Source organism: Sylvia atricapilla, chromosome 1, assembly GCF_009819655.1.
Source record: "Sylvia atricapilla isolate bSylAtr1 chromosome 1, bSylAtr1.pri, whole genome shotgun sequence".
Classification (NCBI taxonomy): domain Eukaryota; kingdom Metazoa; phylum Chordata; class Aves; order Passeriformes; family Sylviidae; genus Sylvia; species Sylvia atricapilla.
In genome coordinates, this window is record NC_089140.1 from 130,732,686 (window position 1) to 130,837,060 (window position 104,375).

The 104,375-nt window shown below is 40.6% G+C and overlaps 2 protein-coding genes, 1 long non-coding RNA gene and 1 other non-coding gene across 5 annotated transcripts; 1 reads left to right on the top strand and 3 right to left on the bottom strand.

The window, feature by feature from the left end:
• Positions 1-23,864: 23,864 nt before the first annotated feature.
• On the top strand, positions 23,865-81,802 carry MATN2 (matrilin 2). Of its 2 annotated transcripts, XM_066334031.1 has the most exons (26): positions 23,865-24,023; positions 38,258-38,827; positions 42,833-42,955; positions 46,552-46,674; positions 52,314-52,436; positions 56,479-56,601; positions 60,469-60,591; positions 62,674-62,796; positions 63,663-63,785; positions 63,948-64,070; positions 64,464-64,586; positions 64,675-64,797; positions 65,009-65,131; positions 67,307-67,429; positions 67,524-67,646; positions 67,740-67,862; positions 68,031-68,153; positions 68,358-68,480; positions 68,621-68,743; positions 68,909-69,031; positions 70,986-71,399; positions 73,860-74,012; positions 77,984-78,055; positions 78,581-78,685; positions 78,928-79,023; positions 81,351-81,802. In XM_066334031.1, the coding sequence occupies exons 1-26, from the start codon at positions 23,897-23,899 to the stop codon at positions 81,401-81,403; spliced, it is 3,804 nt and encodes a 1,267-aa protein (XP_066190128.1). In that variant the 5' UTR covers positions 23,865-23,896; the 3' UTR covers positions 81,404-81,802. The 2 variants fall into 2 exon arrangements, with proteins under 2 accessions (XP_066190128.1, XP_066190136.1); XM_066334039.1 differs by lacking the exon at positions 68,358-68,480.
• LOC136370619 (uncharacterized) lies at positions 69,025-75,144 on the bottom strand. The gene is made up of 2 exons (XR_010745216.1): positions 74,946-75,144; positions 69,025-71,428 (listed from the first exon to the last, which is right to left on the bottom strand). It is a non-coding gene; the product is annotated as an uncharacterized lncRNA (long non-coding RNA).
• Positions 81,803-83,192: 1,390 nt separating the features above from the next.
• On the bottom strand, positions 83,193-87,137 carry RPL30 (ribosomal protein L30). Its single transcript, XM_066334107.1, has 5 exons — positions 86,983-87,137; positions 86,839-86,889; positions 85,748-85,893; positions 84,523-84,653; positions 83,193-83,300 (listed from the first exon to the last, which is right to left on the bottom strand). The coding sequence occupies exons 2-5, from the start codon at positions 86,857-86,859 to the stop codon at positions 83,251-83,253; spliced, it is 348 nt and encodes a 115-aa protein (XP_066190204.1). The 5' UTR covers positions 86,860-86,889; positions 86,983-87,137; the 3' UTR covers positions 83,193-83,250.
• On the bottom strand, positions 83,517-83,651 carry LOC136372971 (small nucleolar RNA SNORA72). The gene has a single exon (XR_010745555.1). It is a non-coding gene; the product is annotated as a small nucleolar RNA SNORA72 (small nucleolar RNA).
• Positions 87,138-104,375: the final 17,238 nt, after the last annotated feature.

Consider the following 104,375-nt stretch of genomic DNA (forward strand, 5'->3'; position numbering starts at 1 on the left):
GAAATTTCTTAAGAGTTTAGCTTGCCTCACTAAAGAATCAAGACTTCTTCACACACCCTATGCGTGCATAAATGTGAGTACGGTTTGTTCTGCCAGAACTCCTCTTGGATTTGGTCCAGTTTGAGTTAAAGAGGGCAAGAAGTAAAAGAGGGCATGATATCAAAACCATGACATGCTTGCACACAGAGTAAATAGCTGGGTAGGAGGTAACAGATAATGTAATGGAAGTTTAGTTCTGGTGACATATCAGAAGATCCCCATGAGAGATGAGTTCCACTGCTCCCAAACAAAAATGAGATTCTGTGGGTTACATGAAGAGATATGAACTACAGCTGAAGGGTTTTTATCCTGAGATGTTGAATTCATTCTCCGTTTCCATGTATAATTCTGGGGAATTTATACCACAGCTTTTCTGTAATTCATTTTTTAATAGTCATCTGTGACACAGCCCATTAAAATGCTGGCTTCTTAAGTTTTTGTGTTTTGAGAACTGCTTACTCCTAACAGTTTTTTCCAATATTCTTTGCATTTTTTCCCTTTCTCACAGATATTAGGAGCGTCTGCTTACTCAAATGCTCTCCTGATGTTGTAACTGAAACTGTAACATAGCAGCTTTTTATTAATAATTTTTAGTAGCTTACTTGTGGAAGGAACCTGTTTTGAGGAAATGTTGACATGAAACATCACAAATATAAGGCCAAAACCAGCAAACAGGAATCTAAACTTTGATAGTACCAGAAATATCGGTAGATCTTTTGCTGAAATCTCTTCTGACTTTTAAATGTGTGTTACAAGACATTGCAGGCTTCAGAAATCCTACATGTGCTAAAGCACAAATCCAGCTTTTCTCTCATGTGCCTGATGCTTTTATTCCTGACTGAACAATGCAGCAATGAAGCTTTCCTTCATTGTACACTCATCCGTGCATCATACTGGAGAAAGCAGCAAGCAATTTGTAGTAGTGGCCCAACAGTGTGGTACTTGTGCTTTTAAGTACATGAAGTTTTCTAAAACAATTACTAATGACCATCATTTTAGGTGTTAGCCTGTCTGTACTTATTTGGAAAAAACCTCTGGTTGGTAAAAGCAACCCAGTCTTGATATGTTAGCAAAGGCCACATTGAATCAATATATAGCCACATAAAATCTTGGCAAGGGAGCAGAGCAAATGATAACCAGTCAACAAGTTCCAAACAAATTCCAAATTCTTTCAAATTAGGGCATTCCTCACCACTGCCCTGTTGGCTAGGAACACCATGGACAGTTTTAAAAATTGTTGCTAGTAACAAGTCTGTGCACATTGGTGCTAGAAATGTGCAAATGGAAGACTTGGCTTCTGCTATGTGGTAGAAGGGAAAGAGGAACAGGAACAGAACATGGGAGGGCAACGTTCATATACATATACATCTTATAAACAGCACAGAAACAAGGTTCACTGCTGCAATATTGATTGACTTATGTGCCCTTTCTCCTCTGCTGTGGTCAGGAGGAAATATAATTACACATGTAACCTCTTATACTAGCTGTTAGACAAGCTGTGTTCCAGAATTCTGTCACTGAAGTGATGACAACTTTGTCTTACTTGTTTTAATGCTAGGACACCTACAGATTAATATTTCTAAACCAAAAGGAATATTGGTGAAATGTGTTGCGGAGAGCAAGGACATGACTTATTGAAGGTTGAGCAATTCCAGACTGGACCCTTTGGCCTGCAGGGTCTGTGAGCCCCTGGGGCCCATGGGGCCTGCAGGCTGCAGTGATGCAGCAAAAATTCACAATTATGGCACAGCAGAAATTCACATTTCACATTAAGGTGTCCCAGAGAATAATGGGTTTCTAATATGGAATTGTAGCTCTGACACTTTAGCCACCTTAAGACTAAGATAAATAAGGCTTGTTTGCATTCTTTGTATACCCTGTAATTGTAAACTATGTTTTGAATCTATATAACTCGCTGTCCAGAAACAATAAACTGGAGAACGACATGGTAGCCACATTGGTTGAGACGTGTCGTTTGCTCTGTCTGACTTCCTATTAATTAGGGACCCTTGCGAGAGAAATGTCTGCCGAAGTGTCTAGTCAGACAGAGGACTCCAAACTGCTCCTCTGGAGCTTGGGTTTATCCTTAGAGACTTCTTAGATGTCCTCTCCTTAGAGGCTGCTTTCCTTAGATGCTGCTTTTCTGGAGCAGGTTGTATCTTTCCCATTTACCCGTCTCTATTAGTTGTAGGAACTGCAGTCAAATACCACAAAAAAGCATTTCTTGCAAATTCACTATGGAGATGTTTCAACACTATCTCAGTTCCCAGCTCTGAGAAATCCAAAACAGCAGCTATAGCTATCTAAAGGGAGGCTTGGCTCTGATAAATCAGGATTAGTGTTCTTTCAGGGAAAGACTCTGGTATTTGTAAATGACATCTCCACGCCCATGGGTTTGACCTGCAATCGTTCTGCAATGTGGCCAGTTTTTCAGCTGAATAGCTCGGCAGGGTGTGGAATACAGATCTGTGACCTGCCTGCAGCCTGTGTCTACTTCCAGCAGAAGAGGATACTCTAGCGTTGGGAGTGAAAGCCTCATTGTCACCCAGCCAGCAGATAGAAAGCTATTTCAAAGCAAAAAGGCAGTTCTACAGGCTATACCTGGACAATGAGCTACAGCAGTCATTTATTTTAGTGTAGTGACATCTAATATAGTAAATTATTTTCTCCAGAGAAATAAACTGTCATGGCTGAAACCAGGACACAGATTACTCAAATGTTTCAGGAGAGGTTTTAGGAAATGCTGGAATGTTTTCATTTGTAGCCAGAGCTGGACTTAACTAATTAGTCTGAGTGGAGGACACAGGGTCACTTGGAAAGCTGAATAAACAACAAGGAGATGAATCAGGTCTGCAGCAGTGCTGGCTGCTTGGCTTCCATGAGAAGCTTTGCAAGCCAGCAGAGATAAAAGAGTTGTGGAGCTACTCTGAGGGAGGGAGCTGCAGCACTGCAGAGTCTGCAGGCATTTCAGAGGGCTTCTGTTTGCTCTTTGAGGTGACATGACCAGCAATAGCAGGGATGAGCCACATACAGATTTTTAGCCCAGAACCTGGGCTCCATCACAATACCTATGTGTGCCCTGGTAGTAACTCTAACAGGCCTCTGTTTCATATAAACTTTCCCTAAGTATGTAAATATTTCTGGTTTTTGAAGGGATTGGGGTGGGTTTTTTAGATTTTTTTTCATGTAATATTAAGTCTGTTTCCCTCTCCGAAACTCCCCATTTCAGGACCCTTATTAACAGTAGAGGCAAGCATGAAATTAGGGGTCCAATGTGAGTAAACTTCTAGCATCAAATCTTCTGATCCCATTCAATGACAGGATGGGCAAGATGTTCTTTAAAATTCAGATACCATCCTAATAAGGTGAGATATGTTCTACTTTATGGATGGAAGATATTTCAGCTTTCCTTCTGTGCCAGAAGCAAGCACAAAAAGAATCCTCTCTCTTATGGAGAAAAAGTGTCTGGATAGGCAAGTACTTTTATAGTTTTATTTTTGTGTATCACCAGTACAGCAGTTTAAGATTAACAGATAAAAAAAAATAAATCAATGGGACACTCCAGGAGATTGATACTATTTGTATGAATGTGGTCATTCTTGGCAATATCAGATACACTCACTTGAGGCAGCAAGGACAATGAAAGTAAAGGAACGAAAGCAAAAGATGGCAATTAATTAAAAATATTTCTCTTTTGGGAATTTATAAAGTCTTGTGCCCATTAAATCATTAGAAAAATGCAATGAGGTTTTTTTCTTTCATTGCATTAGAGCAGAGGATGAAAGTAGCTTTATCAGTTGGACAGACCAGCTTAAATTTCCTGCTATTGTGTGATCCTGCTGCTTTGCTTGTCATTAAAAAAAAGCAGCTAAAGAAGTTCAAAAGGCTCTTCAAAACAGACTATTTGATCCACTACTTTTGAGGGTTTTTTCCTTAAATAAACATTGAACTTTGCTTATTTTTTAATGCAAATCTTTTCCTTTTAAATACCTTGATATTAAGTCATGGTATCTGTGGCCATATGTTCATCTAGAACTGACTGGTTACTGTTTCAAATGTATATTTTCTGTGTGGTTTTTTATCTTGTGAATTGTCAGGGAAAAAAAATGCCCAAAGCACAACATAATAAATTGTTACCTTTTGGTTAGTTATTCCTCTCTGCAATTCAATTTTTCACCCTGGATAAAAAGTCCTGCCATGATAATTTGGACAAATAAGGTTCAAATAAAGGTAATGTATCATTACACTCAACAGACACTGTAAGAATTCCAGGGGCCTAGAAAGGTAGCCCCTGGTGAAAAAGAGAAGCTCAGAAAAACTCCTCTGTCAACTGTTGCACTCCTATTAGCACCATAATTGCAAGGTTCCATAATTGCCACTGTGCAGGTGTAGGGCAGCAGCATTTAGATGTGAGCTGCCTTATCTGTGGCTCTTGTACCAGAGACTGTACCAGCAGCACAGCCCCAGCTGGGCTCAGACCAGTTCATTTTATGTGACCAGCCTAACAGTGAGCTGCAAAAAGGGGTGTCTAAGAAAAGAGGGAGGTGATGTTTGAGGAAACAAACAAACATCTATCAAACACCTTTGTCTTGGGGGTTCTGAGACCAGAGAGAATCACAAGCTGGGAGAGTTTTAAGATGTGATCTCTGATTGTATTTGTGATGTCTACATGCACCCAGCATACAGTGTCTTTCCTGGCCATGATCTAGGTCCATACTTAGCTCACATTCCTTGTGCAGGTTCCTTTTTCAGTTACAAATCACCTCTGTGGCAATGCTTTTCTGAAATGCAGACAGATCAGATCTACTACATTTCCTTTGCTTCAAAAAAAAACCCCAACAGGTTGGATGAGCACAACCTAATGTTGAGAAACTAATTCTGTATTTATCACGTGTTCAGGTTTTGAAACATATGTAATTTTTTTTCCTTCAAATTTTTTTCTGAAGTCTTTAGCAGTATTTGGATCAGAATAGAAGCTGAGATGGCATTTGTACAGTTCATGATGGTCTGAGGTGTTTACTGCTTTTCAATTTGGTATCCCTGTGCTGGGAAGGAAATAGTCTCCTCCCCTTGGTGTGAATGTTTTTTAAGGTTCATGTCCCCCTTGTGTGTAGTTGCTGCAGCTCTCACTTATCCTGCCGTTGTCTGTGTTGACTGTAACAAAGTATTTTTATATAGCAAAGTCTTTAGCATTGCATAGACAAACAGAAGCAAGACAGATTTCTCAAGGACATAGATAAAATTTTTGTTAGCTTCTATTGCAAACAAGAAAAACTGAGATCTTAGTAAAGTAGCAATAAATAAATAAATAAATAAATAAGGTTGTTAGTGCAATAAAGTCTATGGCTTTTGTCAGTGGAGGAATTCAGCTTCTTATTTATTGACATGCAAAGTTTGAAATGCTTATAAACAAGATCATAATGTTGTTGCACTATTAAGTGTCTTTATTAGTCTACAGAGAAATCAAACCATAGTTTTAAAATTACTTTAAACGTTTGTATCTGACAGACTTATGATTGGAAATGTGGAATGTATGTGTAATAGTAGGTCATAGGGTTTATAAACCACACTGTACTCCAATTAATCAAGCAGAATTTGCAATGCATATGCAAATTTGAGTCTGTCAGTGGAAACATCAGTCTTAATTGTATAATTAGAAGAGACACCCTTTCCTGGGTCCAGTGCTTACTGAAATCAGACTGTCTTGGTTGACTCCTGAAGTGCCAGATCAGCAGGTGTTCGGTATCTTAAAAAAAAAAAAAAAAAAAAAAGAATGCAAGTTCCTGCTGGTTACAGTGAGTTTTTTGAATTCCTACAATATCATGAAAGTAAAACTTTGTTTTCTTTCTCTACTACTCTTCCTAAATAAATTAAAACTTTTTTTCTTCTTTTTTTGGTTAGACATCTACTGTGGTGCAGACTACTGTCATATAAAGCAGGTATGTTACAGTTGCTCAGTAGCACTCTGACAAAACATCACTGGTAGTTTGTCAATTACTTTATGATACTCCATTTTTGTCACTTAAGAATCACTTAAAAGATAAGGATATAGGGTTCGAGGCTAAATCTAATCAGTTTTCCTGAAGAAGTAAGTAGATAATTTGCTCTATCTCATCATCCCTCTAAATCCTTTTGCTACATCCACAAGTTCTATTTTGGACTTCACTTTTTCTTTGCTGTTTTGAACATCTCTTCCTATAGCTAGCCACATGATTCTAGTTTGTATAAGGTACATAATATCAGCTCTAAAAGGAAATGAAGAGACAGATAGTTTGCAAAGCCATACTGTTTTCTTACTTGAGTCCTTGGCATTCAGCTGACATTTTCTATAATTCCAGGAACATGCTGCTGGTTAAAAACAAATTCGGTTAACACTCAAACACGGATGTAAGGAAAAGTGTGGTAAAAAGGACTATCCTGAGTGTTAGTGATGGATCAATGATACATGAATTGCACTGTTCTGTTGACAATTCACAGTTTGTAAACTTCATTATATACATATAAAAACAAGGGAACTGAAAAAGATCAAAGAGTTTGAAGGATGATGAATATGTGAAGAGCTTGCACTTCTTTCCCACATTTCTGTGGTCATCTTGCTATGTTTCATTTCCAGATGTTTGAGAATTAGAATCTTGACAGGCTTGAATCTAAGAATTATTCCACATTCTTAAAGTAAATGAAAAAGGCAAGTAACTCCCTGGTGCCCAGTCTCAGGCCCCTTTTGCCTTGCTGTCTCTGTACCACAGCAGAATTCCATATTTCTGAGTGCCATAGATAGCAGCTGAGGTCAGCCACAGGGCCTCAAAGAAATGGACAGAAGGCAAAAATTTGATTTTTGAGGCCCACATACTGCAATTAACAAAGTTCTCCTTACTGAAATTCTCTTGGAAACTCCATTTGACTCTTCAAAATGTTTTGGAACAAGAAAATCAGAACTCTTGCAGATGGTAACTGAAAAGCAAGCATTTGCTTTATACATAGGTTACATCTTTTCCTTATTTTCTTCAGAACTGTGTGGCAGCTTATGATTACCATCCAGACTGGATAATGTTTACTGGGAAAAAAAATTTATATCATCAGAGGCCGGACTCATTGAAGTTATATACTGTTGATAAAATACATTCTGAATTCATCCACAGACAGCACTCACCTACTTTGGCTGGCTGAAAAACTGTCCTGGGATTGCTACTCTGCCAAGTATATTCACTGGCTTTACTTCTGCTGTAACTTTGAACATGTGATCAGGAAAACTGCATTTTCAGCATTTCCCTTGGTAATTCAAGCTATGCCATGTTTAAATTCAGTGCTCCTTCAGAATCCAAGACAATGTTTTCCTACTGAGTTCTGGAACAAAACTGACATCACACACACACAAGAAGCTCAACTTAGTTCTTACAGCATGATCCAAAAAGCATGCAAATTGCTAGTTCTAAATCAGTCCTTGTGCAATGAAGAACATTCTAAATGTAGTAATGTCTTTGAATTTTCACGTGTCTGGAACTTAAATGAAATAACAAAGTTCTTCACGAATCTTATGTAATGTCTATGTTGTGCTCAAAATAAGCACCCATATATCATCCAAACTTCAACTTTGGCAGAATTTAGTCAGTATGGCTCTTGACCTAATGGCGTTCATACAGAATTATATAGATCAAAGAATAAAAGAAGAAAGTCTTACCAACATTTAAAATGTGGTGTTTCAGATGCCCAGCAGCCAAAGGGTAGCCAGTCCAGTCAGATCCCTGGGGGCTTTTGTGGCAACATCTGCAGCAGAAATACCTGCCTGATCTGTCATTGCTGTGGCTCCTGGCTTGAGATTTCCTCTGATTACCTCCTTAGTGGTGATATTACGACTTCAAAAAGGAAAGCACATATCAACAAGAATGTGGTACTTAAACTCCTAAGTACATCTTTAAAGAAAAAATTAAAACAGAAAGCATAATTACTGAGTGCTGCCTGGGTCTGCATGTCTCAGATGAAATATGTTTAAAAGCCATTATGATAATTTATTAATATACATTATAATACATTATAATATGTATTATATCTATTATACGTATTAATATACAGACTATAGGTGTACATATATATGAATATATACAAAAGCTTTGGTGTTGATTAAATGTTGTGTACTGGAAGCATCTTTTCTTTTGGCTATGGTACAGCTGTAATGCTGAGCCACAGCTAAGTCTGACTCATGAACCATCTTGAGGAGATAACAGGAGGCACCAAAACCTGCACTGAATTTAGATTTAAGAGAGATTACTTACGATCTTCAAATTAAGTGAATGTTCCTAAGACACCTGTAGGTGTCTTATATATACTCCTAAGTATATAGAAGAGGTTTTGGTGGGTTTTAAAAAAAAAACAAATCATGACCTTAAAAAATATTTGACTCCTGAAAGTTTGGTCCTGCAATGCCTAGGTTTGTGGAAATGGCCCCCATAACTTGGCCCTTCATGAACTTCATAATGAAATGTAAATGTTGATCCCTTTGTTGCCAATCCTATTCTAAAAGGAGTCTCTTTTTGCAGCCAGGGTTATGTAGAGGACCTTGGGAGCCAGGAGGGTTGGCAGGTCTGTGAGACCCTGTGCTAGTCACCCTGTGCTCAGCAGTTAGCAGCAGCCAAGCCACACCTGCATCCCAAACTGTCCTGCAAAAGACACTAGGAGCCACTTCTTGTTTTGTGGGGAGTAAATTTCTGCTGGTTTGTGCTGGATGTGATGTAAGAGCACACAGGGGAATTCAGGCAGCCAAACAGCTGCAGGGAGCTGGGCACCAGCCTGCTCAACCTTGTCCAAACTGGTGTCTTTCTACATACCAGATTTCCCTGGGGCCAAGGCAGGAGGTGAATGCCAAGCTCCACGGGTTGGAGAAAAAGTGGTCTGCAATGCAGAACTGCAGGCACCAAGGGAGCAGTGAGACTGAGCAAGCTGAAGGTTGGGCAGCCATTGAATATACTGTCTAGGCATCACTTTTGGAATTAAAATACAAGATCTTATTTGAGCCTTCAATATACAAAAAGATAAAGAATTACCCCAAACTGGTTATTTTCTGCATTAATTTATGGATTGCCTTACAACAGCAGTTCTTTATTAGTCAAAAAATTGTAAAGGAGAAAAAAAAAATCCCTTACAAAATGTTACTAAATATGAAGGATGGAGATGTAGATAAACCAGCTGATTCTAGTCTGATTTTTCTGTCTGCAGGTTTCTATCATTAAGTACTCTTACATTTCTGTTGGCTGCATTGAAGACACCTTTTATTCAAGTTTTGTCCTTTATATACTTATATGGTGTCCTTAAGTCACCTCCTAAATCTGAATTATTAAAGGCATTGCATTTCCTGAGTTTTTCACTGGTGGCATATTTTCCAGTTCTCTAATAGTTCTTTCAGTTCTTTGCTATTCCACTCCAAGGTTTTTTAAACATTCTGCTTGAATTATTCAGAGCTTTAAGGTGTAGCCAAAATAGAATATGTTTTCTTTAATGTTGTGGATAAAGAATTTAAAGCACTATGGAGTCAAAAATTTATCCTTGCAGGGTTTCTCTTGAAAAACACTCCCTTAATAAGCATTCTTTGCTCACATACAGCTGAGATTTATCATCTGTTTTGCAATCTATTTCATACGTGCAAAACTGTTGCTGCAGCATTATAGCTCCCTAGTCAAAATATTGCATTATGTGAGTGCCTAAGAAATGTCCAAGTGTATAATGTTTACACTCAACCCCATATTGGTCCATTTCATAGCCTGTTAAAAAGAAAGAAAAAAAGGATACTTTGACAAAATCTGTTTCCCTAAGTAGTCTTGTGTTCTATTACTAGTTTTGTGAGTAATGCACTGAATGACAGTATTATGGAAAAATTTAGGTAGGAAGTGATGAAAAAAAAAAATAATCCCCAAGGATGGTGTCCAGCATCTCTAAGTTATAGCCTCATATGATGAATTTTATTTTTTACCTGAAGTCAAGAAACTTTATCTTAAGAATCTCCAAAACATGATTTTTAGTACAATCACTGGTGTTGGTGGTGGTGGCATTTGCCAATATTTTGGCTCTGTACCAATCACTGTGTTTTAAAAGACTGAAGAGGAAGAAAACTTTGAAAAATAAGTTGTAGTGAAAAGATGAAGGATGAAAGGCTTCTTGAAAATACTACTAGATAGCAGTAGATATGATATTGTAGGTATAGAATATCTTAATTTAAAGTGTACCAGATAATGTTGGGGGAAAAAATCAAATCTCCCTGCCCCTAAATATCTGGAAAATCCATTTAAATATAAGAGATATTTCACAGAAAAGTGCATAAAAGCAAAAGTGCAGTTAAAAAAAAAAAAAAAAAAAAGGTATGAGATGCTACAGAAAATCTGTAGTAATTGAGGTATGGTTTGTAGCTAAGTTAAATCTGGTTAGGTAGTGAAAGGATGCTTCTAATACTGCCACTAAATCCAACCCAAAGGAAAAGTTTCACTCACTGTAAGATACATAAACTCTTTTTGCTTCAAAAGATAGAAAAATCAGTCATCTACTTTGTTACCTACAATAAATACAATTAGGAATGCTAGTTCAAAAAAAAAAAATTAAAGAACTAGAAGAGAGATGAAATACCATAGTATAAAATCACAGAACTACTGAATCATCAAGGTTGGAAGAGACCCTCAAGATGATGTATTAGAGAGGATTAATCCACTGGCAAACTGGTGCAGCTGCACACATAAACTGAATACAAAGGTGACTGTCAGCCATCAGTGGTGCTGTGGCCACTGAAAATGATAACGAAATCCATGGTCACATCAGAAGAATGATTTTCAATAAACAGAAATTATGGGGAGAGGGCTTACATGGTGTATCATGTTTAGTTTTGCCACACACCCTCTCAGGAGCCACATACACAGCAACAATTTGCTGAGTGAAACAAGAATGAAAGCTGAAAAAAAAATGTTTGCTGTCACTAAACGCCCTAGCTAGGCATGCCTTGGGGAACAAAATGAGTTGTTTAGGTTAAAGAACTAATGTTGATACTAGGAAACAAATGCAAAATGGTTATAAATACTTTTAGACTGGAAATTAGTAGGAATTGTCTAACTACCATGAAGGTCTGAAACAGTTCTCTAATAGCAGGAGGAAAATAAATTCACTGCTTTTACTTAAAGCACCTGCTTATAATGTGAAACCTACTTTCTGAAATGTGGTTTTTATATTAAGTGGTTGCCTGTGATAACTGAGAAGCACCCTACATCACTGGGAGCTTCTTCCAGACTGAGGGTAATCCTTCCAGGCACTAAGACAAGACAGGAAAGGAACAAAAGGACTTCTGGCCTTTTGGTATCTAGTTAGGCCTCAGGTATCTAATTAGCAATTTTCAAGAAGCTTAATAATTGCCTGATTTTTTTTTTTTGGTGGGGGGGGAGAGGGGGGCATATTTTTGATTCTTTGCATATCAAAGCATGGCTGAATAGAAGCTGCCAGCTTTTTCTTAATTTACATCTTCCAATCTTCCTCTACCCATTGTCTCAAATGTTGACAGACTGAACAAAGGCTCTCCCAAATCAAAAAGAAGTCACACAATGGGAGTGAAGGACAGAAGGTCATCATTTGAGAAAGGACAAGCACAAAGAGACTGAGACTTCAAAATGTGGGGGTTACACAGTACTTCTGGTGTGGTATTAAATAAATACCAAAGTCAAATAAAATCAAATAAAAGTTCCCCATCTTCTATGCTGTCTCCTACGAAACAAAGAGATGCTTTGTGCTGACTCACTGCCATCATCCTTTCCTCCAATCTCCCGCTAGGATAACCTTCCATGTGTTACACCTGCCGAGAGCAGCAGGCTGCACGGCCTCTGGGAAGGGCACTGGTGATGGGCTCTCTTATGCATAAACTGGAGCTAAAGCCACCAGGGTTACTCTGGGCACTCTCATGATCTTGTCACTACATTCTCTTCTCTTGACTTTCATCTTCCTCTGGCAACTCAGCTAATGCCTCAAGCCACAGCACAGTGAAATAGAAGTGTGGTTTCTGTATTTTAAGACAGCAGAGCATTAATTAGGACCATGACTGGGGCCTCATCCTATGCTACATTACAAGGATGAAATAGAATGGGTGAATTGTTCTGCACTTGGCTCTGCTGGGTTTGCTATAACGTCTATCTGTATTCAGTTGCATTTTTATTTTTTCCCTTTTCTCTGGCTACAGGAAAGGTTCAGGAGCCAGCGCTCAGAATTAAAGATAAGGTGAATCCAACCACTTTCAGTTTGAGATTTGCTTGTTATCCATATGCTTCCTTTTACAGATTAGGTTTTGTTCACCCTTATCACAGACAATTAATTGTGCCTTACAAATCTTACACAAAGTAGCTCTGCTGATTGCCAGTTACTCACTATCCCAGCAACTCTGAGTGGTACAAGTCTTTGTGGGACTTCTCTGGCACCTGATGTACATTGGCATGGCTTGGTGATTTATGTCTTTCCTGCTGGACAGTGACAGTGAGTCCAGCTCACCTCTGCGATTTAAATGGCTTTTACTGTTGGTGTTCGTTCGTTTGGTTTTGTTTTTGGCCAGGAAACAGAAATCACAATTGCTTGGGAGCAAAGCAGGAATTTTTTTTTTTTTTCTTCATACATAATACCGTAAGTGTTGATATAAACCCCACACTTAGTTTTTCCACCTGGACGTCTGACTGAGCAGCTGCTGTGTCAGCTAAGAAACGACGGTCCCTGCTACTTGGCCGGCTTATTTCACGCTTCCCTCAGCGTTTTCCCCGACGGAGACTCCCACCGGCCGCGGTGGCAGACACCGCATGAATCACCAGGGACTGTTTGCCTTGGCCCGCGGGTCCTGCGCGGGGGGAATGGGATTTCCATTCCCCGACGCTTCTCTTGGTCGGCTTCCCTGGAAGGCTGTGGCCCGGGGAGCACGGCGCTGGCCGGGGAAGGATGCGCTGAGCCGCCAGACAGAAACCACACCGCTTTTCTCTAGCAGGGGCCCACGGCCCCTCCGGGACAGCCCGCTCGGCCGGAGCAGGCGCTGCTCCTGGGGCTGCGGGAGCTCCCCTCGCCGGCCGCCACAGCGCAGGGACAGCCCGGGCAGCGAGGAGCCAGCAGCGGCACCGAGGTGCGCGGGGCGGCGGGGCCGGGAGCCCCTGTCCCTGCCAGGGCTGGCAGGAGGGAGCGGTCCCGCGTCCCTCGGGGCCAGGCGGGAATGCCTGAGCCCGACGGCCCGTGTCCCGCGACAGCCATCGATTCCCTCTCTTTCCTCCGGACAGGCGGGAGGAGCGGCAGAGCAGCCCGGGTGCCATACACGGGGCAGGCGGGAGGAGCAGGAGGGCAGCCCGGGTGCCATACACGGGGCAGGCGGGAGGAGCAGGAGGGCAGCCCGGGTGCCATACACGGGACAGGCGGGAGGAGCAGGAGGGCAGCCCGGGTGCCATACACGGGACAGGCCGGAGGAGCAGGAGGGCAGCCCGGGTGCCATACACGGGACAGGCGGGAGGAGCGGCAGAGCAGCCCGGGTGCCATACACGGGGCAGGCGGGAGGAGCAGGAGGGCAGCCCGGGTGCCATACACGGGGCAGGCGGGAGGAGCGGCAGAGCAGCCCGGGTGCCATACACGGGGCAGGCGGGAGGAGCGGCAGAGCAGCCCGGGTGCCATACACGGGGCAGGCCGGAGGAGCAGGAGGGCAGCCCGGGTGCCATACACGGGACAGGCGGGAGGAGCAGGAGGGCAGCCCGGGTGCCATACACGGGGCAGGCGGCAGGAGCGGCAGAGCAGCCCGGGTGCCATACACGGGGCAGGCGGGAGGAGCAGGAGGGCAGCCCGGGTGCCATACACGGGACAGGCGGGAGGAGCAGGAGGGCAGCCCGGGTGCCATACACGGGACAGGCCGGAGGAGCAGGAGGGCAGCCCGGGTGCCATACACGGGACAGGCGGGAGGAGCGGCAGAGCAGCCCGGGTGCCATACACGGGGCAGGCGGGAGGAGCAGGAGGGCAGCCCGGGTGCCATACACGGGGCAGGCCGGAGGAGCGGCAGAGCAGCCCGGGTGCCATACACGGGGCAGGCGGGAGGAGCAGGAGGGCAGCCCGGGTGCCATACACGGGGCAGGCGGGAGGAGCGGCAGAGCAGCCCGGGTGCCATACACGGGGCAGGCGGGAGGAGCGGCAGAGCAGCCCGGGTGCCATACACGGGACAGGCGGGAGGAGCAGGAGGGCAGCCCCCGGAGAACAGCGGGACCGCGTCCCTCATACGGGACGGGCGGGAAGGAGGGGGCCGGCAGGTGGTACCCCTTAGCGGGGAAGGAGGGAAGGACCAGGACCGTGTCCCTGACGGCAGAGGCGGCTGAGGAGAGAGGAACCCGGCTCTCCGCGGCTCCTCCCGGCGCCGCGCCGGCTCTGGAGGTCTGGGCAGGGCAGCCGGTGTCTCCGTAGAGGGACTCCCCGCTTTCCCTGCCCTCGGTAGGACTGAGCCGCGCTCCCGCCGCGGGGACGGGGCTGGCGGGAGGCGGCAGCTCCCGGGGGGCGGGCGGGGGAGCGCCGTCCGGGGCCGCGCCGAGGGGAGGAGGCTCCGCGCTCGCTGCCGGCCGCCGCCGCTGCCCGCGCCCCGCGGAGCGGCCCCGCCAGCCCCTCAGGTAAGCCCGGCTCTGCCCCTGCCCTGCCCCGCCTCGTCTCGCCTCTCCCGCCCGCCAGGCGGGTCCGCGCCGCCCCGCCCGGGGACACCGCGCCCCGGGGCTCGGCATCGCTGTCACCGCGGGTCCCTGCGCTGCCGGCGGCACCCCCGCCCCGGGGCCTGGGCTCGGCGGAGGGGCGGCCCTGCCCCGGGGGCCCCTGAGGGTGGGGGGCGGCCGGGCAGGCCCCGCGGGCGGCGGGGGCCCGGCGGGGAGCGGGAGGCCGAGGCGAGGGGCCGCGGCGGCGGCTGGGGCTGGGTCGGATGTTCGCTTGCTGGGTCCCGCTGGAGCGGCTCCCGCTGCTCGTGGTGCAGCCCGCGGGAGAAGGGTTTCCCTTCCCTTTGGACTGCGTGGGGCTGAGCAAACGCTCCACTTACCCTCCTCCCCGTGCATGCCGTAGTAACTCATTTAACAGTGTTATCTGCTGTGAGGAACCTCCCCCGCCACTGTATTGTAAGGTCAGTGTACCATCGGAACCAAACTTTGCTTAGAATCGTGTTCGAGAGTAGCCTGCAGGTGTCTTTACCAGCCTGCAGCCCGCAGGGAGCTCTGCGCTGCGGGGTGGCGGCTGCCCGGGCTTCCCGAGAGCCCTGCTGGAGGTGCGGGGAGTGAGGGACGGTTTGCTGAATGTAATATACTCACTCTGGAAACCCTACTGAGATGGTGTTTATTAATCTGGCAAAAAATATGGCATCTTTAATGGCTGCGTATTCCTGTTTCAGAAGACAGTTCTTTCTGTGTCAGACTGGCCTCTATCACTGCTAAACAGTATAATATTGACTGAGAGAGAAGAATGCAACCTGCTGATTTATATAATAAATGCTTGGGATTGCTTGTGGGACCGCCATTCAAAGGGTCAATGATCCCGACTGAGGTCTGAAAAGGTGACATGTTACAGCTGTGCTTCTGTCAGACAGCTGACTACTTCGGAAGAAATTACCAAACCGTATCCCATCAAAAGTTCTCCTTAAATCAAGAGCTAAATAAAATACACATATGGCTTTCCCATTAAAGCCTAAAAAATCTACAAAATAATTTTGGAGTAGTGTGCTTTTTATGTAGATGTGTCAGCTTTAAGCATGAGATTTTCTAAACTTTTCCTCATGTACTGTATATTGCTGTGATATTTCTCAAATTATATTTGATTTATTTTACATCTTCAGAAAATGCAGCACTCAGTTATACAAAGCTGCAGTTAAGATCCTTAATCCTGCGCTCAATAGTCACACCTAATTATGTGAGTCTCTCCATTGATTTCACTGGGATTTCCCATGGACAAGAGAATGCACATTCTACTGCTTATGAGCTGGAACTCAGGGACCCAGCTGTGATGGTAAAAGATATTTTAGTCAGTCCAGGCAAACTAGGGAAAGGCTAATCAGATGTAAATACTCTCTTGTGACTTATAAACCACCTCCATAGGAGGGTAGAACAGTAATCACTATTTAATTATATTGTGGGTATCATTAACAAGCTCTTTTTATACAGTGTACTCGTTAGCATTTTCATTATGAGAAAAGAGTATTTGGAATGGAGTGGGTTTAATCCCCAAATTATCGATTTACAGTGGTGCTGGTAGTGGGGTCAGTGTGACTTTGCAAATAAGTTTCAGAACTGTTGTACTCTTTTTCTCCCCCAGTCTTTCTGTTTGCAGTTAACAGTCTGTTATCGTTTGTGACTACTTCAGAGACAAAACTAAGCAGTCTACATATGTATCATATGTCGTATAATATATGCTTTTATTTAAATATCTACTTTGCATGGTAAAATTGGAGTTTCTCAGTTTTTCCATGCTACTCTTCTGGGCACGTTGTGGAAACTCTGATCTCTAGATGAGATTCAGTACCAGAAAGTGCAAATGAGTCTTTCTCAAAAGAACAAGATAATGAAAAGGTCTATTGTCCAAGTGGCAACTGAAGAAAATCATGGCATGGAGACTGATGCTGTCATAAAATAAGAATTCCCACTGCTAGAGCTTGCTGTCTGACCACTGGAAACTATGCAGAGTGAACCATACTACGGGTGTACTGTTCTATAGCACCACCATTTATTTTTATGTGGTGAGTTTCTGGAGTTACTGAAATGGTTCTCAATTTCACCTCTGAGCAGGAGTTGGACCTGATGGCTTACAGAGGTCCTTTCTGACCTATATAATTCTATCATAATATGATTTAGTAGTTTTTCATTTTGCAACAGTGATATCAGGAGCTCTGTATGTCATCCAAATGGATGACTTTAAATTAAGCAACAGATCCCTTAGTCTTCTTCATTTCATTAGAGCTGTAGAAAATTAAATTATATATGTAGTACATATACTCTAAGCCCATTAAATAATAGAGTGTGTTGTGTAGAAGTCCTACTATGATATTTACACCTGACTATAAAATTGAATGCTGATCTCTGCTCTTTCTAATATGCTGTATGTTTTGGTGTCTGAACTCAGCAATTCATGTGTGTGCTTATCTGGCCTCTGTGCTTGGATAGGCAAGTTGTCTATCCAAGACAACTTTCCCCATCCCCAGCACTCTCTGGACAGCTTCCAGAATGTGGTTGCCCTCCTGTATCCTGTAACACCTTCAGTTATTCTCTGCACATGGGTATCGTGTGCAGAGTTGGGATGGTGGGCATATTTGGCTGATTACCAAATGTCATTCAGCTCCCCTTCTAGGAACTGCTCTGTAATGCATTTTGGGTCTTCCATGTACTGTTTCAAAATCTAAGATAGTTTACTCCACTGTCACATTTGATTTATTAGTCCAAGTTACAACTCTGCTGTGGGATTGATTTCTCAGCAGCAGCTGGAATAAATAGGTGCTGGTGGAGATTCAGCCGCAGCCCAAGTCCTGTGCAAGGCAGGGGCATCTCTCAGTACAGAAAGCACTGGAATATCCTTTTGATTGCCAAGGTTGGGATATGTGCTGGAAGAGGAGCACTGCATGGAAGCATGGGAGACAAAGGTGGAAGACTTTGTGAGCCTGTGGTTGTCACCCTGTCCCCACCACTCTGCAGACGTCTCTGGAGCAGACATTGCTATCACATGCTAGGATTGTGACATATTGCAGGCACAAAACAACAGCCTGTGCACATGAAACTTCATGAACCCATGCAAAGAATTTGTCCCAGTCTTCTCACACTGGAGTACACAACTTCTGGTCCTAAATCACTGCAGATTCAGGTTACTCATACTGTTTGGACACTCATTATTTCAGATTGATAGGAGACTGATGTTGCCAAGTCAACATTTCTTTTGTAACAGTGCTCACTGTACTACTGTGAAAGCTGTTTGTAATTGGGTTGGATGTCTCAGAACACACCAGAATTACTAATTGACTTTCAGATAATGAGTTTCCCAGATTTATCTCATACTACTGACAGCATGAATGGTCCAAGGTACTCTCTCAAGCTAAAGGATGTTTTAACAAGTAAATACTGCTCTGCTGCTTTGCAGGACATGGTACAGTTATGGGTAAGTTCATGGAGACCTAGTGCCTGCCATCAGGGTTGAGCAGCATGTGGAGAATTTACAAACTTGCAGCATCTGCAACCTCATTTCTTTTTGGTGATTTAAGTCTACTGGTGAAATGCAGTTGATAGCCATGATTTACAATAGGTGTCTACCTGTCCTGTGCTGCTAAGCCTAGTGAAGCCTTCCTTTGGCAGCAAGGAGTTACAGAAAATCCAGTCCATCACTTGGTGGAACAGGATGACAGTAGAGTGCTCCTTTGAAATGATGAAGGCAAGATGGTGCTTCTTGCTGATGTGCTAAATATCACCCTCCTAATTGTGCCCACCTTCCCCCACACAACACCTGCACGGCTAGGGACAGATGTTTTGTGGTGTTGGACTCTGTGGGGCTCTGTAGCTCTTTTTTAGAACTGAAAAATGCCTGTGTCAGCAACTGGTCCAGAAAGAGAAATTACTGGTACTCTACGTCCTGATGTCTGTGCTACGCAGTGATTTTAATGAATAGTGAACTAGTAATGCATGTGCTGGCTTGTGGATAGTGAAGTACTTTGGAACATATTGTAACTGATAGTTAAAAGGGCTTAAAAGGGCTTTACAGTGCCTGCAGTCCTCTTTTTTTTTTTTTTTTTTTTTTTTTTTTTTTTTTTTTTTTTTCCTGAGATGATGGGATTGAGAAAAGTATTTGTGGCTTTCATGTAATAAGACCTCATTTCTTTTTCCAAGTAACCCACCGTGTTTGTTAGTTTGGGGAAACAGGCTCTGATTTTATTGACTCACATAGATGGCTTGCAGCTCATTTACCTTCAGTGAATGTTTTTGATTTGATCATAGTTTCCTTTTATCTTCAAAATGGGGAGATAATAAGGAATGCTGAAAGAACTTCAGAATGGTTCTCTTCTATGCACTTATGTTCTTTATAACTTAAAAAGACTGAAGTTAGGTCTGTTGGAAGCGTAATGAGAGTAAATGGCTGTCTCTTTTAACCATGAAACAAGAAAACCCAAAGGCAGCCTCTGTAGGGCTGATAACTGTTGCCTCTGGTGCTTTTTTGTCTTCTCTTTCCCTCCTATCCATGATGAGAAATTATATAGGGTTCAAGAGAGGGGATACTATTTGCAGGTGTTGATGTTCCATGTAACTACTGAGAATTTCCTCTTCTGTGCATTGTTCCAGTTTTGGTGGTAGCTGGAAAAGGTAGAGAGGTAGGGATTTGTGGAGTTTATGTTTCTTATTTAGCCTTGGAAGGAAACCTGGACTGCAAGACAAGGAGGGAGACCATACAGAGGAACAGAAGGTATGAGCTGAAACATGCTATTGCCCTTGTTTTCCAATTTGTTTTTCAGTATGATCTGCTCAGCAAAGACAGGTACATTTTAAGGTACCTGAGTGAAAAAAGGTGATCTTCCAGGCCAGTGGAGGGTTATCTGCTTCTCTGTAAAATTTTCCTGAAGTGTAGTAAGAGATGAAAGGACACTGACTTTGGCATGGCATGAGCCACAAAGCATCTCTTTTCCTTTGGTATTATTTTAGAGTTATCACAGTGAAGAGGACAAATATTGATAACCTGCAACAGGCATTGGAGAAGGTCACTGATTTATCACCACTGACACTGAATATTCAGTAGTGTCTCTGCCCAAAAGAGCCATCAATCCCTTACAAGGAGACTTCCATGGAAATACATTTGAAAGCATAGAAACAGGCTTGTATTGCTTCACTGCTGTCCAGCAAAGGAAATAGGTATTTTAAAGATGAAATCTCAATTTTATTTTTTACTATTCCTACACTGTGGTTCACGAGAGCCCATGACAGTGCATCAGAAAAGTTACCCTGATGCATGGGTATATGGCTAAGCTAGCACAGGTAAAATTGATAAGAACACACCATGGCAATATTCAGCTCTTGACAAGCAGCCAGTTAGGGAGTGAGGGAAACCTTAAAAGAACAGAGAGCCTATCTGTTTACTTGCCATTTTCTAGGAGGATCTCCTATTTTATACCAAACTTCTAGACAGCTGCAGATACTGCCAGCAGCCCTCACCAGTTTGTACCTCTGTGAGCAGCAGTCTCTGTTTAGCAGCTTCTTCACATGTCCAGCACAACACTGTGCCCCACTGAGTGCTCCAAGGCTGCTGTGAAAGCCCTACTCTTCTTTTCATTGTGGGTAGAGAATGGAGAAGTGGGAGCTAGTCAGTCTGGTACTCAACCTGGTACAGTCCCATGGACTGCCAAACCTCGTCCTGCTGGTTTATTTTTTGGGGGGGAGGGTTTGTTTTTGTTTGTTTGTTTGTTTTGTTTTCTTTTTTGTGTGTGTGGGGAGGGGGGGGGGTTGTGGGCTTTTGGTTTTGTCTGTTTGGGTTTTTGGTTTTCATTTTGGTTTTTTGAGCTGTTCAGGATCTTTGTCTTGCAGTGACTTGGTCTTGGGTCTGCCCAGGGAGGTTGGTTCCCAATGGTATAGTGCTGACAGCAGGAATCAAAGTGCCTGAAATATATTCTCCAGGTAGTCACAAAAATATGACTTTCTATGTTTGGTGCTTTGGGAATGTGTTCTCAGCTGGTAGAGCAAGGGTTAACCAACAGAGGGAAGATGCAGAGGGCTGTGGCAGAAGGGCTTAGCCTGCTGGGAAAATGAGGTGTTAAATACCAGATGTGGTGCAGTAAACACCATCCAGCTTCTCCAGTGAAGACAGGAGACCTTGCAGAAAGCCCAGAAGATAAACAGAGAACGATGGGAGGACCGTATGTGGAGCAGCCATGCCATCACAATGCAGACTGGTCCTGTAAAAATGCAAGCAGCAGTGGACACAAACATGTACCTGGAACTAGCACACAAGTCCAGACTGTCATCACCTCAGGAAAGCAGTACAGAAGCTTTCAGTGTAGATGAAGGGATGACAGCAGACTTGGATCAGTGTATGTTATCACATATACAGCCTTTGGCTTTGGGAATTTGGGGTTGGGGTTTTTTGTTTTTTTCCTTCTGACTGAAAATTGATGCAATTTTGCTTACATTTTTATTTTAGATTATATTATTTTTTAAGAGTAGACAACTAAAGCTCTTCGCTGTTAAGTACAGCTTTTGTTTGAAACAGTATTTTAAACACTGTTTACGAGGGTAGGACTGTGTTCGTAGTAGATTTTTCAGCAATAGTTGGGTCCTTTTTGGTGAATCTCTAAGTAGATTTATTTTCTGATTATCAGACTGGTAGAGATATTGAGATCTGAGGATCTAAGGTTTCTGAATCCAAAGTAAATACTGTTAAACAGTATATTATTCAGTGGTTCTGTTTCTTTAGTACCCCAACCTTACTTTTCAAAGGGAATGGTAAAAAGTTATACTAAACTGAAAATATACTACTTTAAATGTATTTCAGAATTCAGTGACAGCTAATGAATGATTATAGAGACAGCTCAGTCTATATGGTCAGGCAATCATACTTGCATTTTCCTCACAGAATTCAAAGACTTCAAATTGCAATAAACGCTTTTTTTCTTTTTTTCTGGAATTGCTTATGGACAATTATTCTTATAGACTGCGAGTATAGTGGATTTGAAACTATGACCAAATATCAAAAATTGCTGCAAAGGCATAAAATATGTTAAGTGTCAGAATGCAGGAGGGTTTGGTTTAGGGTAGGACTGTTCTGAGACGCTGCTTTATCACCATTTCCTTTGGTATCATGCTGTTACTGGGTCGTTTAGCAATGTGTTGTGAAGGCTCTGCCACACTGTCCTTGGCTCTTTAATGTGCCATTAGGCACAGGTAAACTGGCTTTACTTAAGAGTTCAGTGCCATCTTCACAGCTGTTTAGGGTGGACAGAAAGGAGGGATGAGTTAGGTCTCTGATAAGTAGGTAGGAGCCAGAAAGCCCTCTTGAACATTCTGTTCATGCCTAGAACCTGTAACAGCCTTGCAAGGAGGATGTTTCTCTACTCTCCTTGGCCCTGAGAGCATGGCTTCTGCTTTTCAAAGACATCAATGCTAGAACTGTATGTATCCTTGAGGTCCATTTGCCTGGTGTGCTGAAGGAGCAGGCTTGAGCGAGAGGAGACCCCTGGCACAGCCCTGTCTGTGTTGATGTTCTGAGGAGTGAAGAGACCACCTGGGACTGGTGATCTCCAGATGGAACAACTGTAACCTCCAGCAAAACAGAATCCATTTCCAGTGGTGTGTGCTGTTTCCAGTGTTCGTCTGTTTCTGACTAGAACACTGGAAAAGCTCTAGCAGTAATACCATCCAGATGCCCAGAAATTTAATTTTTTTGTGGCCATTATTATAAACATCAGCTATTTCCATCTCTTTACTAGTTCAAATGTCCTTAAGTCATGTATTGCCCATGACTGGATAATATTGAACACTGAAGTCTGGGCATTTTGAGTGCAAAGACTCATTTTGGCACATGCACCAGAACATTGTGTCTGCATCTGGGGCTGCTGAGTAGGATACACAAAAGGAAAAATAGATTGATAGTCAGAAAAATACATTATGTGTAATGATTGTGTGGGAAAGACTGAAAAATAATGAACAAAATATCTTTATTAGAGCAAAAATATTTATTCAGAATTTTCCTTTCTGCCAGTGAATAGTTCATGGTGGGAAAGAAATTATCTTTCAGAACTGAAGGATTTAGTTGCCTACGGTTACACATCTACTTATCAGGTTTAGGGCCCTGTTAAAATTGTTTTCGAGTCTTGGTTACTTCACCAAGAATTACTGTTAAAATTTGCACTGCTTCAGAAGTTCCACTCAGATTCAGTTAGAAGTGTTCTGTGTTATAAAAGTGGGTGGTTCTATCCATCTCTTGCACACCTAGGGGAGCTCTTTACTAAGTTTCATTGTATCACCAACTCCAAGACCGAATCTACCTCCTGTGGGACACTCTCAACCACAACAAAGGTTCAGGGGAGGGTAGAAGGAGTCCCTGTCTGAGGAAGCCACCAAGGGGGAACACAGCCAGAAATTGAGTCTCTAGCATGTCATTCTTTGTTTTCTGTTTGTGGCAGTCAGCCATGACTTTTCATGGTGCATTAACAAGCTCCTGGTCAGGAATCATCTCTTAATATAGGAATTTTGCCTGTCAGTTTGTTCTTCTATATTATAAAACTTCTCCAGAACCTATGGCAAGCTCCTTGCCAGTCCTCAGGAGTCTATTCCTGTAAACAAGATTAATCTTCATTGTTACCTTCATGTTAGCAACCATGGACTGTCTTCTGAAAAGTAAGCATGAGTTGTCACCAGTTCACATTTATAGTTGCTGTTTCTGAAATATATTTTCTTCTCTCTATTGTAATTCTCCAAGATTTTCTGAAGCAAGAATCCTTCAGACTACAGGAACAATTAAACTTCCAAAAAAATTGCAAAGGAGCACTGAGTGGAATAACAAAAATATATTTGCGTCCTCCTCAAACCTGTTTATGCTGACAGGCTGAGTGAAAAAAACCCTTCCTTTTCTTGCTTTAAAAATACTTGATTGTTATGAATTGTTGTTGATGTTAACTATGGACTTCAACTAACAATGCTTAGAAACGCTACACAGGGACTGCCAACAGCTATGTTATTACGTAAACCTTATTTCTTGAAGCTGTAGGTATTACTCGGTGCCAGTGTCTGCATGTTTGTATGCTGCTGGGTAACTGATGTGGTTTGAATGCATCTTTTTATGCAATGAAAAAACTTACCTCCTTCTCTCCTGTATTGCAGTTTTACATCCTTGTGTGTCCCTCTGTTTTGTGAAGATGAAGAAAATGATTGCGTGTTTCCTTCTGCTATTTGCACACACTCTGCTTTCCACTGTCATGGCAAAAGATCTCCCTGGAAGACATTTCACCCAGAGAAGGGATGTTAGCACACAGTCTCTACTGGGTAAGTGACACTACCAAAAGCTGTCTCAAATACAAATGATAAAAGGCATAAGCAGCTAGCCAAACCTTGGCTGAGTTAGTTTGTAATAAAAAAATAGATTTTTCATTTGCCAGCAGGTATGGGATAAAGTTTGTTGGCCAGGCAGCAGCGTTTGAAAGAAGGTATTTACTTCTGGGGTACCAGATATACTTTATGTCAATGGTATGAAATAAATATGTGCTACTGGACTGTTGGCTTGAAAGAAAAAGGAACAACTTTATTTTCAGTGTTTAGAGAAAATACATGCTGGTCCATGGGGGTTCTGTCAAATGAGCTTTTACCATGCTGGAAAGTTTTAGCTGTCTACGTGTGGGTAATGTGCATGAAGATGATTGAATGGAAATCTGTGGCTATTGAAATGAAGTTTGTCATTACATTACTTAATGCCAATCCCTTTATTTTGTCAGATTTATTTATAATGAGTAGTTTAATATATAATGAGTATTTTTTTATAATGAGCTATTTTTTTCCTCTTTTGCCAAACATCTTAAGACAGGGTATATTCATTTCAGCTTGTGGGCTGTTATATTTTAAAATAGAAAGTTCATGTCTTTCTTGTTGGTCATCAGCTGTGCATCACCCAGCAGTCAACATTTTCATCTCCTAACAGTTTGTGACTTAGAATACCTGTCTTTTGCTAAACCTTTAAAGCAATTGTCAGGTTATGAAAAGACAGCATGGATGGGATTTGGACACAGCCTATCATTAGGGATTAATGATTCCTATCAGTAGTAGATCTCATCAGATACCTCTCTCCAGCCACTGGGATGGTAAGTGGACTCCATGAGGGTCACCTAACCCAAGTGAGTATGAGGAATGTGAAATGTCCTGCAGAAGGCATATTGGGAAGAAAGAAGAAGAAAGAAAGGATATGGAAGAAGGGGTGACAGAGAGGAGAGCACCAAGTTTTATCATGAAACACTTTTCTAAACAAAATGTAATCCTTTAAATAATGTAAAACTCCATAAAGTACCATTCACAATCTGTTAGCTTAAAAATGTCAATTCTCAATTCCAATAGGACAAATTAAAACCAAAAGACAACAGATTTCCACTTCTTATTCATCTTCCCTAAAACTAATAGACCTGGTCCTGAAAGAATTTGGGTTCTGCCACTGAAGGCTGAAAACCACAGCTCTGGAAATCTAATTCACAAAAAAAACATGGACATAGAGCAACAAAGAAATACACATATTCACATCTTAACAAGAATCTCAAACTGTCCAAAATCCTAAATTCTAAAATATGACTGTATAGGAGCTCATCCAGAATTATATGGGGCTCCTAGCAAATACCCTAAGTGAGCTTTTTACTTATTACTTTAAGAAATAAACTCCCCCAACTGTTGGGAAAGGTACACCTATTGCTCTAGAAAATGAGTGCAGGGGCAAGGTGTTTCCTGTGACTTTTTGAAAGCTCCTTTTATAGCCTCTCTTTCAAATTTAAATAGTGGAAAATATATGAAAAGGTTTAGCACCCAGTATGAATCAAAATGTGTAGATTAAATTATTTATTTCTTCTTTCAAAAGCCAAGAGATTCCTGGTCCCTGCATTGGGAAACCACTGGATCCCTACTCAGTTTGGCTTGTGCAGGATGCAAACAGTTCTGGCTAAAGGAACCTTTTCAAGGCATTAAATGATGCGAAAAGCTTGGAACATTCTCTCATCCAGCCCATAAAAAGTACGTGGCAGTTTGGAGTCAGACTCTTGGGCCTTGCATTCTGTTTCAAGAAATTAGGTCACCTGCTTATGTGTAGCAATGTATAGACACAGTGGCGTGGTAAAAACATGCCTCTCTGTAAAGAACAGAATGTGTGAAGAGCTACTGTGCTGGAAAGTTGAGTGTTCCTCAAATAAATGGCAGGAGAAAGAACAGGGCCAAAACACGACCTCAGTGACATCAAGTGATAGACTTAATAAAATCACTCTAGAATTCCAGCAGCTTAACAGGGATTAGAAATTGTCACATTCTTTATAGTATGCCTATTATAAGTAGTGGTGGTGATGACAATTGCTGCTGTTGTGTAAAGACTTGCTTGGCAGGCAAAATGGAGCAAAATAGCTGCAAAGAACCAACAGGTACCTGGAAAAGTAATAAAAATTCATGTTGGCAGTTGGATTCTTTTTGGATGGAAGTCTCTTTTTCAGAACTAAAATGAAAGTTTATGCTGTCTAAGTGTAGCAGTATTAAAATAATTTTATTTCTTTTTTCTTCTTTTCACCATTTTTAAAACAAAAGGATACTGCTGTGATAACTATTTACTAGTAAAATACCAGTAGTGTCCAGTTACAGAAGTAACAGTCATTGTTCTAGGAGACTGACAAGTTAAATAATGGAATGGATGAAAAATTCTGTGGGATTGTCCATATAGAGAGAAAAGTACTTTGAGACCCATGTTTAGGAGAATTTAATTTTTCATCAGTCATGCACTAATACTTCATAGATTTTTTAGTAGTCTAATTGCCTCTATATTTTAATGAAGTCTTTTGAAGGAATGAGCTGTGTCTGAAAAGATATATATATTTTTTTTTCTTATTCCTGGGTTTTTCGGCTAAATCTCAATGCATGTTGTTTTAATTTGGCAGGTCTTTGCATTGCTTGTTGGTGCTTAAAATTATTATTGCTATAGCTAATAATTTCTGTTAAAGAGCTGAAATATTTTATTCAAACATCTATTGAAAATAGAGTTTTTGGAACTCTGACTATGTGGCTCTTGAAAGCCAAACTGCTTTTCAGGTTTTTCTTTTATTAAAGACTGAGTCAGACATACAAATATTAAAAACTTGTCAACTGTGCCAAATTAATTAACTTTTAACATTTTCCTTAGTTTTTCTTGCAGCATATTAGATATGCATGTATTCCAAGTAATAAAAGAATTTGATTTATTTTGCTGGAAGATGCTGTTTTCATGCAGGTGTATTTATGTTTTAAGGAATTGTTTCCATAGTTGTGCAAGATCTTGTGAAACAACAGATAAAAATAGGATGGTCAGTTTTTATTCCTGTAGCAGACAACAGTCATCTTTCCCCTTATCTGACATATGAACCAAATTTTGCCTTGTTTTCCTCCTCATCAGTACTTTGATCCAGAGTTTGGATCAAATTTGGCTTATCCTGATTTGTGAAAGGAAAATAATATTTTGGGTTCTTCTAAAGAAAAGCAGTGATATACTTGCTACATGGTTATAAAGATAAAATTATGTCTGTTAGATTAGCTGATTCCCTTCAGTTATAATAAATGGATTTCTGTACCTAAACAGACTGATGAAGAGCAGGGTCAGTTGTCCAGAGTGGTAATTTCCATACTGTGTTTGCAAGGCCAGCGAGGGGTCCCCAGCACACTTCAGCAGGTTTCATGTCTAGAAGCACCATGTGTCCAGTCCTTGCAAGATGTGGTGCCTTTTTGGTGTTTGAAGTTGTGGGGTTTTTTTCTGAAGGAGATTTGGGACTTAGACCCTACTGCATCTTAATAATTTATTACAAAACAAAGCAAATCAAAATTGTCATATTGTAAAAAAACCCCACACGTTTTTGTGTTTGCTTTTTTTCTTGATGAACTCTGTTCTTGTAAACTGGGCATGTATTTCATTTCACATGAGCATACTTCTTTTGGGAAGATCTGAAGGGAGTGCATGAAAGCAGTAGTGAATACAGTGAAAGCTGTAGAACACTATTCTAAGCAATAACATTCTTTCTGTTCCTTAGGAATATGAAACGTGCAGCTATGTGATTTTGAAAATAATTATGTAAGGAGAGAAGCTAATTTAGGGGGCATTCCTTTAGATATTACATGATACCAGAAGAAACAACAAAAAATTAACTGATACTGCACAAAATTAAAACAGAGTGGGAAAGAGGCCAAGAGGGAAATGTACTTGGCTCCTCTTCAGTGGAAGCTGCTGCAAAATGCAAATGCCCCTGTCTGTGTTAAATTATATTCTGCAACAAAATATACAATGATTTGTCTCTTGCTTGTATATGTATCATTCCACTAACAATATGAAATGAAGTAATAGGAACTACATGGAGCACTAAGTTCATGAATCACTTGCTACAGCCAGTTAAAATCAATCCAAAGATTCTTACATCCAACCCAGTTCTTAAACTTGAGTGTATGTAACTTAAGGCTTAAAACACTATCAGGTTAAACATTCTGAGTTATTTAGCAGCAAATTAGAGAGGAAAGTATGTGACAAAAGTAAACCCAACCCATGACGCTTCTGTGGAGTGCAGATAAAATTCCTGGTTTAATCGATTGTATATTTATACAGTGAGAGCTGACCAGAGATGTCTAAATTCTGCTAATGTGGACTGTTGAGCCATTGTGGGATGCTTTCTGCTGCAAGACATGAATTCACAGCCTCAACGTGTGTGTGTATGTGTTATTTCTTCACATAAATGCAACCCTCTCAAGTTTTATGTCCTCTGACATAATCCTGTCAGATAGTAGAATTATTGTAACTGAAGTCTCTACTGCAATTGAAATGAGAATTATGTCACAGTAATATCATGTATTAGACATGTACTGGTAGTGTACTGCAGGAGATGAAAACTCTTCCATGCAGCAGATGAAGGTAGGAAGTGGTTACAGATTACATATTTTGAATTACCACGTAATTATTTAAAATATAAGTACAATTCTAACCAAGCTTTTGTAAGGGTACAGGGTAATCAAATAGCTATCCATTTATGTACCTGTCAGCTTGCTATCAAAACATGAAGTTGCCATATAAACATATTATATTTGCAAAGAGAGCAAGCAAAGCATTTTACAGCCTGCAAAATCCTTCTGAGGTGTGTAGATACATACTGCAATCTTTGTGCCTCAAGGCAGTATTAGCAATGGTGTGTTTTGCTCCCCAGAAGTGCTTGTTTCACTAGCTGAGAGGTCACCCATGACCTCTTATGCTGACTCTCAAAACTTCAACTTTCATCTTAGTCTCTCAGCTGTTGGCCTCTCCCCCACAGTAGCTGCTTTTTCAGATTCTGAGGTTTATGCACAGTAGAACACCCTCTCTCTGTGGCTTTGAGGCTTGGTAGCCTGGTTTGTGCTGAGGCTGTGCCTCCCCAGCCCATAACAGAGGTCCTGGAATCTGAGAAAGAGAGATCTGATCAGGAACCACATCCCTGCCCAGCCAGCTGTTCCTGCAGCAGCTGTTATCCCTTAAACAGCCCCAGCTAATGAGCCATGAGGGCTAGCTGGGACTGTGACAGACCTCAGGGATTCATGTCCTAATCTGAGTATGCTCATCTGCAGCCAATTATCTTGGAGATCAGAAAGTTTGGATTTTGGTCTGTGCTAGCAGTTTTTAACCACAGAACAGTATCTACTTGCCAACTCTTGTATTTAGTATTCATTATTAATTTTCATGTATCAAGATCACATTCACTTTTAAACCACCTATGGGGTATTTCTGTAATTGAGGTTATATGGAATGTAATTTGATCTCCAGCATCACAAGAAATTGTATTGTATTTCTTTAATGTGCATTTCCTCTAATAAAGCCTTTTCCTTCTTTCTTTCTTCCTTCCTCCCTTCTTCTTTTGTTTTGTTTTCTTATTTTTTTTAATTTGTCCCCCCCCCCCCTTTTTTTTTTTTCTTTTCCCTTTTTTTAAGGTAATTTGTAATTTTTCCACAGGATGAAAGAATATCTGCTGTCACAGAAAAAACTGAGCCATGAACTAAACATCAAATGATCTTTGTATTTCTGAATTTGTTTGTTACAACCCCCACAAATTACTGTGAAATACCATTTCTGTTTGAAAAACAGTTTGCCTTGACAATATTTCAGTGAGGAAAATTACTATGAGCAAAAATCCTGTTGTTGTGAGTATATTCTCAAGGAGCTCAAAGCCTCCTCTGTGTATTATGTCTTGAAGAAAAATCAAGCCAAAAGAAAGAGCACTGATACTCAGCAGTGTGCTGGTTTGTACTTTATTTTCAGCACTTTCCCTTCTTAATTAATAAAGTACATATATGCAAATTTAATTTGAAAATTATGGAAACAGTGTTTGCATGACTTAGGAAGCATCTCATTTTATAGGCATGAGGACAACATACCTTAAATTGCTTTGGAACCTTGAAGACACCATCTTGCTTAAGTACTGCTGAAGTGGAAGAACTGCTGGTTCACCAGTGGACATGATGTCCCACATGTTTTGGGAGGCAGAAGGCAGTGGCATACAGCACCATCCCCTCATGCTGTTTCTGAATTTCTTCTGGAAAAGAATCTAATACTTAGACAGTTACCAATAGATAGAAGTATGTGGTCTCAGGTCAGCTGATCAATGACTAATGTTGAGGTTGCTAACAGCTTTCCCCGTAAACAAAGACATGGGCAACCTTGAAAAGAAAGTGTGGATAGGAGTTTTTTAAATGGTAAGCTAATATCCTGAAAACAGGACACCACAGACTCAGTAAGGCCACAGTTTTTGTCTAGATTTTCTATGCTGCTACTAAAAGTTGTTTCTGGATACTTTCTGTATCCGTCCTTTCTCTAATAATTTCTGTGTCCTTCCAACAGTAGCCTAAGTAGCTTAGGATAGGAGTCTCAGATCTTCAAGGAGAAAGATACAACGACCACCTTCTCCCAAAAAATCACCTTTTTCATGTTGGTTGTGATTTGGTGTTTTGCAGGTGAGTGCAGGAAAAGACAGTCACAGTCAGAGTAAGTGCTTCCAGGCTGCCTGTGGGAACAGGATGCAAAGTTGAATTACTCTGTGTACCACGAGTTTCAGCATCGTGGCTCAGAAATGAATTCCTCATCTCTCATGGGCGTAAGCTATCCTTAGCTGACAGCACAAAACATTTGTTTCTGTTGGGAAGTGGTGGGTAGATTTTCATGTTGCCGTGTGCATGGGGATATCAGGATACTTTATCCCTCTGTCCAGGTATTCCACTGCTTGCAGGGAAAACAGCCTGCTCCTGGTCTTCCTGACCATGAAAGCAGGTTTCACTCCTGTCAGGAAACCCAACACCTTCTGCCTCAGAACAGCTGAAATATGCAGAAAGAGCTAAGAAACTTGAGACAATCCTTACACCATACTTCGGCTTCGTACCAGAGAAGCACCAGTATTGGTAAAGAAATGAAGAAATACTAGGAGTCAGTTCTGGGACTGGATTTCGAGAGACTTAGTGTTAATAATGACCTTGTTATTTTGAAAAGCATGACAAGGAAGGAATAGAAATAGTGAGGTGAAATGAGAACAAAGTAATATACCCCCCTGAAGTGACTAATAATGAAGCATTTGCATGTTAGAAGGAAATGGCAATCTCTGGACAAGAGCCTCCTGCTATGCAGTTCTCCCAGAAATTTTGGAAGTTCAGAAAAGATTTTGTCAGAGGCAATGAAGAAATGTCTGGAGGCTGTGTTCCGTTTAGAGATTGTTCCCAGATGAAGAAATTTGTAGGGAAAAATGGGTGAGCTGCCAAACTCATAATAAATGTTTGGGTTAGGGCCATAGGCCTGTGTATTTGGGGAAAGATTCAGAGCAGGGATGGGGCCAGAGAGTACAGGGGCAGGTCTTGGACCCACGGCCTGTCCCAGAGCTGGGAGGACGTGGTGGTGTCACCTGCAGAACCAAGTGCAGCATATGTGTGTGCTAGGAAAGGGATATTGAACAGGTTCTAATGTTTACCTCAGGAACTAGGTATGATTATATTAGAAATGTACCATACCATACTTTGTCCATCTTTGAATTAAAATGAAAAATCCCAAAAGGAGTGGGAGCTGACTTGCTCAAAATATCTCACCGGAGACAAGAAGCACTTGGAATAACAAGAAGTGCTCTTCTTCTTTTATTCTTTGCAACAATCACAAAATGTGTTTCCCAAAGCATTTTGCACTTGGTATGTTTTTGAATGAATTGAAAATTTGGCTATTCTTTACTTGTATAACTTTATGATAAGAAGATTCAACCTTCTTGATGACCTAAGATATCTTTTGAATTATCTGAGAACATTGTCAAGCATAATCTTTATGGCTGGATATTTTGCTAGGGAAAACCAGAATTCTGGACTTCAATTTAAAAAATATTTGACACCCAGCAAGTTTATACATCTTTTAACAAGTTTCATAGGAGTTATACAGAGATTTGTAAGGAAAGAAGTTCTAAGGAAAAGATGGGCAAGTAATATTGAGGACTTGAGGGAAAATGAAATAATAAAATGGTAAAAAAGAAGAGACCTTTAGGAAGAAGTTGTAAATATGCTAACAGGGAGAAGTCTTTACTTCAATTTTGAGTAAAGACTTGTTCTGTTACTCAAAGATAAAATCTAAAAATAAACCTGGTAGTACTGCTGGCAGTATTACAGGACATGTAATTTTTGTATACACATTACTGGGGAGTGAGCTAAGAAACACAAGATATTGAAATTACCATTAAAGTCTGCTCAGGCAATAATTATTCTATGATCTCATTTTTTCTTAACTTTTTTTGCTTGAATTGCCATACTCTATAACAAACATCTTAATGGAGCTAATGTTTACTTGTTATAAATTATTTTTTCAATGTCTAAACTTTGTTGTAGTGTTTACCAAATTGAGCTAACCTCCTTTTGCTTTGCATACAGCAATAGCCTTCTTTAACATTTATCCATTTTCATCTATTAGGATAAAGACCTACATAACCAAATAATTAATATGTAGACAAAGAAGAAAAAAGTATTAAGGAGTCATAAAGATGTAGGACGAATCTAGAAAACAACCAACTCATTTTTAAACAAGCAGTTTTTCCAGGACAGCAAACTTGCAAAAAACTTTTAAAAAATCACCATCTAAAACTCGTGTCTTTTGAATGTGTTCAGTTTAAATATCCCCAGATGGAAATGTATGAGGAAATGAAACAGTGCTGGGCACATCTGTGAGCATTGGAACTCCACCATTATTGTTGCTGTTAGATGGCTGGAGCTGTCTCTGACCCACAGTGACCAGCAATGTGTGGTTCAGAAGGTACAGAGAATAATCCCTGCAGGGGTTATTCCCAGGAGGCCTCTTGCATACAGCCACTCTGAGCAGGATGGTGAGGTTAACACTGTGGGTGAAGCCCAGCTGGGCTCTGAGTTTAGCTGGTACCTTAGACTGCTCCCTGGCACTGAGACCAGTGGTACAACGTAGTCTGCTTCCCATAGCATGCCCGAAGACTGCTTGAGGAAATCTGAATTGTGCTCAGACAACAGTATCAGGAACTTCTAATGATTTAACAGCCTAGATGAGTCAATTCAAATGCCCAAGCAAGCTCCTTAGTGCTACTTTAGTTGTATTAAGAGAATGAAGCATTAGCGAAAAAAGAGATGAAAGGATAGAAACACAGACCCTGGGTGGGTGAGCGAAATCAAAGCCGTGTGGGCTTTGTCAAAGCCAAAACAGGCTGAGCATAATTTGTTTTGAGAAAGGAATAGAAGGAAACCTGCAGTCATCAGATAAAATGATTTAACAGAACTTTCAGCTTTAGAGGAAATTAAGATGCTCAATATTGTTTCAAGCTTTGTTTTATATATCTCTCAGTAATTGGACCCCAGCTGCTTTCTTCCCAGTAGATCTGAAATTTCCTTGCATTGTTTGTTTTCCAAAGGTGTCATCACTGTAAATGTCATTTACAAAGTGGATATTGAGTAGAGAAGGAGAACATATTTACTACTGACCTGATCTTTCCTTCTGTCTTTGTCTTGCCTCTCCTGGCTTCCGCTTTGGATAAAGCAGCCCACACTGAGGGTTTTTTTCAAACTTTTGTGTTGGCAATACAAGACCTGTGCTGACTTAGAAGTAGGTTTATGGATGAGTAGCTTTTTTCAATGAATATGTCAATTTTTATAAACGTGAAAGGGAATTACTTTTGGTTATGAAGATTTTTGCCAAAGTTGTGAGAGTTCACTGTTCAAAATGAGAGCTGGTCAGAGGAAGGGATTATAGTTTACAGGACCAATGGAGCAGCATGTAACTGCTAAAAAGCTATCACTGAAAATTTATCTGAGGAGGTGAGAGCTTAGTCATTACTACTGATTGTCATTCCTCAAAATACCGCCTGGATTTTTTGTAGAAGAGATACATTTTATTTTTCACTGAGCCCAAGTTAAATCAACTTTAATAATTACAGAGTTTTTAAAAAAATCTTACCAAATCAGAAGACAAGGATTTTAAATAAATCTTAATTTGGAAATGTATGTTTGGTATTTCTATAGATAGAACTTTGCTGGTCAGTGAAATACACTGTATTTCATTCAGATGACTAGATTTTTCTAAAGTAATTCAGCACAAGGTGTTGAATGTATTTCCGGTAGCACTATCCACCAGCTCTCTCCAAGCTTTTTCCCACCAAGATTCATTCCGGACTTCAGAATAGACAAATTGGTCTCTTCAGACTCAGATCCAAATCTTCATATTCCAGTTAAAAGGATTCAACACCATGGCTGTAGTTTTGACCTGTTTTCACAGAATCACAGAATGGGCAGGATCAGAAGGGAGCACAGTGGGTCATCTGGTCCAACCTCCCTGCTGGGAGGGCCATCCCAGAGCACATGGCACAGGATTGTGTCCAGATGGTTCTTGAGCAATTCCAGCGAGGGAGACTTCACCAACTCTCTGGGCAGCTTATTCCAGTGAACTTGCACAGTAAAGAGGTTTTTCCTCATGTTCAGGTAGAACTTCCTATGCATCATTCTCTGCCCATTGCCTCTTGTTCTATTGCTTGGCACCACTGAGAAGAGCCTGGCTCCATCCTCTTGACCCCCTCCATTCAGAGACTGATAGGTGTTGATGAGGTCACCTCTCAGGTGCCTCTTCTGGAGGCTGAACAGGCCCAACTCTCTCAGCCTTTCCTCAGAAGAAAGATGCTGCAGTCCCCTCATCATCTTTGTAGTCCTCCTCTGGACCCACTCCAGCAGCTCCATGTCTTTTGTGCTGAGGAGCCCAGAACTGGACAGAGCACTCCAGATGTGGCCTCACCAGGGCTGAGCAGAGGAACAGGACAAGTCACCTCCCTGGACCTGCTGGCAATGCTCTTCCTAATGCATCCCAGGATACCTTTGGCATTCTTGACCATAAGGACACAGTCCTGGCTCATGGACAGTTTGTTGTCCTCCAGGATCCCATAGTCTGCAGCAGGTCATCCTCCTGCATTCACCTCTGTTATATTTCAGATGGTTCTTCTCTGCCCATCTCTCCAGCCTGTTGGGGTCCTTCTGAAGGGCTGCACAGCACTCTGAGGTGTTGGCCACTCCTCCCAGCTTTGTGCTGTCAGGGAACTCGCTGAGGAGGCCTCTGCCCCTTCAGCCAAAGTTAGACAATACTGGCCCCAGTATTGAACCCTGGGGGACACCACCAGTGACAGGCCTCCACTAGACCCTGTGCCACTGATTAAAACCCTCTGGGATCTGCTGTTCAGCCAGTTCTCAATCCACCTCTCTGTCCACTCACCCACTCCACACTTCCTGGGTTTGCCTGTGAGGATGCTGTGAGAGACAGCTTTGAAATCCTGGCTGAGGACAAGGTAAAACAATATCCCCTGCTGTCCCCTCATCCATCCAGGCAATTGTTTCATCACAGAAGGCAATCAGACTGGTCAAGCATGATTTACCTTTAGTGAACCCGTGCTGAAGTATTTTAAGGGAAATAAAATAGCCGTTTTACCCTTCTCCCTTATCTGTCCTTCCCTTCATTTGCACACACATATTCTTAGCCTTTTTTTTCTGTAATTATCCTTTTTCTTGTTGCTCTGCTCCTACAAATCATAACTTAGCATTATGTTTGTATTGCTGGAATCATTCATGTTATATTAGTAAAGATATTTTGTAATTTTTATATATATAAGGATAATTGTAATTAAGATAATAAGATGGAAAATAATTACATGAGGATATCTGTATCCCATTAGAACTGGAATTTTGTTTCTGCTCAGCTTGGCTTATATTCAACCTGATTTTGAAAGAATAAGCAACCCAAGCATATTCCTATGCTTATGAATAAAGCCGTACTGTAGCCTGCACATGAATAAATCCAGGCGGTCATTTTTATTGTCATTAAAGAGCATTTTTATTCTATGCCAAAAAATGTTCTTGGTAATCTATGAAAGAGGCTTCTGAGTTAACGAGTGAAAACAGGCATCTTTCTCACCCCCTGCCTTGGCAGAAGTGCACGATGAGTGTTTGTCAGCAGAACCCTTTTAAAGGGCAGTCCACAGACAGACGTTTTTCCAATTGAGTCCTTGATCGGCCCACTTGTACCAGTGCAGTATGACATGACCTTTGATTATACAGTCAAACACTGCTTTTCCACCAAACATTTGCCTCATTCACTGCACAAGATGGATGGCAATGCACTGGCAATTGAATTGGGTTTGGCAAGAGGGGAAACTACTGATTTGGGGTGTCTCATCTTAGTAAAATGGGGATGCCACTGCAGTCTGATGAGCATTCTTTGCCATCTTTAATCTTTCAAGCCAGCCATACAAACACAACTAACAACCTCACAGGTTTATTCATAACCACAGGAATTTAAGAAGATGAGCAGACACAATGATTGAAGCCATAGGTCTATCTAACTCTATGTTCTGTCTCTGACAGAGGTCAAAAAGTAGATGCATGTGGAATAGTTTAAGTACAAGAAAATGCCACCTGCAGTTATTCCCTGAACTGCAATGCTTTTGTGACTTGGATTTCCTAATTTGGAGGAGTCTTTAGTATGCATATTAAACCTCTGTTGATTTCTTTTCATCAGCATCCCATCAAAGTCCTTTTAATCTTTTTCCATATGTCTTCTTCTGTGGCTTGTCTGATAGCTCACCTCACAGGTTTGCCTGAAGCCTGCCATGTGCTGGCTTCCTGTGAATGGTCAGTGCCTATCCATCTCATCATGCAACTCATGCATGTGTCTCATATTTCTCATATTCTTTCAGGAAAGGATGCTGAGCAGAAGCCAGAGAATGTACCCAGGGTCCCAGAAAGCTTGTAGGATGCCTAGAAGGCAGCCAGCCTTCACTTCTCCTGCTATCCATCATAGCTTGGCCTGCCCATTTGTGCCATTGTCAGATATGGACATACTCTGTAATATTCCTGCTACAGTGACTCTTGGAAAAAAAGGACTTCTGATGGCTGGCATAGATTTCAGGGAGCATTCAGTATGAGTGTTTTTTTGGCTGAGAGGAATGCCACTGTAGACATCAGGATTTTTCTCTCTGATGCAACCATAGAATTTCTCTGTGATGCTGAGCTAGTTATGAAAACACATTAAACTTTCCCTAGATGGGTATTAATTACATGTTTGAAATAATGACATTTGGAGAACTGCTGAGCACTCGCAGCTGCAGTTGAGGTCATTGAGAACTGTACACATGCAAAGTGCTGCTTACTGCCAACTTCCTTGAAAAATCTGTTCCTTCACATCTTTTATCAGTCACTGCAATTAACAGATGCTTTTGACATGTCTTTCTTTGTGTTCTGTTGTCTCTGTTTCTAATGAAACACTTACATCCCCCTGACTTGTCACAATATTAGATTTCTAAATTCTCAGGCCCTGCCACGAAAAGCATCACAGTGCAGCCCACTTAAATAGTTAACACATTCTGAGGATTTCCACCCTGCATTCAGAATGAGGTCAAAATCCCAACAATGACACAAAAGGGTAACACATAAGTACCTGAAGAATGTCGTTTGATAAGGGCATGTAGTGGTAGGACAAGAAGCAGTGAACTAATAATAAACTAAAAGAGGCCAGGTTTAGATTAGCTATAAGGAAGAAATTCTTTACTCCAACAGGTTGCCCAGAGAAGTTGTGGATGTCCCATCCCTGGCAGTGTTTAAGGCCAGGTTGCATGGGGCTTTGAGCAACCTGGTCTAGTGGAATGGGTCCCTGATCATGGCAGGGGGGTTGAATTTCATGATCTTTAATGTCCTTTCCGACCCAAGCTACTCTCTGATCGTGTGATTCTATCTCACAGTTCTACTGCCAGTAACCATTCTGGTCACTTACCTCACACACACACAAACACACACACACACAAATGCATATAATGATCAAGCATCAGGCAGTTTTTGTTATTTACTGGAGAGCAAATTTATATTGCCCAAGTAGTCTTAATTGTGGTATCTCCTATTTTTCATGAATTTTCACAGCACTTGCCAGAGTGTTTGTTTAGGCAGTAAACCTGAACCTATTTGCCTTTTGAAATTGTAAAGTATTTTTGTTTGTGTTTTCCTTTTAGAAAACACTTGCAACAACAAACGTCTGGACCTTGTTTTCATCATTGACAGCTCTCGCAGTGTGCACCATTACGACTTTGAAAAAGTGAAGGAGTTCATTTTGACCATCCTGCAGTTTCTGGACATCAGCCCTGATGCCACGCGCGTGGGTCTGATCCAGTACGGCAGCACTGTCAAACAGGAGTTTTCCCTGAAGACCTTCCGGCGGAAGCAGGACATTGAGAGAGCAGTGAGGAGGATGATGCACCTGGCCACCGGCACCATGACTGGGCTGGCCCTGCAGTACGCCGTGAACATCGCCTTTTCAGAGACTGAGGGGGCTCGGCCTCTGAGGCAGAATGTGCCCCGAATTATCATGATAGTGACAGATGGGAGACCACAGGATCCTGTGGCAGAGATTGCTGCTAAAGCACGGAACTCAGGAATCCTAATTTTTGCTATTGGAGTGGGAAGAGTGGATATGAACACTCTGAAGTCCATTGGAAGTGAACCACACGAAGAACATGTGTTTCTGGTTGCTAATTTCAGTCAGATTGAGACACTGACCTCCGCCTTCCAGACAAAACTTTGTGGTAAGATTTTTATCTATAGATTTGAATACATAGATGAAAGTGAAATAGAAAAGAAAAAGCTTTTTTTTTTTATTTTTTTTTACATGAAACCTTTTCTGTTAGTATGTATGTATTGAAGGGAGATTAGCCAAACAACATCCAGAACAGCAGTCATGTGTGGGGAGAACTCATGCTACTGTTAAGTGCCATGAAATGTGATTTAATTGCTTGTGGTCATAAGGAGTTAGCCAAGCACACATATTATGATTTTCTTATTTATTGCATAATAGCAATAAATTTATGATCTCTGTAATTTGAATATTAGGTAAGTTTTTTCATCTCTTCATTTTAAGTGTGGTCTCCCTTAGTAGTGAATCTTTAGGCTGCTCAACAGTCTTTCAGTTATTTAAATAGTCTTGAGAGTCCATGGATTCCTCTTCCAAAGCTTACATTCTAATTCTATGCAAAGAATTACTTCTGTAAATGCCTTGTGACTGGAAGTGAAACACAGACATAGCAGTTTTTGTGTTCCCTCTATTTTAAATACAGAAAGTTAGGAAAAACCGTTAGAATGATATTAGTCATTCATACAATAAAGTAAATATTTTAATAGGTATTAACTTACAACAGAGATATCACTTCCATCTGTAATTCCCTGATAAGGAATTACTTTTTGCAAATATCATGTCATTTACAATTAATTTTATTTTAATCTGTGCACGTGGTAGACTTTTTTATTTATTCTTGAGATAAATATGAAAGTATTTCATACAAATTTGGCATTAAGCTGATGTGTTTCTCACTTGAATCCAGAAAAAGAATGCATGGTGAGATTAAACGGTCACTCATGTCTGGGGATGCTTTTGCCACTAAAGAACTGCAGCTTGTTGTAAGGATAGTCTGGAGAATTTTCCTTAGTTGATCTTTTCCAAAATTGTTTCAAAGAGCAGCTGAACTGCCTCAGCACAAGAAACCAACAGAGACATTCATCAGATAATAGATTTTTTTCCCATTTCTTCCTTGCTGTATTATTAGCTGGCGTAGTAGGGTATATTTAAAAACTAAGAAAGAGTAAACTAATCATGGATTGAGAGTTCAAATGGAATGCACAGCAAATGCTGATTTTTTAGATTGTGTTTTAGAAACAAATCCAGTACAAATACCATTTACTTGGTTGGGTTGTTGTTGTTTTGGTTTGTTTTGTTGTTTGTTGTTTTTTGTTTGGTTTTTTTCTGACTGGGCAGTGTCCAGTATATTTAAAAGAGTTTTTTAGCTCAGTTTTTATCAAACACATGTGCTCCTCAGTAAAGCCACCCCCCAACTGCTGTTGGAGAACTATGGAGGTGACAAAGATAGTGGTTGCCTCCTGCACTCAGGAAATGCCTCCACAGGATTTGCTGTGCTGAGAATTCAAAAGGACATCCTAAGACATGTTTTAAAAACTCAGACTCAGATTCAACAGAGTTTAACTGTTAGATTCATATGGATTTCAACATAAGGTACTAAATTGCAGATAGGATCCATAACATTTTATTTGCTCTTGATTGTGAAGCAGCATTCAGCTTCCTGAATTTCAAGAGACTAATCATAGCCTCTGCTTCCTAAAGCTCCTACATTGCTCCAGGAAATGTGTTAGTTTAAGTCCTCCCAGGTGTGGACCCAGAGGCAGTATCACTGTAGCTGAGTGGAACATCTAGAGACTTTGTTTTTTTTGCTGAAGCAATTGAAGGCACCCCTCTGGTCAGGTCTTCTGGAATGCTGTGGGAAAAGACCTTGGGCCCTGAGCTGTCCTTGTGTCTGAATCTCTCTTATGTGTGTGGGAATGTGTCTTCATGGTTCCTGTGATGACAAGAGAAGACCATGGCCAGATGTTGAAGCTCTGTGGGGAAAACAAAAAGTAAGCCACATTAACCACTACCTACTACTGGATGGGGGAGACTACTAAGTACCCAGGACCTATATTCTCAGAAGAATCTCTGTAAACTGGATGTGCTCCATTCTGTTAAGTCAGAGGTTCCCTACAGTTGCTGCCCCTGACTGCTAAAGGTTCAGGGATGTCAGAAACACCATTTGAAGCCAGGACCCATTTTTATTACTAGTCAGCAAGGTAAAACAGAAAAAAAGAATATCTTGAGGGATCAGAGGCATGAAGAATAAGACAAGAGTTGAAAACTCAGAAAAATGTCATTGGAAATGGTAACAGAATCCAGGAAAGGAGATGGAGATTAGATGAAGTGTGAGAAAGACAGAACTTGGTATGGAGCAGTCAGGGGCAAATAAAGTTTTTATTATATTCCTGTAAAGTAGATAGTGGTGTCATCTCCATTTTACATTGGAGGAATGGAGGCACAGAAACAGGGTTAAGTTTGTCAAAACCACCCACTAATTTAAATTATTTGACTCAGTGCAATCCCTGGTGTGATTTTCAGGCATATAACATTTTTGGACTAATACAAAATGTTATTCACAGCTCTACAGCCATCACTTGTATTCTTGCGAATCCAGATTCAGATGTCTCTATCTGAACAGTTACAAGGCTGATGTTTCCTTGAAGATACTAATATTATTGTCTTGTCTAAAATCAAATAAGGACCCTGTGATATGAGGACAAAATCTAATTCACAACATGGCCCTTGTTCAGAGTCCTTAACTATGAGGTCACTCTTTCTATTACTTCAGTCCTTTCCTGTGATCACCAAACACCTCCTGAAAGAGATGAGGTTGCAGAAATTATTCAGAGAGCAGACTACACCACAGAAATCAGACTAATGACCGGAGTATCACTGCTTTGAAATGGGTGCAACAGAAACACTTCAGAATATGTACACTATACCTGTGTGGTAGGTGGGAAGATTGTTAACAGACAATTCAGATAAGGAATTGTCCTTCAGTTGTTCAATTGTTCCTTCAGTTCAGAAGGAACTTGAGTTATTGGGCTCCTGTCACTGAATGCTTTTATTTTCAGAATGACAGAAAGATGACAAGATAAGAAGTCGAAGTAGGTCTGTGTTCACATAAATAAAAGTACTTGAGAAGTTTTATTATGGGAGAAATTTGTGTGATCCAAGAAGCTGATTAAGAGATTAGGGAATTGTGGTTTGTGTGGTAGCAATAAATACCTAACTCTTGTAACCATTCCAAAGAGCAGATACATAGTATATATTTTAAAATCACATATTGGTTTTTTCCAGAAGTACCACACCTACCACCTTAAGTTATTTAGCAGGCTTCTGTTGTAGCTTCTGGAAGATAACTGTTAATATCTATTCCATAAATTTTGAGCTTTGTTGACCTAGCACATTAAGGAACACATCAATCCCTAATTGCTGTTGAGCAAAATAGATAATTTTCCACACAATGTTCTCTGAGATGTAATTATATATTAACAATGCTGCTCTGGAAAGAAAACATCAAGAATTCTTAATCCACAAATACTGCTCTGGAGAAAAATAGTTCAACAATGACTTTGACTGAATGGGCCTCCATTCTTTTTCTCACTTATTGTCTGTCTGCTGCTTTTTAACACTTGCCATTAGAGACATAAAATACAAACAGAACAAAAATAGACTCAGAAAGACTTACAGTCTGGAGGGTAGCTCAACTCAGCTCCTGTTTAATGAATCTTGGAGATCCAACATTAATAACTAAGCAAGCAAAATATCTCTTCATTAAGTTGGTTTTTTAGTCATTCTTCTTTATTATGGGGTGCTGTGTTGTGATTTTCTTCATGCAAGAAATTGAATGTCCTCTAAATCAGCTTACACTTAAATTTCACTTAGTTTCTAAAGCTGATTATAACAGGTTTGTCTCATTGTCTTTGTAGGGCCACCAAATAAATATTTTTTCCGATATTCGCTTGTGTATTTTTATTTTCTTAAGCTCTCATTTTTTTCTTTACTAGCGACAGATAGCAATTAATTTGAAATTTCTAAGTTACTTCACTAAAATTTTCTACACCATTTTTTTCAGTTGTGACCACAAGTAATTAAGACCAGCAGCTAACAATGTTTTCCTTTTTTCTTTCAGTGCCTCATATGTGCAGTATAGTTGAGCATCACTGTGATCACTTCTGCATAAACACCCCTGGCTCCTACCTGTGCCGATGTAAACAAGGATACATTCTGAATGCTGACCAGAAGACTTGCAGCAGTATGTTATCTTTCTTTTATCTTTCATTCTCCCAAAACCTGCTTAACATCACTTACCTTTTCTGTTGGGCTCATAAAGAACTGAGGTCAGTACAAAATTAATGATAATCATCAAAATGTGTCTAGAAAGGTGAAGTTGTCACTCTTTTTCTTGCTTTGTGTAAGTGAAATTCTTACAAATCTTTCTGAAATACATCAAACTAAAGTTTATACACAGCCCTGCAGAAGTACGCTGTAACTATGTGAAATTGCATTCAAGTGTTATTGGTGTATTAAGTTCAACAATGAAACAACAACCAAATAAATAACTTTATCATCTCAAATGAAGTGAATTTAGATACTTTACTAACTTGTCCAATTAGCAACAATACTGAATGATACAGAAAGGTGCAATAAACCCCATACTAGAAAACTAAAATAATCTGACATTCTGAAAAGCTCTTTCTAGCTGCTGGTGTAAATATAAGGGTTTATAGCCTTCCAAAGAATGGTTTCAGAAGTCTTGCTTGTGCTCTCATTACTCTCTTTAAAAGTGTTGGCTTTTTAAAGTTTTGAGTAATTGGCTGTATAGTTTATAATAACAAACTTTGTTTCCCTTTAATTTTGATCTTTGTGATCAATAATTTGTTAGTCTGTTTTCAGTTATTTCGTAGTAATTAACAGCAGTTTACATTAGAAGGAACTGCCAAATTTATTTCTGTGTCCAGCTTATTTTAAAGAAATTATGTAACGCTGTCTTTAATTACTTGTGGAAAATGTACTTGAAAAAAATTCAAGTTTTTATCACACAGCAGTGTACTGATTCAAATGAATGTGCATGGATTCAAATTAAAGCTGCTAAACTGATTTTAGCCAGAAGAAAAATTTTGGAAAATGATTTTTCAAGAAACTGTGGGAAGCTCATCATGAGAGCATAGGATCTGTCTCTTGCAATTGATAATTTACAACTAAGGTGAAGACTGCAAGCTCAAATCTTACCATTGTGTTTGATGTTCTGTATCTCAGGAGAGTGCCATAAAACTACCAGGTATCTTGAGATTAGTGGATTCTTAGTATCTTTTGCTTAGAGCTATGTTTAATATCAAATGCTAAGCATCAATGAAACAGTGAAGTTATGTAAACGAACTAAAAATTTTTAATTACAGGTATGAAAAATTCTCTTCTTTTTACTCTGTTACATTTCCACAGTTTTCCTCAGCCAGTAATTCAGCATTTGGGCCCTGCACTGCTTCAAATACAGGTTAATTTCCAAGAGTTTTGGAACTGTATGTAATTTTCCTGCTGGATACCAATGCACAGTAGCCCTCAATATACTTCCTCTCTACCATTTTTTAAAGCCTTTTGCTGCATTGCTTTATCTTCTTTTTTAGCTATGATTCCTGTTAGTTTTCCCCACTTACCTCTCACATGGTTTCTTTGATTGTGTACCTGCTTTGATCATCAGTCAGATGATACCAGATTGCAGTTTGATCAACATGAAAGGGAAATTTGTCCTTCAATGTGTTTGCAGCCTTTGGTTTTTTTACATCACCAGATTATAAACTAATTTTAGCAATTAGCACTGGAAATCTGAGTCATCAAACTGGCCTTAAATGTGCTAGGATGGTGCAAATTATTGATGTAGGAGAGAGATGATGAGTTTAGAGAAGGTCAGACCATTACGTCTAAAACCTGCACAGAGAAAGGTAACAGATTTCATGAGAACAGGGAGCCAAACCTGGGCAAAGGGGACAGCTCAGTTCTGGAGGTAGGAGAAGCACAGTGAAAGAAAAATGCCGAGTCTATGAGTGTTTTATTTACCTTCACTACCTGTTAATTACTCACAAGTGCACAGAGACAACAATTCTTCACTTGACATCTAAGTAAAATAAATATTCATCATGTTTATGTTAAGTAAAATACATGATCAACATAATCCGGATGTATTCGGCAGCTCTTCCTTGAACAAATAATTTACATATATACATAATTTAACACTTTCTGAATTAAACAGTGCAGAAAAGATGAATGGTACGTACCTAATGTTATACTCTTTTCATTCTTTTGTACCTGAACTTAGACTCTGTTTTTATTCTTCTGTTCACTTTTTTCTAATGTTGTGAGAGTATATGCTATCAGTATTCAGTTCTTCAAAGCCCTTACCCAAATGGCTTCAATCAGCAATGAACTGACAACTTCACTTCAGGCTAGGAAACGGTTTGTTTGTTCTATTTAAAATATTCTTACATTTGTACAGTTATGATGGTTTTGCATCCATGAAAGGATGCTCCTTTCGTGTACCGTGGTCTAACTTTTCTGGAGAAGAGTATTTGTGTCAGATTATGAATGTTCTGTACTTATTACACTGTATTTGTTTGTTTAACTAATCTCTCCCATTCTTCTCTAGAGATGCTCAAATCTTACACTAATAAACAAAATAATACAAAAGAGGAATGTAGCTGAAACAAGCTGGAAAATTATCTATTTGTGGGTGTTTACACTGGAACAAAAGAGTTAAGCGACTGTTTATGCTGTTCATCATGCCGCTTGATATGAAGCAGACAGCTATAAAAGAAAATTTGTTTTTGCTTGGCTGATTTCCTCAAACATCTTCCAAAAGCTCATTTTGTAGCTGTAAATGACCATTATGTGTTGAGCAGTCTTTGAGCAACACAAAGTACTCTGCTTTCCAGGGCTTTCACTGGGGAAACTTGGGGTTCTCATAATGCTTTAGTCTGTTGAAAAGAAAGCCCAGTGTGCTTTATTTGGCTAGGTGCTGAACTGACCTCATTTGTCATGGTAATTTTTTTTGAGATCTTTCGCATGGGAGGGGTAACTTGCTATGGTATTTTGCATAAAGCTGAAAAATTCTAAAAGCCAGAAATTAAGTATCCCCAGGTTTTTTGCTGTTGTGTTTTCCTTCTTTCCCTTTCCAACCTCATCATCATTTCTCTGGTTATGCAAAACAAACAAACAAACAAACAAAAAAACCCCCCAAACAAAAATACACAAATAAACACCGTGGAGTCCTCCCGTTCTAAGGAGGATGGGATTTGATCTTACCTGGTGTTAACTCCTCCCTTGACCCAAAACCTAAACTCCACCCCTGGTCTGCCCTATAAAAACACCATGACCCTGCCTTTGCCTGGTCTTTTGTCTGCATCCCCGCCCCCAGTTTTAATAAATGTTTTCTCCAGCTTAACAAAAGAGAGACCTGTCTCGATGTTTCTGCTGCCAGCATCAGCAGCTGCACCCTCCCTGGACATGCTGAACTCAGTAGCTACATGATGTTACAAAACACAATTACTTCTCTTTTTCAAAAATATCCCTGAAGAAAGCCCTTTGAACTTTCTAGGGAAACATACATCAAGCAACTCTGCTAGGCACTGTTGGTTCATTAATAGTCTTTGCTTTCAGCTGAAGGAATGAATGCCTCAGCTTTGAGTGACTGATCCTATTGGCTTTCACTGTTTGACAGAACATTGGCATGACCTGTGTTACAATGATCTCATCTCTAAAGAACTGTCCATAGCTTCCTGAATTTTATTTTGATCTATAGTCTACCTGTGTATTGTAGAAGGTCAAGGAATTTCATACTCATGCAATTATGTGTTGTAGCTCAGGACCTTTGTGCTGTGGAAAAACATGCCTGTGAGCAGATTTGTGTGAACACACCTGGGTCCTACGTCTGTCAGTGTTATGAAGGGTATGAGCTTGATGCAAATGGAAAGAGTTGTGTTGGTGAGTATGAATTCAGCAATTCACATTTATCTCTTGACATAAACCAAAGCAAAATTCAATGTAAATGAGCATCTACTTTAGCCATAGACAATTATGTTCTCCTGTATGAGTGGTAGAGGAGAAAGAACACATAATTGACATGTTTGTAGGCCTTTGCTAATAATGAATGGTGCCTTGGGAAAATTGTTCCAACCAATTTCACATACAAAGCAATTTTTCATTTTGAAACATCACACCTGATGTTTTATTTGAGATCTGTGTAGGTGGCCACCAATGTACTGGCGTCACATATGTGGCCATTATAAAAACAAAGGTGGACAAACTTGGTATCTCCTCTTCACACAGAAGTTATGCACAGAAGAACTTGAAAGGAGACAATTTCTTGATGTTTTTTCACTTGATTTTGTGGTGATGTGAGGAGGGATTCCAACCCCTTTTTGGAAAGATCACTTTAAAGGAAGTTTAGCCACTATAGGAACCCATCCACTGTGTTCCTTTAATTTTCACTGTGGGCAATGAAGAAGTAAATATCAGCTCCAAGAATTACAGCTCAAAAGAGAGAGTGTGGAAATATGGTACAGTAATTTTTTAGCACAAAACATACTTCGCTTTCTGTTACTCTGTAACTACCTCACTCTTTTTCCCTGTTTATATGTGGTTAATACTTCTAGTATAATCTCTTTTACAAGTCTATCTACCTATTCTTTTCATCCCGTGCTACATTCTGAGAAAATACTGTCTTCTGGTTTCCACTGCAAAAAGCCCTAGTGAGATCTGGATTAAAAAAAAAATTACATTATTTGTTAGGTATTCTCTTCAGGTGAGCACTTAGATGCATGCTCAATTTCAAACACAAATTGAAGTCCCATGGAAATGAATCCAAGTGAATCCCTGGCCTCAAATCTGCCACAGGCTGCCACAATGCTATTCTCCAACACCCTACTCTTTCTTGTCATTTTAAGACAGCTCTAATGTATCTTACTCTTATTACCTTCAAAGAGCTATTGGCTTGCAAGATAACCCTATTTTGAGATGCAAAATAGGTGGCAATTTATGGAATTTTCTGCCTGTGGCTTCACACAGGACACACAAACAAGGTTTTGAGATTTTTTAGGCCTGGGATAACATGAGGTTTTGAAGAATATTCACTCTGTGCTTACTCTTCAGAAATGTTTCCTTTATTTGTAGCTTCTTGATTTTGGTATAGGAGTATTTAAAGATCTCAACATAATTCGTCTCCAGCATAATTTGGTCACTCATATACCATTTTAAGGACCTCCTTTTTGAAGCCAGATTGTTTTGAAAATGGAGATAATACTGGCAAGTTTTATTTAGGCAAGTTTTTATTATTTCTATATGTAACATTCATCTAATAACCTTAGTTTACCCTCTTGACCTTTACTTGTATTAGGATAAAGGATATACTTCTCTGCTATTTATTTGACTATATCCTGAGACAGAAAATCTGACTTCTGTTGGTAACGTCTTCCATCCCCAGTTCTTTCCTACCATATATTCTAATCCAAAATATTCATGCTTAGTGACAGCAGCTGTTGTTACCATTTTCTATTAACCTGAAGTTCCTTGACAGTGCAAGATATTCTTACCAGGAAGGTAGCTACCAGAGCATCATTCTGGTGAAATTCTTTGTATGTCAGGTTTAATATCATCCTTTGTAACAAATACAGGTCTATTTTTGCTATTTAAAGCTTCAAAATATTTTTATACTACTTATTAAATTTCTTGCATTGGTATTTGGGTCTTTTGCCTGTTAATAACTTACCTGTAAATTCTGGGGAGAGTGCATTTTGGAGGTGTGATACATATTTGACATTTTTTTCCCTACCTCCTCGCTGACTCTCTTTGGCTTGAAGAGATACACATTTATTATAAGCATTATTGTTGATGTTAAAGATTTCATATTCTCTCTTCAATTATTTTCAAAATACAGCATGCATGGGTTCACCACCTTGCATTTTACAGCAGTTTTTCTTCTCCACTTGGTTTCTATTAATTTGTGTATTTTAACAACAAAACATGAATGCATGCTATTCATACCACTGCAATAATTAGCAGTATTAATTGGGGTTTTAAAACACATTATTAACATACCTATTTTTAGTTTTCTTTTGCAGTTGCATATTTGGCCCCTTAACTTTTAAATTTCGTACTGATGTACAAGAATAGTTCAATCTATATAAATTATATTTGATCTTTGCAGAACTTAGTTTCTCTATATTTCTTGAACAGGAAATGCTTGTCTGGATAATTTATGAATTTGGTGCTAATTTGTCTGCAAATCCTATTGTCAGCCTCCAGAATTTGACTTTTCAGGTTTGAACAACTTGCGTTTTTTGAGGAATATACTACTACTAAAAATGTACAGCTTCTGCAGATTTGATCACCAATGAACAGTCATCCTGGCTGAAAATTTTTCTAAGGGAGACAGTGTAGTACTAAATCAGTAGTGATAACTTTCAGTTTTCATTACTCCTAAACTAGTTAACCCTTCCTTTCTGTGAAGTATTTATTATCAAGTGAGCAGGATCAGAAGAAAGATCTTGATGTACACATATACTAGAGATCACCAAGAGCAATAACAATTTTGCAAAAACCAGTGACTTCATTAAGGTTAGTCACTCCTCCCCTTCCAGAGAATGAAAAGAGAATTTCAGTAGGAAATACACATTGTGATATTTTTGGAAAGAGTCAAAGGTTTCCATGTAAGGTATCTTAAGACTTCTAAAGTTTCAACTCCAGCAAAAGCAAATAGGAAAGTGCTGAAATTTCATGTCATGTTTATTAAATTTTTTCTTATGGGCTAATTTAAGGATCAGTGGTGATACTAATTGCTTTATTGACATGTGCCAGCCAGTTACCTGAATGGCAATAATTATATGAAATCTCACAGCCAGAACTCACAATGTATCCATTCAAGCTGACCACTGAACAACCAACAACTCTGAGTGTTTGCAATGCACAGTTTATGAATGAATTTCTAGGCTAAACAATACTTGAAACTGTCTGCTCAGTAAATTTGACTGGCAGGGCACTATCACTTTGCCTTTTTTGAACTGTTTTTCACATGGACAGAGTCCTGTCAGTTGAAGTTTGGTGGTAATGAGCTACCCATTCTCCATCATGCTGATGGACACTCATTCTCTCCACCTTGGTGTTGCTGGACATGCTGTCCTCTCTTTCCTGGCACTAGGTCTAGACTGTCTTCATCTTGCTGCAGCTGCTGGGCTTGGATCTTCTTTTCCTGGCAGTGGTTTGGCTGCTGGCACCTCTCTGCAGTCCTGGCACTGCTGGAATTTTTTGGCTGCTTCTTAGGTTCTTATGAGTCTTCCATGAGTCTGCTCTGTTCTTCCCTCACATTCTTTTTCATCATCTCTATGCCTTACTTTGCACTTTTTTCTCCTACCCTTCTCCTTAACTTCCTTCATCCTCCCAAGCTTGAATAGCCTCTATAAACATCATAGGGCTAAACCAACTCTTTATGAGAAAGGTGCCCCATGCAGTCCACGGTTCAGAGAGGACAATGTAAGTACCCAGGGTGCAGAACTGGGTTAGGAACTAACCAGTGAAAGTTAAAGTAAAAGTTAAGTGGAAGTAAAAGATGGTTCTCATCACTTACTAACTAATACCAAGTGAGAAAAACGAGGTGGAACAAATATGCAGAGATGACAACTGAATTCATAGTTTGCTCACTAAAAAGAACACTAATAAATAATTTAGAAAAATTTCTTATTGAAATAGACGCAAGATAAAATTCAAAACAGTGAAATCTCAAGTTTTCACATTCTCATGTATATCTCATGACTCAGCATAGAAATATGCTCTTCTTCCAGGGATAGGACCTGTGAGGATGGTTCAAAGTTGTGCCAGGGGAGGTTTAGACTGGACATTAGGAAGCATTTCTTTACCAAGAAGATGGTCAAACTGGAACAAGCTACCTACAGGAGGTGGATTCTCTTAGCCTATCAGTGTGTGAGAGGCATTTGGACAAAGCCAGCTCTGAACTGTCCAGGCAGTTGAACTCAATGATTATTATGTGTCTCTTCCAACTGAATATTCTGTTCTTACTGTTATAATCCTTAGCTGGGCAGTTGTAGGTATTGCAGTAGAAATTAATTTTGTTAAAGTTTAAATGCAGAGGAGGAAGTGACTTTACAGAGATATCCATATGGGCTATTTCCCAGGCATGATGCTAAATAGCATATATTCTTTGGCCTTATTTCTTAGTGTGTCTTTTAAACACTTGAAAATGTGCATGCGGTTAGAATTAATATAAGAGGAAAGGTAATTGTATGACACATTATATCCTTGAAACATGTATTCGGTAAATAGATTTTAATATGAATCGATTCAGTCTGGAAACAGGAAGGTTACTGCCAGGAAAATGGTATCACATGGTAGCCAATAAGTAGTTTCATTTTACTTGATTCAACATAAACATTCTGAAGGGTTAAAAGAAACTCTTTCAAAGTAACTGAATAGATTATCTGTTTTCCTGACTAGATGATCTTGACTAAATATAGTAACATACCTGAGTGTGCATGATTTACGTAGGTGGGGCAATTAAGGAAAGAATTGATTTCATTTAAACAAATTACTGCCTCTTGAAGAAATTTGTGAGGCTCAGCAGTATAAAGTAGTGAAAATTTCACTCAGTTGGCAAAGATGAATGTGTCTTGGTATGAAGCTAAGCACATTACTGTCTTCTGCAGAAAGAATCAGGTGTACTTTCCTAATGTAGGCCTGGCAGCTCTTTGCAGGCAGAGCACCAGCTTTGTGACTTATCTTTCATTTCTTCTCAGACTTTTGTTGTGAAGATGAAGCTTAACCTTCAAAGAAATTTTAAAAATCCTTTCATTTCTGTAGCAATTTTGAATGGGCTTGACAGGGTAAACTCTGAAGTATTACTTTATTATCCTTTGGCAATTTAACTTTTAAATATGGATTTGTGTAATAAATGACCAGAGTGACTGGACTGCCTGTGATATTTTTTTCTTTTCTTGCAAAAGGCATTATATAACCAAAATATCCATGGTGAATATCAGCCTGAAGCTCTCAGGCTTTGCAGTTGTAGCTGCTTTGTACAGAACAAATCTGGAGCACATTAGAGGGAATGAATGTACTGTGACAGTCTTCAGTGTAGAAGATAATGCCAAGATTCTCCTATATACTCGGGCTACAGGAACAGCTCTCGAGAATTAATACAGCTGGGAGGGAACTATGGAAAAGTAGAGCAATTCCAGACCTGGGACTTGAGAGACAGAAGACAGAACTAAATCAAACAAACTTTCTATGCCCTGGCCTACAGTGTGAACATCTGGACAGAGTTACTCACTGAGGCATGGTTTCCAGATCTGAGAAAACATGTTGAAAAGGCTCCTGACAATCTGAGAGCTGATAAATGTTCAAAGTTGAGAAATTATTCAGAACTCATTTAAAATCTTATTTACCAACTTGTGTTGTAAGTGCACTACTTTTTGCAGACAGGCTTCTCAGGACAGAAATTACATCAGCTTTTCCTTTTTTTTATAGCTACTGTATGTCACTAGAACCATAATATCTATGCATAGTAGTTCTGATTTTTTTTCCTAATTGCACGTGTTGGTCTTGTTCTTTTTCAGTTGTAGACTACTGTGCTTTGGATAACCATGGTTGCCAGCACGAATGTGTTAACACTGAGGACTCCTATTACTGTAGATGCCACCCAGGGTTCATTTTAAATCCAGACAAAAGAACTTGCGGAAGTAAGTGTGATAATGTTTAATTATGAACAGTTTATACTTCTTCTGTCTTCCAGCTGTCAGCAGTAATCTCCCCACTGGTCCTGGGAATGCTGACTAATGCACAGGTATAGAAAATATTGGAATGCCCTGGAAGCCAAAGGTCTTGAAAGCAAAGCAAGTTGTTTTGAGGGGAGGGCGAAGGGTAAAGGTCCCTCCTATGAACAGGAGCTTTTAACATGAAACCCAGCTCCTTTTCAACAGCAAAAAGCTAAAGCCTTGCCTTGGATTTTCCTTTGATGATGATTTTTTTTACTTCAGTTAGAATATAATCTCCCTAGCTGGGTAAACAAACAAGTCTGTGCAAGACAATTTATAATCAGTTTGCTTTGTAAGATGATCTAAAATAATGAGTAGTTTCCCAATCAGAAGAAACATTGCAGTCTGTTTTTCTGTGAATTTTTCTCCAGAGTTCTCTGATAGTGTGACAAAGCTCTGGCAGTATCAGTATCTTTTAACCAGGCTTCCATGTTACCACCAGCTTATAACTTTATGGCTTTGCTTGTTTTTTGTTTGTCAGATTTGATACCAGGCTAAGAAAATTTCTGGGGTTAGGAATGGACGTGAAGTGGAGGGGATCTGACAGACCAGAAAATATTCATGCCAAGGCCTCCCATGATTGGGAAAACAAGCTAAAACCTCGACAGTGTTTAATGTCATAGCTCCCTTTCAGGAAATGTCAAGGGAAAACCTTAATGTACTTCCTAGTTACCTTTCTTCATAACTGTGGGCTTTGATAAAGAAATATTCTTATTGTGCCTGTAAGCAGGCATGCTCCATTAGTTTTAGATGATTGCTGCTGCCAGTGGTGAATTTAGCCCATATCATTGAATGTTCAAACATTATTTCTGAATTTCAAACATATAATAATATGTTCAAACGTTATTTCTGAAAAAATGCATCAATATAGCACTGCTATATTTTTGTGTTTTCCCAGCCTGAAGGACATTTCAGTCCTCCTGGTGAGAGACTTGGTTAGTCTGTAGACTGTATCTATATTGTGTATTATGCTTGATATCTATTCCACTTAAGAACATTAAACATTTAGGAAGAAAACATAATCCAGGCTGTACATGTGTTCTTACCATCAAAAAAGATGAAAGAAAAAAGAAGAGAGACATACACTTCTCAAAGGTGATTGCTCCCAGTTCTGGCAAAAATTTATGGAAGTGCCTGTATTTTCCTTGAATATACAGAAGGTCTGGATGATTTGCCAGACTGGATACATAATTTTTGGATGGTCAGAGTCAAGGGAAATGAAATTTCTGCTTCCCAAGGGCCAGAGTACTTGTAGTGATTAACATAATTTGTGGATTGTATTAACATTCCTATTTGTCAAGTATCTGTCAGCTGAGGGCTGGCTAATCATACTTCCCCCTATACTTCCACATCCATATATATTTGAAATTCTATTTTAGTGTGCTTTCCACTGCCCAAGCACAAGGTTTTGTTCATTTCTTTGATTTAAGAATGTGGATTTTAAACAGTGTTTCTCCTCCAGTCTGAACCAAAGAAAGTCCTTAAAACTGCATAAATATTTCATGTGCCTTGACTGATTTTTAGTTTATGGCCTAACTGTATGCATTATTTTAACATGTTTAAATTGATGATTCACAGAATGGTGACATCTGAGGGAATAGTCTGGGAAAGTAGTATTTCAGGCTTGACCTGTCTCTCTCCTCTATTTGTTGCTTGGGACAGTATATTGTGCATAAATAAGCACAAATAAGGCTTACTAAGCCACTGTTCCTTACACTTGATATCCTCTGAGCCTTGCTGATAAATTAAAGCATGAATGAAAGAACTGTGTGGCTCTTAATGTTGCAAAAGTCAAGATAGCATGAGAGGTCTTCAGAGCAAAAGTGTCACGTAGTTCCCATGTGGTATGAATCACACTGTGTTTGAGTCTGCATAAACAATGTACAAACCAACCACAGATCACTGGATTTAAAATGTTTGTGACTTTAAGACTTTTAACATAAATTTCTACATATTTGGCTTATGTACTGAGTCTCAGGGGTGATGGCCAGCTAGTCCAGACTCACACCCATGCCAGACCAGTTCTCTGCGTCAGCAAGCAGGCCTGAGGCGCCCACTCCTGAGATCTCGTGATTGTCTCAGAATCCTCACTTCCCTTTCAAAAATAGAAAGTAAGCCTTTATGCTCATGGCTACAAAGAAATGCCTGGGAATATAAGTGTTGTCAGTATGGTCATGCATATCTAACAAATGTTTTTTCTGGGAGCTATTCCAAAGTTCTTAAAATGAAACACAAGGAGCAGTGCTCATGAAGGCAACCGTGCCAACACTATCAGAGTGCTCTATGGCTGTAAGAGCACAGGAAATTTGGTTTATCCATGAGGCAGGTGGAGGACATTCAAGCTGCTGTTAAGGACACTCCTGCCACTCTTGCTGCTCCCCTCAAAAGGATAGATGGCAGCTTCTGCTTGTACTGGGTACTGCTGAGCCTCAACTGCTCTTTATGAAAGGCCTGTTTAAGGTGTGTTCCCATAATTTGTAGCTGGGCACGGCTCTGTTAACATCCTTAACCTGAGCTGAGTTAATGAAGCCCTGTGAAGTGTGTTTCTAGTGTCCCAAACAGAATAGCCTCAAGATTTCAACAAACATAGTAGATATTTTTCAACTCTTGTGGTCATCTTCAGAACCAGTTATCCAGGAAAAGTCTCTCCTGCACACTTGAGTGAGCAAGGATTTGAGCAGGTAAATGCACCACAGCACTGAGTAGCTCCAGAAGGCATACAGTTGTATCCCTCTGATGCACTCATGTGGATTTATGGGTTCTGTCTCTTCAATGCCCTCTTGTACAAAATATACTTTCTTATTTTCGTTTTAGTAAACAGATAAGGTATCTCCATGTTATATATATGTGTATGTGCATATGTTGTCAAAAAAGCTTTGGTAAAGGAAATGTTAATTAATGTTATCGATGTTAATTAATATACAGAGTGGTTTCCATAAATTATAACATAATCCTTCCAAATTTTCGTACAAAGTCACATTCCACTTTGTTTATTCTGAAAATATAGGTGATTTTTTATCACAAAATGCGTTCATCGTATATAAAGACTCAATTCCATTAACCTGCCACAAATCCAAAGAAAGAACTGTCCATGCCTCTGAAAGCAAATCACCTCTGGGAATAATAATTAACTTCTGGGAATAATAAAACCCCCCTGTGTTTGCAGGTTGTATAATGAAGTGTTCAAAAGTGCTTGGTTATTTTTTGAAGTGTGATTTTTGTAATTTGTGACTTCTTTATCTACTTAGAGCAGTGCTGAGGGGTTAGGAGCATTTTCCACTAATATAAATTAACTACACTGACACAAAACTAAGTGATGGGCAGACACTGCATCTAAATGAATGTCAGGTTTATTGACCTCATCAATAATGATAAACCCTAGATGAGAAATATCTCAGTGCTCAGTGCACAATTGCTTTCCTTTCTAAGGTATTTTGTCCACAAGTGGTAGCTGTTTCTAGACTGCTCATCTTCTCTTCCATGGGCATTTCAAATGGAAGAATTGTGAAGCAAGCACTCAGAGCTGTTAGAAACCTCCACACTCCTGATGACCTGTTTGTCCTGCTGTGATCTAATGAACAGCATTCAAAAGCATGTTTCTGTGTTTATTACACATCATGTCTAACATGCTCTGAGTGAGCAGAGGCAATTTTGATGAGACAATGTATAAGGCTTAGCTGCAAAATGTTAAGAAATATTTAAGATTCTGACTTCTGTACTGCATGAACTATTTCTGTTCTCTAATAATTCTTTGTAGTATATGTCAGGTGTACATCAGTATAGCAGATATTGGGAACTATGGAAAAAAAACATTTTATTTTCATGGTGGGTTTGAAACAATATGGTAAAACACCAAAATAGTGCCTAAGGAAAAAAAAGGTAAAAAAAACCCCAAATAACTCATTTTTACCTAGTTTATTTCTGAGAAATTATATTACTCACTGACACAGATGTTTTTGTTGTTTAGAACCAGACTATTGTTCTCTTCAGGACCATGGTTGTGAACAGGAATGTGTTAATACACATGATTCCTATTTTTGTCGATGCCAAGAAGGGTTTAGACTTAATCCAGATAAGAAAACATGCAAAAGTGAGTAATCCTTTGGACATAATAAAGTTCATCTGCTTTTATTTCTTGAACTTGCAGTGAGTTGTTTCCCTTCTGAAAGGATGGAAGTTTTCTCTGTAATTAAGGTTGAAATAAATGTTTCTTTATAAGCTTGAATTTTAACTGAATGAATCATGCTGGGAAAATATACATTTCACTGTTTTGTAGATTGCTTTGTATATTAGACATTTTTGAAGACTTTTATGAAAACCTGAGAATTAATGAAGGAACCAAAATTACTTAAAACAAGTTCATTACTTATTTGAAACTTTCTGCCCTTTGCTTGTAAAGACAAAAGCAGCTTTGAAAAAAAAAATTACCTTGTTTTGCCCAGTTGATTTAGCCAAGGACAGATACGTTTCATCAGCTTGGAAATGAACTGAACACAGCTATCAAATTCAACTTAGAGTCACACATGAAACTTCACAGTTTCCTAAAAAAACTGTAAAAACAGCATGAGTAATGTCAGTGTTGTAAACCAGTCACAAATGCTATTTACTTTAGAAAGACTTAGTGTTACAGCTCTTCTTGAGTGGAGACCTGGAATCAGAGCAGATTTTTATTGTAATGTGTTAAAGTTTAGGGAGAATATATTCAGCAAAATGAAATAGCTGATCTCATTACTGAGTTGTTGGGGGGAGAAAATTGTACTATTGGTATTTTATAAATAATAAACTTGTTTGGAGCAATCTAATTCTATTTCTAGACACTCGTAAAATGTATCTGGTTTTGAAACTGTATTTTTTTAGTCTTAAAGATCCGTTCTCACAAAGCATTTTTGTCTGCACAGTGCTGCTTTTGCAGTAATCCATGCTATTCTGCTTTATATTATCTGTATGGTATTTTAATACATTCAGAGTTTTATAGATTCAATAACCATGGTGAGCAAAAGAACAGCATTGCATGAAATATTTATTGCCAAGAATGTAATTGCAAATTAAAGGCAAATTGTAATTCCCATTTGGGGTATTTTTCCTTATGGGGCTTTGGATTTGGCTGCAAATCTGGTGATGTTTCCAGGATTAGGCTCCTATTCCAAATCTTGTAAGGAGGGTCATGTTAGCTAAGCTTGTAAAATAAAGCAGAATGTTTGCATATATGCCCTTTTCAGAAATCAGGGACCATAGATGAGTGGTGACAAGCACCAGGCATTCCTCCTTCACCACCACTGGAGACTTCTGATGACTACAGGAGGAGATCTGTGGGGGTCAAAGTGAAGCCTTACATAGCTGAGTTTTTGCAGTCTGCTCTCAGATCCCCATCTCTCACTGTCAGCTTTAGTAGGTATCCCAAGCACAGAATCCAGTATTGTTTAAGAAAAGTGAGTTTTTCTAAGCCATTTTACTTCAGAAACCCTTATGGCTGCCTTCAGTTTTTCTCACTACAGAAGTAAACTTCTGTGCTTAAGGTCAGCACGACTGTGAACATGAATGTGTTAACATGGAAGAGTTGTTTGTGTGCAAATGTCATCCCAGATACACCCAACAACACCATAGTGATACGTGCAGCAATGAGTGTCTCATGAACTGCAGTGACTAGTGTGCTGCAAGGGAGAGGTGTGAACAGAGTGAGAAAACACTCCTGGGTCCCTTTTGAGATATTTCTGAGTCATGCAAACCTGTTACTGCAAAGTCCACCACAAGCCAGGCCTAGTGAAGTAATGCTATAGTGAGATCCCTGATCCAATAGAAAACTAAAGCATAATTTTCTCCAATCCAAATAACTGGGGAAGTGTGTTCAGCCATCTTACTTAAAGACACTGTCTAACATGAAGGCAGTGCTTGCTGCTGAACATCCATACCATTGCTATGGGCTGTGTCACCTGTACACCTCATACTGCTGTATGCTGATATGTGGGGAAATGGAGAGACCCACCTCTTCTTGTGTTAAGCCTTCAGTAATCCCTTCAATGAATGTCCTTTTTCAGAAGAATGTTGCTAAATGAGGGATTGGTGTTGCCCCAGAGGAACCCAAAAGCACTGCCCACTTGGCATCACCCAGTTTTAGAAGGTAGTTTTTATTGCAGAGAACCATTTTGCATATCACCTAAAATATTGGCAGCATTTTTCTTGAGGTACTTATGACACACTTTTCCAAAGGAATACTCAGTCACTGAAATTTTTTAAAAACTTGGTAGGACAGGGAATAATAATTTTAAAATAAACTGTGATAAAGCCATATTTAAGGTAAACTGGATGAGTTGCAACTTTCTGACAATTGTAGTTTTAGACTATCTCAAGTTGAATTTCTAAAAATTTATATATGTTGAGACATTTCTTGTTTGTAAAAACACTGAGCCTTCCCCAGTGCTTTCCCCTGCTTGCATTTTTTTTGCATGTAATGAAGCACTTATGATTACAAAATTTACAGTTATAGTGGTTTCCAAAGCCTGGTAATTAGCACCTTTGTGATTGCTGCATTCTTTGAAAGAGTGTGTTACAAAATTGTGCATGAGAGCCCCAAATATTTCAACGTTAAAGATTCATGTTGGTGTGGGTGTTTGTATTGAAAAGATGGAGCCAAACAGATGTAATTTTTCACAGACAATATGGGTATTTTCTTTTTTTTTGTTTCCACATTTTTTGTGTGCTCTGAGAAGTTACACAAGCCTTTTCATGATGATGTGAACTCTTGGAAAAAGGAGAAGGTTCCAGCTGGAACTTGCTTTAGCTAGTAAAAACTGACACCTCAGCTTCATTTGTTTAAGCCTACGTTGTCTCTCTGTGTATAATGGTAGATCTGGACCAATAACTGCAAACTCGTTGCTTAGTTAAATAAACCAATAAACAGAAATATTTAAAATAAGTGATTTAAAATTAAGTACAGACTTTTTTTAATGTAAACAAATTGCTGCAGACATGTCTGTTAACATCTGCAAATGATCTGCAAAGGAGACATGTGAGATTGTGTTTGTGTCTGAGGGAACTCCACTACTTTTGATCAAGTTAAGCTTAAGTGATTTTGGGCCTATATAGCTAAAACTAGCCATTAACAAACCAGCAGTAAAATACTATGAGAAAATTCAAAGCTTTTTTCCTAAAATGTCCTTTTTCTCTACTCACAGAGTCAGCAAATTGCACAGTACATGTGCAAGTGCATGTATCTCACCCTACAGCTTTGCTGTCCACTGTGAGGAAATGTATTTTTTAAACCCAGTTCACACTTCTCTCTTTTCCCCCAGCTTTTGTCTTTCACACAACTAGCTGCATACAAGATTTAAAAGATAAATTCCATTTAATCTTATTTGGAATAGGAATAGGAAAATCAAAAAAATGGAATAAGATACTCTCACACTTGTAATTTCTATCTGTACCCCAAGAGGCTTTAACTACTTGAACCTATTGGCAGGTTAAGGTTTTAAATTGGTGACTTCTTATCCTATTGAAAAAAAGAATTTAATCTTTATTAAAAAAATCTGAAAGCCATAATTTCTATTTCAAAAATTACTAACACTCATATTTGCTGTGAAAATTTAGGGGTGAACAGAAGAAGAGAGTGTTCTGCGTTTTAAAGAAGGGAAGTATGATTCCATGGGTGAGACCAGCCTGGGCATCAGGATTCTCTGGTCTCTCCACTTTGTGTTAGTCCAATCACATTGTGATTTTTGGCAAAGCAAACCTGCACTTCACCAAGTTTGCTATATGCCAGGTGGTGGTGTTGTGTTAATTTCACTTAGGTGTTGTTAATTAACTCAGTTTACTCAAGTAGGTGGGGATACTTGCGTAAATAAAAAGCTGTACTGATCTTTTTCCCATGCTCTGCAAAGGCATTGTGTACTAACTACAGTGTCATAGTTTATGTATCTAAGACACCAATGTGATTTCTTCAATCATTAACACAAACCCATAGGAGTGGACCACTGTGCTGAAAGCAATCATGGCTGCGAGCAACTGTGCCTAAATACAGGTGACTCCTATGTCTGTCAGTGCTCTGAAGGATTTGTCATCAATGAGGACCTAAAAACCTGCACACGTGAGTCTTGCAAGAACATCCTTTCTGTCAGCTCCCTTGGGAAAGTTTTCTGTTTTCATACAGGAAAAAAGACTCGCCTTCAATTTATTCTTACAGTCTGCATTTCAGTAATATTTCAATAATTATTTGAAAGCAGAAACAGAAAAAGTATTTAGGAGAGAATACTTGTCAAGAGAACTGTTGGTCCTCACATATTCAATAAAGTTTTGAGACACCTATTCATCCCCAGATGTTGAGGACAGTTTTTCAGTCACATGACAAATGTGTCTGACAGGTCATTTCAACAGCAGTGTCCCCAGGGCAAACTGCCTCACCTTACCTTGGGGCAGGAGGGGAACTGAGAGCCCCACACTGAGCTTTACATTTAGCATGGGAACCCTTAATAAATGAGCAGAAGTTGTCCTGGTAGCTCTCTCCTCTTTATAAATCTAATGGTTATTAAGAATTGATAAAATTTCACAAGCAGTTGAATTGCCTTCTTCGCTGGAAAAATAATGTATAGAAAGGGACAGAAAAAGAATATGAGTGCATTTTACCTGTTTACTTTTTATGGACCTCTTTGGTGAGACTGTTCTGTCCACTTTTTCCAGATTTTGGAGGTACATTCTTTTTCAAGCTTGTAGAGTGTTGGAGCAGCTCTGGAGTTCACCCTTTTTCTTGCTCTCAGGCACAAAGTTTTAAGAGAAGTCCAACTGCAAGTCTTCAGTCACAAATATTAGCTGGAGAGAAGTGAGGCAAATCAGCAAAGGCAATTTGCCTTTGTATTTATCCTTGTGTTTGCCTCCATACTAAGTTTTTTAGCTGCATCCAATACTTTGACAGACTTCGCTTGTCTGCCACTTCAGCTCTCTAGAAAGGGACAGACAGTAACACAAAAGTATAATTAGTGTACATGTAGCAACAGTAGGGTCTGCTATAAACAATATTTTAGATATTTATCTGTAGTACCACTGAAAATTTAGAAACAGCAAAATAATGAAGTTTTATCAACTTGCAAATGGAAAATCCCTTTTCCTTTGTAGTAACAAGAGATGACATATTCATTCCTGAGTTAATTTCCTCCAGGCTGTACTTGGAAACCTATCAGCAGCAGAGTTCAAGAAGCATTTGGACAACATTTTCAGGCAGATGGTGTGAATTTTGGGATTGTCCTGTGCAGGGCCAGTAGTAGGACTTTGATTGGTCCTAGTGAGTCCCTTCCAAATCAGGGTGTTCTGTGATTCTATGATAACCCTGTCCTCATATATATATTTAGGGAAGATTTGCCCTGTTCCTGAGCTCCAGATGAGATGTTGAAACCTTGTGAACATTTTTGGGCTACCATGAAGAGAGTTCTGGCACTTTGCAATTTCCTAAATGATAAGTGAAATGGAAGGGATTAGCATTTAACATGTATCAGTCCTAGTGAGAAAACATCTGGAATGTTCTATTATTATATACAAGTATCTCAAGAAAGCTGTGGGAACACCTGCATGGTAACCAAATCTGTACTCTGACAACTCATTAAAAAAAAAAATTAAGTGTGTGTAGCTAATAGACAGTAGCAAGTCCTACTTGCAAAGGTCCTATGTCTTCATATGACAGAGAAGAAACACTTGGGAAATTTGAGATGAAAAGTGGACCATATTTGACAGTACTTGTCATTTGCAATTCTTTGTAAAATCTTGATAGTCCAGGCCAAATCTCACTGACATCTGAGAGGTTTTCTTCTTGCTGCCACAGGAACTGGGTCAGGTCCACAAGTGAGTTCTGGGGACTGCCACCTTCACTTCAGGCCATTTAGAGGCTATTTAATGAATGTTCCCAAGGTAGCTTTTATATCTTTGCTAGTGCCTTATATAAAATCATTGCCAAAGTATTTTGTTTTGTCTTAATCCACTTTAATCCAATCCAGACATGGACTCAGTTTAGCTATGTTAAGCAAAGAAAATTATGATTTCTCAATTCCGCTTAACGCAAAAAATGAAAAGTGGGACATCACTATTTATATTTACTTGCTTATAAGGAATGCAAATACTAGAGAGGAAAAATAATTGAGTCATTATCAGTTGAACTTTTTAATAATTCTGATTGCTCCTACAGGAGTTGACCATTGTGCTCTAAGTGATCATGGCTGTGAACATCTGTGTGTAAATGGTGACAGATCTTATACTTGTCAGTGTTTTGAAGGATACAAGCTTCGTAACGATGGGAAAACATGTAAACGTAAGTTATTATTCAGCAACTCAGAGTTTAAAATCAAACACATAGAAGAAATCTTTAAGATAGAATTGGATTGCCTAAATGTTCAAGGATTTCAAGATTTCGTATTTCTCCTTTGGTGTCGTATTCACCAGCAATATGCCGATACCTTGGATATGTTAGGGCATCTAAAATGGTACTGAATGCATTCTTTTAGGCACCTGGATCACACCCTAAACATCTGTGCCATTTAAAAAGTAGCCCTGAAATTGGACGGTTATGGATCCAAAACTATCCAGAACTGGGACGACTGTGATTTTCCTCTAAAATTTCAAGGCAAAAATATATAATGTTTATAAAGTCTTACCCAGCATGAAGGTTGCAGCATTATTAATGGAAAGTTCATTATGTTCAGCATAAGATGAGTATGATCGCAACAGAAATATCATAATTGTGTTACAAATTTGACTATATTACACACTTATAATGAGTGGCAGATAGCAAGAAGAAAAACTAATAGCACATTTTTTTCAACTTTTATAGCTTAAGTCACCAAGTGATCAAAGAAGAATCATGGATAAGTCTCACAGGAAAAACTCACAGGCATTCAGTATTTTGTTACTGCAATCCCCATAATATCTAATATCAACATCTGCTGTTAAAAAATGTTTACAGAAAAAAAATTGAAGGCATCCAGGTATTACCATGATGAATGAAAAGCTCCTTGTTCTTAGCTGTCTGTGTTTCACAACATCACCCTGTTCTGTTTTTCTGTGCGAATAGAGACAAATTCTGCCTGTCTCAAAAAGTTAGGATACACTAAAAGCAAGTTAACTTTGAATATACTGCCCTTAAGAAACAGAATTTTTTATATGTTAAATTATTCCCAGGTAAAAATGTCTGCAAGTCAATCAACCATGGCTGTGAGCATGTTTGTGTTAATGCTGACAATTCCTACATCTGTAAGTGTCGTGAAGGATTCATACTGAGAGAAGATGGCAAGACCTGCAGAAGTGAGTGACTGGTATCTATTGAACACTTTTGCGTGTATATCAGGCAAGGAAGGAAAGGGTTATTTTTTACTTCTTACTGGAAAAGAAGCAACTTCCTTTTCATAGCTACATTTCTCTAACACGTTGTCATTCAAAATCTACATTTATATTAATCATTCCCAGGACAGGACATCTGCAAATCAGTCAGCCATGGCTGTGAGCATCTTTGTGTTAATGAAGATGATTCCTATGTTTGCAAGTGTCATGAGGGTTTTCTGCTGAGGGAAGATGGGAAAACATGCAGAAGTAAGTACTCTGAGAATTACTCATAGAATTTTATTTACAGTATTAAGTTCTGAGAATCATTCAAAAAAATACAACAATTTACTGTTGTGATAAAGGAGTAGTCTTCATATGTATAATATATAAGTAGTATTTATATATTTTTACATTTAGACCTTCCAAATGCTTGTAAATGACTCTGTGAACAAAAATAGTATCTTTTAATATATCAGCTGACAGACTGGAAACAGAAAATACTCAAAAATGCTCAGGTACCAAGAGTTAAAAGTGTTTGCTGCCTAAAATTTCACCTGTTTATTCTAGTGATATCAGTTGACCTAATGAAAGCTTTACTTCTCCCTTCATGATGCATTTGCTGTAGATGTGCTTTAACCAAATGTCATCAACTGTTTTCAGATAAAGACATTTGCAGTTCAGTTCACCATGGCTGTGAACATGTTTGTGTTAATACTGATGAGTCCTACATCTGCCAGTGTTACGAGGGATTTGCACTAAGGGAGGATGGAAAAACATGTAGAAGTAAGTGTCCTTCTCTTTAGTAGATTTTCTTTTTAATCTGCACATTTGCAGATATATTTTAAATACGGTAATCTTATTTTTTTAACAGATAAAGATGTTTGCAATTCTGTTGATCATGGCTGTGAGCATATTTGTGTGAATACTGATAGTTCATACCTTTGCCAGTGCTATGAGGGTTTTGTATTGAGGGACGATAAGAAAACATGTAAAAGTAAGTTATTTTAATGTTACTATATTTTTATATTCAAGTATCTACAGAAGAAACATATTATTTAGAAGCGGTTCTTCTTATAGGAGTTTTTCCCTTGCAGAAAGGAGAATAAATCCTTCATTTACTACAAGATTGCTACTGCTAGTCTTTAAAGTTTTGGAAATGCTCATATTCATCAAACTGTAGTAAATAAAATTTAAATTATTCCTAGATAAAGACATCTGCAAATCAGTCAGTCATGGCTGTGAACATCTTTGTGTTAATAATGATGATTCATACACTTGCCAGTGCCATGATGGATTTGTACTAAGGCAAGATGGGAAAACATGCCGAAGTAAGTAGTTTATTAATAAGAGAAGAAATGTAATTTTTGTCTTGTTAGAATGTTATTCACTGGTTCATAGTAGCCAGAATGGAATATTTTTCTATAGATAATGAGATTTGTATGAATTAAGTATTGTTCTAAAGCTACATTTCAGAAAAATCAGCCAATTTTAAGGTTTGAATGTAGGTTTTAAAATGTGAACTTCAGTTCCAAATTAAGTATATTGAATTTTAATCTTGAGCATAGAATGTTGCTGCATTTTACTGTGCTGGATTGAATTTCTAATTACGACTGTGTTCTTCTCTCTGTATTTATGTAGATCGTGACTTAACTTATTCTGTAACCTCTTAGCGTGTTATTTTCTAAATTATAAGCAAATAAAATTCCTTCAGGATTTTTATGTTTTCTAATCTTTTTATTACTCTCTTCTTGGTCCCCTAAAACCTCTTCTGTTTTTCAGCATCCTTGTGGATGCACCACAGTGAGAGAAAGTCTTCTAATAGGAGATACAGCACAGTCCAGGGCAGAGGAACAATAACTCATCTAATTCTAGTTTGAATCTACCTATCACTTTTTTATCATTTATTTTTCGTTTAATTTTTGGTGGTTTTTTTTTTTTTTTTTTTACAAAAGATAGAGGTAGTCTCTGACCATAATATTCTGCTAGTACTTGTGTTCAATTAGTTATCTACTTCACACAGTGTGAAACTCTTCACTCCAACAAGGTCATGGGTGATCTATTTCATAGATTCAGATCTAAATACACTAAAATGTTTTATATTTCTGCTTTAAGATTGGCAGTTCTATCTTTCTGTCTATTAATGAATAATACATCATTAGAATGCTTTTTGTTCCTAATAGTATTTAAATAATGTACACATACTTTATTTGGTTGGCCATGCACCCCCTTGTCCTTTATCTTATTATTTCAAGGTTTTCAAATTCCTAATATTTTCACAGTAAATACTGTGAATGTTCCTTTCTTTCAGTTATTTTTCAAATCTTATAGCTGTTTTCAACTTCAATTTCTAGATTTTTCAACTACCCTGGCACTCTTTTTAGATTGCGAGACTATATTTTTGGGGAGTGTCTAGTAAAATAACCTTATATAGTGCAATCATTGATGGTTTTAATTACTATTATTATTTCCCCTCTGCATCCCAAAATAGTCTGGCTCACACTTGCTTTCAGCTTTGTAAAATTCATCCTTCTGAAGTAATAACCATGTCTGCTGCTGGTTTGTATTTTATTCTAAGCAAATGTTTCTGAGCTGTGCACAACTGTGTATAAGCAGACACTAATTTTTACTTAAGACTATGACGGGATCTAGTTTAGATTGCCATGTCTTAAATATAATTATTTTTGAGTTAGAATATTGTCTTATGTAGTAGTTATTGGAATTTTTGTTTTGGCAGCAGGAGACCTACATGAAGTTTGGCTCAGTTTGAAATTCTTCTAAAAATATAAACCTCAAGAGTCAAATCGAACTTGGCTCTCAGGAGGCCAGTTTTTGTATAAAGGTAGTTCTCCATTAGAAACTGATATTTTCTTTTGTGTTGCATGAGGAAGAAAAAGGGATTGCTGATAGATGGCTCCACGTTCTTCTGCACTTCCTCGCCATCTATCCTTTTTGAAGAGGTTTTTAACCAACTGGTTTAACATTGCAGACATACAAGTCCTCACATCAATTTTCAACAATCCAATTAGGTTTTGTTTATAGTCTTACATAAGCAGTTCTTATTCTTCAGGTTTTGTTTATGCAGACTCTTGGCACTGATAGAAGGATGTTAAGAATTATGGTTAAATCATGTCCTGTGGTGTTTGTCTTAGTTTTTGTTTTTACCAGCATGAATTTGTGCTAAATGACTGTACTAAATTATTCCCTCCTTTTACTCTTAGTATTCTTAATGTAAAATTCTCCTCCTCCTTAATCTAGTCAGATTAATCCTAAAATGGTTTATTTTTAGTTGGAGGTCATCCAAACCAGGAAGTTCTGGTCAGATGATAATGGATAGATACACAATTTATGCTAAAATGACCATAATTTAACTAGCAAGAGATTTGCTTTCAGTTTGCAAGCTTCCATCTTTTTTTGCTCATGGGATTAACGCCCCAGTCTTTGTATTTAAAAAAAAAAAAAAGTTTAACTAACAAGCCACATAAATATTATCTAACTCTCTCCAGGCAAAGATATTTGCAAATCAGTCAACCATGGCTGTGAACATGTGTGTGCTAGTGCTGGTGATTCATTTGTTTGTAAGTGCCAGGAGGGATTCCTGCTAAGAGAAGATGGAAAAACTTGCAGAAGTAAGTAGTCTGATATTTATCAACATACTTTTTATCTGCAGCTTGTGCTTGTGTGGAGATGTGCTAACCAGCAAAAGCTGTCATCTGTTTTCAGATGAAGATCTTTGCAAATCAGTCAACCATGGCTGTGAACATGTTTGTGTTAATTCTGGTGATTCATATACCTGCAAATGCCATGACGGGTTCCTACTGAGAGAAGATGGGAAAACCTGCAGAAGTAAGCAGCCCAAGAACTTAATTGGATGAATTACACATACAATAATGAAGGCCTCTGCTGATGTGTGCTGACTACCAACTCTCCTGTTTGCAGACAAGGACATTTGCAACTCAGTTGACCATGGCTGTGAACAAGTTTGTGTGAATACTGACGACTCCTACATCTGCCAGTGTAATGAAAAATTCATACTGAAGGAAGATGGAAAGACGTGTAGATGTGAGTAGCCTGAGCTATGAAAGTATGTTTTTATTTGAGGCTTTCAAATGTTGTGGGTGTGAGTGCACTTGTTTATGTTTGTGATTTCCAGCTATTTGGGCTGGTTAAAAAAAGATACCATCTCCCCCTAACAAGCCTCACCTCACAAACCCCATCCACTTTTCTCAGATAAAGATGTTTGCAACTCAGTCAACCACTACTGTGAACATATTTGTGTTAATACTGATGATTCCTATGTCTGCAAGTGTCATGAAGACTTTGTACTGAGGGAAGATGGAAAAACTTGCAGGAGTAAGTTTTTTAATCTTTGTTTTGTACTTCTTGATCTGTTAATGAAACATACGATGCTACAGTAGTGTGTTATTTGTGTCTTTATTATAGAATTAGCTTCATGTAAGTGAGATGCTTCACGGAAAATCATAGTCAAATTTTTTATATTTTGTAAAATTTTTTTACTTAGCTAACTGTGCTAAATACAACTTTCATTATTCCAAGGTAAAAATGTCTGCAAAACAGTCACCCATGGTTGTGAACATGTCTGTGTTCCAACTGGTGATTCATACACGTGTCAGTGTCACGAGGGATTTATACTGAGGCGAGACAGGAAAACATGCAGGAGTGAGTAGCTGAAACTTCTATGGGGAATATGCTTTTCAGTCTTAAAAGAAATAATAGACTTAATTTCACTCAAAACTTGTTCATGACAGTTTTGTATTTGAAAAATGGTCTAATAAGGGGATTCTCTTAACAATTCTCAGATAAAGACCTGTGTAAATCCATTGACCATGGCTGTGAACATGTGTGTATTAATAATAACAACTCATACAGCTGTCAGTGCCACGAGGGCTTCGTCCTGCGACAAGATGGGAAAACATGTCGAAGTAAGTCATTCATTATGTCTGTCAGCCCCCCTTCTCTGTCATTGCTGCATAAATGAGCAAAGATGTTGTACTCCTTTGTCATATGTTCTTCAGATATAATTTTTGGAGTTTTTTGATTTATAAAATGTTAAATACTAAACAGATAAATATTTCGATTTTTCCTAGGTAAAGATGTCTGTAAATCAGTTGACCATGGTTGTGAATATGCTTGTGTTAATAATGCCGATTCCTATATCTGCAAGTGCCAGGAGGGATATGTACTAAAAGAGGATCAGAAAACGTGCAGAAGTAAGTATATTTTATTTAGAAAGCATTTGTTTCTTTTATTTCTAAAATTAATTGACCTCACTTCAAAACATTAAAGAATCATAGAATGGTCTGGGTTGGAAGGAACCTTATTAAAGATCACTTACTTCCATCTCCCTGCTGATGGCAAGGACATCTATCAGACCAAGTGTCTCCAAGCCAAATCCAGTTTGGCTTTGAGCACTGCCACAACCTCTAATTTCAAACATGATATAATATTTGAAAGCCCAGGGCATATATGTGTGGCAGAAAATGTTTCAAACAATTAACTTGATGCTCTCCTAAGCAAAATTCTATCAAATTGTAAAACTTGTTTTAGTCTAGCATCAAGTACAATAATAATTCTTTTGAAACATCAGGAAAAAGCCAAAGGGGAATCTTATTATCAAGGAATGTGCATTTTAATGGAGTTCACATACTGTGGGTCTTTTATCTTTATATACTATATTTTAAAATACCATTAATTCTGTTTGCTTATCTCCCAACATGACATACATGTATCTCATCATCTCTTAATACTTGAAGAAAATTCTACTGGAAATCAGTAAAAACATTTATTCTGCCAAAAATGGATGCCTTAGTTGAGGAGACTGTGATTAAGAACGGTAACAATTTCTGGCTGTTCTCAGTCCTAATGTACAGCATGCACCATAAACTGCTGCCCTTTCTTGACCTATGCAGTAATACTGAGGTGGTTCTGATACATACATTCATTGCATTAACATCACCTTAGTACATGTGAGGTGTCTTCTTCTCAGATGATTGCAGAAAGGAATTATTGAGCAGTTTTTAAATAGATATTTTCTAAGAAGAAAACTTCAGGCTCTAAAGCTGAAAATCCCTTATTCATACATTAACTTGGTAACAAGCATCTCTAGTAATTTCTGCAGAGTAATTTCTGCTGCACAAATCTCTTTTGTGTAGTGCTTACAGCATTCTCTCTGTACAAAGATCAGAGATGAGTGGAGGTCAAAGTTTATTTGGTCCAGACTAAGAAGCAAATCTTCCATTCCTTAGTAAGTCATATTTTCCCTGGAAGCTATATTGATCCAATAAGAGCTGAGCACCTCTGCAGCTAGCCTTTGCAGAAAGCACACTAATCTCTGCTGGCTGAAGGCAATTCCTTTCCAGAATCAAAAAAAAACCAACCAAAAAACACAAAACAACCCACCTGGCAGAAGCAGTCTGCAGCTTGGAAGACATTCTCCAATCTCTAAATTCCCTAACCTCATTATTGATGCCCAGTGCCTACAAACTACTTTGATTTTTGCCAAAAAGTATGGGAAATACAAATTTTACAAATGTGCACATCTTCTGACAAATTTCCAGTTCTAATGGGTAAACCAAAAACAATTAATTGCAGCAATACATAAGTTTTCTGATCACAAAATTGGTAGACATTTACAAGCAAAAGAACCCTTATCTAGCCACTTCTGATTCTCTCAATAATAAAATAGTTTTAAAACTATTTTATAACTTCTGCAACACAAATGCAGCCTCAATGATTCTCTTCCATGTCTCTCAGTGCTGACAAATTTGACAAATGCAAAGTTAGCATATGGGCTTATCTCTGGAAGAAGATTATGGCAACTCTGTCTATATGCTAGCTGTGTTCTTCAGTTCTCTCCACTTAAGAGTAATTCCTATAGATTACTGATTGTTGCTGCATTTTGAAGAGTTGTAGTATTCTGCAAAGCAGGATATGTCTCAGTAAATATTCACTGTGATTATAATTTTGTTAAAATATCAGTCATAGGCCCACTCTTAGCTTTTGAGACAGACTGTACACAATATCTTCAGACACATTGGCACAGTAGGATGAGCCAGGAACAGGGTACTTTAGATGATCCCTGAGTTTTTGCCAGGGTATCTGGATCCCTTTCCCAGTCTCATGGAGTTTTTTCTTGATCTGTATGCTCTGCTGCTCATTTCACAGGATGCACTGAAGGCCCAATTGACCTGGTGTTTGTGATTGATGGATCAAAAAGTCTTGGAGAGGATAATTTTGAAATTGTAAAACAATTTGTCTCAGGAATCTTGGATACACTTGAGATTTCACCCAAAGCTGCTCGAGTTGGTTTGCTTCAGTATTCCACTGAGGTTCGTACAGAATTTACACTGAGGCAGTTCAGCTCAGCCAAAGACATGAAGAAAGCTGTGTCACAAATGAAATACATGGGTCGAGGTTCCATGACAGGACTTGCGCTGAGGCAAATGTCTGAGAGAAGCTTCACAGAGGCAGAAGGAGCAAGACCATTTTCAGCAAATGTCCCTCGAATCTCCATTGTGTTTACGGATGGACGAGCCCAGGATGAAGTCTCTGAGTGGGCTACCAGAGCAAAGCAACGTGGTAAGTGGAGATGTTCTCAGTGTCTCATTCTAAAAGGCAAATATTGTTAGAAATAAGATGTAGTAACAGTTTGGATGTGCTAATCTAGAGAGTGTTTGCCAAAGCAGCCTGGCCAGTACATTGACCACTGTGCTGCACATCTGATCTTTGTGTTCACAAGGGCCTTTGCTGCCAGACGTGCATCATCCCCAGAGGGGATCATCATCCCCATGGGGAGTGTCTCAGCACAGGTAGTGGTGCCACCCACCTGTGTGCCCTGAATGTATCCACTAAGGGCAGACATTTCATAGAGAGATCTGGGGACACTGGGAAGTTCATCAAAAATTCTAGGGAAACAATAAAAGAAACCCCAAGCTATCTCTTTAAAATACAGCAATCTATTCTTGTGAGAAATACTACGGTAATAATTTGCTATGTTTTTGTTTACAAGGTATATTCTTTATTTTTAACCAGTTTTATAGTGCTAATGGTGTTCTGGAAGGAAGACTACTTTTTTTGAAAGAATATAGCTTACTATAGTAGTGCTGTCTATCTTACTCTTTCTATGCCTATATGCTGAAATGTGACTGAAAACTGTGATTTTTAATTTCTAGTATGTTTGGGCAGACATCCATCCTTTAGGAGACCTGTATCACAAATCAGAAGCTTTTCATCTGTTTATCAGAGTCAGCTGAAAATTTTCAAAACTTGTCAAGAAAATAAACAATCCCTTTTTTCTTTGAAAAACTTTTTTATTTTATGAGAAACTGCTTTAAGAACTGTGGCTGATGGGCCACAACACAGAGAAAATAGCTAGACTTTAAAAGATTTTGCACATCTTTTTTTCTGTGTTTGTTTTATTGATTTGACACATTAATCAGAATTTGATACATGATTAGTAGAGCATTGATCAGGATCAATAACTCTCTGTAAAGAGAAAAGGGAAAAACATACAAGGATATGAGAAGGGCGAGAGTGCCATTAGAATGAAAGATAAAGTGATTTTTAAATAGTTTTTAAAACCCCAAACATTTACAGGCTTACTAATGCAACGAAACTACATGGAGGATTTACAGAAGAAGGAAAGAAGTACAAACCAACTTTCCTACTTGCTGAATGAAACCTCAACTCTGGACTGCTTATACTGACTCTGCAATGCTACAAGGCAAACCTATCCCCTGTGTAATTGCAGCATAACCAATAGAATATTGCTTAACATGAAACGGCCCTTCAATACTTTATCACTGGTATCCTCAAGTCTTTAAATAGCAATAACTTCAGCATGAATGGTGCATTCATTAAATTGAATCAGCTTCAGGTGAACACTTTCCTTTCCTGGCTAAAGTGCAATGGTAGGCAGATTCATGAAGAAAAATAAGGAGATACTTGCATTAAAAGTTAAAAACTTGGAAAATGTAAATTTTATGGTATTATCAGACCAATGATCCTTCGGCAAAAAGGTTAGAAGTTGCAATCCCGTGAGCATACAGCAGTTATCACCTCGTGTTTAATAAAGATATCAAACTTCCTCATCCCAAATTTTTTCTGAAACCAATTGGAGAAGGCAGCTTCTTCTCTTGAATCATGTAAGAGCTGTGAAGCTCACACCTGTACTATGAATCACAAAATCAGTACTCCTTGTGGACACTTTCTAAGCCAGAACTGATATAAAGAGAAATGTTGTATTAAATCCTATGCTCACAAGCATAAAAACATAACTGCTGAAAAAGAGATTCTTTAAGATCTCTATGTTTTGTAGTTACTGCTTGTTTAAAATCTATCTGTGAGAGGGTTCTGAACCACTTCCTCTTTCCCTGCTTCCAGAGTAAGAAAACGACATATCCTCACTACCTTTTCCCTAGCACCTCTGCTCTGGAAATACTTGTCCTGAGCATCCTTGTTGTAAGGCTTTTTCTTTCCTACCCCCACAAACTTTGTGTTTTTCCATTCTTACTCTCCTAAGTGGGCCTTCCAGCCTGTTAGTGCTCCTTAGAGAGAAAGAATCAAGTCTCTGAGGATTTCAATGAAATACTTAAGTATTTTCTGAAAAATTACTGCCATCTTTCAGGATTCTGCCCCATTTGCTAATATGTAACAGGTTTTCCCATAAACCCAGTAATCAGCTGCATTGCGTAAACCCTACAGACATACACAAACCAGGGACTTGCAGTGCAACTGTGAGGCTAAACTGTGTGATTCTCCTGGATTGTTTGTAATTCTCTTTCTGGGACTATTTACTATCAGTAGTGGCCCGGCAAGTGTCATTTCTTTAACACAAAAACTGTATGTCAAATTACAGCAAACAAGAGTTTCTGCAAATTTCCCAGCAATTAAAGCATATGAAGCCTCCTCACTGATTTTGAAGTTACACAGAATATACATTTCTTGGGCTCTCTCTCATATTTTCCTTTCATGGACAATCAAGTGCTTAAAATTAGAACTGCTGAAATAATAAGTATGTGAAATTTCTTTTGAATCCAGGTATAATAATCTATGCCATTGGAATAGGAAAAGCAATTGAGGAAGAACTGCTGGAAATTGCTTCTGAGCCATCATATAAACATCTCTTCTATGCTGAGGATTTCACAGCTCTGGAGGACATAAGTGAAGAGCTAAGAGCCCAAATCTGTGAAGGTAACAAAATTCCATTTTCCTTAAGATAGAAGAGAAGTGAATGTTTACAGGTATTTTGCTTTTTGGATTTTTCTGCCCTTTAATACGTGAAGAATATATACTGTTAATCCATCACTGGGTAAATGTATTAGTAATTATCTTCCCTTTATTTTCATGAAGGTTGCATAAAATGTACAATCATATCCCTAGAAGAGTCAATCGCTTTATTCTATTTCTACAGTTAAATCAGGCATGCAATGAACCCCACTCCACTATATAAACATGATCTATTTCATTAGGAATGTGGGAAAATAATCAGGGGTTTCTAATACCTTAATGAGAATTAAAAAAAAATAAATCCTAAGACCAGCAGCAAAAATCTAAACCACAGCAAAATAAATCATCAAGAAGCTGTTGTGTGTGTTTATGGAAGACTGAAAATAGTTCATTGAACATACATTCACAGCTACAAAGAGTGGATTTTGGTTATGTGTAGGTCTGAGTTTTGCTACACAAACATGGAAGGTTAGTTTCAGAAAACATCCTTTGTCACTCTATACACAACAGCTTGTATATAAACATTCCCAGGTGAATTTTTGCAAGGGGAAGGGGGAATCTGAGCTGAGAAGAAAGCTATAGAGCCAGAGAGAGGACAGCATGTCTCTCCCACTCACACATTCCCAAGACTCAGTATTTTTTTATATATTCAAACTGATACCTGAAGCAAAATTCAGAAACAACACATGAAATTATGTTAGTCATAGGACTAGCATTGTGCAAGATTATTTAATTTTCACTAGCTTTTATCTGGTTGTTTTTCTTGGAATTAAATGCAAACAGGTTTCGCCCTTTTTGTTTTTCCTTAACATTGTTGTATAAAATTAGCTGCAGGACATTTCTTTATCCAGATGTCAAGCAAGAATCTGTAAAAAATACTTTGAGGATGTTTCTTACCTTGCATACTCTTTGCCCTTCAGTCCTAAGAAGTCCTAGTTTCATCTTTTTGAAATACTAAATTATATGATAATATAAAACCAAGTCAGTTCAATTAGCCTTATTAGGCAGATAATCTTCCCATGACAGCATGTCATCTTAAAAGCTTTTGGAGATGCCAAAGCCAAAACTATCTGACAGCCAGAACAATAATTCTCACTCATTAGCAAACCCCAGTATAATAACTCTCATTGAGCAGCAAACCCCTGAGTTCAGTGATGGAAATGCATCCTTCAGGTACCCACAACACTGGTTAGCAAACACCATTTTTTTTCTTTTTAACTACATTATTTACAATATGAAAAAATAAGTAAATTCTGCCCCTTTGTGGCAGTTTCTTGTCTACACCCCTGGTAACTGGGCAGCACTGGTGCTTCAGTTTGTCCTCCCCTTCTCTCAACAAGAGACAATGAATGCCTCACACCTGTGAACTGAGGACTGACCCAGCCTTGTTTTTCTGGACACTCCAGGACTAGCTATTACTCATCAACTCACTCCACCAAAAATTCTGCCTCCAAACCTGTTATACCATCTGAAAGTTCTTTTTATTCCTACTGTTGTATACAGCACAATTTTTCTCCTCCTTAGCAATAGCAATGACTTTTACCTTTACTCCAGCTTTGGTCCTTAGCTGAGGTCTTCTGAGCTCCAGCTTGTGAGGACAGTAGGAGATCCTGTCCTCATGGACTCCACTGACAGAGCCTCTCATCCCACGTGTCCCAGCTGTGGATGCATTGCATGTTTCCAACAAAAGTAGAAGCCATCCCAATATTTTTTTGGAGGTTAAGCTTTTTTCTTTTATTCTGCAAGAAAGCATCTTCCTTTTAAAATAGCTGCTGATTACTATTAATTATTCTTGATGACTAGTAGCAAAGGCAAAAAAAAGGAGATTGTTTTTCGTCTTGCTTCTTATTAAGAGGAATTCAGTTGGAAAGTTCCCATTCATCGCCTTGGTTAATGTTAATTTCTCATCTGACTGGAAGCACTAACAAGGCTCTGGCAATGCCATACATAATACACACTCAATATGACTGCAGCTTCAGCCCTGTTCTGAGCATGTGCATTATGGGAGCTTTTAATTACATGATCATACACTATTTTTGCCACAAGACCCCAGCCCTGATCAGATGACAGTACTCAGCAGCCAGCTGGTTAACATTCTGTTCTCCTTCCACATTGTGGATCATTATCAGTTCAGCAAATATTCAGACACTGCTTTTGATTACATTTTCTCACAGGCTGCTCCTAACAAATTCGTTGTGTTGTGTTACAAAACAGAACACTAAAAACGAACATCCAACTGAAGCACTGTATCCCAACAAATTTATTCATTGCACTGACTTCACCAAGGGATTCAGGGTGATCAGCCTCTGTCACTACTTGTGTGTTTATTCAGCTTCAGTGGCAAATGAGATCAGAAATCTTAGAGCGCCAACTAGTTTCTGAAGCCTGAAGAGGAGTTTCTGAAATGCCCAATTCCTATTTCAAACTGGAGACATCCTGCCACACCTCTACCGGTGCATCTGTCTTTTTTCTGTTCCTAATTACATGTCCATACCAGCCCAGTGTCCAAAGCTCAAACATTTCAGGTCAGTTCCTCTGCCCTTCCTAAACAACCCCCTCATTAACTTGCAGCTCCTGAACAACTTCTAGAGCAAGTCATTACCCAGTGTCAAACACTCAAGATTCATCTTACCTGCTCCATCTCTTCTACAACAGAAATCTTCACCATCCTTGTCCCCACTCGATCATTCTTCAGCTAGACTCCGCTTCTCCTTTGTTTCATTCCCTTGTGATCTCATCCCACACCTCTCTGCCCTGACCTCTTCTCCAAAATCTGAGTTCCTTCCAGCAGCTGGTTCCCATGCAGACTGAGATATCTACATCTATGTATCTTTATCTATCTCTTTACATAAATACTGTAGTCCTGCTGCCTGATCTCTGGTCTTCTTATTCAACCAGTCATCTGTTCTTCCCTGATACTCATGCTCTGTAATTCCAACCTCCACTCAGGAGGGCCTCATCTCCTTCCCAGTGCAACTTAGCACAGCTGTATATTGTTGTGCATCTGTCAAAACTGACTAAACTAGCAGGGACTCCAATAGTTATAGCAAACCTGGATGTCACAGAGGCATCTTCCACCTCCCCACTGTATCTTCATGGCGTATCAGGCAAGTTTGCGCTGTCACCTTTTACCCCCATGCATTCAGTGTCAGGAAGGAGCTCTGGGTCCCCAGAAGCTCCGGCACCTCGGTCCCAGCGTGCAGTCGTGGAGTAGCTGCTCTTTAGCTCCTCTGGGCCGTGACGGGCTCCGGAGCCACGGGACGCGTTTCCTGCTGGAGGACCCAGGGAGCCGCACTGCCTCCACACTGCCCTCTGGCCGCACGGCCCACAGCGGCTGAGGGTCTCTGCAGCTTTGTTTCCTCTCGGTCTCTTGACTAAAACGATCGGGGTATGAACTCTGAAATAAATCCTTACATTTTAAAGGCTGTTCTTCCTTAATTAGAAACGTGTATTTTTGCTTATAAGTGTACTGTATCAAAAAAACTCTGCTGCACCCTTCCCACCTAAAAACTCCCAAATCCCTGATCGATGTTTCCCATTATAAAGAAGAAAACTGAGGGACAGAAAGAAACTTTTTCTCCAAGCAATGCTCTTGTTCAATTCACCCCAAAGGATGATGGATGATAACGAAACATGAAAGAACTCTCACTGTAGGACATAAAGGAGATTGCTGTCATTTCAGATTGCTTCACTATTATTCAATAATCACTTCTGGGTTTGGAGGAGTTTTCTGATAGTCTGAGTTGAAGGGCAAGTCCTGGAGTTTCCATCAAGACTGGCTCTCTTCTAAATTGCACAGATATGAGGCATTTTCCATGTGTTACAAGAGACAACCATCAAATTACTGGCAAGAAACTTCTCAAATTCTAGGGAATGTGAACATTTTTATTGCTCCTTTTGTGATATCATTTCCTTTGGCAATTTCTACCTACCAGCCTTGAAAGAGTCACCTCACCAGCAGGATTCATCATCTGGGAGGCTTCATAAGACTGGTCCACAGCCTTCAGGTTGGCTGGTTTAATTCAAGTGTACTCTCCTGCTGCCTTCTCATGCTGCCTTCTGTAGAGAACTCTCACAATTCAGCTAAACTGGTTCATCCCATGTCCATGCCTCCTTGCCCCTCCCAGTCACCCTACTTTCTGCAATGTGAAAAATGGAGATTCATTGTAATCATGGCTGCAATGCTTCTCACATCATCCAAATGAAATACTTCATGGGGAAGCTTGTATTTCAACACTGTGCTTGACACTTTAAGCATGTTCACTTTCAATCACTTCTGTTTCTCACAGAAACCTTCACAATTTCCCTTCAATTCTGCAACCCAGTACTTAAATCATGAATACAGTAAATACAGCCTAACAGCTTGGCTCCTGCACATCTTTGTATCCCTAGTCCTTTCTTTGAATGATCCTCACTGCAATTAGTGAGATTACTTACTAATTAAAGAGAACTCGGTGCATGCGAGTAGAGAAAAAAAATTAAATTGTAATTTAGTGGGTCTGATTTTTAGATTTTTGGGGGGTTTCCTGCAGGACCTGAATCAACCACAATAGCCATCACAGATGTCATTGACTGTCCACATCTTGCAGTACACCACAAGTATCTTTTTGAAGACAGTCACATTCACTCAACAACAGGTAATCAAGTTACCTTGGCTTAGAATACCCCAGACTGTTCTTTGAACAGAGGACTACACATTGTGTACTGTTTTCCAGTACTGCCAGAATCTGCCTCAGGCTGTTCCTTTGGATGCTAACCTGTTTTGAGAACAGGAAGCTGTATTACACCTGCTCTGCATTTATAATTCCTTGTCATTTCCTCCCCATCCTATTAAATTTATTCAGCATTTAGGCTATGCTTAAGTGTTTCTGTTTTTCAGCAAAAGCCTCAAAAGATAACGACCAGTGCAAATGTGAAAACCTTGTAACATTCCAGAATTATGCAACCAGTGAAGTAAGAAAACTCACCCAGCGATATATCCTTTCTGAGTAACTGTTTCTCACAGGTAAGATAAGAAAGGCAGGTTAAAACAAACTAAACATAAACTAAAATCAGTTCACTGTAATGAAAATCTAAACTACGTTAATAGTTTCCAAGAAGCAAGGCCTTTAACTTTTCCTGTGTTTCTCCTTCATAGAAGGGACCAAAATATTAATATGGATTTTGAATTTGAATAACCCCTTACAGTAAACACCTCCAGGAACAGCAAAGAAACAACTGGTCAAATTCAAGAGTAAAACGTTTTGCTTTGGGTTAATTCTTCAGATGCTACTGAAATAGCATTTACTGGCTACAGGTGTCAGAGTACAGATGTTTCCCTGCTGAACTGCTTGGTGAGGCACCACGTGCAGTAATTTAAAGCCATACTCCAGATGAAGTCAGAGGACTCCGGTTTGGTTAAACTTGCATTAAAAGAAATGCAGGTAAAACTTGGCGAAGTGCAGATCAGTAGCTTCTGCCTCAGAGTTAGTGTGTTTATTTCAAGGGAGCTGCTAGTGCAGCAGCCTTTACACTGCCTGTAACATCCACATCTCAGAAAACAGCAGCAAACTGGCGATATAACTCATCATGTACTATTTATGCAGCAAATTCCTGTTTTCTTCATGAAAGCTGCTGCTGATCAAATAAGCACTAAGAAGACATTGCATCTTCTACTTCATTTGTGTAACTGTGTGCAAGAGCAGTAAGCACTTACTCTGCACAAAAGAGTGCAGTGATACCAACAGCTCATCACTGTGTTGTGCCTCCAAGACGGGAACAGCTTCAGACTGTGAACAGTCTGTTCAGAGGGAGGCAAGAAACTAAGCAACGTGCTTTTTTGCTTTACCATTTGAGCAGGCAACCCTGTGATTTTTACTCTAATGGCTCAAAGTAATGGAAAAACCTGTCAACACTGAGCCAGAGACTAGAAATTTTGATAGCAACAGTGCTAAGCACTACCTCAGAGCACTGTGCAGCCTCTGCTTTGAAGACTATGAACCATCTAGTTTCCTCTTTATTAGAAACCTCATTTTTCTGCTTAATCCCAAGAGCAGCTCAGGTAGGAGGTGATACACTTGTTATTCATAACTGCACACTGCTGGCTAGCCCATATACAGAAATCTGAGGGTGGGGGAGAGAGAACTGGCTACAAAAGTAGCTCCAGTTACATAATACAAACTGTTTTGTGTCTAGCTACATTAAATTCTATCAGGAGTTGAGTGCAGTTTCACTTTGCCGCTGTGAACACTTGAGAAATCCAGCTGTTGAAGAAAATGCAATTCACATGGTGCTTGTATGCAGAGTACTAACCTTGCTGCAGCAGATGAGAGATTACCAAACCAAATGTCCAGGCTTACTAGCAATAGGAGGTTCTGCTGCTGTCAAAAAGGGCCACAGTACACAGTTCTGCTGCTGTCAAAAATGGCTGTTCTGGCCAAACTTAAGAGGCCAAATTCAATTTTCCTGTCTGCACTAAAAAAATCTTAACAGCAGTGTGTCAGATCCAAATTTATATTGGATAATATAAATTATCCAGTTCTCCATCTTCCCTTGTTTAAAACCTTACAACACTGAAATCAAGACCCTAGTCAACCAAGCATGGAGTGGGAGTCAGCAAATTCATCCTTCTGAGGTAGATCTCAGTACCTTCAGATCTCAGTTGATGCTAGGCCTCCTCTTCCTCTCAGCTTCCCCTGGCACTCAGAGAGAGGTACTGAAGTGAACAGTACTGGTCCAACCTCTTCCTGCCAACTCGAAGTGCTTATCAGGAAAGAGATGCTGTACACTACTCTGCACTGCTACAGCTTCTTACTGCAAATAGAACCAGCCCTAGATCCTATAGAGTTTGCTGTGGTCTATTCCCCATTTGTCTGGAAACCACTGTCACAACTGTGGACAGGAGCAGATAATGAGGAGCAGACATTCTTACTAAGGTCTCAAAGCCCCATTGTTTTATAATCTACTGTTAGTTACATGCAGTTTTCCATATAAGTGAAACATCTTTTAAACAGCATGAACTAGATAAATATTTATCCTCCCTTTATAACAGAGAAGAGCAATCAATTTGTAGAACCAGCATTTTTAATAAGCTCCAGTCTGAACTCCATGTCAGGTTATGCCTGTTAAGGAATGGGATTTCACACAGCTTTCTAAACTCAGCTGATCAAATCAGAACAAGAAAATACAGGGGAATATTGAATGAGAAACTACTGGGAGTCAGAGGAGAAACAAGAGAATGTAATATGGACCAGAACAATCAGGTAGCTGACTTTCTATTAATGCATTCCATCAGTAGCTCTTCTCTCCTTAACTTTTATCTACTGGAAGAAATGACGAAGAGAATGGAAGACTTGGAAAACAGGCTAAAATCCTGATCAGAATTTGAAGTGTATGCTACACTGTATATTTATACATACAAACTTGTCAGAGCTATTTTCTTAAACTGGTTCAAAGTAAAATAACATCTTTGTGTCTGAAGTTGAAAAAAATATTTTGGATCCTTGCATTTATATGCCATGCATTGTCTTGCATTGATTGCAGATAAGAAATGTTGAAAAATTTATATCAACAATTTAGTAACTAGCAAAAAATTCTAATTAAGCAGAACAACTGAAATAAGCTATGCAAAGTAATAAAATGCTGTTATTTTTTGAAATGAAACCTCCATGTTTTGAAGTATTTTTAGGGTATGAATTTATTTGGCTTGCTTTTCTGTATTTCCCTCCTCCACTGTTAGTATTTTAAGCACACAGTCTGTGCGTGTATACATATAGTTCTATGTACACAGACATCCATAGAACAAGTGGGACAGCACTCACAGCCATTAGGCCTGACTTGGATTCTTCAAACAAGAGTAGCCACTAGAATCAGTAGGAAGTAAAAATATAGATTTACACATTTGTGTTTAAACTGTGATGGAATTAAATCCTTGAAGTGAGAGGTCGAAGTCTGGTGGATTTTCAGGGCACCAAACCTGAATTTTCAACTTTTTCTTATTATGTCCAGACAATCAAACTTCTCCCTGCTGTCCTCTGGTCAGTATTCAATTTCTTGAATGCAAGTAGTACATTAATTCTGAAAGTATTACTTGGTCAATTCAGCTAGCTGCACACCTGTTAAATATTAAAGCATAGACAAAACCAGCAAATTGCTTCTATTCTGGCCACCTGAAGTGTCTTGAAGTCTCACTCCCTTCCCTTGATGGCAACTCATCCAGATTTGTGGTTTAATAGGTAAATATACCAGCACTTCTTCCTTTGCTATGACACACTGGAGTTTGCCTCTTGACTATCTCCAAATGGAAACACAGAACTTTATCAATTTTATAACAGAACTAGTTGCAGCAGAATTTAAGTGATTAAGTGATCTCAGACAAGTTGATGAGCGTGCATAGATACACAACAGCAAGCTTTGAAAGGTACATTGTTTTGGCATACTTTCAGATTCTGCAAGGTTACAGGACATTGTGATTTTCATTAGGTGCTTGCTTTAATATGTCAGAAAATCACTGGCACAATTAATAATCCCTAGTAATAAGGACTATCTTGCAGTCATGGTCTCACACAGAACAGGCACAAATCTCTAAGATAATGATGTTGTCAGCAATTGTGACTTGAGAACACCAGCTTATCTGTCTCCAGTATCTTCAGAGAACTAAAAAAAGGGGCTACTGATTAAAAAACAGCTTCGTGAAGTTAACTGGTATCCTACGGAAAGTGATGTTACACATCTAGAAGCTATATCCTGTTTGCCCTTTTACAGATATGTACTCTTGGAAAAGGTACAGGAAAAGAGAAAAGGACTAATGCACATTAGTAATTGATGCATTTGATAAAAACAGTGAATTATTTTAATGTAAGTAAACGTTTAGGGTTCCCCACCAACATCCCAAATTTGCTACTCTCCCTCATGTTATGCCTTGTGTTTGCATCAGCACTCCAAAAGCAAATACTAAGGAAGCCCTAGACCCTTGGGATCTGGCATCATACTTTCCATGATCAAGTCTTCCTTCACTTACCTCTTATGATCCATAATGCCTACAGAAAGAAAGGCAAATTTTTTGCCATGTGAAGGTTATTTCTAACAGAAGAGGAAGCATAGCAGTGGTAATGAATCTTCATTTATAAAGTTTGTTCCCTAAAACCAACAAAGTTATAATACGTATTTTTCTTCAAAGAGATCTGTAGCCAATTTTATTGTAGAAATAACACCTTTACAGCATTTACTTCTCACTGGTTTGTTCTGGCATGCTTCTGATGATGTCAGAGTCACCTGCAAAACAAAAATGTATTGTTAAAAGAGGACCCAAAGAAAGATGTTTTTAGGAATAAAAATAAGAAAAAAAAACCCCACTCAAAATCACCAATGACTGTAGAAAAAGAAAACAACCTAAAAGCAACAGATAGTCTGCTTAAGAAAAAAAGCAAGTGACTCTGATAAAAATACGTGTTTTTCTAATCCAAATACAGTATCTTCCAGTAATTATGCACCTGTCACCAGCATTTAGAAAGCCAGGACTAGAACAACAATCTAGTCCTGGAGGACACAATGCACAGTTTTACTCTAGCGAATGTCTAGCCTCCCCTGATCACAGGCATATCAGGACAGCGAGAATATTCGCATTGGCAGCTACACAGCATTAGGATTTTACTTACAGCTCCCACCCCACCCAGAACCAAACCTGAAAGTGACATTTTGAAAATTAAGTTTACAGGCAAGCTAAATAAAGTTTTCTGAAGAACTAGGAAATTCAAACCATTGTGACTTGTGGAACAGCTGGTTAGTTATTGAAGAAATCATTAAACTTAGGTGTATGTATTCTGGTCAATAAACAGAACAAGTGATTGATTCTTCTCTTACAACATTCTGGAAAAAAGATGGGAAGTCACCTACTTAGCATTCTACATAAGGAATTTGAGCAACTCTCTGGGACAAAGACTGTTACCAAACCATAGTAAATACATACATACAAACTTTTAAATACATACAAATACATACAAACAGTTTTAAAATGGTATTTAACATAATTTTCATTCCCTTGAATGAAACCACCTGCCTATTGGTTATTTTTCTATATATTATTCTGGGAAACAGGACAAGTCCCAACGCTTTGTCTCAGATTCAGAACAGTCATACAGGGCTGTTGTAAACAGCATGCTGTGCAAACTCACGTCCTAGCTGACAGGTTCAGAAACAGGACCCATAAGGTTGTTTCCCAGATACTGAAACCTTCCTACAGACTAACAAATAAACAAAATGCTCACAGGGCTCAGCAGTAAAAGAGCTAAGTGCAGCCTTTCCACATTCTAAGAACCTAGGACTCACAAAAGAACAGGATCTTGGTCTGAGGAAACTGTAAGTGTTAAACCTGATGGGAAAAGTCAGTGAAGTGTGTCATCACTACTGCTGGTTTCTTGCTCAGTGCTGCTACTCACAGGACAAAGGAGGATCCACAGACACCTCATTTGGTCCCTACACTGCAGGAGAGAATTACCTGGGTCAATGATGGCCAGTGTGCACACTCTGTAGTATTTTCCACATGCTGTGCCCAACTCGATGTTGTTCCCACTATAATGATGCACACCAGTCTTGGCAAGCATAGCGTAGTACTCAATCTCTGATTTTCTGAAATCCAAAAACTGGTGTTAACAGGACCCACAAACAATTCTGACCAGCTGCAATACAAAGAGGGCAGCTTTAACTCCTACTACACTTAAACCTTAAGACACTTTTCCTTCCCACCCAGAGAAACAGCTGTTTCTTGTGAGGCAAAATCACTCCAGGGTTATGGCTCAGGAACCTTTACTTAGATGTCTGTAACAACAAACCCTTCAGGCTGCCCCTACACTCCTACAGGCTCATTTCTATGTTTCTAGCAGGATTCAGCACTTGCAGAACTCGGAAAGGCCATAGGAGCTGTGCCAAAGTGCATAAACTAAGTTAATGCTGATGGCCTTATGATGCTGAACAAAGAGACACAGTTGTTGCAGCTGAGAAAGAACTGTGTGTTTCAATTTAAAACATCAAGTCGATCTCTATACTGCCCTCTCTTCTGACTTTCACTAGGAGAGTCTAGCAGTCAGTACTGTTTCCCAAGCATTTTGGGATCCTCATTAATATTGGGGATTGCTGCCCACTGCAACAGTTCTGCTATTTCCCAAGTATAAACCAAATTTCTGGGTTTCACATTTACATTTTCTTAAGGCTGTCAATATCCCTCGATAACAAAAAGGGGCCAGACATTCAGTGAGGAAAATGACATTATATTAAATCAGATTACATTCTCAAAATAGCAGTTTCTCCGGCCAGGACCCCAAATTTATAACTAACTTTGACAAATTTTGTGTGCTTCAAATATTTTAAATCAGTTACCAGTTTTCCTAGCTGTAAAATGATCTTCCAATACACTACATTGGAAAAACATGGGAAGTCAGCCCTGTTACACTCTTAGTGAATGCTATCAAGTATGAAAAGCTTCCAGTACTTTCTCCAGTGCAAACTTCTTGAATTAGAAACCTAGAAAAACACTAGGAAGCATTTCAACATTTCTAGACTTGAAATCATTGCACAGCAAACTACCTGTTGCTTTTACTTCAGAGCACTCCAGAACACGCCAGCAAAGCCCTCTGTATTAAGTCTCTGGAGCAATAAGCATGAAGCACACTCTGCACTAGTACAAAGAACCCGTCTCAGAACTGTTTTCTCACACATCTGCTTACCTCAAAGCAGGACAGTTGTTGGCGAGGATGACCAACTTGGCTTTGCCCTGACGAATCATTTTCAGAGTCTGTTTGTACCCAAGCACATATTTGCCACTTTTCATAACCAGCTGAAGCCTGGAGTTGATGGACTCCAGGGACTTTTTCTGAAGGATGCAGAAAAGCATTATTGTGTTAATTCACACTTTTCAAAACACTGGAGAAGATAATACAGAAATTTTAAATAGATGCATTTTTCGTATTCTCTATATGAATAATCTCCCTCTGAAACATGGAATAAGAAAGGCCAGTCAGTTACTGGAGCATAAGAAAGCTTATGGATAGAGGTGTCGCTGATACTGTGTTTTCACAAATCCAGAAAGTTATTTCTTACTCCATTCTCTCTCAATAGACAAATACATCTCAAAGCACTGTTGCTGCTATCTACACAAATCAGTGACATCTGCATGTATCTGACAAGCTCATGTCAAGCTCAGCTAGTCAAGGCCAAGTAAATACCACTTCTCTACCTTGCAAATCTAAGCCGGGTTTAGGGTCTGTCTTTCCCCAGGGCGCACATTGGGGGCAGCAGAATTATATGGGGCAGCATACGTTATATGGGGCAGCAGAAAGAAGTGATTCTAAGCAGTTATCGAACTGATATTCTAACAGGGGAGCGTGCTCATGACAACAACAAAGGTTAGGCACATTTGACGGACGAAACCACCTTTGACCAAGAAACCCAGATCCGTCAAAGCCATCCTAAGAGAAAGGCCAGAACATGGCAAGAAAGGCAAAACCTGAACTCCACCCGCCCGAAGATCTCGGCATCACCTCTTCCTTCTTGCAGCTATCTCAGGAGCTCTGCAAGCACCCCGGGACATCGCAAGGGAGGGACCCGAGGACACCGAACCCAGCAGGATGCGGCCGAGGGGCGCGGCCAGTGTCAGGATGGCCCGGTCTGAGCTGAGGGCCGCGATGGACAGTGCCCAGCGCCGCCCCAGCACCGCCGACCGCCAACCCAGGCCATACCGGGGTTCCCCCGCCGCACCACGGCGCTGCCCGGCCGCCCCGCCACCACGTGCGCCCGGCGCGGCCCCGCTCTCACTCACCGTCTTCTTCGCGGCCACCATGTTGCTGCCTCGCGGGGAGTCGGGCGGTACCTGGAACACACGGGGATGGAGGGGAGCGGTCAGAACCCGGCAGCAGCGCCCGCAGCGGCCCCCGCACCCCCGGCCCGGCCCGGCCCCGCTCACCGCAGACGCGCCGCCAAGATGGCCGGGCCGCCAGAAAGGAAGGAGCTCCCACCAAGCACCGCGCGAAGCCCGCGGCAGCTCTCGCGAGAGCCGTGCACACCCGACCCCACCCCACGGCTGCCAACGCGCTCGATCCACGGCGGGGGCCCGGGACGGGGCGGGGCCTTGTCCGTGTGGGCGTGGCCACACTGAATGGAGGCGGATCATGAGGGCCGAGGGGCGGGCTGGGCCGAGGGGCGGGCTCGGCCGAGGGGCGGGCTGGGCCGAGGGGCGGGCTGGGCCGAGGGGCGGGCTCGGCCGAGGGGCGGGCTGGGCCGAGGGGCGGGCTCGGCCGAGGGGCGGGCTGGGCCGAGGGGCGGGCTCGGCCGAGGGGCGGGCTGGGCCGAGGGGCGGGCTGGGCCGCGGGGCGGGCTGGGCCGAGGGGCGGGCTGGGCCGAGGGGCGGGCTGGGCCGAGGGGCGGGCTGGGCCGAGGGGCGGGCTCGGCTGTGGCGTGGCCTCGGCGGCTGTCTGTGTTCTCCTGCTGGCGCCCGTCCTTTCCCATCTCCTCCGCCTCCCTCGTTCCGCAGAGGGAGTCTGAATGCATGGTGCACATGCCAGCCTTACGGAAGGCTTCAGGAGCTGACGCGGGAAGAGCCGTAGCGGCCTGCGCTTCCCACCATGGCATCACAGATGACCTGAATTGCTAGGGACCTTGAAGCTTATCTAGTTCCCGCCTCGCTGCCATGCCATCTCCTGCTAGACCAGGTTACTCAGAGCCCCATCCCACCCGGCCTTGAATACCTCACAGGGTTTGGGGGGCATCCATAGCACACGTACCAGTGTCATCACCACCCTCACATTAGAAGAGCTTCTTCCCAATATCTAATGTAAACCTACTCTCTTTCTGTTTGAAGCCACATTCCCCTTTCTCCTGTCACTACCACTACATTTTACTCTTGTAAAAAATACAGTCTCTCTCCATCTTTCCTGTAGGTTCCCTTCAGGTGCTGGAAGGCCACAATCAGGTCATCCCAAAGCGTTTTTTTTTCCAGACTGAACACTCCCGGTTCTCTCAGCCTTTCCTCATAGGAGAGGTGCTCCATCCCTCCAGTCATCTTGGTGGCTTCCTCTTGACCCGGTCCAACAGGTCAATGTCCTTCCTTCCTGTGCTGGGGACTCCAGAGGTGAACACAGCACTTCAGGCGGGGTGTCACCAGAACAGTCACTAGGGACTGTCACTCCTGACACGGGGCTGATGGGGAAAATTGTGGGATGGAAAAAATAAATCTATTGGGCACCATAAGGCACCAGCACAGGGGATGCGTGGTGGTCTACCCCTGTGTCTCTGCTGTCTGCACTATGCACATTGCCTCGCCAAAGCAGCAGTGCCTGTCTTCTGCCTTCAGACCCTGGCAGGGCCCCAGTCTGCATGAATGGCCCGTCCCGATGGGATACAGCCCCAGGCTGAGCCCGAGCAGACACACAGGTTTCTTGCGTGAAACCAGTTTCATGAGGTTGGGAATAGTCTTGGGCCCGACGATGCCTGTGTTAACATGTTCATCTTCGGGTGCCCTCAGTGCAGCTCCTGGGTTTGCCAGGCAATGGCTCTGCACTCCCACCAGTTGTGCAGTGTCCTTAGCCTGTCCCCAGGCAGCTCAGTCCATGGCTGTGCCGGAATGACAGCAAAGGGAAACTTTCTCCTGCCCCCATGTGCACTCTGGAAACCACTGGTTTGAAAACTATCTCGCTGAGCATACATGCACTGCATTGTTTGTGACCAGAGCCGCAAAATGAGGCTCCCATTTTCAGGCCGAGGACATGCGTTCTCGGTCCCACAGTGCTGTCCATCCTGGAACAAGCGCCCCAGGGTGGCGCAGGGAGGAGCAGAGAGCAGCAGCAGCTCAGCTGGCGCCTGCAGGGATGAGCAGTGTGGATGCTCTTAAGTGGGAGTTGGGGATATCCCCCTAGAGGATACTCAGGGATCCAGCCGCAGGACAACACGTTTGCTGCTGGTGTGACTTAATGTTCTTAAGACACTGCGCCAGAAAGGCATCCCAGGGTGTACATTTCTTATGAAATTACGAAACTAGTATAAGAGCTTTGCTAGACTTGCACAAGCATGGGAAACTGTTGTGCTTGTTGGCCTTAGGAAGTCTGATGCCTTTATCAATATGGAGCAAAAACTAAAAAGCCAAGACAAAACATGTTGCATTCAGTTATTCTAGTATGCTTATATTAATAGATATTCTTTCAAATAAGAAAAAAAATTTATAGCACTATAATGCTATGCCCTTCTCCTGGAATGTCTATCTCCATGGTAACTTTTTCTGATGTATGATCACAGACATAATCAAAATATTTCCAAGAGAATAACCTTCTCAGTGACAGGCAGCCTTTGGCCGAAATGCAAACCATCGTCCCAATCTTTTTTTTTCTGGGTAACAATGTTGGGTTTTAACAGATCAGTTTAAGCATCTAAACTAGCACTGAGACAAAAATATGTTGGAAAAAATGTTACCAAACTTAAGTGAAGCTGAAATATCACAAGTGAAACGCTGACATTGGTCTGTATCTAAAGGTAAATTCTCCAGGAATAATGTCTCTGTTAAGCACAGATGTATGTACTATATAAATAGCGGTATAAAAATGTTGCATTTTGATGTGTCTCTATAGTCCAATTTCTTTTATTGAAAAAAAAAAAAACCAAAACCAAACAACTCTATCCCTTTACAGAGTATGATTAAATCAATTTTGAGGTATACTTCAAACGTTTCTTTGACAACTGAAAAGTAAAATCTGTCTCTCTTTTCCTATTCCTCTTTTTCCCCTTGTCCCAGCCCTCAGGTGCATTGCCGCTATTCCCCATCAAACTGTGACTTTGCTTTTAACTCTTTATGCTTTTACTTGGTTGGTTGTGGCCTGGCGTAACATTCATCTTCCGTTCTTGTTGAAATTACTGGCAAGGGAGTATAAAGCTCAGTGGGCCTCGTGAATTCCTCGGTGCCATTCCTTTTGACTATTCCAGGTTTTCTGTCGGCTTGCAAGATGCGGAGTCACGCAAGACTCCGGGAGAGGGAGCTGTTTCCAAGGGTACCCTTGCAGCCTCCACTCACTTTAAGAGAGAGCCACTTTCCTTAGGATTGGATTGGCGGTGGTGGGAATACATACAGAAATGGGCAGTATTGTTTCTCACCTCATAAATCTCCCTTCTGTAAAGGCCTTTCCTGGGGCTCTGTGGTCCGTGAAATGTCCTTTATAAAGACAGAGGGCCAGTCCAAATCAGATTAAAATTACACTAGAAGAAAGAAAAGCTTTGACCCCACTAAAATTCCTTAAACAAAGTTCTACACCCACTGTTTTGTTAAAAACAGCAGCTGGGAGTGGATGGGCCTTGACAGCCACTGTTTGAGAATTAAGGAATGGAGGAAGGCACATCAGGGAGAGTTTGGCACCCAGGCACCCTCAGCAGCCTCAGGGATCTTGAACTCACCTCCACAACATGGTCATGATACAGCAGAAATAGAAGAAAGGCAGGGAAGCAGCAGGCAATGTCTCGATCTCCAGCAAACAAGTCTCAGCATGGAGCCACCCAGGGAGCAGCTGGCTGCCTCAGGAAAAACAGTGTTACTTCTCCTGGCACTAACAGCAGGCACTGCGGTCTCATCCAGCCCCCCTGCCCTCTCCACCATGCTCAGCCAGGGAGGTCAGCTCCTTCTCGGGCTGAGTCAGGTGTTACTCTGGCTCTGGGGCTCTGCAGACTGGTGCTCAGTTTGGCAGTGAAAATGAGCTTGCAGGGAATGAATGCAGAGTACTTGGGGAAAGCAGGACCACTCCTCACCCTGGCCTAACCCTTGGCTTGTCTGGTGAGAGGGCAGAAGCAGAGTTTCCAACAGAGAGGGAGAACTTAATCCAGAGAGCAGTGGTCTTGAAGTTCTTTCACCACTCTTCCCCACTAAAATCCTGACGAGGCTGTATAAGAAAGCACCAGTTAGAGGTATGAAGAGAGTGAGAGCACTGTGAGAAAAGTCACTGGTAGAACACTGACCTATCCCAAAAATTAGAAAGCAACTTCATCATTTTGGGTGAATGAAACCAGATCAGTGTATCTAAAAAAGGGAAGTCAAGATGATGCCTTGTTGGGATTAATTAAAAACAGAGGGCAGACAAAATTAAGGGAATAAAAAGTGATCATATTTATTGAAGGGCCTTCAGATACACTTCAGGCAGACAAAGCCCACCCAGGGGCTACACCCAAAAAAATGGATGATGTGTCATGGGTTTTCATACATTTATAAGTTTGGTTCATTTGCATATTGGGGGTTAATCTTCCAATTATATCTTCGGGTAACGAAGTGATTTATCCCAAGTTTGCTTGCCCCCAACGCACTTTTGTTTTACACTTCTCAGGGCCTGAAACAGAAAGGTGTCCTTGATTCCCAGGCCTGGAGAGGAACTGTTTTGTCTGACCAAATGGGAAGACAGTAGCTAACACTCTATATAGAGTTTGCAGCTATACACTAAAGAATTGCAGGATTGCAAATATATGAAAAATATAAAAGCTAAAATCCTAAAACATCAAGGGAATTTTGTGCAGCAGCACTGACACCAGTGCCTGTGTATCAGCAAACAAACTGTGGTGGCAGGGTTACACATACCTGAGGACAGACAAGCAATGGAGCTGGCCAGGATCACCTGTGGGGTCTCTTGCAGCAGTCTGGCTGCAAGGAATCAGCACTGGACATACTGCATATGTGGGCTCACCCAAGCAGCATGCCTTTCTGCAGAGAAATCCCAAAGCAACTTCTTCTCTGTGTTATAGAACCCAAGCACTGTCCCCACAAATGCAGTGGTAATAATATCACCACCTTTTCTCATTACTCATCAGAAAATCCAATAAACAGTACAATGAGGTACTAAGAAAACAGGTATGTGTGCTAATTATGTGTGCTGTTGATGACAGTGTAGAGTTAACTGAGAGAAAATGTTGGAAAGAAAGAAAGAGAAGCATGTGAAAAAGTAATTCTGAAGTCTGAAAAATAAGCAGCACCCTCTGGTACAGTCTGAGATGGATCATTCTGTTAAATTCTCTGAACTTCTGGAGTCTTTATACAGCTGAAGTGGCAACACTGCTGATCCTGAGAGAAAGTGGGGACCACTCTGGCAGCCAGGGATGCAGAGGAACATCTGAAGCTGCTTAGCTTAGCATCCCTGCTTAGCCCCTTCCCCTGAGAGTCAGTAGGTGATGTGTAGAATTCAGCACTAGCTCCCTGTCAGAGCTGCTCAGTGCCTGAGATAGTAACAGTAATGACATGTTGATGCTGTTGTACACTACAATGACACAAAGACTCCAACTTCAGAAGGCTGAGGAAGTGACTCCTTTATTCTCAGGAAGTGTCTCCCCTTTTATACTATTCTACACAGACCAATTCAATTGGTGACAAGAAGACAAACCTCTTCAATCACATTGGTCGGATCAGATGAACAGCAAGAAGAAGCCCCTCCTAGGAAAAATATGTAAACAATTTTTACCATTACAACAACATGTCTCTTGTTTACAGAAAATTTCCTGGGAAAGGAATTTCAGAAAATCAAACATCTCAGGCACAAACCAGGGCTACATCTCACCCTTTTCTGTTTAAAAAAAAGAAACAGAAAAGAAAAATGCAAAGCGTTCAGTGTCTGCTTGTGGACGGACCATCCGAGCGATCACTTGCATCATCTGCATCCGAGTCATCCCTTGAAGATTCCTCTGCTTGATGACTTTCATTTTGGAAGTGGTTTCCAGGTTGCCTGTAAGCCTGATTATGCCTTTGTGATTGCAGGTCAGGATGAACCCACCTGGCAGGTACCCAGCATACCCCAGTATCTGTGGAGATGCGCATACCCACGACCCGAAGCGATAAGGTCATAGGGGCCTTCCCAGTGTTTGGTGCTTAAATTTCATACCCAAACCTTCGCTCAAGGCTGATATGTCCCGTCCAAAGCCTGCAACAAAAGGTGATGATTCAAAATAACAGGAATATTTGAATTCTGTGGCACCGTAAGGTGATTGGTCAGGTACAAAGCTTTTGTCAACTGACTGTGCAGGGTTTCACCCTGCAACCTGTTACCAGGAAAGCTCCAGTAAATGCGTGGTGTGACTGGGGGAATTTCAGATTGCAACCTCTGCTAAAGCCACTGCAAGAAGGACAGCATGTCTACAGCCGTCCTTCAGGTGCCACAGGTCGCGTGCTAACCCTGAATAATGAGATTCATTTCAAAAGAGAAGACTGATCTTCTGACAAGATAGGCCTGTATCTTTATTTTACCAGTATGAACAGAACACACTTTTTTTTATAGGATGAAAATATGCAAAAATACAGACCTGCTTTGATTTATAGTCTGGTCAAGTCTCTGCACAATTACACAACAATGTTGTGTGAACACCTGCAGCCATTATTCTCTAGTTTTGCACATTAGGGCTATTAAGAGTGACAGATCATGCTCCCTGATAATCATTGCATTTACAGCAAATGCAAACATGTTCATCTGATTTTCACAGGGTCGTGCACTGATCTATCCCCTGTATTGTCAGGCTGAAAAATGCAGCTCTTTGTTTCAGATCACTGGGAATTTAGAATCCCAGTAAGGCACAGGTCAACTATATCTGAATTAAAAGCTTTCCTCAGCCACCCTTGAAGCAGCTTTACTATGAGAAAGGAAGGAAAGAAAGAAAGGAGTTGTGGATGAAAATGGATCAAGTGCAGAAAGATTATCTCATTAGAGAACAGGGAAAACCTTGAGGTTCAATACTGTCTGTTGTGAATACCTGGATATCTGCAGACCTGGATGTATTTTCAGTCAGTAAAAGCATACTAAGAAGTATGTGTGTCTGCATATACATAAATATATACATCTATAAATACATACATTTGTATACCTATATATGTAGCCTGCTTAAATCCGGTGCCAGTACAATGAAAAAGTGCATTTTCTAAGGGCCAAATTGTGCAGAAATCCAGAGGTGCAAATTTCTAAAGATAGTAATTAGTTTTATGAGAAAATCTTCAGATTGCTCCTTTCCATGAAATTACAATGCATGTATAAGGAGCTGAGTTTCAGGGTAGTTGCTATCCCAGGCAAAACAAAAGTAGCTTTTTCAGAAGGCAGCTCTCTGCAGTTCATTAATCAGCATCATAGAACAGCCTTCAATGGACCTACAAATATTTGGATCAATGGAACATTTGGCCTGAATTACTTGACACAATGAACAATTTAGAATATTTTATTTCTTGGTTAGGTACTGGTTGTTCTGTACAGAATAGCCAAAGAGCTGATAAAAGAAGTCACAAAAAAGAAAACTCTTGATTAACATAATGTTTTGAAAAAGCACTGTGATTTGGAAAGTCGCAGGATTTGAGACTATCAGAAAATAGATATAAATTTAATAGCTGCAGTAGGAATAATATCTAAAATGCTCAAAAATCTTAACAGCTAGTGAGTTCTGGAATGAGTTCTACAACAAGTTTGCTCATATAGTACTGGCCTGGAGAACTTAAAAATTATCAGGTCCTTAGAGAAATCTTTCAGAAGTTTGGTTTTGGAAGTGTATTGCTGATTGTATATAAGAGGTCATAGGTATTTGCTGCTTTACCTCTGGATGTACAGCTATCCCTGAATACTCATAGTTTATATTTAATTTTAACTTCCCAATTTGTATTCCCAAATAAAATAACTAGTTCAATATAATTATTAAGTTTATTTGCTCTTAAAGGTTTAGGGGTTTTTTTTTAGCTTCTTTGGTACCACCTTCATTTAGGGCAGTACCAAGGTGGTTTGGATTAGAGAAGGCATAGAGTCTGTGGAGAGGAGCCCTGCCAAAGGAAAGGGATGGGATGGAAAACGTACCAAGGATTTTCATCTGCCAACATCATGCTGCAGCCAGTATATCACTTGCACGAATTTCTTTGGGACTCTGTACAAGCTCTGTTTAATCCTGTGCTCCCAGAAGGTAGGAGAGTGGCAGAGAAGCAGCTTGCAGTTATCCCAGGGAAATGTGCTTGTGGTGAACACTCTGCAGAGGGCACACGTTGTCCGAGCCTGGCCTGGCCCGAGGCAATGCAGAGGAAACGCTGAGGTGCAGCCCTGTCCCAGCGTGGCCCTGCCTATGTCCAGCTGCAGCACTGCTCTGTTATGTCCAGTCTTCTTGCTGAAAAGATGCAACTTCTCCTTCACACAAGAGGAGGGAAGACCGTGACATTGTTATTTAGTGGTTGTGGGAGTCACCTGCCAAATGGCCCTTGGGTTCTCATTTCCATATCTGTATCCTATCCAAGGCCTGTTTAAAGAACAAAAAGTACAGAGCAGCCGCCGGTGAGCCTTGCTGCCAATACACGCTGCCTCCTGCTCCCTCTCTGCGGAAATTCCATACGAGACCTCTCTCTCTCTCACCAAGGCCGGCTAAAAGAGGGGCTAACTCACAAGGGCATGAGCTAAGAGCACTGAGCTGAAATCACTGAAAGCTGAAATCACTGAGCTGAAAAATCACTGCTCTGCCCGATGCTGAGAAGCCCCTCTGTCCAGCTGAGGAGCGCCCTGACCCCCCAAGGAGCTGTTTCTAGCGAGACATCCTTTGGGGTGGCTGTGGCTCTCTGGGTCCCAAGCGGTGGACCCCATCCACCAGCTGGCATACCTCTCGTGTTCCCTCTCTCCGGCCTTGTAAACCTTAAATTCCTGTCTGTGCTGTTTAAGTAAGCTGGATGATAGGTGCACCTTGCAGAACTCATCCTTTGGTTAAGACAGGGAGGGAAGCAGGTACAAAGCTCTGCAAGTAAGAGAATGAACTGAATGTAGCCTTCCATTTTTCATTTTCTTCAGTGCCCAGTGTTTGATGAGTTTGACCTGGTGGCCGATCCTCCTTACTTTGTTCTCTTGAAAGATCGCAGAAGAAAGGTGGAATGTCAGGTTTGTTTCCTGGCATGTCAGGCTTCCTTAGCTGTCACTACTCCTTCACTGTCACAGTCACTTCTATTTCCTGCCTGTGGCAGCAGAGCAGTGGGATCTCTGGGTGTCTTCATCTGTGCTGTTTAGGGAATTCCCACATGCTGTGTAGGGAACTGACCTTGCTCCCACCACAGCAATCAGGATTTCACACCAGCAGCATGAATGTGAAATATTTCTGGAATTAATTTCTAAGTTGCTAAGCCCTTTGTTGCACTTCTACTTTTGTTGTCACACAGCAACGTTTTGCTAATCCAAAAGTTACCAGCTGAAATCAGTGTCTAATGTCCCATAGAAATTTTATATATAGCCACAGTGGAACAGTGGAATTTTTTTTTTTTTTTTTTTTTTTTTTGTGGTGGTGGTGGTTTTGTTGTTGTTGTTGTTTTGTTTGTGTTGGGGGGGCTTTTTTGTTTGTTTGTTTGTTTTTGTTGTTGGGGTGTTTTTGTTTGGTTTTTTTTGTTTTGTTTTGTTTTGGTGGGTATTTTTTTTTTTTAAAGCATCCTGAAAATTAACTCAAACTAAGGAAGGAGAAACTATTGCAGGAATTATTAGAGTTATTGCTGCTGCTTTACCTTGGCTTTGGAACATCACAAACCCTGGACAAATGCCCAGATACAATATGATTTATCTAAATAAATTTCTGGTTGGATAAAAGATGTTAATTTAGAAGAACACACGATTTGTCTAAATTTGACACAATCAAATATATCTTGGGTGCAATAAATAAATTATCTGCTTATGCAAGCAAATGTGTGGCAAAAATAATTCGTTCTTACTCTCTGGGAAGCTTTTAGGCCACCTCAACTTTCCTGGACATCTGTTGATTTGCTTATATGCAAATATAAAAGTATTATCTTTATTTTACCTTTCAGGCTGATGGTAAGGATGTTACAGGGGGCCACTGAACCCAGAGGACTCTTCAAACCAGGGATTCCTTTTTGCCCTCGAGTTGCTGAGACCCCGGGGTCTGTCCCTCCCAGTCCCAGGGATGCATCCTGCAGCTGCTCCTGTGCGCAGGGAGGGCCGGCAGCGAGGCTGCGGCTCCTGTGTGTGTTCGAGCTCACCCCCAGGGATGCCCATACCGCGTAGAGTCAGTGGAGGTAACCCAGCCCTGCTGCTCCTCTCCCCGGAGCCGCCTGGGGTTCCCTACAGAAGCCCCACACCCTCAGTCTCAGCTTCACAAGCTCAGTCACATTCACGGACCACCGAACATCGGCGTGGCCTCCACGTCCGTCTGACACCCCTGCCCAGACCTGACCCTCTTACCCGGCCCCTGGGTCTCCTCTAGTCCATGCTATCGTGGCTCAGAGCTCGCTGGCGAGGTTTACGTGCACACCCCCAGGGTTAAACTCTGGGGCACACGGACCTGCAGTCCCTTCCCGCCTGCTGCCACTCACACCTTGTGGCACCCTCACACAGAGCAGAAATCCGCCCCGGGGCAGGGACGGCCGCGGCGGTGGCCCGGGCTGAGCGGCGGGGGAGGATTTAAGGCTCCATCGCCGGGGCCACCCCGCCGCCCCCGCGGTTCCGTCGGTCGGTGCTGCCCGGCGGCCGCGCCAGCCGCGCTCCGGCCCGACCCGAGCCGACCCGAGCCGACCCGGCCCGACCCGAGCCGACCCGGCCCGGCCCGACCCGAGCCGACCCGAGCCGACCCGACCCGACCCGACCCGACCCGACCCGACCCGACCCGACCCGACCCGGCCCGGCCCGGCCCGACCCGACCCGGCCCGACCCGACCCGGCCCGACCCGACCCGGCCCGGCCCGACCCGGCCCGGCGGTCCGGAGCGGCGGCAGAGCCCGCCAGCCCCGCCATGGGCTGCTCCAGCAGCGCCCGCAGCCGCCCGCAGGAGCCGCCGCCGCTGCCGGGTGAGCGGGGCGGGGGAGCGGGGCACGGGGACCCCGCTCTCTGGAGCTCTTTGGGGACGCGGGGCGCGCTGCTCTCACGGTCCGGTCCCGTCCTGCCGCGGGGAAGCGCCGGGCGTGCGCGGCCCGCAGAAACCCGCGGGGGCAGAAGCCCGTCGGGCTTGCCTCGGCTTTTAATTTTGTCAGTGGAGAGACCTGCCCCCCGTAAGTGATGGCTCCGAAACTGGTGTTTCTTGTGAATGAATGCCTAAGTGTCTTCCGCTCCGCAGGCTTTTTGTTTGTTTGTTTGTTTGTTTTCCAGACAGGTCCTGCTGTTGGTCCTTTTGTGTAGTATCTTGCCAGTCTAACGCCCTATCTTTCCGTCTTTAAAAGAATAGTGAACTAGCAGTATTTGACCCCACTATCCTTCCTTTTTCTTACAAAATCCACCCCAACATAGTGTGCAGCGTCGGCAATGTTCCTGTGGCTTTAATTAGCTCAAGTCACAGCTGACTAGTTTTGTGAGAAAGTGTATTTGTAGGATGTTTAATAAGAATATCCTTGCTATTCAGTGAAAGTAAAACAAAACTTTGTTTCTATATTCATCATATTTAGCTCTTTGCTTCAAGGAAGGTTTGGAAACACTTCTGTAAGAACCTGAATGCTGCAGGTACAGGAATTGTCCTCTCCAGAAAGGTATATCTTGAAGGCAGATACAAAAAAGTTGTTTGTATTTAATTTTACGCATTTCTTTCCTATATTCTTCATTATGATCTGTTGCTACTCTGCCTGCAGCACGCATGGGTTTTATACAGGTTTATATTCTCTGTTGTCTTGTGGTGCTGTGGCTTGTGACTGCAGAGAGGAGAGAGCAGGTTGTGTGGGCTGAGTGTTGCCTGTGCCACTGCAGAGCCAGCACACGTCTGCAAACCGAGCAGCCCTGCTGAAAGGAGCAGGAGAAACCTCTGTATGTTGTACCTGCTGTCGTGTTCACCTGGTCAATGTACCAATTCCTCTGCCTTTCCATCCTCCACTGAAACACTGCACAGGAACACTGACAGGCTCAAGGAAACAGCAGAAGTAATTTATTCTGAGTATTATAATTATATTGTATAAAAGCATGTTCATGGCAGGATAGGTCATGAAATATACTAAATACCTACACTAACGTCATCATAAGGATGAAGTGCAGTTGGCAGTTATAGCTGAAAAGATCTTCATTAATTTGGCAATTACTAATCAGATAAGTTAACAATTTTCTAATTTACTTTAATAAGAAAAAGTATTTTGAAAAAAAACTTCTCTAAATAAGTTAATAGAGGAAACTGTATCTCATTTTCTTCCATTGATGTATAACTCACAAAACTTTAAGGCTTTTTCAAAAGGAAAGAAGGCAAAGAGAAAATATTCTAGCCATGGCCCACTTACGGTGTTTTTCTTTCTTTCTCCAGCTGAAATAGTCTACAGCAGGGAAAACAAAAAATTTAAAATTTAAAAATAAAACAAAACTAGGAGGAATCCTAGGAATGCTGACTGCCACATGATGTTCATTTTTCTTGGGGATAAAGGTATTGAAGAGATTACTGAGAGGACTTATTTTTCCATATTAGGGAATTCTTTGCATTTCAGATGAGAGCAGAGGAATGCTTCCAGTGTTTCCAGCAGTGCAGATCTTGTGTTGCATGGCAGTATTTAATAATCCAATGTATATAAAACATTTTGATGGAGAGAGGGCTAGCTGGAAGTTACAGGGCTGATGTTTACAGAAGCTGCAGGAGATTCTTAGTAACAATACATTTGAATTGTTTCTTTTACTACTAACGTGAATTAAACCCTATATAACATGCTACTTTTCATGGTTCATTTGTTTCTGCTTGTAGATTTTAAATGTTCTCTGTCCATCTGGCACTGAGCAAGGTGAAGGCATGAAAAGTGTCCAAAGGGACGAAAAATAAAAATGTGAAAAGATCAAATGTCTGGTCTCTGAGCATACATTGCTTTTTTAATCACTGCTTAGAATAGCTTAAGTTTTAGATTTACTCATTATTATTCTGATTGGGTATCTGTTTCACCTCGAGCTTCATTTTAGGAAAAGGAGTGCTTGGATGACAAGGTGTGATAGAGATCTGGAGAAAGTAATCAGGGAAATATATTTGCTGTTTCTCATAATACAAGAACTGTCACTTGATGAAATGACCAGCAGCAGGCTCAAAACCAGCCAAGATGTGTTTTACCGGGGATGTAAGTGGGCTGCAGCCCTCAATATCATCGCATATATAGGAGACTGAGTGTAAACAGATTGAAAAGGAGCTTGAACAGGTTGACAGAGTAATTCTACTGACAGATGGGTGGGCTGGGGCCCTCTGCCCTTTCCCCTACCCCTCAGCAACTGTCAGAGGCAGGGTCCTGCCCTGGAGGGTCTGTTGGCTGAGACCCGTAGCTGAATTTACCTCCTGTTGTTTGGGTTGCATTATAAATTGCCATACTACTGTGGATTTGGAGGGGTTGGTTGGAACTTAGATGGTTTGACACTTGGGACAAATGAGATTTTACCTGTCTCATAGTCAAAATTGCCTTCTGTCTGTCTCAACAGTCCAGATTCTCAGTTCTTGCTCTTCTTCTGGCTTAGCCATCCTTCCCTGGGTCTGTAGGCACATGCTGGGGAGGTGTTTTGTTGGAATATCTCAAAAGAACTGTAAGGGCAGTTCTTTAAGGGCAGCAGTATTCAAGCAGATGTTTTAAGAGCAGGGTGTACTACTTTTCTTTCCTGTTCATCTATATTCGTATGAACACTGATAGATGTATTCATCTGTGAACAGTATCATATGGTTCTGCTTACTGGCTTTGACACTGCAATCATAATTTTCTCAGAAAATACAGTTTTTCCAGTTTTGTAATTATTATATAAACAGATTTCACACTTGAATTACCAGGGGTTTCATCCTGACATTCTTTAGGAAAAGGTTAAGTACAAGATCCTGTCAAACTGAATTCATTAGAATGTTAGTAAGTCAATCTGATAGGTTGATATAGCTCATTTTGAGACTTCAGCTTTTATCCTTAAATACTTGTCAAAGCAATTTTGTCAGTTCTTTATTCATAAACTTTTTCTGCCAAAACCCATTGCTTTACTAGCCAATAAGTTGATGAGAGATGAAAGAAGCAGAAGTTTTAATTTGTTCGGCTTCCTGTTGCTGAATTTTTTATTAGACAAATCATAGTATGAATGGTAGTTTAATACTGAAAAAGAGAGACAAAGTGGGTTTTGTTTTAAAAAGCAGGCACTGCTCACCCTCTGGGTTCTCAGGGTTTTTATTCAGTCCACCTGAAGGTGCCACCAGAACTTCTCACATGCAGCCCAGGACAGCAGCTTCCTCATACTCATCCTGTGCTTGGTTTGGGGCAGAAAAAGGTGCTTCCTTTTCACCAGCAAACCACCTGCACACTGCAGATTCATAAGGGAAAATGTAATAGAACATAGACTTGCAAACAAGTCTGCTTTCTTAACATAAAAATGTATTGCATGCATCAAATGAAAAGTTTTTTTAATGTAAGAGCAGATTGTCGTCTACTGGATATATGTGGGTATGTGCAGCAGACCTGTGAGGGAGTATTATCTGTAGCCAGGAGGGAGCTCTTTGACAAGTAGTGCTTGTGTAGTTCACTGTGGGTTTAGTTGTCATCCAGCTTATGTGGCCATTGGCCAATTATCTGTAATTCTCTTTTTCCTTTCCTTGCCCTACTGTAACTAAAAGCATCATCAGGTGCAAACACCCAGACTGCAGATGACCCTGACACTTTAGCGGACCAAACGCAGTTGGACCCAGCGGAGTGTGTGAGCCTTGCCTCTGAGGAGACCAACCCGGGTGAGCAGCTGCCAGGAGAGGAGGCTTCAGCCACGACCCTGGACGTGGAGGGGAAGACAGAGTCGGTCAGTAAAAGGGAGGAGCCAGAGGGCACCGAGCCCCTGCCTGCAGGAGACGAGGAGAGCTCTGAGCTGCCCTCTGTGTGGCGAGAGGAGAGCAGGGGCCCTTCGCCACCAGCACCAGAAGATGCTGGGGCACCATCTCCAGGACCAGCAGAGGACAGTGGGCTGGCAGAGGGCAGTGACAGCTCTGCAGTGGAAGTCATCGAGAAAGTGCATACTGCTGAAGAGGACCACCTCATTGAGGGTAATATTTGTGCTTTCATAAATTCAGGAGACCAAAATTTGCCTCCAGGGAATTCTGCGTGGGTCCTTCTGGCCTTACTAAGCGCCTCAAATGAGCTTCTGGAGTCAGAATTTGGTCCAGGGTGTCTGTACAATGTGAGGCATAGAAGAATGTGGCTGGGGAAGCCTCGGATTTACAAGTCCAAGCTGTAATAAATTTAATCAGCATTTCCACCTCTGCTCTTTCATTTCATGTCCTTTTTGTTCTTAGCAGGTAGAATGTCCCACCATTCCCCTCATTTAAAACATAGTGTCTCTGGGTAGGTCAGACACATTCCTTGATTTTGCACAGCCCAAAGGCTCCATTGCTTAGTCACATGTATTAATTATAAACCAACTGTCCTTGTACACATAAAGCTGGAGGGTGCATGCTTGGATATAGAAGAAAAAGCATCTCTTTGATGCACACTTGGCATGTCCAGTCTGTCCTCGGCTACAAGACAAGGAAAATAAAAATAGTAGTGGAGAGACATGGGCTGTCTTTCCACAGATACTTGGAGATGACTGGGTGGGCAGAGAGGCTGTGTGAGGAAGCAGTGCTGTCTGAGGTGATGGGTATTTCCATGTGCTGTGGAGGGACCTTTGGCAGGAGGTGTTCTCCTTCCTGGAAATTGCAGGCTATGTTTGTCTTTGGGTTAGTGTCCAGAGGACATGGACTGGACTGCACATGCAGAAGATGGACACTTCACAGGAGGAACCAAATTTCTCCTAAATGGTACGAAGTAGTTCTGTAAGGAATCAGATAGGTCCTGGAGTACCTCTTCAGGGAATGAGCAAGTGAAGCACATGAGGAGTATTTCTCTACAGGTAGACATCCTCACTCCACTTTTGCCTTGAAGAAGTGTGAGGTGCAGAAGGACTGATCCGTGTGAAGTCCAGAGCCAGTTACACACACTGCCACTAATCCTGTGGCTTTGTGCTGCATATCTCTGAACTGACTATATGAATCTCATTCTTTGCATCCCAGTAGCTGAGCATGGTTGTTGGACTGCTTTGAACTCTTCTGTGTTTCTTCACAAAAGAATTTTGTCCTCTACATAAAATGGGCATCTATCCTTTGGAATAAAGCCTTGTTTTATGTAAGCAGTAAATGACAGGTTGCTCACCTGTTAAACACACATCCTGCCCAGCTGCAAACTCCAATTTCATTATTCACCAGTTCTAAGGCTCAAGGCAGTGCCAGAGGCACAGCAGCACGCCCTGGACCTTGTGCTGTCACCTCTCGTCAGTGGAAACACGTTTACAGTTGTCTGGTTGGCTGAAGATGAGTTGTGGGGCTTTTAGCATCAAGTGATGCATGAAGGGCAAGTGAATGAAGCTTGTGGGGAGAAGTTTTGCTCTTATTGCTTCCAAGGTAGAAGTAATACCTTATGCATTCTCTTACCAGAGGCATCTAATGAAGAAGGGATTTTCTATTTTTATGCTATGGTACATATGATACTTAGCATTTGTTTTACTTTCCTTTATGCTTCTGTAGCCATGGGAGGAAATGAGTTAGGCAGCAGCTTCCCAGGGAAAGCAGGGTTTCAGCCAGACTTGCATGTTACCATGTTTTCTATTTTGTTCCAATTGCAAATAAACTGCACATCTATGAAATAAAATCCAGGAAAAATTACTTGAATAGAAATAGTACTCAGGATTTCCTTTGGATACAACATGAAGGGAATTTTGTGAAAGCATTAGGAGAACTTCATGGGCATGAGGTAACCATATAGCTGGATGATGAAAAGTGTTTGGGTTCATCTTGTTTGTTCTCTGTGGGTTCATTCAGAGGGTACCTTGGCATTGGAGAGCTGACAAAGCAAAATCAGCTTCACAGAAAGGAGCTGGGGCACTTGGTGCATTTTCTTAGTGGATCCTAATTTGGTCTCCATGGTTACCATTCCCAGGTGAGACGGGAGAACAGGTGGAAACTGAGCTGCTCAGTGAGACAGTAAGTGAAGGGCCTGAAACAAAAGAAGAAGAAACAGGAGAACCTGTGGATAGTGCAGCAGCGACAGAGATCGGTATGTTGACAGAGGAGGGAAGGACCACATGGGTTATTGTTTAACAGACAGCAAAGACTGTGCTATCCTTAATGAGCACACTTTGTTATTCCCCTGTTGGTATACAGCTACTTTCTGCATTTTTACACAAGAGAGTCAACAATACTTTACATTAAAAGACATTTTTGGAAGCAACCAATTAGTAGTCATGCTTTTTACATGGGTCATCCTTATATAACACATGAGCCTTACCAGTGATAACTTTTTCCTCATTGGGAAGAATGACAGACTGCAACATGCAGTCTTGGAAAATAAAAACCTTTGTTAAAATCACAACTCTGCTCATTATTATTTGCAGGCTTGTTTTTGTAAGCTGTGCTTTAATGCTGCTTT

Excerpts from the sequence above, each read along its gene's own strand:
- MATN2 (XM_066334031.1), top strand. The coding sequence starts at position 23,897 with ATGAAGAAAATGATTGCGTGTTTCCTTCTGCTATTTGCACACACTCTG. Across the intron at positions 46,675-52,313 it reads AAATGGAAAGAGTTGTGTTG|TTGTAGACTACTGTGCTTTG; the intron begins GTGAGTATGAAT and ends GTTCTTTTTCAG. Across the intron at positions 62,797-63,662 it reads CGATGGGAAAACATGTAAAC|GTAAAAATGTCTGCAAGTCA; the intron begins GTAAGTTATTAT and ends AATTATTCCCAG.
- RPL30 (XM_066334107.1), bottom strand. The coding sequence starts at position 86,859 with ATGGTGGCCGCGAAGAAGACG. Across the intron at positions 85,894-86,838 it reads TGGTGGCCGCGAAGAAGACG|AAAAAGTCCCTGGAGTCCAT; the intron begins GTGAGTGAGAGC and ends TGCATCCTTCAG. Across the intron at positions 83,301-84,522 it reads ACTGGCCATCATTGACCCAG|GTGACTCTGACATCATCAGA; the intron begins GTAATTCTCTCC and ends TTTGTTTTGCAG.